The sequence below is a fragment of the Salmo salar genome, chromosome ssa19 (assembly GCF_905237065.1).
Source record: "Salmo salar chromosome ssa19, Ssal_v3.1, whole genome shotgun sequence".
Lineage (NCBI taxonomy): Eukaryota > Metazoa > Chordata > Actinopteri > Salmoniformes > Salmonidae > Salmo > Salmo salar.
Window position 1 is genome coordinate 56,574,849 of NC_059460.1, and position 144,179 is coordinate 56,719,027.

Consider the following 144,179-nt stretch of genomic DNA (forward strand, 5'->3'; position numbering starts at 1 on the left):
TGTGGCATTGTGTTGTGTGACAAAACAGCACATTTTACAGTGGCCTTTGTCCCCAGCACAAGGTGCACTTGTGTAATGATCATGTTTAAATAGCTTCTTGATATGTCACAACTGCCAGGTGGATGGATTATCTTGGCAAAGGAGAAATGGTCTCTAACGGTGATGTAAAGATATGTGTACACAACATTTGAGAGAAATACACTTTGTGTGTATGGAAAATGTGAGATTTTTTATTTCAGCTCATGTAACATGGGATCAACACTTTACATGTTGCGCGTTTATATTTTTGTTCAGTGTATTCCATTTTATTAATAGACGATCCAGACATTTACATTTGTTTGGTGAAAGCAATATTGCAGACAAGACAAATTGAAGGCTATAACATAGGGACGTAACATCTAGATAAATACATTAGGTATATTGTCACGAGTAGGATATTTAATTTATTTATGCTAGAAATTTGGATCATATGCCTATGTAATTCAATTGTAAGGATAAAAAATGTATTTAAATGCTAAAGTCATCCACCCAGAAAAGTAAACATGCATTGATAATAACCAATGATAGGTGGCCACATCAACCATTTGAGCATGTAGTGCCTTTTGCTTCCAAGAAAACAGAAAAAGGTTGTCTCCCACAAAGCTTTGGTTCTATTTACAGTCGACTGCAGTCGAAAGTGCATGACGTTTAATCACATGGTTGTTGTAGTCACAAGTTTGACCATTTTTATACCCATAATGCAACACACTTTGAAAGGCGTTGGTCAACGTCTTGACAAAAGTGATCCAATCGAATGCGCCCATTAAGTAATAAAGCTGGCCCTAGTGAGATGTGACCGACTCATCCAACTCTGAATTTCAACTCGGGCCCCTTTCTAGAGGTTTGACTTTTTACGACCTGAAGATCACCGACGTCCAGTGGTGTAAAGTAACCAATTAAAAAAATACTTTGAAGTTCTACATAAGTCCTTTTTTGGGGCTCTGTACTTTACTATTTATATTTTTGACATCTTCTACTTCACTACATTCCTAAAGAAAATATGTACTTTGTTTTTACTCATACATTTTCTCAGACACCCAAAAGTAGCCTACTCTTTACATTGAGAATGCTCATGCTGGACAGCATTATGGTCCAATTCAAGCACCTATCAATATAACGCATTGTCATCCCTACTGCCTCTGATCTGGCGAACTCAAACACAAATGCTGCGTTTGTAAACTATGAGTGTTGGAGTGTTCCCCTGTTTGTACATAATTTAAAATAAGAAAATTGTGATATCGGGTTTGCTTAATATAAAAAATTTGATGTACAACTTTTGCTTTTTATGACAATTGAGTTATTTTCAACTACTGTACATTTAAAACCAGATACTTTTACTCAAGTAGTATTTTACTGGGTGACTCTTTTTTACTAGTCATTTTCTATTAAGGCATCTTAACTTTTACTCAAGTATGACAATTGAGCACCTTTTCCACCACTGCAGACATGATTTTGACCTCGTATTTTTCCAGAGTTCCCATGCTGCGTTCAAAACAACTGGGAACTTGGAAAAATAAGAGGTCAAATCATGACTTCAGTGATCTTTAGGTCGGAAAGTCGGAGCTCTAGAATGAGGCAAGAGTTCCCGAGTTGGAATTCCGAGCTGGATGACCATTCAAATCGATTTCCCCCCAGTCTGAGCTTTTTTTTTTACGAGTTCAGTTGTTTTGAATGCACTGAAGTTGTAGAGTTCCCAGTTGTTTTGAACGTGGCACCAGTTATGCTTGGAGCAGCTTGCGGATTTGACAGATCATGCAGTTCCACCTAGTCTGGCTGATACGCAACCACACAGCAAGTTGTGACTCAAGTCAGAGACTTCGAGAGCTGGGGGGGTTATACTACAAAATAGGATCAATGAGTTAGCCAGCTAACTTGGCTAAATATTCTGATGTAACTTTTTTTTTGAAAGATAAGCTTTAAATGGGCATGGTCTAATTTATTAAACAAACAAAAACATATCTAAGTTTAGCTATTTTAATGACCCAGAAAATCAATAGTTATTTCTGGTTGCAGATTTAGCGATAGAAATATAAAGGTCATTTCCGATTGAGCGGACATGTAGCTTTTACCGTGAATGCAGTTTCCGCTAAAGCGCGAACAATGCCTTTACATTTCAATCACGCTGCAAAGCTGAACTTCTGTGATACAGATTGAATAGAGACCGAAGCTCCTCCTCCAACACAGCAAAAACAACAGCTATGCAGGTGTCGGCTAGCGCAGATCTGAAAAATGTTTTTTGAAATTAATAGATAACTAAAATGAGAAGGAAAAACCATCTCAAAAAGAAGGTTCAATATATTCATGTATAAGGCAAACTATAAACTTCAACTTTCAAGGCTTGAGTCCCTCATACAGGGCTTACAGCTCTGTCAATGTGCATTTAAAAAGACCCTAATTTACACCAACTTGGAATAGTACTGTACCTGCTACTAGTTTCATCTGATTGTCATCTGCCACAGTACAACTGGCTACAATATAAGGCTATGACTTGTAATTTTATATGGAAGCAGTACCCTTAAGATGTTTCCACTAACCACAGATTTGCCCATGCAGCTCTTTGGGGCTTTTAGTGCCTATTTTTGTTGCATAACAATCACTTAGTCACTTTAGCCACCTTTACAGAGGCTGAAGTTGCTACAGCAAAGGTTTCTAAAAACTATCCCACACGGTAGCCTACTAGTTGTGCATAAATGAATTCAGACACAGTACCTCATAATACCATATTGCCTGGTTGGTATTCCCTGGCAGTCTTCTGTGATTAGGGCAGTTATTGGTTGCATAGACCCAAAGCCAAGTCTGCCTCTACCTTGCCTATTTCCACGCTAAGAAAACTGAGCTAAATTAATCTGATTGTCATGATGGGACAGTCGGAATACAAGGTCAGCAGAAGAAGGTTTAGTAGTCAGCTTTAAGGTAACCATAGCTACACAGTTGGTTGATTGTCAGCAGTAACGGTTGTCATATCTATTGTAACACAGTTTCGATATCAGTAGCAATGTTGTCATGGTAACAGTGGCCTGTCACTCATCGCTGAAACGCAGTCTCTGGAAGGCCTCTTTGATCTCCTCGTTAGTGTCTTTGCTGCTTATGGAGCCCAGGCGGAGGACCCGGCTGTCGGTGACATCCTGTTTCAGTTTGCGCTTGCTAAGGTCCACCGTCCCCTCGGCCCCCTCCCCCTCGGGTCCCGTCAACATGATGTAGCAGGCGTGGCGCCCCCACTCCAACAGGATGGCTAGGACAGGCAGGAAACACATGGACATCAAGTCATGTAGGCTTAGAGAATAGTCATTATCCTCAAGTACAGTAGACTAGGGCTGTGTCTGAAAATGTTACTAGACGTCAAATCCTTGCATCCCAAGTCCTTTTTCCCCTCAATTCCTCACCTCCCTCTCAAAGCACATTGGAGGAAAAGATCCAAGGTCCCTCCTCCTCCCTGAGGGCGGTGCGGTAATAACGTTTTCAGACAGCCGAGCTATTGAGACGGTTCACTGGTCCCGCATAATGACATTGTTTCGCTCAATCATGTAGCTCACCTTTAAATGCGATGATGTGGTCCATGACGTTGCTCTTCTCCAGGAGAACTGTGGAGTAGTGGGGATACAGCATGTAGGAGCGCCGCTCCTCACTCAAATCCCTCTGGTAGGAAAACATTCCTTTAGAAACAGGTCAGCGTGTCTAAAAAGCACCACTATGACAGATGTGAATGGGATCGACCTGGGTTCGAACCCGGGTATTCTGCATGCCACAAGCCTGTGCTAGCCCACTGAGCTGAATCCTAGGCATTAACTCGGGAAGCTAACGCAAGCCTTCAGATTCTCAGGCTAAGGTTCCGTGAACACAGAGGAAGATGTAACGAGATGAAGATCAGTGAATGATCCGTTCTCATAGAGTCACTGTACTCACTGTAGCGTTGGCCTCGGAAGGCATCAGCCCCCAGAACATGAACACAGAGAAGGAGTTGATGGTGTTGACTGAGGCTGGCTTGGGTGAGTTGGGGCTGGCCAGTAGGTTAACCTCCCACACTGTGCCTCCAGTGTTTCCGTCCAGGATCACCACCTACAATGCACACAGAGCAGGGACAGATGTCGCATTCAATGCAAATGCAGCTAGGAGTGGAAAAACAAAAATTGATGAAAAACCAAGCAGGTAAGTTGAGTCTCTTCTATTGCTTCCAAGCTGGTCCCCACATACCCTTTTAATGCGGTTGCCAATGTCCTCCTCGATCACTATGTCGAGTGTGCCATCTTTGTTGAAGTGGCCAAAGGAAGGCTCGCTGAGGGGAGAGAAGAAACGTACAGTACCAGTCAAAAGTTTTTCTTGATTTTCTACATTGTAGAATAATAGTGAAGACATCAAAGCTATGAAATAACACATTTGGAATCATGGAGTAACCAAAAAACTGTTAAACAAATCAAAATATATTTTTTTATTCTTCAAAGATGCCACCCTTTGCCTTAATGACAGCTTTGCACACTCTTGGCATTCTCTCAACCAGCTTCATGAGGTAGTCACCATGAATGCACGTGACTGTTAATTGAAATGCATTCAAGGTAACTACTTCATGAAGCTGGTTGAGAGAATGCCAAGAGTGTGCAAAGCTGTCATTAAGGCAAAGGGTGGCATCTTTGAAGAATAAAAAAATATATTTTGATTTAACAGTTTTTTGGTTACTCCATGATTCCAAATGTGTTATTTCATAGCTTTGATGTCTTCACTATTATTCTACAATGTAGAAAATAGTAAAAATAAAGAAAAACCCTTGAACGAGTAGGTGTGTCCAAACTTTTGACTGGTACTGTACTTAAAACCCTCCCAGTCAGTACACGACATTGGCCCAAACACCTTGGTTATCACAGTTGTCGTCACACACACACACACACACACACACACACACACACACACACACACACACACACAGAGGAATTCAGAGCGTGGCAATTTATTATAAATGTTAAGGAATACAAGGAGGTTGTTAGTCCTGATATGACCATTCAAAACTGTGTATTGAGTAAGCTACATGACAATGTTAACTAACTAATCAGTGTGTAGGGTGATGACGTTTTTTTTTAACCTGAGGACTGTGCTGGTGTTGACTCTCCACAGTAAGTTCAGACTGTCGCCATCTATCAGCACCACACTACCCCCAGTGACCAGTAGCAGGTTGGAGCGACCCTCTGCCTTCCCTGTCCTTAACACGTATCTCAATGACCCAGACCTGCAGGGGAGGAATGGCCGTCAAAAGGAAAGACTCGATGTTAGCATTAGCAATTCATTTCAGTCTATGGTCCAGGTTATTGAACATAAGACATGAGAAATGATCATTTAACCACTAGACGTTTGGTATATTGGTGTTGTGTTTTACCCCAAGCTGTGACATTTTGCGGCATTGTGAGAATTGTGTATTAGCGTCTAGCTGCTGCGCCTTCTTACTCATAGATTGATACAAGGCCAGAGGAGTCATTGGCTTTGCGCTCCCAGTGCTTGTCCTTCTTGAGGCCTTTTTCCATGCCTGCCTTAGCCTGGGCTGCAATCCTCCACAGGGCCAGGCCATACAACCCCGAGTCTGGGGAGAGGGGACAAAGGGCAGTGACAACAGTCATATAACATTACACTGACATCAATATGCTGTGGGCAGTAGCCAACTGGCCATTTAGGACCCTTAAATCAATATACTGGGACAAATCACTGACCATTGGACAAGGTCACATACAGTAGGACTGAAATCAATGTGTTCTATCACATAGAATGTTATGAGAATAGTTTGGTCAGTGAGTTATTGACAGCAGATCTACAAATGAACTCACTAGCAGGCTTTGGCAAATGGCTTGCTCACCTTTCTGCAGCAGTACATAGTTGGAGCCTTTCCCTGTGGAGTGGAGGAGATGCATGGCACACTCAGCGGTGTCAAGAACCACCTCTGAGCCAATCTGGACACCGGTCTTCCCTGAGAGGATCGCCAGTTGTGTCTAGTGCGCAATGAATAACAATTGAACAAACTGTCTTGAGGTCTTCTGTTGAAAGGTACTGGCACAGAGGTTGCCATTTCATGTGTGAAGCACACATTTTCTCATGCATTATTGTCCTGTGTTTTAAAGCAGAGGTATAAAACGGAAACCATGAAAATCCTATAATATCGCATACTCTAGTCTGAGTGGTCGTCATACGGAACACAGCTGGTGAGTGCGACTAAACTGAGACATCGAGGACGCCTCTGAGGTTTACCTGCGTTGGGCTGGGCGCCACCAGAGCCACGTCGCTTACCCCGTCCCCATCCAGGTCTGAGACACTGAGGACCGGTAAGGTACTCCTCAGGTTGGGAGGCTGGAGCCGCGCCCACGTCACGACTCCTGTACAGAAATACCAAGTGTTCAGAATGCAATCACAGCTACAACCCCCCTCCATCATAAATCATGAAAGTTTTCTTCGAAGTGAGTCAGGTTACAAAATAGTGACGAGAGACAGACCAAACTATCATACATTAGAGGCACATATTTGCGATTTACGAAAGACGTGAGGAGAGAAAGCATGAATACTTCAAGTGTGAAGTTCAACCACCATTGTGGTGGAAAAGGTGTGAAAACATGACTGTACGTTCCTGCTCAGGTGTTGTTTGTGAGATAGTAGAGAGAGAGGTGAGTAAACGAGAGAGTCGTGAATCGGAGTCACTCACCAGTGTATTTGTCGATGGCAGTGAGCTGGTTGGAGTGGGACAGCAGGCAGCCCCTGTCGGTTTCTCCAAGGCCGTCCAGGCCACACTGGGCCCAGTGGAACTCAGGGGCCAAGGGCCGCTCCCACAGAGTCTCCCCGTTGGTCCCTGCTACCGCCGACACAAACACACAAGGTGTGTCCAGACCTGGAAGTCATACAGCACACGTGAATCTCACAGACACTGCCAAGCTACAGATTTTACAATGACACAGCAGACAATATATTGGTTAGAACAATTACAGTAGGAATTAGAAAACAGTATCTCTGTATTGAGGGAACTTTAGCTTGTCTTCTGGGAATCTTTGGCTGGCAGCCTCTACTTTTACTGAAATCTCAATGAAATCATTCTACAAAAGCAACTACATACTCCTCATTATTATGCTTAAACGCCCAATGCAGCCATTTTATATTAATATCAAATTATTTCTAAGTAACAATTAAGTACCTAACTGTTATAGATTTCCCTTCAATTTTTTTTAACAAAAAACTTTCTCAAGCAAGAATTCTGATAGGACTTTCTTGGAGTGATCAGAATGTTTTATTTAACTAGAATGGGGATGTCACCATGGAAACTCCCACCCATGCAAACCTGCTGATTAGAAGGTCCTGTGTAGACTGTATTTTAAACCAGAAGCCATCAGGAAATAACACAATATTTGTTCAACCTTTTACAGTGTTAGTTTAATCAGCTATCTACAATATGATACTTAAACACAGGGAAAACATAACTTTGACAGCAATGGGCCTTTAGCAAGACAAAGCATGAAGCATTTGCTGCAAGACCTGTATTCCTAGTACCTTCCGCAAAACAACTAATGTTCTGACTGCCCTCCTGGGCCTTCAGGACAAACAACACGTCCAACACTTTGTCTTTGCTTGCATCCTCAATGGCCAGGAAATCATAGGTGGCTGTGAGAGAAAGGAAAGGAAGTAAGTTTAACCTTTTGGGAAAAGAAACAAACAGTACATCTAGGGTTGTTTCCCCAGACAGTTAAAGCCTGGTCCTGTACTAAATGCTATTTTCATGGAGATTGAGACTTTTCCGTCCAGTCCATAGTGCAAAACACCACAAGGGTTAAATAACTTCTTAACTGGCCTTCTCTGGTCTATTGTGTCACTGTATCTCTTCCTCACCTGCTTGGGGGAAGGTACGGTTCCAGAAGGTGAGGTATTGCGGACGGACGGGACAGGGGATTATGAAAGAGAAGGCGAAGACGATGATGAGGCAGAGGAAGAGGGAGAGGAAGAAGGCAGCCGTCCTCCAGTGGGACAACTTGGCCAGACCCAAACTCTTCTTCTTGGTCTGTACTGGTGGTGCCGTTCCACCACCCTCAACCCCATCCTCCTCCCTCTTCAGGGGGTCAGCTTCTGTGGCATGGTCTGTTGGCTCCATTATCTCTTCAGCAATGTGTCATTGCCCGAACAGACCTAAACACAGAGAAAATGTGGTGCAAAGGACACAAACCTATACCGCCCCCTCAGCACTGACACAGTACCAAATGTATTCCTGTCTGCCTGTGGGACTCCAGCCATTTCCACACTCGCACCATCTCACTCCAAACATTTTCAAGTTTGCCTCCAGAAATTTCTGAACAAAACAATAACATGCTTATTTAACCCATGTCCTTAGCTAGCTAACTACCATGTAACAGCATGCACTGATTATATCCACAGGTACAATTTCAGTGTTTAATTCTAGATACCCTGACTCCGTTTGGGTTCTGGATTCACCACTTCCGTAAACAAAGAACTAACTAATCTCTCATGAACATATTGTCGTGGACAGATGAAACAGTAAAATAAACTTTCGCGAGAGAATTTTACTTCTGGGTAACCGAGATTAAGAATCAGCTAGCGTTATTTGGCTGCGGTAATAATGCATAACATGTCAATTTAGCGAGTTCATTTCATTGAAAGCCTGGTCAAGTTACCACAACTTCTAGCTAGCTAGCTTAGATAACAAGCTAGTTAACGTTAGCATAGCTAGCCATAGTAGCTAACGTTAGATAACGCGTTACAGGCTCAAAACGTATTCGTTGGCATTCTCTCAGACTAGAATAGCTAGCTAACTATCTAGATAGTTTCACCATTCAATTTCGAGCCCTTAAATAAATGTCTCATTTATTTCAAGTAATTGATTTATTTTTTTATCTTACTTTAGAAGCTACTCCTGTCCGTGTCTTTGATTGATCGAGAACTGTCAATCCAACTTCACCTGCGTAAACAATTCACACCTTGACAGGCCCTACTAGCTATCGTGAAATAGTCATTGCAATCTGGGATCATTGGAACGACCCAACCTTACCCTTTTACGTTTCAGCTTCAATGGGGATAGGGACATCCCAAGGATCCCCGATTGAGTGCACCATCGTGAAACGAGCTAACTTGATGCTGTGGCTGTGATTGGTTCGTTACCAAGCCACTCCAATTGGCCAATTCTAGCATAGAGGAAGTGTCGTCATTTCCTTAGCAAAGAAAGAAGGGGCTGACGAGATCGTTGAAGAAGCTTGTCCAAATAATACACATATTGCATTAATAATATAGGATACCATAGATCGTGGAACCTTCTGTTTTGTGTGAAGCTTTGAAGAATTAACCCACAGCAATGTCGGCCCAAGCTCAAATGAGAGCTTTGCTCGATCAACTAATGGGGACAGCGAGGGATGGTGAGTAGCAAAACGGCAGTGACTAGCTTGTTAGCTACGTTAGCTTGCTAGCTAAAAGATGGAGCCATTCAGAGATACTTTTCTAAGGCTGCGTTTACACAGGCAGGCCAATTCAGTTTTTTCCACTAATTTGTCTTTTTACCAATCACATGAGATCTTTTCACATCAGATTGGTCAAAATACGAATTAATTAATTAGTGGGGGAAAAAAATCAGAATTTGTCTGCCTGTCTAAACGCAGCCTAATATGTGTGAGCCAGTGGCTTGCACTTACTTAGCCTTCTAGCTAGCTAGTTGACTATCTAGCTAACTAGTTTTTGTGGCGTGTTTCAGTTGGACATACCTTGAATGAATGGCGTACAAGAGGACGGCTGTGTGACATAAAATCAGCTCAATCATGATTTGTCGCCGGCCTAGTTGTTGTTTCGCGATTTAATGTTTGTATCCATAGCAAATGACGTCCACTCAGGCATTCATTGTTGATAGACCAGCTGGCTTGATAAGTAATGATCATGTAGACGCTTCCCTGGGGGACCCTGAGTTTTCAAATGGTCCCTGAAAAAGCGGGGATAAAACTAATGTATTAACTAATACATTTCAATCGTATGTATTTTTACTACACACATCTACGTTCTTATGTTGTTAAGTTGGATGCATAGCTAGCCAGGGTTGGGGTCAATTCCATTTAAATTCCAGTAAATTCAGAAAGTACACATACCATTCCAATTCTCTTAAATACTTTTCAACTAGATTTTTTTTAAATTACAATTTGGTTTACTTTCTGAATTGACTGGAATTGAAACTGAATTGACCCCAACCCTGAAGCTAATTATATTTAGCAAGGCCTACATACAGTATAGGATAACAAAGCTAGCCTACCTTGTAAATACTAAATAGTCAGTAAGGATATCTAGAGAGTCTGCAAGTCCTTGACAGGAGGTTCAAACAGTTAGTCATACAGTGCACAGTATCTAGTATTGTGTCGCATTTGTACAAGCACCACTTCCATAGTAAATTACGTATCTGGCTACAAGGATACTAGCCCTACGAAGCTTGCTGTCACATACAGTCAATAACAGTAAGTACAATTATTTTAACAGTAGCCTTCTGTCTTAGGTCATTCTATAGTAACAGCTTGCGAGATATGCACCTGACCTGTTGCTCTACCTGTATTTAGCAGCACGTGTCCCACGTTGGACGGTATCCGTAGACGGTTCGGATAAAAACGTTGTTTGCCGTGCCCAAGAAAGTATTACATCCAATTGTTTGATGCTACTTTCACCCCCTCCAATCTAATTCAAAGATGGATTCACGCTCTTGCTTCTAGACAGGTAAAGAGACTGTCTGCAATCATACCACTTCCTGTCATGAGCACTAGCCCAACGAAACGGGCACGGTGCTGCCAACCTCTGCAGCAGCTGCGATACCCATTAATGTTGCTGGCTGTGTTCGAGAGCATCACTCTTGACGTATCACGGGTAAATTGTGACCGACTGATTGATCTACAAGTAATAATGAGTCGTTATTTATGATGCAAGGTGATTTGTTGGTCACTCGGCAGTCACCTGCACTGTCGAACAAGACTATTTTGTTGATCCGTGTGGGTGGCTGCACCATGCCCATTTTCTTGTGCTTCTGCTCGTGACATGAAGTGTTATTACTACAGACAGTCTGTATTTACCTGTCTAGCGGTGAGTGTGCCATGCGAGTGCACAGCCCGGGAATCCATCTTTTGAATTAGTTTGGAGGGGTTGGAGGTAGCGTCAAACAATTGGATGTAATACTTTCTTGGTCACCCCTCTGCGACACAAACAACGTCTACTCTCTACCGATTTTACGCATAAGGTCAAAACAGGTACAGCAATATCTCTCAAGCTGTCGCTATAGAATGCAATTAATCCCGCCATATTAATAAATGAAAACATTAATAAAGGTGTCAAGTTAGGCTACAAGGATACAAACATTGAAAACATAACAGCTGCCATTTAGTAAGGATGTCATGTCTACAATGGTGACATGTAAAGTCGGATAAACTGACTTTAGTCCATGGTTGTTTTTTGGGCTTAATCAGCCTAACAAAGTGAGTTTGTGACGAGTGAGTTTGTGTGTGTGTTGAGACGAATACAAATTCTTCCCGTACATATGTTGCATACAAACTGAACAATTGTGGCCCCTTTATTTTATTCATAAAGGTTCAGTGTGTCTTTGCCAGCCTACATCAATCTGCAAAGGAGTTGCAGAAAAGCCTCATGTTCATCGAGCCGTGAGTCACACATGATTTTTAACGCTGTTATGAATAATAATAATCCAAACAATTGTTTTCTTTCCCGGAAGTTGTACCTTTTTTTTTTAGCATCACAACAATGGATATTCAAATCTTCAATGACACTTTGAATTACAATTTGGAAGTAGTTGCAGCTTGAATTAAGACGTTGCCTGGTTGCGTTGAAAGCCACGTTTATTGTCAAGCAGAGACAATATTAGCCATCGAAAAGCTTTGCACAGATCTTTACAATCTTACTTGTGTATCATTCCACACTTCCTTACTACAGGTTTGTGCAAGAACTGTTCCCATTTACACTTTTCTACAGCGGGTTTAAAATTCTGCAGCTGAGGTCTTGGAGAATGCAGATGGGTACAGTATGTTGCAGCTCGCAGTGTGTATAAAACTAACATTTTTCTTGGGTTTTCTTTCAATGTTCCATTTGTGTCAGGGACATCGTTGGCGCCAACTATAGGCTAGGCCTGAATCTATTTTAAATGGTCTCATTTTGTTGAAGTTAGGAGATCTAACTGACGCCGTAACAGCTGTTGCAGTGACACAGCCCAGTTAAGCTGAGTGACAATGTCGTGAGACCAAGGGAGCCTCATGAGCCTGTCCCTGTCAATCGTTAAAAACACCCATACAGTAGGCTTACAACCATTTGGCTGTTGATTTTTCTATAGGCCTATATTCTTCAGTTGAACAGGTACTTTCAGAATGCCATGACGAGAGTGTCAAGTCACAGTCTTAGCACAACCATATTCTTAATGTAGTATCGAGGCTCTGGTAAGGTAAGCCTCTAGGTTACAGCAGAAAACCCAGCAAGCCTTAAGGGACACACCACTCTGGTCCCAATACAGGCCCCATTGTTTACCAGATAAGACGCTGACTGGTAAACCTGGGTCAGGTTTAAGATGACCTAAGGTTCAGCTTTAAACACGTAAAAGTGTTTTTAGAAAGCCACATTTTGGGATATCTTAAGACAAAGTGGATGTCATTGAATTCTGTCCAAAGGCACACATTCTGTCACTTGATGCATTCTAGCTGAATATATCTATGTTCATTTCACCCCAATAAAGAGTCCCAAGATGTGATTGTAAAAAATGATCAAATCTTTGCCCCTTTACCCTAATATGGGTATAAAGCGTTGGATACCTCGCTCTAGTGGACCAATAGCTATGTGAGCTATTTCTGAATGTTGCTTTTTGCATGTTTCAGGGGACGAGACGCGGCAGAGGGTCAAGTTCACCGACGAGCGGGTCTGCAAAAGCCATCTCCTGAACTGCTGTCCCCATGACATCCTCTCTGGAACTGTAAGCAGACTAATCAGCAGTTCAAGTCTAGTCAGTAATATTGATTGATCGATTCTGAATATTTTAATGCAGTGACCGTAAACGACTTTCTAAAGTAGTTTGCCGCAGACTATGCAGGAACTATGGCTGTGTCTTGACTAGTTGACTGACTTCATTAACAGCGTATGGATCTGGGAGAATGTGCGAAGACCCACGACCTGGCGCTCCGGGCCGACTATGAAATCGCCTCCAAGGCGAGGGAACTCTTCTTTGAGCTTGACGTAAGTGATGTCCACAGTCAGTTCAATGAAATACAACTTCATTCATCCCTTCCGTGCCATGTCATTTGTACTTCTTCTGTACTGAACAAAGATGTAAATGCAACAATTTCAATGATTTTACTGAGTTAGTTCATATAAGGAAATCAGTCAAATGGAATAAATTCGTTAGGCCCTAATCTATGGATTTCATATGACCAGGAATACAGATATGCATCTGTTGGTCACAGATACCTTAAACGTAGGGGCGTAGATCAGAAACCAGTCAGTGTCTGGTGTGACCACCATTTGCCTCATGCAGCGCGACATATCTCCTTCGCATGTAGTTGTTCAGGCTGTTGATTTGTGGCCTGTGGAATGTTGTCCCACTCCTCTTCAATGGCTGTGCAAAGTCGCTGGATATTGGCGGGAACTGGAACATGCTGTCATACACGCCGATCCAGAGCATCCCAAACATGCTCTGGTGAGTATGCAGGCCATGGAAGAACTGGGACATTTTCAGCTTCCAGGAATTGTGTACAGATTCTTGCGACATGGGGCTGTGTGTTATCATGCTGAAAAATTAGGTGATGGTGACTGATGAATGGCACGACAATGGGCTTCAGGATCTCGTTACGGTATCTCTGTGCATTCAAATTGTCATTGTTGTCCGTAGCTTATGCTTGTCCATACCACAACCCCACCACCACCTTGGGGCACTCTGTTCACAACGTTGGCATCAGCAAACTGCTCGCCCACACAATGCCATACACGTGGTATGCGGTTGTGAGGCCGGTTGGACGTATTCGGCTTATGGTCGAGAAATGAACATTACATTCTCAGGCAACAGCTCTATTGGACATTCCTGCAGCCAGCATGCCAATTGCATGCTCCTTCAAAACTTGAGACATCTGTGGCATTGTTTTGTGACAAAACTTCACATTTTAGTGGCCTTTTATTAACCCCAGCACAAAGTGCACCTGTGTAATGATCATGCTGTTTAATTAGCTTCTTGATATGGCACATCTGTCAGGTGGATGAATTATATTAGCAAAAGAGAAATGCTCACGAACAGGGATGCAAACAGATTTGTGCACAAAATGAGAGAGATATGCTTTTTGTGTGTATGGGAACATTTCTGGGATCTTCTATTTCAGCTCATAAAACATGAGACCAATACTTAGCATGTTGCGTTTTTATATTTTGGTTCAGTGTTGTTCATTTTACCTGTGCACCAGTCCGTGTTCCATGGAGATTACTTTTCTGTGGTTGGCTGTAGGCTGTGGATCACCTGGAGTCTTTCATCGCTGATTGCGACCGTAGAACAGAGTTGGCCAAGAAACGACTGGTGGAGACTCAAGATGAGATCAGTGCGGAGGTGGCTGCAAAGGTAAGAGAGCAAGATGAACCTTGTTGTGGAATGTAAGGACATGTTGTTGGAAACGTTCTGATCCAGACTGATTTTGTGTGTGTGTGTGACTCCAGGCAGAGACTGTCCACGAGCTGAACGAAGAGATCGGGAAGCTCCTGGCCAAGGCAGAGCAGCTGGGAGCCGAGGGGAATGTAGATGAGGCCCAGCTGATCCTACAGGAAGTGGAGAAGGTCCGCAGCAGGAAGAGGGATGCCGAGGTGAGGGGTTGTTTTCCTCACAACGCGTATAGTTTACATTTAACTCATCCTGACCATAAGCCTGGGCCGTGTTCATCAGGGCACACCTTAGCAAAAACATTTTGCAATGGAAAACTCTAATTACGTTCTTATTGTACAAGTTTAGGGGGAACCATCCGGTTTTACTTCATTTTCACCATACTGAACTCGACCCCATTCTTTCCTTTGCCCGCTCATTCTCTTTCATATTTTCTGTTCGCTGCTTCTCAGGAGGAGTACAGAAACTCCATGCCTGCCTCCAGTTTCCAGCAGCAGAAGCTCCGTGTCTGCGAGGTATGCTCGGCCTACCTGGGTCTCCACGACAACGACCGTCGCCTGGCCGACCACTTTGGTGGGAAGCTGCACCTGGGCTTCATCCAGATCAGGGAGAAACTGGAAGCCCTGAAGGTATGCTCTGAACCACCGTAGACCACATAGGTTGCTGAATATTATTATTTTATTATTATTATCATAATTATAGATAAAAAAAATAAAAAAATAATTACGTTTTTTACTGATTTCACATTTTGAAGATTATGCAAGGACATTGTTTGGGATTAAAAGCACTGCCAACGTCTGTCTTTTGGGATTCCTTTGAATTTTGCAGTATGTACTTTCTGACATTAGAATTTATTAATACGAGAACAAATTGATGTTAAGACTTCGGCTAATGCCATTGCTCACCATTTAAAAAAAATCAGAAAACAGTCATTGACAAGCAGGAGAAGAGGAACCAGGATCGTCTCAAGAGGAGAGAAGAGAGAGAGAAGGAAGAGAGGATGAAGAAGAGGTGGGTACAGGACTTAACTTTTCAGAAAGAATTAAATTGACATGGGCACATGTTTTATAAACATGTTGGTGGTGATGGCAGAACTTCTTTGGAAAAAATATATTGATTTATGTACTGTATGTGGAGGCAAATTAAGATTTTCACAGTGGCATCTTAATTGTTTTCTGTTGTTTTTATAGGACCAAATCACGGAGCAGGGAACGGAGCAGGGAACATAGGTTAGTATGGGCCCCCAGCCATCTGCTGCCATATGAACTATATTAGATACACAATATCATAGTTTATTACTGTATATAGGACTTTTCTGTCTCTGTGCTGCAGGTCCCGCTCTCGCGAACGTAGGAGACGGCGTTCCCGTTCCTCATCTCGCGAGAGGCGGCGTTCCTCCCGCTCGCACTCCAGGGACCGGGAGAGAAGGAGACGCCACCGCAGCCGCTCCCGATCCTGCAGCAAGGGCCACCGCCACGAGCCTAGCACCAGACACAAGTAGGAGAACACACACACACACACGTCATCTCATTACTCAGACATGTACACAATAATAAAAGTTCTTCTCATAATAAATGCACGTTAGATGTGTGTGAAACAAGACCGTGTGGAACGGTTCCAGGTCGTCCAGGGATCGAGAGCGCTCATCCAGAGACCATTCACGGGAGCGAAGCAGGAAGAGGGGATCCTCTGAGCGGCGGCAAGACAGCAGGGATCAGAACGGGAGGACGGACTCCCGCCGGGCGCAGGACAGAGACACCGGGGACCTCTGAGGACTCTCGCCATCCATCCTCAAAACACAACCTCCTTTTCTCTCTTTCATACCTGTCCACATATCTATAAGGACTCTCTTAACAGCAATGTCCAGAGACGTTTTGATTTGACAGATATTCCAGCCAACCCACTGTGTCCCAAATAAATAGAGCTTATATGACCACAAAGGTGTGTGTGTGTATATATTGTATATACAGTACCATTCAAGGGTTTTTCTTTATTTTGACTATTTTCTACATTGTAGAATAATAGTGCAGACATCAAACTATGAAATCGTGTAGTAACCAATTTTTTTTTAAACAAATCAAAATATATTTGAGATTCTTCAAAGTAGCCACCCTTTGCCTAGACAACAGCTTTGCACACTCTTGGCATTCTCTCAACCAGCTTTGAGGTAGTCACCTGGAATGCATTTCAATGAACAGGTGTGCCTTAAGTTAATTTGTATTTCTTTCCTTAATACGTTTGATCCAATAAGTTGTGTTGTGGCTTTTTGACTGGTACTGTATATATTTCAAGCATTCAAATATATCCTGGGATAAGGGTGTGGGGGATGGTAGTTGTTGAACGTTGTGGGGGTGCACAAAGTCCTGCCAGCATATGTTTTAAGTGATGGCTGTTGATTGCAATACATTTGATTTTATATATATATTCTATGAAACGATCCTAAATAGACATTTTAAGTGGTAGCTATAGAAAGGATAAATGAATGACCATTGAATGAACCATAAACTTAAAGAATAGAGCATTTAAATGTTTGTTTTGATACTGTTATTTTTAAGCTGTCAGGATTGCTGTGCGATTGAGACACTGCTTAATCATACTTCCTGCATACTGTCCTGGGTCGTGTTCATTAGGCACCAAATGGAAGAAACCGGACTGAAACAGGGAGGGGTCATCTGGATTTGTCCAATAAGAAAACCACATTTTTGCTTTCCCGTAAAAACGTGACGAAAGGTTTTCAATTAGTGCACTAATGAACACGACTCGGCATACTGCCTTAGATTGGCTTCTCTCTGCAAGGCTTTCTTCTCTTCCTTGAGGCTATTTCACAATGCTGGTTGCAGTAATTTGCCATTTAAAGTTGCAAAAAATATTTAACATACCAGTAATCATAGGTCAGATATGTGCAGAACAGATAAGATTGATCAACTAAGACATATTGTTGTTTTGACTTTTGGAAATACAAAAGGAATTTGGTCAGTTGTGAACATTAGTGAGCTCATTTCTGTCAGCTTGTGAAATACCCTTTGCTTCTATAGTTGTGGCCTAGACTGACTGACGGGACATTTACATCTGGAGAGATTGTAGCAGTTCGATTGAATATGTCATAATACGGACAGGGTTTTCTTACACTTTAGATTTGATTGTCCTTTGTGTTCACAAATGGAGTCTCTCTTTTTTTCCTTTTTTTGATTTTTACAAGTTTGTTCCAAGTTTTCATGTCATGTGAAGTCTGTATTTGTGTGTAGTAGACATGATGGACTTTGCATGTCTCTCCAATGGATTGAGTAGGAAATGCTGTTTTGGATTGAGAATGACTGTATGTGACCCAGGAAGTCAGCTACGTTACCCAGGAAGTCAGCTACTTTACCCAGGAAGTCAGCTACGTTACCCAGGTAGTTAGCTACGTTACCCAGGTAGTTAGCTACGTTACCCAGGTAGTTAGCTACGTTACCCAGGTAGTTAGCTACGTTACCCAGGTAGTTAGCTACTTTACCCTGGTTTTGGACTATGACACTTGGTGCTGGGAACAATATCCTAAGTACCTGCTTATGTTCATTTTACTTTCCAATATGTTGATGCTGAATCTGCAGCTTGTACATCTTCTGAATATGTTGGTTCATGTATGTCAGTCACTTGAAATTGGATGCAAACCCATATAAAGGAATGCATAACTTTTTCTAATGGGTGCCAGCTCTAGTATTGGTCAGGTCTGTTTGTATTATTTTGCTAGAAGATGATTTTGTCTGAAGCCTGAATAAAAATCCCAGAATTGTATTAATCTATTTACCTGAGATCTTTGCTCAGGGCCTAAGTGTAAAGTTTATGTTCTACTCAAAGAAAATGATTTATCTTCTAATATATTGTGTGAGTGTATAAATAACAGACATAAACAAGACGAGTAGATACAGTATACGTTAAATTGGTCTGCAAATAGCAGGTGTAATTGGTACAATGCACAAATGATTCTAAGTCAACATAGAAAGGAGAGAATATTCTAGAATATAGCAAAGATTACAGATGCACATTGTTCATTGGCTTAACAGAGGACAATTTATCCTAAAGAGTTTTAACTGAAGCAAGCATTTGCAACAAAAAGCAAAGCCTTGATTCAAGACTGCACAGTCTGGCTTGAAGAGCAGCCATAAAATGAATATTTGCATCATGTTACATGTGACAGTTTTTGAATGTTTGTTAGATAGAATCAAGCCAGTGTGCGGGCATTTTTCTCTCTTAGTTGGAGTCTTCTTTATGGGGGAGTGACACGTGATGTCTGAAACGTGGTTCTTATAGTGTGCTACTCTCCAGCTTCAGATCCATCTTCATCTTCTGTTTTTCCATCACTGCCTCCAGCTCAGTGGCCTTCCGGGCGTCCTGGGAGAACAGAACTTCAAATTAGTTCAAAACGTGGAAAGACGACACGACAGGGACATTATGGATTTAAAACTGCGTACGACTGGAGTAAAACTGTTGGGAAATGTATTAGTCTTATGCGTAAGTTAATACTGAGGAACACTGCAATCATCATAGGTTGCCTCCTAAAGAATTCCCACGTGTATTAACAAACAATAGGCGGAGCAGTACCTCCAACAGCGCTTTCTGCACAGTGAGCTGGCTGTACACTCTGGCGCCCTCGTCTGGTAGGACTTGTCGTAGGTCCTCCTTGTTTAGAGAGAAGAGCAGGGCTCCTGTCAGCTTTCCCAGTAATGTCACCGTCCTAAGCGGGGGAGGCACACAGCTAGTCAGTAACCTTACTCAGACATTACCCTTCATTTACCTGTAACATTCAATCATCGATGAACAACTCAGTCATCTCTGTATAGGAACTAGACAGATCGACTTAGTCGCAAAGGTTACCGAGTCCAGACCTTGAGGAATATTTCAGGTTCAACCAATTACAATCGATTTGTTAGAAATTAAATGAATATCTGTATATTGCGACAAATGCCTTTGAACAGATCAGTAAGCAATACATAAGCAGTACCTACATCTTGGAGTTACTATAAGTCCACTATACACGAGAAGTACTCATGACCAGAATAGGTCCCTGATTGGAATGTGATCAGTATTGAGTTTGTGGTTGGTGAGGGTCACGTCAAACTCACGTCTCGCTGAAGCCCTTCCCCCTGAGCCACTGCTCCACCTCCTCGGGGGGTGAGTTGTAGTCCAGGGGGACCAAGGTGTCCGACGAGCGAGGGATGACCAGTGGCTTGTTCAGGTTGGCCTTCCCATTGGTCAGTCTCTGGAGCAGTTCGTCATTCACCATCATGGCTGAGGAGAGTTTTTACAATGCGTTAAAGTGTTCTCTAGGTCTTTGTTCGGCTTATCTTGCTAAAACAGAGCAGTCAGAAGACTTTCCTGTCATAAGAATGTAACCAAAAGGTTGCAGGTTCAAATCCCCGAGCTGACTTGGTGAAAAATCTGTCGATGTGCACTTGAGCAAGCCATTTCACCCTAGTTGCTCTGGATAAGAGCGTCTGCTAAATAACTAAAATGTTTTTATGTAATTTACACAGTGCAAACAAAACAAACACTCCCCCCCGGAGCCTCCCTCACACACAATTGCGCGTGGACACAGACACAAACACACATTGACATAGCAGAGCAAAGGCCAAGAGCGTCTCTGTGTAGTGCAGTGCCTGAGTATCTCCTCTGACATACACACACAGTGCAGAAATAGACTGTAAATCCTCTCAGTATAGTGTGATACCTTTGTCTGCATCATCTCCGGCTGGAATGTGTTGGCTGTATTGGTTGTATGATAGTGGGCGAGGGCGGTGGTGCGCTGAGGGGCTAGGAGTCAAGGAGCTAGGGTTAAAGGCTGGAGGGCTGGGAGGAATGTGAGTCTTGGTTAGGGCAGGTGAGACCGGAGGCTGGACCAGAGCAGAGGGGAAAGGAAAGAGAGAGGGAACAACGTTGAAAACACTGATATGGATATCGAATTACTGAAATGAATACCAGTATCTGGGTGTGGGTAAAGGAACGGGTGTTGTTTGTGTATGTGTTTGTATTACATTGGGCTGTTACCTTAGGTTCTCTCATGGTGACAGGGCTGTCTATGTGAGCCACTGGCTCCAGGATGTTGAATGGGACAAAGCCAACCTCGTTGAAGCGATTACGACACTTCCACCAGCGTTTGGAAGACTCCACAACCTGACCACAGTAAAGGAGAGGAGCCAATGTTTATACAGAGAATAATTAAGGACGAATAAAACAAGTGATATATTTAATTGTGTAGTATTACACAACTCACAATTTCCTATCTCTAGAAGTGATAGCTGTTGCCAAGGTAACAACCAGTATGTACAGTTGAAGTCGGAAGTTTACATACACTTAGGTTGGAGTCATTAAAACACGTTTTTCTACCACTCCACAAATTTCTTGTTAACAAACTATAGTTTAGGCAAGTCGGTTAGGACATCTACTTTGTGCATGACACAAGTCATTTTTTCAACAATTGTTTACAGACAGATTATTTCACTTATAATTCACTGTATCACAATTCCAGTGGGTCAGAAAGTTACATACACTAAGTTGACTGTGCCTTTAAACAGCTTGGAAAATTCCAGAAAATGTTGTCATGGCTTAGGAAGCTTCTGATAGGCTAATTGACATCATTTGAGTCAATTGGAGGTGTACCTGTGGATGTATTTCAAGGCCTATCTTCAAACTCAGTGCCTCTTTGCTTGACATCATGGGAAAATCAATATAAATCAGCCAAGACCTCAGAAAAAAATTGTAGGGGGTGCTTTGCTGTAGGAGGGCTGGAGCACTTCACAAAATAGATGGCATCATGAGGAAGAGAAATTATGTGGATATATTGAAGCAACATCTCAAGACATCAGTCAGGAAGTTAAAGCTTGGTCACAAATGGGTCTTCCAAATGGACAATGACCCCAAGCATACTTCCAAAGTTGTGGCAAAATGGCTTAAGGACAACAAAGTCAAGGTATTGGAGTGGCCATCACAAAGCCCTAACCTCAATCCTATAGAAAATTTGTGGGCAGAACTGAAAAAGCGTGTGCGAGTAAGGAGGCCTACAAGTCATCCTGACTCAGTTACACCAGCTCTGTTAGGAGGAAAGGGACAAAATTCACCCAACTTATTGTGGAAAGCTTGTGGAAGGCGACCTGAAACGTTTCACCCAAGTTAAACAATTTAAAGGCAACGCTACCAAATACTAATTGAGTGTATGTAAACTTCTGACCCACTGGGAATGTGATGAAAGAAATAAAAGCTGAAATAAATAATTGTCTCTACTATTATTCTGACATTTCACATTCTTAAAATAAAGTGGTGATCCTAACTGACCTAAGACAGGGAATTTTTACTTGGATTAAATGTCAGGAATTGTGAAAAACTGAGTTTAAATGTACTTGGCTAAGGTGTATGTAAACCTCTGACTTAAACTGTATGTACAGTATGCCTAGAATCTGGCAAGGACAAAGTGTACTTGTGCTATGCATCAATATTTCTTTCCTAGGTTTTTAACTCTGGCTTTACTAATGCTTGATTGAGGATACATTTATTTTAGATCCGAATTTTGTACAGTATCACCAATATTGCCGGATTGTGTACTGGATTTTCTCATTTACAATTGTAGGATCTTAATTCGATCACCCTGTTGCAGGAGAACTTTCCTGCAATGCAGGAAATGTAAAACTTGCAGTGTATTTGAGGTTTAAAAAGGCTTCTGATTATAATCAACATAATAATTCACATTTCCTGTTGGTGCAGGATTACTTTCCTGCTCAAGCAAACTGGTTCAAATGATTATCCCACATCTGTACCAACCATGTGTCTTATTATTAAAAGAGAGCCAAGCCCTAGAAGACTAGCTACCAGGCGTGTGTTGTTCAGGAATGGTCCTGAATTTGTCTGTTGTGTAATATTACGTAATGCCACTTAATGACTTTTCAGATGTTTACCTCCAGTGTATCACCCTGTTGTACTGACAGCTCACTGTTGTTGCGGGCCACAAAGTCATAGCTGCAACGGTACATCCTCTCTCCCTCGGGGGGTAGGACACTGCTATCCCTGAGAGGAAATTAGTGTATTATTGATATAACTGCAAAATAAAAGTAAACAACACAAAAATACCCCCAAAAAATGTTTGACTTGAAAACGTACATTTCATTGCTCTTAGGGGTGACTGGAGGTCCAACTGGCTGAGTAGGTTGCAACTGAATTAGAGAGAGAGAGAGAGGAAGGGTGGGGGGGGGGTGAGGAAGAGGCCAGGACAGCAAAGAGCACATTCGTATGATGTTACACTCTTTGTCGACTCCTCAATGTACATGATGTACATGGATGTACATCTCTCTTATTACAAACCTCTTGTTTTTCCCTCAGGGCTTCATGTTTGTGTTGTGACTCAACCGGATCCTCATAAACCTGCCTGTCTGCCCTGGAGGCCTCTGGCTTCCACCCGTCCAGAAATACCGGTGTGTATGGGGCCACTGGCCCTTTGAGCTGGGAACTGAGAGGAGAGAGAGCAATTGCTGACCTTTAACAAACAAATATTCTAACGAATAGTATGGCCAGTGTAGACATAGCCTAGAAAGGAATTTGATCATCTCTCTCCACAGTACAAGTACTGTACTATTTCAGTAGCTGGCTGAGTAAATATTGACATTGTCATGTCATGCTGTGTCATCATGTCATGTTGCTCCAATGTCACAGACCAAAAGCCACAGAGTCAAAGGAGAGCCTTATGAGTCTGGCACACTGGCACATGACCTGAGACAACAGACTGCCACACTCAATACCCCAATCATACGGGTCTATGGGGGCATCAAATGTTCTGTAGTTGTCAATACTGACCGTGGGAGTGTCCAGTGGGGCCCCAGAGCCGTCCATAGCAGCCTCTCCTCCTCAGACAGGTTGTCTTGAAGCAGGGTTACGGCTGAGTTGGTCAGAGCAGGACTGGTCACGGAGGCCCCTAGAGCAGGGCCCCCGGTAGTCCTCACCAGCTGGTGCCACAGAGTAAAGAGACCACAGTTTAGATCAGGGTCAGTGGAAATAATGGGTTGACTGAACAAATGGCAACAGTAGATTCATTTTGAAGGGCAATCTAGGCTTAATGAACTCTAAGGGCCGGTTTTCCCAGACACAGATTAAAGCACTGGACTAAAAATCATTTTCAATTGAGATCGAAAAGCGCTTTTCAATCCAGGACTAGGCTTAATCTGTGTCCAGGAAACAGGCCTTATAATATATTGGCAATCACTGACTGGTATTACCCAATATGTAAATGTTATTACATGTCATTATATATCACCATAGTGAAAAGATTGTTCAATATGGGTCATGTGCGGTTTCACCATCTCATCCCTCTCAGCAGACAGAAATCTACAGATAAACAAGCCGTTACACCTCTCTTGGTTTCTCCCTGTTTCCATGAAGGTGTGCCAGGATACACACACCTAAGCTGCCTGTTTTTCCAATTCCACCCTCTATTCTTTCATGTAGTGATACATCGTTTTATAGGCAGGCAGTTCTTACACTGTGCCAACCCTCTCTGAGTACCTGGCACACCTGAACATATTTCCTGTGCTTATCTTTACCACCTTCCATTACACTTCAATTTAAACACTTTTACTTCACAGTCATACGACACTTTTGGGTTAAATTGTGTCTTAATGAGTCGTTTATAATGTTTTTGCCAACAAATACTACCTTATTTATGTGACCCAAGTCGAAATATGTGATAACACACTGGGCACTACCTTGTGCAAATATTGAACAGCACTCAAAATATATAAAGTTTCTTTTTCCAGTAACACTACCTCCCCTCTGTGTTGAAAACCATTCAAATGTTTCAACACTGTACATAATGGTGTAGCAATACACACTATATATGGACAAACACACTATATGTACAAATAGACAGAGCCTGCATATAGTCTACATACCATAGCCTAGTAAGTATACAACAAAAGGAAGTCACAAATCAACATGACATCATTATAAGAGTACACAGCCATTCAGGACAGATTGTTCCTCAACAATCTAATTCCATAATTGAGTAGACATAACAAGGATACTTATTATTATGTAAAAGCTATTTTTTCAAAGATACTAGCTACTTTTATTCCGCCCCTTCCGGTCATAAATATCTAATCCTGTGTTGACAGCAATAGCAACGTGTGTTGTCCCCGTAGTTCTCTCCCTCCAGGCCTCTCATAACCAGCACATAAGCAATGGGTATAAAGGTTATCACTGTTGACTCACCATATCTAGAGGTTTGAACACATGGTGGAGCAGCTCTTCTGAGGATGGGTTGGAGATGGAAGACTTGAGACGAGCCTGGGAAGAAAGATGATGAGCGGGTACACAGTATCTCAACTGTTTTGTTGACATAACAAGAGCTTGAAAGAAATGTGGAGTAGTCATGGCGATGTTCCCTTTACTCACCAGTAGGCTGAAGCAGTACTTCAATTTTTGGAAGATGTCCATGAATTCTTCTTCAGGAGGAGGGCGAGCTTTTGCAGTAAGCAAGTCCTCTGTATTTGAGAGAAAAGACACAGGGAACAAAACACACCCGAAAAGATCAGCGATTTCAGCTTTGAACGGCATCTTGAGTTGAACCAGTTTAGGTCACTTGGCCAGCAAACCTATTGTTGCTCAAGTGAACTTTCTTAATGTTGAGCCCTATAGTGTATGTGAGTTGCTTATCCCTCTTACCCTCTGGTGTTTGCTTGCGACTTTTCTTCTTCTTCTTCCTCTGGCTTAAAACTGAGGCAGCTTCTGCAGTCTGTTGGAGCTTTGCCATGAAGACCTCAATGTCATCGAAACAGTGATTAAGGATCCCCTGGAGTTTAGACGCATGAGAAAAGAGTTAACCCTACAGTGAAATTGTGATGAAGCATATCATATTGGAATTTGAAAGCAGATAATGGTATTATTACGTACCACTTCTTTCTCAGCTCGTAGAAAAGAGCTATCCGGTTGTTGCCCGCTGTTGACGCCATTCGCTGTTGAGGACATAGAAGAAGATTCAGAGCGTCCATTCCCATTCATTACCTTGGTTGGAATTTCCTGCATTTCGAATTCCTGCCCCCTCTTACTCCGGACACACCTTCCCCCAACACACACAATGCAACCTTTATACTCACGAGAACCTTTCACATTAAAGGGGCAATCTTCAGTGCTACGTTCTTTTTTGGAATGATACATGTATGATATGTACTCATTGATTTGATATCATGGAGGGTCAGTCCTTGCATCCGTAGCTCCGTCTATGAATTTGAGAGAGGTTACATTTCTCCAGCCCCATCCCTTTTTACTGAAAGGCGGGGAGTTCGCTTTGTTATTGTTTCAACTGTTGTTTGCTGGTTGAAATACCTCTACCGGTGCTTCATTTCCCTCCCTCTCCCTCCCTCCCTCCCTCCCTCCCTCCCTCCCTCCCTCCCTCCCTCCCTCCCTCATCCTCTTTTTTCCCCACTCTTCCCCTCCCAGACAATTCGTTTCAAAGCATTTCATTGACTTGGCAAACATGTAAATTTCAGGAGCATGCACAAACAAGATGGTTCCTGTCTTCTTGCCTCTGATTCCTGGGTAGGGTGGAGGGTTGGCAGGCGGGGCATTGGGAGCATGTGGAATGGGGGGACTCGGAATTCCGTAGGGGTCCATCATCGCTGCTTTGGTATTTTGGGGAAGAACAGGGTCTATCGGAGGAAATCTGGAGGAAAAGGAGAGAGATTTTTCGGGAAATCAAGACATGCTATGTCATGCACCTTTCTACCTTCCAGGATAGTTTTTGTAAAGCAACTTTCTCATTTGACTTCATGGTTGGAATTCAGCTGATAAAACACAAATTAAGCTATAGTCAGTAAGGTCAATATCCTAACTTGCAACAAAGGCCTGTCGTTATCATGAATATGATTCATGCAAAAATGTCAATGCTGTTCTTAGGTCATCATGACTGTTGCTGATAACAACCATTCATTCAACCTCATAAGAAACGCCCTTCACTAAAGGCATATGAAACATAATGAATCTCCCTGGTAAAGAATTATCGACATATGGAGTCAAATGTGCACAATTCGGTATCAATAGGTCATTTTCTGATCATCTGATAAACTGAAAAGAAAGCACAAACAATCTCTATCTGTGCTAATCTAGCGAAAATAAACTTTTTTAAACATAAAATGTCAGATTTAACAAGCAGAGGTCCTCAGATTAGTTCTCATATCAATATCAACATAGGCCCACTGTGACTAACACATGTCAACTCACATATACAATTTTCTATAGCTAAAATGACAAACTTTAGTCAGAATTGGCACAAACGATTTAGACAAAGAGTTCTGTCACATTTGTCACGTTTGTAGGTCGAGACGTTGTTTGACATTGGTCTGTTTGCTAACCCTCGAAGACAAACATACTGTACACAAAGTAACACCTACTCAACAGTATGCATTTCAATGCGGTGCAGCAATTCAGAAATGTACCCCAGGTAGCATCTTAATTATAGCTTACCTTTTCTGTGTGTCCTTTAAATGTCGTTTAACTGTGTGTTTCAAAGCATTTCTGAGTTTAGGCCTGCATCAGTGAACCAGCACCATTCGCTCTCTCCTCTCCTCCATACCACAATGGCCTTGTTCTCTCTGTCACACCTTCTTAAGTTATGTAGAAACCAGTCAAACAAGTCTGTCCTCCCTCGTTCTCAGCTGCTCATTCTCTTCACTCTCTCTCTCTCTCTCTCTCTCTCTCTCTCTCTCTCTCTCTCTCTTTCACTCATATAGAAACACAGTGGATGGTACACTCTTAGAAAAAAGGGTTCCAAAAGGGTTCTTTGGCTGTCCCCATAGGAGAACCCTTTTAGGTTCCAGGGAGAACTCTTTTGGTTCTACCTGGAACCAAAAGCGTTCTACCTGCCACCAAAAATACTTCAAAGGGTTCTCCTATGGGGACAGCCGAAGTTCTAGATAGCAGCTTTTTTTTAAAGAGTGTAACAACATAAGTCAGTCATGGCCGTAGGACCTTCCTACATCTTTTAAATCTCTCTCTGTGCCCCTCTCGCTCTCTCTGTCTCTCTCTACTCCATGAAGGACAATAACAATCACAGTACCTGAGGGCCTCTGGGCGCTTCTTGGACCTTGATGAGTAACCTGACACTGCCCTTGTGATGTCGTCACGAATTTGCTCCGCCTGCGAACACAACCATCAATAAGAGACATCACTGTTGTCCGGTTCAACCTGAACTACAGTGACAGTCCATTTAGAATGCATACCATATCAGGTAATCACAGGACAGGCTCATATAGTTTAAGAAAGCATGTTATTCAGATGTAGGATCTTATTTTGACCATCCTGCATTGAGGTTTAAAAAGGCTTCTGTAGTACGTAATTTCCACTTTAAAATTTCAGACTTGCTTTTCCCACATGATTTTTTTTTGCAATCCCTACAAAAATGTCTGTTAGTTATAATACACATGCTAATTCACATTTCCTGTTGCTGCAGGATTATTTTCCTGCTGTAGCAAACTGACTCAAATTAAGATCCTACATCTGTAACTAGGGTCAGGAGTTTCGCCTGGTCTGATCTCAGAGTTTTCTGAAGCATCCTTAAAACACCCATACTGCTGCACTCACCCTTACTGTCTCACAGTTGAAGAAGAGAACGTCAGGCTTTGTCTGAGGTGCGCTTTGGCAAACAAGTAACAGAAGGGATGGAAATCGTTTCTCAGTGAGGATGGCGTCACATCGATGGATAGATGAAACTGGATATTTCTCCAACTCATCCTGCATGAATACAATACAATCAACATTTCAAATGACTGGAACTGCAACGCCTCACATATAACCATAGCTAATGTCTATTAGAAAACAAGATCTGAAGACTGGAGCGCTTTTAAATCAGCAGCATCATGAAGGTCATATGTACAAGCCTTAACCGAAATGTAACTTGTCTTTGTTAATTAATGAGGCATTATCCTACTGTTCACGCATCTCATGTAAAGCAACTTTTTAATTGTGACCCCCCTCATGTTGGAGTCCTCTGTTCCTTTGTCCACAGTCCCTACATATATATCATGCCACATGTATTGGTAGGGAGATGTGCAAAGCATTATGGGTACTGTAGTAGACAATGCTACACAACCCACCTGGCTCTGTGTGTCTCTGAGTCGGAGGACCTCAGGGCTGATCTCCAGAACTATCTGCTGGCTCCACAGCTTCTCCGCCCGGGCCAGTCGGGACAGACAAGACTGGGCCTCATCCACACTCTTCACCTCCCCCTCCTGCTGGGAGAATGTCACCAGGTGCTGCACAGGGAAGTGAAATAAAGAAAAAAGATCTTCCTAGGTCTGTATGTTAATTACATGGGTATAACACTTGAAATGTTCTGATGTAATACAACTTAAATAATGTTCAAAACACTTACATTGATAAGATATCGTGAGACGTCTGTCATCATGTGACTGTTACTTGATAGATGTCTGGGTTTTCCTGGAGGCAGAGTAAACCGGTCTGAGGAAAATTCTTACTTGGTAAGGATGAGGATCATTGTAAGAAGGATGACAGTACAGAGCCTCTCATTCATAAACGATTTAGAACTGTGTAACAGAGGGTGTAGTCAAAATAACTTTGGTCTATGCTGGGTGTAGTTAATTTGGTATTGTCAATTATCAATGAGTCTTAGAATCCAACTGCTTTGACTTGAGCAATTAACTGTCCTGAGTATAATGTCCTCTCACCATAGATGATGTCACCTGGATGACCCGAGAGGAAACTGAAAGTCCTCACCTAGAGTTCCTCCCTGTGTCAGTGTCGGGCTGTCGCTCACTCACTGACCTGTGACTTACCCACCCAACCAGTTTGACCACAGTACTGTAGTGCCACCTGTTATAGTTCAGTCATTGATCTGCCTGATAACTCAAGTGACTCCCCCAATCACATTCCGGAAAAGTCTGAGTATCTCACATGCATAAAATCCATTCATACTTGATGACTTGTTTTGTGTTCCGGAAAAATCTTTTAACATCCCAAGTCTGTTCCCATCAGCAGTCAGGAATATAATAATAATAATAATAATGTGGTCTTATTTCTCATGTAAGACTACATAATGACCCCGAACATTCCGTTTCTCTGCACATGTTTTCATACCAAAATGTCCTTAGCATATATCATAGTAATAGTAAATATATAGCCTAAGACCTGATGTTGAATTGTACAGTAGGTGCCATGAAGTACAGATGTCACATATTGTCAAGAACATTTCTGAATTCAATACCACTAGAGTGAAATTTCATGCAATCTTTACGTAGCTACCAGAGCATCTTATTTCCACCTCATCAATGTTGGGGTTCATCTTATTGTGAGAGTGCATGACAATGCTTCCGAAGAGAGAATAAATACATTTGTTTTACAGCATAATGGTTGCTGTATTGAATCTGTGGATGCATGTTATGTGTGTTCTAATCCCTTACCTCCAACCCTTGACCTGAAATCCACTGGTTCCCAAACAAAAGGTAAACAAACAAAATCAGGAAAAAGTTAGTGGCCTCTGATTTAGCCTTCTATTAGATATGTCTTATTTTAGTAAATCAAAAAGTCCAAAATATTTATACCAAAGTTGAGAAATGTGTCTCATTCAGTGTGGCAGCAGCTTTCATAATCCTGTTCCTGCTCTCTCTGTCACTCTCTGTCACTCTCTGTTACAGTAGGGCAAGGATTTCCAGTGGTGTGTCACCTAACCCAGGCAAGCCCAGCCCAGCCCAGTACACTCCACCTCAAACATTTACACGCACACGCACACACACACACACACACATCAATGGAATGCTATTTATGTCTAGGTACATTTAAGGTGGGCCTTTTTGGATAATCAAAGTGAGGGAGCGCCTCTTTACTGGAGTTTCAGGTAACAGAATATTGAGGACCCTTACAGAAAAAATGTCACATGTGAACACTTGAGCACATGTGATCATGTGATTTTATGTGAGGGGTTTTGGGGGACATGAAATCCCGTGATCACATGAGATGTGTTCATGTGAAATTCATGTGATTTTTCCATAAGGGTATTTCAGTGGGCACTTTTTGCGTAGTAACACAACTGTTGTTATTTTAATGGCGTGATAACACACATATTATTATTTTATGGGAATTTTTTGGAACACTTCACATTTGTTAAATTTCATGTGAAATCATGTGCAAGTGAAATTTCACATGTGAAAACATGTGCAAACATGTCTTTGGAACGCTTCACATGAGATTTTGTGGGAATTTGATTATCGGGCCCGGGATGCTCCAGTGGGAGGAGTTTGAACTGGGTGAATATTTTGGGACCAGGCTGCCTACTGGGCGTGAGCCCGGTGCCCCATTCAAAGCCCACGGCAAGGCTCGGCTCCAAACAAAACCCTATGCTGCTTTGTTTACATGATCCAAGAAGCAGATTACTGTTCATTTAACAAAGGGCACTCCTCCCTCACCACTTTTGCCCATTCACGTCACATGCCATAGGCGGGTAAACCTCGGCTCTGTAACGCTTTTCTTAGAGAAGTGGAGGAGTCAGGCGCAGGGATAAAGGTAAACAAAACGTGTTTACTAAAATTATCCATCAATCTTCTCATCAAAATACATAGTTTGGAGAAACACCTCCAACTACATAAAACAGACAAACAATCACCGACAAGACAAACAGGAAATGCAGAGGTTTAAATAATGAACTTAATTAGGGAAAATCAAAACAGGTGTACACAATAAAGACAAAACCAAACGAACAGTGAAACATCGATCGGTGGCAACTAGTAAGCCGGTGACGTCGACCGCCGAACGCCGCCCGAACAAGGAGAGGGGTCGACTTCGGCGGGAGTCGTGACAGGCTCAGGTTATTAGAACTCCCTCTATTTTTTCACACATGCTCACATGTTGTCACGTTTAGTTTCATGTTGTCATATGTTGCTTTATATGTTGTCACATGTTATCACATGAACTTCACATGTTATCACATGAACTTCACATGTTATCACATGACCTTCACATGAGATCAGGTTAAATTCCTGTGTTTTTTCCATAAGGGTGAGGACCATGTTAGGTTTTTTGTAAGACGTTCTCAAGACATTTGTTTTACCAGTTGTCAGGACGTCAGGTGATGGTCCCAGATGGTCCCAAACACAGGAGGTTGTTGGCACCTTAATTAGGGAGGATAATTCCATGTGTTTATACCATTCTTTTAGCTCCGTTCCTGACATTATTATAAGCCATCCTCCACTCAGTAGCCTCCACTGGTCCCAACCATACCAAACCATTAATGATAAAGTAATGGCATGGTGGTTTTTAAGTAAGTAGTATGCCGTTCAGCTAAAAAAGAATACCCCACATCGTCACCTGGGATTTGAACTCAAAACCTCTGGATTTGAAGTGTGCTGATCTTTCCGTTGTACAACATTCACATATAATACAGCTCTACACTTAGTGAGTCATTTGTCATCTGCACTGCTATTTTAGCTACCAGTTAATCAGACTTTTCTCGCATCATTGATTTAATTTACTTATTTCAGCAATTTGAGGGTTTTCTGTATAGTTTCCTAATGTTGGTGGGGTATATTATTTTGTTTCAGTGTTACTACTGAATCACTTCGATAGATAAAATAGTTTTTCATTAAGGTATATTTTAACAAAGCTGAGATTTACTTTTGAAGTCCACAGTGTAGAAAATAGTCCAAAGTGTGAAATCAGCCATTGACATAGAGGTGATGGCGTAGCAGCAAGAATGTTGCGAACCAGGAGGTTGTGAGTTCAAATACCGGGAGAGGACAAGTTGAATAAGAAGGACTGTATAAACATATGTAATGTATGTCAAAGTCTCATGAATATGTATGTTGAAATAACTTTGTGTTAAAAGCACTGTGTGTTGTAACCACTCATTTTTGTTGTGAAGTGCTCCAAAAACACGTTTCACATGATTTCACATATTCCCCTTGAGTCCTACAGATATCAAGTACTATTTGAAGCTGAATATGTCATAAGATACATTTGTGCGTTTGTTTTTCTTTTTTGCTGGTGGCTCACTCTCTGATGATTAGCCTAGTGTAGATCTACAAATGTCTACAGGATGAAATACTATAGCCATGATAATTCAGAGGCATCACTGACACTATTGCCAAAAGCTTGCCAGCTGTAGAATAGAGCCCATGTCTGTCATTGAGCTTGGTGATTTGGCCAAGTTCCAAGTTATGGCCCATGGTTAAATCCACAACATTTTCTGACTGGAATGTTATACATACGGGTGGGGCTTCAGCTTGTACTCTACCAATAATGAATAGATAGGCGGAGCCCGTTTAAATTGATTGACAGTACACGTTGCCCTTGTCTGGAACAGTGGAAAATGGCGGAAGCGGATGTTCTGTTTGAATCAGAAGGCGTGTCGAGTGGAGGTGAGAATGAGAATAACTGGTTTACAGTGGCGAATGCAAAAGGAAATAAGAGAAGTAAAGTGGTGGTGAAAACTAGTAAAAACTAATAAGGCTTTTGGATCGATGTTGTTACATTACTTTTTCCACATTTTATTTTAAAATGGATTCAAAAAAATGTTTCCTCATCAATCTATACACAATACCCCATAATGAAAAGCAAAAACTGCTTTTTAATTTTTTTTGCAAATGTATGAAAAATAAAAAACCCTTTGCTATTGTCACGACTTCTACCGAAGTTGATGCCCCTCCTTGTTCGGGTGGTGTTCGGCGATCGACGTCACCGGTCTTCTAGCCACCATTGATCAGTTTTTCATTTTCCATTGGTTTTGTCTGGTCTCTTTACACACCTGTTTCTTATCCCAGTAATTATATGTTGTGTATTTAACCCTCTGCTTCCCCTCATTTCTCTGTTGGTGATTGTTTGTTTGTTATGTACGTGTTGTTTATGTATCGGTGTGCGACGGGTTATTGTTTACCCAGATTATTTTTCTACGTGGATTTTGGAGTTAATTTTGGAAATAAATACTCAATTTTTTAACCACTCTGTTTTCTCCTGTGCCTGATTTCCCTGTCACCTACATACACGGACTATGACAGCTATGAGACTTGAAATTGAGCTCAGGTGCATCCAGTTTCTACAACTTGATTGGAGTCCACCTGTGGTAAATTCAATTGATTGGACATGATTTGGAAAGGCACACACCTGTCTATATAAGGTCCCAAAGTTGACAGTGCATGTCAGAGAAAAAACCAAGCCATGAGGTCAAAGGAATTGTCCGTAAAGCTCAGAGATGGGCTTGTGTTGAGGCACAGATCTAGGGATGGGTACCAAAAAATATCTGCATCATTGAAGGTCCCCAAGAACACAGTGGCCTCCATCATTCTTGAATGGAAGTTTGGCACCACCAAGACCCTTCCTAGAGCTGGCCGACAGGCCAAACTGAGCAATCGGGGGAGAAGGGCCTTGGTCAAGGAAGTGACCAAAAGCCCAATGGTCACTCTGACAGAGGTACAGAGTTCTGTCTCTGCAGTACTCCACCAATCAGACCTTTATGGTAGACAGAGACAGAAGCCACTCCTCAGTAAAAGGCACATGACAGCCCGCTTGGAGTTTGCCAAAAGGTACCTAACGGACTCTCAGTCCATGAGAAACAAGATTATCTGGTCTGATGAAACCACCATTGAACTCTTAAGGCCTGAATGCCAATCGTCACGTCTGGAGGAAACCTGGCACCATCCCTACGGTGAAGCATGGTGGTGGCAGCATCATGATGTGGGGATGTTTTTCAGCGGCAGGGACTGGGAGACTAGTCAGGTTCGGGGGAAAGATGAACAGAGCAAAGTACAGAGAGATCCTTGATGAAAACCTGCTCCAGAGTGCTTAGGACCTCAGACTGGGACAAAGGTTCACCTTCCAAAAGGACAACCCTAAGCACACAGCCAAGACAATGCAGGAGTGGCTTTGGGACAAGTCTCAATGTCCTTGAGTGGCCCAGCCAGAGCCCGAACTTGAACGTCTCTGGATAGACCTGAAAATAGCTGTGCAGCGATGCTCCCCATCCAACCTGACAGAGCTTTAGAGGATCTGCAGAGAAGAAAGGAAGAAACACCCCAGTACAGGTGTGCTAAGCTTGTAGCATCATACCCAGCAGACTCGAGGCTGTAATCGCTGCCAAAAGATGCTTCAACAAAGTACTGAGTAAATGGTCTTAATACTTATGAATTTGATATTTCATTTTTTTATTATTACATTTGCAAAAATGTCTAAACCTGTTTTTGCTTCGTCATTATGGGGTATTGTGTAGGTTGAGGGAAATAAACAATTGAATACATTTTAGAATAAAGTTGAAACGTACATTTAAAAAATAAATAAATAAGGCGGTCTGAATTCTTTCCGAATGCACTGTACAGTACGTGAATAATTGGATCAAGTGGTTGGTGCACAATGACTGGAGCGCGGAAGTACACTCAATCCATTCTATTGTTTTTTGATAGTCTCTCCCTTCTCACCTATATTTGGGTTATGAGATTCCCTGTGAGAGCCTTTGAACCCAAACCCATGTAGCGTGCTAAATTATAATTATTTGGTCAAGCGTATGTAGACGGGAGGAGTATCATATGCCAGCTGATCCTTTGTGGCTCAGTTGGTAGAGCAGTGTTTCTTAAAGTATGGGTCGCGACCTGTTAATGGTGCATCACGACGTTAATGTATAATTAATTACTGGGATTGTTTTGGCCAAGTGAAACTGCGCTCTCTGCTTATCAGCGGTCACTGCTCAGTTTTGCTGCAGCGCGAGGAGATGCCCATGTTCTTCGCTGTTTACCGGATCTTTTCTTTCTGCAGTTTTCTTGAAGATCACTCTGCGACCCACACGCTGTAGGGCTGTCGTTCAAACCACTGACTTGTTATTCCCACTCGCCATCTCACGCCGATCTCATGAAATGGATTTATGATAGCCACAAGTTCCGACTGAGCTCAATCGTCATGAAACGCAAATAGTGATTACGTTTTCTCTTTCATACAAACTTTGAAAAATAACGAGGCGCGCCCACAATGTGTTTTGTGTGGGTAAGTGCTTAGTAACGAGTCTCTCAAAACGAACAAATTAATAAAACGACACGTCCTGACCAAACATCCAGGCACAACATGACGGTAAACCCAGGGAGTTCTTTCAGGACAGGGAGGAATGCTTCAGGAAACAGTGCTTCGAAACTGGGAAAGTAAGTCAACTAGCAAGGCATTTCCATTTTATAACCGGTGATAATACGCAGAAATAAGGTAGTAACTTACTATCTCATAGTAGTAGATGTGAGTTTCACTTTCAAATAATCCCTGGCATTGTAACTTTACACAGCTAATAACAAACGTTAGCCAAAGCAAGCTAACGTTAATTAGCAACCCTAAGAAACAGTACAGATACAATTATCACATTTTATTGTAGAAATGATTGTTGAAAACAAGTCTAGGATGGAACTGTTCCTGTTACAAGTCATACTTTTTATTCTGAACTGGAATAAACTGATTGAAGCAAGATACTTTTTGGGACAAACACGCACACAGTTCTGGGTTGCTCATCTGCAGCAGGAAGCAGTCTCCTGCCTGACAGAGAAAGCAGTAGATGTTCTGATCCAGTTTGGCACCACATACCTATGCAAGTCAGGGTTCTCAAGTACAGAAATAGTGTCAATGCTGAGCATGACCTCTGTTGCACTGTTAAAAACTGAGCCCAGAATAGACACGCTTGTTGAAAACTTCAACCAGCTACACACCTCTCATTAGGACTACCTGGTTAAATAAAGGTGAACAAAAAAATAATAATAAAAAGGACTGTGTTCTGTGTTAGGTGATCAATCAGTTTATTCCAGTTCAGAATAAAAAAATATGTATTTTAAGAGCAACAGTTCCAACCTAGACTTTCTATCAACAGTCATTTATACAGTAAGATGTACAGTAGGCCAGAATTTTTTATCTGTACTGTTACTTAGGGTTGCACGATCAAAAAGCCTGTGTGTGTGTTCTGTAATACATCTGTGTGATGTGATCAATCTGTTCATTCCAGTTCAGAATGAAATTATTTATTGTATTTTAACAGCAACAGTTCCAACCTAGACAGGTGTGTAAGAGTGTTTTTAATGGGGAAAAATAAACATGAAAATATATTTATGAGAATTTCATTGTTATTTGTTTTTGTCTATTTTTCTTTTTTTTTTGTTATAAGGGAAATGAAATGTACCAATATTTACGTATAGTTGCATATTTTCCTAAGCTTGGGTCCCAGGAAAACACAGCATTTCTCATTTGTTCCCAGGCTGAACCCCTGTGGTAGAGCATTGTGCTTGCAATGCTGTGGGTTTGATTCCCATGGGGGACTAATACAAAAAAAGTATGAGAATGTATGCACTAACTACTGTAAGTCACTCTGAATAAGAGCGTATGCTAAATTTCACCATCTGTCAGATAGTGATATGAGGTGGCTATTATTACTATCTAACAGCAGTTTGTTTGGAAATGTTTTGTAGCCTTTGTTTTGACACGTTTCAGAAGTAAATTAACTTGGCAAGCTTAGCGTTAGACAGAGAGCTGACTAAAAGTTGGCTAACATTAGCTATTATTTTTGCCTCAATCAAACTAGACCTGAATCAAATGATTAAACCATCGGCCAAACGATTCAAGATTTATATTCTGACATTTTTTTCAGTGCAATGTGATTTGTATTAGTCAGTATGTCATTGTAACGTTATTGATCTGTCAGTTTCCCGAGCTAATTCCCTACTTTTTCGGACACAGTAATAAACAGCTCTAAAGTTACAGGCTTCCCTGTCATGGTGCACAGTAGAGGTCTGCGCAGGACCGATTTCTTCATCCCGCTCCTGCCCAGACCCTCTGGCTTTCTGTTTGACTCCCACCTGCTACCGCAAGAACTGGTCCCAAACCCAACCGCAGTCCCGCAATGTTATTTTAGGCATATGTGAAGCAGCTCACCTGCCAGCTAAGGCCCCAGCAATTTTGAGCCCTATAGACAATATAAAATGCTCAAAAATAACTTAAGAAATAGGTTGAATTACCAGAGATTCTCACATGGCCCTTACATTGTATTATTGGGCTATATCAGCCAATATTGCAGATATTGTTTGAAGAGAGCAGAGTTGGAGAGACTTGCACTTTCTCTCAAGCTATTTTTATTGCCTACGTTTTAGGAGTGGGAAGATTTTCAGAAGGAGAAATATGGGTGATCAATATTTAAGCCTATTTATAGGCAATGTAGTAAACTATAGCCTAATCATAGGCCTATATAGGAAGTACATTTCCTTGGAAAGATAACTGTCCCGTGCTTCTCCGCCCATGTACAGTTGAAATCGGAAGTTTACATACATTTAGGTTGGAGTCATTAAAACTCATTTTTCAACCACTCCACAAATTTCTTGTTAACAAACTATAGTTTTGGTAAGTCGGTTAGGACATCTACTTTGTGCATGACACAAGTAATTTTTCCAACAATTGTTTAATGACAGATTATTTCACTTATTCACTGTATCACAATTCCAGTGGGTCAGAAGTTTACATACACTAAGTTGACTGTGCCTTTAAACAGCTTGGCAAATTCCAGAAACTTATGTCATGGCTTTAGAAGCTTCTGATAGGCTAATTGACATCATTTGAGTCAATTTGAGGTGTACCTGTGGATGTATTTCAAGGCCTACATTGAAACCCAGTGCCTCTTCGCTTGACATCATGGGAAAATCAAAAGAAATCAGCCAAGACCTCAGAAAAACAATTGTAGACCTCCACAAGTCTGGTTCATCCTTGGGAGCAATTTCCAAACGCATGAAGGTACCACCTTCATTTGTACAACCAATTGTACGCAAGTGTAAACACCATGGGACCACACAGCCGTCATATCGCTCAGGAAGGAGACACGTTCTGTGCTCCTAGAAATGAACGTACTTTGGTGCGAAAAGTGCAAATCAATCCCAGAACAACAGCAAAGGACCTTGTGAAGATGCTGGCAGAAACGGGTACAAAAGCATCGATATCCACAGTAAAACAAGTCCTATATCGACATAACCTGAAAGGCCGTTCAGCAAGGAAGAAGCCACTGCTCCAACACCCCATAAAAAAGCCAGACTACGGTTTGCAACTGCACATGGGGACAAATATCGTACTTTTTGGAGAAATGTCCTCTGGTCTGATGAAACAAAAATGGAACTGTTTGGCCATAATGACCATTGTTATGTTTGGAGGAAAAAGGGGGAGGCTTGCAAGCCGAAGAACACCATCCCAACCGTGAAGCACGGGGGGTGGCAGCATCATGTTGTAGGGGTGCTCTGCTGCAATAGGGACTGGTGCACTTCACAAAATAGATGGCATCATGGGGAAGGGAAGTTATGTGGATATATTGAAGCAACATCTCAAGACATCAGTCAGGAAGTTAAAGCTTGGTCACAAATGGGTCTTCCAAATGGACAGTGACCCCAAGCATACTTCCAAAGTTGTGGCAAAATGGCTTAAGGACAACAAAGTCAAGGTATTAGAGTGGCCATCACAAAGCCCTGACCTCAATCCTATAGAAAATGTGTGGGCAGAACTGAAAAAGTGTGTGCGAGCAAGGAGGCCTAGAAACATGACTCAGTTACACCAGCTCTGTCAGGAGGAATGGGCCAAAATTCACCCAACTTATTGTGGGAAGCTTGTGGAAGGCTACTCGACACGTTTGACCCAAGTTAAATAATTTAAAGGCAATGCTACCAAATACTAATTGAGTGTATGTAAACTTCTGACCCACTGTGAATATGATGAAAGAAATAAAAGCTGAAATAGATCATTCTCTCAACTATTATTCTGACATTTAACATTCTTAAAATAAAGTGGTGATCCTAACTGACCTAAGACAGGGAATTTTTACTCTGATTAAATGTCAGGAATTGTGAAAAACTGAGTTTAAATGTACTTGGCTAAGGTGTATGTAAACTTCCGACTTCAATTGTATGTGAGAATGCTATTCATTGACTACAGCTCAGGGTTCAACACCATAGTGCCCTCCAAGCTCATCACTAATCTAAGGACCATGGGAATAAACACGTCCCTCTGCAACTGGATCCTGGACTTTCTGAAGGGCCATCCCCAGGTGGTAAGGGTAGGTAACAACACATCTGCCACGCTGATCCTAAACATGGGGGCCTCTCAGGGGTGAGTGCTCAGTCCCCTCCTGTACTCTCCGTTCACTCATGAGTGCACGGCCAGACACGACTCCAACACCATCATTTGCCGATGACACAACAGTGGTATGCCTGATCAACGACAGCCTATAGGGGGGAGGTGCTAGGACAACAACCTCTCCCTCAACGTGATTAAGACAAAGGAGATGATTGTGGACTACAGGAAAAGGAGGACCGAGCATGTCCCCATTCTCATCGATGGGGCTGTAGTAGAGCAGGTTGAGAGCTTCAAGTTCCTTGGTGTACACATCACCAACAAACTAACATGGTCCAAGCACACCAAGACAGTTGTGAAGAGGGCACGACAAAGCCTATTCCCCTCAGGAGACTGAAAACATTTGGCATGGGTCCTCAGATTCTCAAAAGGTTCTACAGCTGTACCTTCGAGAGCATCCTCACTGGTTGCATCACTGCCTGGTATGGCAACTGCTCGGCCTCTGACCGCAAGGCACTACAGAGAGTAGTGCGCACGGCCCAGTACATCACTGGGGCCAAGCTTCCTGCCACCCTGGACCTCTATACCAGGCGGTGTCAGAGGAAGGCCCTAAAAATTGTCAGACTCCAGCCACTCTACTTCTCTCTGCTACCGCACTGCAGTGGTACTGGAGCACCAAGTTTAGGTCCAAGAGGCTTCTAAACAACTTCTACCCCCCAAGCCATAAGACTCCTCAACATCTAATCAAATGGCTAACCAGACTATTTGCATTGCCCCCCTTATTTTACTCTGCTGTTACTCTCTGTTTATTATCTATGCATAGTCACTTTAATAACTATGCATAGCCCCCCCCCCCCTCCTCTAAAACCAAAGTTGCGCTTCGTAATCACGGGCACCTGAGCCTGTGTAGGGATGTGATTTGAATGTGACTGAAGGAGTGGGGTGGTTATGATTTATTTATGTATTATCTTGTTTCAATACCCCGTACAGTAGGTGGCGGCAATACACCAATAGGTGTAGTCTGCCGTAAAATTTTAAAGACGAAGAAGTGCCCTCGCATCGCATCAACGTGGCGTGTGTCTCGATGAAATTGAATACTTTTTTTTAAAGTTAAGAGAAAGAACTATTCTGTTACGCCAAGGTATTTATAGTCATTCATTTAAAGCATAATATCATATTGTGTTGCATCATTGCTTTTATTTGAGAATAAAAACAATGAATGTTAGGTCGAAAAGACAGACTATTTAGATGGCGTAAAATATATGGTTTTCTTAGTGCATGTTTTTACCTTTTGAAATAACATGAGAAATGGCGAGCATGTTCACTACTCATTTGTTTCTAAACTATTTTATACTGCATTTAGCGCATCATTTTTGGGGGGGGGGTGCATTGTTGTACTTGGACGCCGCTGCTTTGTGAACCGCAACAGTTGTCACATCAGATTCTTTAGTTTAGTCTGCTTCCCAAATTAGACTAGTTTGAGTAGTGTTATTATATCTACCTGGAATGATGAAGTCGTCATTCATATTTTTTCAAGTAACTATCAAGTAGGCGGAGTGTTAACTCTAAACTATGTAATAGAAATCTAAAGAAAAAACAAGACATAAAGGACAACAGCATACGCAGAAAGTTGGAACGTGGTAGAGGTAGGTATTTGCCATTCCATGGGAAAAGGAAGTGTGGGTGGACAGCAGCAGTCACAACAAATTACTTTGGGTACAAACCATTATATAAGGTCTATGACTCTGGTTTAAATAGCAGTGGCACCATTATGGGGGTATCATACAATATGCTATTTACATTGTTTTGTCTAATATATATACTTTTTAAACGAATGACAATGGCTTGTGGTTTTTAAATATTTGAACGTGTTCCGTAATATTATTGTGCAACATTTTACATTCATTACATAATATAGTTGATTCACATCAATACCACCTTAGGCAGATGAGCGTATTTATTTTAACCCAACAATAGTAGGCTTAGTAAAGCTATCGTCCAAGTGACAGCAAAAATAAGGTTAATATTTAATTTTTGTGTTAATATTTCTAAAGAAATTATGACAGAAATAAAGGGGAAAAAATATGTTGAAGCTGATTGAGTGGTTTCAAACATAAACCGACAAAATTCTCACATTCAGTACAGAATAATTTTGTTGCGCCTAAGAATAATTGTAGCCAGTGCCCCCATAATACGCGGCAGTGGAAATACACACGCCCACACAAAAAACTCCGCGTGTTTTCTTTGAGGTCCCGCATGAATCTGATTAATATCTACTAGATCTATTGTTCGAACCAGAATAACTTTTCATGTGAATTTGTAAGCGATCGCTCACATATCTTGATCCCACTTCTAGCTACATCACTGCGCAGGGAATCTGGTTGTAGCTGCGTTGTTGAAGTTGGTTTTGGTGGATGCCACATGTTACGTTACTACTGTTAGCTAGCTAACGTTAGCTAGCTTGGAGTTTCTTTTTACGTCGCTGGCGGTCCTTACCCACGGTTCCTACACTGGAAATATTGAATTAACATAGAGGTCAGGTGAGTCTTTTTCAACATGAAGACGTGCAATTTTAGACAAATGGGAATTGAACTGAGAGGCGTGTTACGCTTAGCTGATGCAACCGAGTCATTTCACCCATCATTGTCAATGTCTTGTATGTGCTATTACTATAGCGGGCCACCTGTAATGTTTCGTGACAATAAGAGTTTGATGCTTCTACATGTAAAGGACCGGCGATTATCTGGTGATTAAAGAAAATAAAAAACATAAGTGGTAATTGGATGAGACAATGTCTTATGTTGTCACGTGGTGAGTGCCCCTCTTTCCGAATTGTCTGGGTGTTGTACAGTGCTGTGTTACAGTGGGAACTGGCTACATAATAGAGCCCCTAACCCCAAATAAGTGTCATTTACCTGTAGGGTGATTCCATTTGATTTCAATCACATTTTGACAGCTGTTAGGGTTGCGTCAATTCGAATCTGGTATTGGAATAAAATAGTCAGTACAGAGTAACTACTCATTTCTTTGTACTTTAATTAATGCAAACTCTTGAATGGTAAATATGATGTTCGCATATATGGGCTCACTGAAACACCACGCAGGGCAGACAGAGAACTAACTATTCAACCACAAATGTATTCTTTAATACTCTGACAGAGATAGTTCCTGCTCCTTGCTGGGCCTGTCAGAGTAGAGGCTGGGTGTGGTTTAGACTTACTCCAGCCTATCGTTGGCGTGCAGGCTGGTCCCAGCCTCCTGGCTCATCACATGTTGCCAGGCGTTGGATCTTATCTTCCTAGTGTATACTCATAGTGAGCAACCACTCAATTTCCAGTGATTGACTTATTCAGTTGTTTCTCCATTCTATCTGTTCCTCACATGCTCCCCTTGATTGGTTTCACAACCTCCTATCACTAAGCCAGCTGCCTACACCTTGTTACACAATGTTCTCTTTGTCTACCCATTATGCTATCCTGTTTAAGTTCTGATATATTATAAACCATAATTATAGTTGCACATTCAATATCTGCAGAAGCATAAAACCGAAAAATAACCCCACACAGCACCCCCTTTTGATTGGTCATGTGACACGAAAATGGAGGTCCTGAGGTATAAAACCCCTACCCTAACCCTTACTTTAACCATTTTAAATTTAAACTACAATGGGGTAGGACCGTCCCAAGGATCAAGATAACATGGACAAAAATAACGTTTCTACCTATGAACGGGATCCTTGGGACGGCCCAACTCTGATGTCCCCCCTATTGAAGTTGACATTTTAAATGGTTAAGGTTAGAATTTAGGGTAAGTGTGTCCCAAGGATCCTGAATTGCACTAACCCACACTCCAGTTGTGGGTTTGGCCTAAGAGAAAACAATGAATATGCAGAAAAAAACTCATCCCTACTGTAAAATATAGTGGTGGATCTTTGATGCTATTTTGCTTCCACTGGTTCTGAGGCCCTTGTTAAGGTTAACAGCATCATGAACAAGTATCACCTTTTCTGGCCATGAGTTCATATTCCCAAAGTACCAATATAACAACCATGCCCATCTTTCATTTAATTGTGCCTATTAGGGGAGGGTGCTGAATTATTGAAAACAGGGGTTCCAATAATTTTGACTCTTGTAGATTTTATTGCTTCTCAAACAATCTTTCTTTGAGCAATTATTAGTATAAAAAAGTGAATGTAAAAAGTAAACATTCAATACAATAAAGCTCAGTATTTGTATTTATTTTATACCATATTTTTTGCTCATCTTTGTCAAGCTATCCGAGAACTCCAGCCCCACTGTATTGGCCCATGGTAGAAGTGGTCAGAAAATAACTTTTTGGACCCGTATGCCAACACATTTTGCTCAAAGTTGACCCGTTTTGAATAACCTACCATGAGACATCCATGTCTCCATCGGTTGAGACACCGCATACTCTTGAATACAGGGTGGGTGTAATTTTCATAATACAAATATAATTCATAGAATGACCTATCCCTTCAGACCACTGCAATTTAGCTGGTACATCGTTGACATTTTAATTGAATTGACATTTTTGCTTACAATTGCTATCACAAAGATGGTTGCCTCTCAATCCACTGTTCAACTTAAATGTTAATGCCTATTCTATTATCTATATTTCTATTTCTATCAGTTTCCTATGGAAGTTTAACAGTAATTTAAAACCACTGATATTGTCATTTAAGGCAACATTCTCTAGACCTTCAACCATCTTTGTGCTACCATTTTGAATGTTGACGTTTACATTTTAAACCCACTTTAGTACGTTTATCAGTCTAAACATGACACCACCACACTGTATTCAGAGCATGTTGACTTAACTGATGACACAACACAAACACCTCTGGGGAAAAATAAGGTCTAAGCTACAGCATATGAAGAAAACATTAGAATTGGGAGTTTACCACTTTTTTTTGATAATTTACATTAAAGGTAAAAAAATAGAATAAATTATCAAATAGTTTGACAATCCTATTTGTAAGCTTTTAAATAATACCAACACAACCATTTTATATTTTCCAGTGATGAAGACTTGGATGTTTCATGGTAGGGTGGAGTATGCAAAACTTGGAGCCCCTCTAGCTCCTAAATATTTTGACATTCAGGTACAAAAAGTTATTTTCTGACCACTTCTACCATGGGCAAATATGTAGCAAAAGTTTTATTCAAATCCAAAGGGGTGCAGTCAACATTATTGAAATCAAATGGACCAACCCTGTAGCTAGGGCTGCACATTTTGGGGAATATTCAGAGGTGGAAACTTTCTGTGATTTGAAATCAAATGGAACAACACTGTAGCTAGGGCTGCACATTTTGGGGAATATTCAGAGGTGGAAACTTTCTGGGATTTGAAATCAAATGGAACAACCCTGTAGCTAGGGCTGCACATTTTGGGGAATATTCAGAGGTGGAAACTTTCTGTGATTTGAAATCAAATGGAACAACACTGTAGCTAGGGCTGCACATTTTCGGGAATATTCAGAGGTGGAAACTTTCTGGGATTTGAAATCAAATGGAACAACCCTGTAGCTAGGGTTGCACATTTTGGGGATTATTCAGAGGTGAAAACCTTCCGTGGGAATATATGGGAGTTAACGGAAATGTATGCAAATTAATATTAATACCATTTAAATGTAGATGTTTTTTGCATTGGATATATTTACCATATCATTTGGAGAAGAACATAAACCTTTTACCTTATCATAAGTAGACATAATTGCAAATTATTAAATCCTTCCAATAGAAAAAAAACAATTGAGTTACGAATTTAACTTTAATTAAATGAGTTGACTTCACATGGGATGATTTCACTGAACAACAAAAGGGAATATTGAATGTCCCCAATGATCTGTAAAATGATAACCAAAGCTTTAGTTTCTAGACTATCTTCCTCTCAGGCTTCCATGTCTTCTCCCTGGACCTCCTCAATGTCCACCTTTTGAACATCAGACTCTGAGGCCTCATCTTCACTGTCACTTTCCAACCTTGTTGAGGATGGCTTGTTGTCAGGCTCAAAAAGCCTAACATTTGCCGGGTGGCAACCACTTTTTCAACCCTTGTATTGGTCAGCCTTTTGCGTGCTTTGGTGTGTGTGTGTTCCCAAACAAGGACCAGTTGCGCTCTGAGGCGGCTGATGTTGGTGGGATTTGGAGGATGATGGAGGCAACAGATCCACTTTGTCCCTTCTACCAGGTGGCTCATGAGATATGTTGGCACGACTGCCATATTGCATCTCCATCCCAAAGCACTTACTTGGAAGTGTACTTCCCCAGACTGCCAAGAACCTTTCCCTCATCCAGGCCAAGGTGGCAAGACAGTATTGATCTCTGCACCAGACAGGATGCTCTTGCCAGCATACTTGAGGTCCAACATGTACGCTGCTGCGTGTATGGGCTTCAGGCAGAAGTCTTCACGCTTTTTGATGTATTTCAGAACTGCAGTTTCCTCTGCTTGGAGCGACAGTGAAGTGGGCAGGGCAGTATGGATTTCTTCTCTTACATCTGCAAGCAGTCTGAACATCAGACAGGATGGCATTGTCTCCCTCAATCCGTGCAATGGCTACTGCTATAGGTTTCAGGAGTTTCAGGCTGCTTACCACTCTCCCAAAATACATAATCCAGGAGGATCCTCTTGATGGGCTGTCCATATTGGCAGACTGTGATATGGCCATTTCTTGGAGAGACTCCTTCCTCTCCAGGAGACTGGAGACTGTTGCTGGGCAGCTTCAATGTGGTGCTCTTATTCTTCTCACTTTGCTTGGTGAGGTAGATTGCTGCTATAACTTGATGACCCTTCACATACCTAACCATTTCCTTGGCTCTCTTGTAGAGTGTATCCAATGTTTTCGGTGCCATAATGTCCTTGAGCAGATTCAATGCATGAGCAGCACAGCCTCTGGGTGTGATGTGAGGGTAGGCCTCTTCCACTTTAGACCAAGCAGCCTTCATGTTCGCAGCATTGTCTGTCACCAGTGCAAATACCTTCTGTGGTCCATGTTCATTGAAGACTGCCTTCAGCTCATCGGCAATGTAGAGACCAGTGTGTCTGTGCTCTTGTAGAATACTGATTGAGGGGTGGAGATGATGTAGTTAATTATTTCTTGCCCACGAACATTCGACCACCCATCAAAGATGATTGCAATAGTCTGCTTTCTCTATGATTTGCTTGACCTTCACTTGATCTCTGTTGAACTCTTCATCCAGCAAATGAATAGATAAAGCATGTCTGGTTGGAGGGGTGTATGCTGGAAGAAGAACATTCAGAAAACTCTTCCAACACACATTGCCTGTGAGCATCCGAGGCATACACAGCTCGAGCAAAGGCTGTGTATGACTACGTTCCTCCATTGAGTCAAAACTTCAGATTCCTGGAGGACCGTGAGCTGTTGCTATCTGATTTTAAAAAAAATCATTTTCACCTCGAATAGAAGTAGAGGGACTTTTTTCAGAGGTTGCTTGTTGTGAGCGCTGAGGGAACTTTATGCACTTGGCCAGATGATTCTGCATCTTTGTTGCCTTCTTCGCATATGATTTGGCACAGAATTTGCAAATGTACACAGCTTTTCCTTCTACATTAGCTGCAGTGAAATGACTCCACACATCAGATAGTGCCTGTGGCATTTTCCTGTAAAAAAAAACAACAAATACATTTTCATATACAGATAAATAGTTAAGCAATTAGATTAAACAACTCCTTTGTAAGAAATGTTTTTAAATGAAACATGTATGGAAACAGGTTAATTAATTAACACTCCTCAGTTAGCAGGCTCAAGTAAGCTAAAACCCACATGGTAGAAAAAACTAACTAGCAGAAACTGTTAACAAGTTAGAAATGATTTAAACACACTTTGCTCTAGGCTACTATTTACTAGTTAACAAAAAATCATGTATGTCATATAAAATATATTCACCCCACCCAGTATTGTAATCCAAATTTACCAGAAAGCATGTAGTCCTTGGCTCAGACAGTGTAGTAGTGTGGGCTCAATAGCATCTCATTAGTGTGCAAGATCTTGAGAATCAGCTGTACATGTGATGGAAGAGTGCACTGTACATGTGATGGAAGAATGCACTGTGCATGCAGAGGGTTGCAATTCCATTGAATTGGGGATAGTTTAACCAAAATATGCCACAAGACCTAGAATTGTCTTGTGTATCCCACAAAACAGGTTCGCTGTTATAAGCTAACTTTTTTGATGAGTTTAAGCAAAATTACCGGGCTTAACCCCCCCCCCCCATGGAAAATTTCAGAAAAACGTTCCAGAAATTTACCAGGAAGTTTCCGACCCTTTGCGACCCTACCTGTAGCTAAATGCTGCCACAGTGAACCACTAAACAGAAAAGTTTTATGAACTTGGTGAATTCATGACACTGAGAGGAGGGGGTGGGGGAGGCTACTACAAATAGGGTAAGTCTATTTGAATTCATCACTTTTTGACAGCACCCCTTTTTGATTTGAACGAATCCTTCCACACATTTCCCTATTGTAGAAGTGCTTAGACAGTGACTTTTAGGGCCTGAATGCCAAATCATCCAAAAGATAAAGGTACTTACTTTTGGTCATGTAGTGCACAACTATGTGGACACCTGCTCATTTGAACATCTCATTCCAAAATCATGGCCATTAATATGAAGTTTGGCCCCCTTTTCTGTTATAACAGCCTCCACTCTTCTGGGAAGGCTTTACACCAGATGTAGGCGCATTGCTGCAGGGACATGCTTCCATTCAGCCATGAGCATTAGTGAAATTGGGCACAGATGTTGGGCGATTAGGCCTGGCTCGCAGTCAGCGTTCCAATTCATCCCACAGGTGTTCGATGGGGTTGAGGTCAGGGCTCTGTGCAGGCCAATCAAGTTCTTCCACACTGATCTCGACAAACTATTTTTGTAGGGACTTTGCTTTGTGCACGGGGGCATTGTCATGCTGAAACATGGAAGGGCCTTCCCCAAACTGTTGCCACAAAGTTGGAAGCACAGAATCGTCTACAATGTCATTGTATGCTGTAGAGGTTGACCGATTAATTAGGGCCGATTTCAAGTTTTCATAACAATCGGTAATCGGTATTTTTGGACACCAACTTACCGATTAAAAAAAATAAATAATAATTATATATATATATATATATATATATATATATAAAATAAAAAAATAGAATTAAAAAAAGTAGCTTTTTTGCAATATTAACCAGGTGAAATTGTCACTTTTGCGTTCATTGCACGCAGAGTCAGGGTATATGCAACAGTTTGGGCCGCCTGGCTCGTTGCAAACTAATTTGGCAGAATTTTATGTAATTATGACATAACATTGAAGGTTGTGCAATGTAACAGGAATATTTAGACTTAGGGATGCTAACCGTTGGATAAAATACAGAACGGTTCCGTATTTCACTGAAAGAAAAAACGTTTTGTTTTCGAGATGATAGTTTCCGGATTCGACCATATTAATGACCTAAGGCTCGTATTTCTGTGTGTTATTATATTATAATTAAGTCTTTGATTTGATAGAGCAGTCTGACTGAGCGGTGGTAGGCAGCAGCAGGCTCGTAAGCATTCATTCATTCAAACAGCACTTTTGTGCGTTTTGCCAGCAGCTCTTCGCAATGCTTCAAGCATTGCGCTGTTTATGACTTCAAGCCTATCAACTCCCAAGATTAGGCTGGTGTAACCGATGTGAAATTGCTAGCTAGTTAGCGGGGTGCGCGGTAATAGCGCTTCAAACGTCACTCGCTCTGAGACTTGGAGTAGTTGTTCCCCTTGCTCTGCATGAGTAACACTGCTTCGAGGGTGGCTGTTGTCGATGTGTTCCTGGTTCGAGCCCAGGTAGGAGCGAGGAGAGGGACGGAAGCTATACTGTTACACTGGCAATACTAAAGTGCCTATAAGAACATCCAATAGTCAAAGGTATATTAAATACAAATCGTATAGAGAAATAGTCCTATAATAACTACAACCTAAAACTTCTTACCTGGGAATATTGAAGACTCATGTTAAAAGGAACCACCAGCGTTCATATGTTCTCATGTTCTGAGCAAGGCACTTAAACGTTAGCTTTCTTACATGGCACATATTGCACTTTTACTTTCTTCTCCTACACTTTGTTTTTGTATTATTTAAACCAAATTGAACATGTTTCATTATTTGTTTGAGGCTAAATTGATTTTATTGATGTATTATATTAAGTTAAAATAAAAGTGTTCGTTCAGTATTGTTGTAATTGTCATTATTACAAATAAATCAATAAATAAATATCGGCCGATTAATCGGTATCGGCCTTTTTTGGTCCCCCAATAATCGGTATCGGCGTTGAAAAATCATAATCGGTCGACCTCTAGTATGCTGTAGCGTTAAGATTACCCTTCAATGGAACTAAGGGGCCTACCCGAACCATGAAAAACAACACCAAACCATTATGCCTCCTCCAACATAATTTGCAGATGGCATTGGGGCAGGTTGTGTTCTCTTGGCATCGGCCAAACCCAGACAGATTTGTCTGTTGGACTGCCAGATGGTGAAGCGTGATTCGTCATTCCAGAAAACGCGCTTCCAGATTCCAATGGCGGCGAGCTTTACACCACTCCAGCCGACACCATGCGCAAAGCCAAGGGATCTTAGGCTTGTATGTGGCTGCTCGGCCATAGAATCCTATTTTCATGATTCTCCCGACGGAACGTTCTTGTGCTGACGTTGCTTCCAGAGGCAGTTTGCAACGGATTTTACACGCTTCAGCACTCTGCGGTCCCATTCTGTGAGCTTGTGTGGCCTACCACTTCGGGGCTGAGCCATTGTTGCTCCTAGAGGTTTCCACTTCACAATAACAGCACTTACAGTTGACTTGGGCAGAAATGTGATGAGCTGACTTGTTGGAAAGGTGGCATCCTATGACGGTGCCACGTTGAAAGCCACTGAGCTCTTCAGTGATTCCATTCTACTGCCAATGTTTGTCTATGGAGATTGTGTACATTTAACCTTGTGTTTTAGGTTATTGTCCTGCTGAAGGGGACAATTATCTCCCAGTGTCTGGTGGAAAGCATACTGAACCAGGTTTTCCTCTAGGATTTTGCCAGTTTCTTTTCCAGTGATGAAGACATGGATATCTCATTGTAGGGTGGGGCATCCAAAATAGGTCAACTTTTAACACCATTGTCTCTTGAATGTTTTGGCATTCGGGTCTAAAAAGTCACTTTCTGGCTCCTTCTTTCATGGGCAAACATGTATGGAAAGTTTTCAATCAAAAGGGATGCTGTCAAAAAGTGACTCATGGATTTACCCAATGCACTTTGAGCTTGGTGTGCCCACTTTCAATTTACCCCATGCATGTAGTAGCCTAGATGCATGTGGCATATTACTAGCCACACTAAACTTTATGGCTGGGATGATACCAGTATGGCAATATTTTTTTCCCATGGCAAATATTGAAGCAGACAACTCTGTTCCTTTAATAACCTGCTGCATGTAAAAGATTGTGTGCTATAGGTTGTAAAGTAAATTGTCATCCAGATACACATTTCATCTTTGTTTCCAACATCAGGGTTGTTTTTCCGAAAGAAGTTATCTGCTTCGTGTCTGGTTTCCTTGCCATGATACTAATGAGTGTCGCCATACTGGTATTGTCCTGGCCCTACTAAATGATGTTTCCATCTTTTGATAGATGGAGAAGCCTCCCCTGTCCAATGAGGATTACATGGCGGTGACACCAGAGACTCAGCTGGGCAGCTTGGCTGGCGAGGATGGTCAGGAGGGCGTAGTGGAGCCCCCCGCCCGGGATGGGTGGGACAGTAAAGTGGAGTATTTCCTGGCTCAGGTGGGGTTCAGCGTTGGCCTGGGCAACGTGTGGAGGTTCCCCTACCTCTGCCATCAAAATGGAGGAGGTGAGGATGGTGTCGGTATCAGTGGGTTTAACATTTGAATCATTAAGCAGCCACTCTTATCCAGAGTGACTTACAGTAGTGAGTACATACATTTTCGCATTTGTTTTCTCACCTGGTCTAGGATCAGTTTAGCCTTTTTCAGATCATAATGAATAAGATTACATGGATAAGGGAGACCTGATCCTAGATCAGCACTCCTACTCTGAGATATGTTATAAATACTGGCAAAGGTCTGAGGCGGCAAACTACTTGAACATTTTCCTCTAATCTTTGCTGTGAATGCATTTGTCTTGGAAAACAATAACTCAGTATGCCTTTTTAGTGCATCTTCAAATGTCCTAATGGATTTGCTAATATGATTCAATTACTATCCTCACTGTCATATTAACTAACACTTGGCACAAGGCCAGTTTTGTTTTTAGCCCTCGTGAACACTTCTATCTTTTTCTCCTTCCCACAGGGGCCTTTCTCCTCTTGTACGTGCTGCTCATGATCCTGGTGGGCATTCCCCTGTTCTTCCTGGAGCTGGCGGCTGGTCAGTCCATCCGGCAGGGCAGCATCGGGGTGTGGAAGCACATCTCTCCCAAGCTGGCGGGGATCGGCTACTCCAGCTGTGTGGTGAGAGATTTAACAATGTAGCTGTCCGCTAGTCATACAAACGCGGTCACCTGGGTCGGATTCATTACGCCAATTCTGTTGCAAAAACTCTCTTAAACGAAACAGGGAGGATTTACCTGAATTTGTCCCAGAGCAAATGAGTTTCTATCGTTTTGTTTTTATACGGATTCCGTAATGAATACACCTGACCTGACCCCACATGGCCCAAGGTCAAGGATTAGCAATGCTTCAGTTTGAGCACGAGATTTGAAATCCTATTGGCGCATTGCATTTGACTTTACATAACATCACTAGACTGGAGGGCGTTCTAATTGAGTTCAAATTTGTATCCCCAACATGTTATAAATATCAGGGTGTCGTATGAACATGAAATGCCTGGTAGGAGATCCTGAGGGAGACAACAATGTGTTACTAACCCATGTAAACTTCTCCTTTTCAGGTGTGTTTTTTTGTTGCTCTCTACTACAACGTGATCATCGGCTGGAGCCTTTTCTACTTAGGAAACTCATTTCAGTATCCACTACCGTGGCAAGAGTGTCCTGAACACGGTAACATAACTGGTAAGTAAACACTCCCATAGCAACGACCCATCAGCTGTGTCTAAAAAGCCGTCGTATTCCGTTCAAATCAAATTGTTATTTGTCACATACACATGGTTAGCAGATGTTAATGCGAGTGTAGTGAAATGCTTGTGCTTCTAGTTCCGACAATGCAGTAATATCCAACGAGTAATCTAACCTAACAATTACCTTATACACACAAGTGTAAAGAAATGAATAAGAATATGTACATAAAAAAATATATGAATGAGTGATGGTATAGAACGGCATAGGCAAGATGCAGTGGATGGTATAGAGTACAGTATATACATATGAGATGAGTAATGTAGGGTATATAAAGTGGCATTGTTTAAAGTGGCTAGTGATACATTACATTAAGATGGCAAGATGGTATAGAGTACAGTATATTCATATGAGATGAGTAATGTAGCGTATGTAAACATTATATGAAGTGGCATTGTTTAAAGTGGCTAGTGATACATTTATTACATCAATTTTTCCAGTGGCTGGAGTTGAGTCAGTATGTTGGCAGCAGCCACTCAATGTTAGTGATGGCTGTTTAACAGTCTGATGGCCTTGAGATAGAAGCTGTTTTTCAGTCTCTCGGTTCCAGCTTTGATGCACCTGTACTGACCTCGCCTTCTGGATGATAGTGGGGTGAACAGGCAGTGGCTCGGGTGGTTGTTGTCCTTGATCTTTTTGGCCTTCCTGTGACATCGGGTGGTGTAGGTGTCATGGAGGGCAGGTAGTTTGCCCCCGGTGATGCGTTGTGCAGACCTCACTACCCTCTGGAGAGCCTTACGGTTATGGGCGGAGCAGCTGTCGTACCAGGCGGTGATACAGCCCGACAGGATGCTCTCGATTGTGCATCTGTAAAAGTTTGAGTGTTTTTTTGTGTCAAGTCAAATTTCTTTAGCCTCCTGAGGTTGAAGAGGCGCTGCTGCGCCTTCTTCACCACGCTGTCTGTGTGGCAGGACCATTTCAGTTTGTCCGTCACTTTCTACCATCTCCACTACTGTCCCGTTGATGTGGATAGGGGGGTGCTCCCTCTGCTGTTTCCTGAAGTCCACAATCATCTCCTTTGTTTTGTTGACGTTGAGTGTGAGGTTATTTTCCTGACACCACACTCCGAGGGCCCTCACCTCCTCCCTGTAGGCCGTCTCATCGTTGTTGGTAATCAAGCTGTAGTGTCGTCTGCAAACTTGATGATTGAGTTGGAGGTGTGCATGGCCACGCAGTCGTGGGTGAACAGGGAGTACAGGAGAGGGCTGAGAACGCACCCTAGTGGGGCCCCAGTGTTGAGGATCAGCGGGGTGGAGATGTTGTTACCTACCCTCACCACCTGGTGGCGGCCCATCAGGAAGTCCAGGACCCAGTTGCACAGGGCGAGCTTGATGACGAGTTTGGAGGGTACTATGGTTTTAAATGCTGAGCTGTAATCGATGAACAGCATTCTCATATAGGTATTCCTCTTGTCCAGATGGGATAGGGCAGTGTGATGGCGATTGCGTCGTCTGTGGACCTATTGGGGCGGTAAGCAAGTTGGACTCGGTCTAGGGTGTCAGGTATGGTGGAGGTGATATGGTCCTTGACTACTCTCTCAAAGCACTTCATGATGATGGAAGTGAGTGCTACGGGGCAGTAGTCATTTAGCTCAGTTACCTTAGCTTTCTTGGGAACAGGAACAATGGTGGCCCTCTTGAAGCATGTGGGGACAGCAGACTGGGATAAGGATTGATATGATATAAGGATTGATATGTCCGTAAACACACCGGCCAGGGATGGGCAACTTTGATGTGGGTGGGGCCCACAAAAAATCTGAACTCATCATGAGTGGCCACAGTAGCTCGTAGGTCTGCAGTACCCACATTGACAGCGGGAAAAAAATATATATATTTGCAATTTAATATTTTACTATAGGGTGGAGCCAAATGTCTTCAGTTTTTTTATGATATTTGATGGTGAATGAACCCCCCCATCGGTAATTCGACCATGCTTTACCAGCCAAATGTTTTTTGCTGACATGAGCTAATTGAGTGACTGTAGCACTCTGATGCGCAACCACGTTTCGAAATTGCACCTGCTGTATTCTAACTGTCGACAAACAGTCAGTTGAGACCCCGACCGAGTTCCCCACAAATATTTATACTATATATAACTTTTTTTGTGTGGAAATTGATCCTCGGGGACCACCAGTTGCCCATCCCTGCCCTATATAGTGCACTACTTTTGAGCAAGGCGGCACATAAAGTGTACTATATAAGGAATAAGTTGTCATTTCGGCTGCAACAATCTTCTTCCATATTCTTTGCCTAACATTTTCACCTGACCATTGCTTTGTTTCTTAATCTCAGTGAAGGAATGTGAGGCCAGCGGTGCTACCACCTACTTCTGGTTCCGGAAGGCTCTTAACATCACCGACTCCATCAACGAGATGGGCGAGTTTAACCTTGTCATCACCTGCTGCCTGCTGGCTGCCTGGACCATCGTCTGCTTGGGCATGTTCAAGGGCATCAAATCCTCTGCCAAGGTACTGAATGTTCTGCTTAAAGGGGAAGTTTGTCCAAAATCCACTAACTCCCAAGTGATTCCATACTGAAAGAGGTCAATTATGCCAACAAAGGGAATCATGATCTGCTGGCACATTGTAGAACAGATGTCCACAGGCAGAAAGTGTATGATGTGCAGTGTAGCCCAAAGATATTGCTTTTGTTGTGTTGAACTTGACAGTAACGTGTGTGAGTGAGGGGGGATTATTTAATGTTTTACTCAGTGAACGGTATTTTTGCACATATGCAGCCTTGTGCACTTGATCGATGTCTACTATAGTGGCCACTGTAATAGAGCAGAAATAGAATACCTGATTGTTTCATTCTAGTTCTACGTAATATGTTTTTTTCCCAAATGCAGTATTTAGATGTGTGCGTGGTCACAAGCATTCTATTATAAAGGCTGTCATGGCTAACTGCAATATTAGTGTATTGTTTTTTTCTCAAGACTTGACTGTCATTTGCAGTAAAGTCAATGCAACAAATAACATCGGATTGCTTTCTTTACATTTTTTAGCTGTGAGTTAGGTTCACATTAACCACTTTTTATTTCACACACAGACTGATCATGTAGATCATATTGTTTGTTGTTTAATTAGTTAAAACCTACATTTCCCCCCTAGCAGGGATTTTCTGCGTGATTCAGTGAAAAAAAGTGTCACATTTTTGGGCCCTCACCAGTTTGCATCCCTGTTATAAATGACCGTTTTCCCTGCTGTAAGCCTTATCTACCCCTCCTCCTCTTCTCGTCCAAGGTGATGTATTTCTCCTCGGTCTTCCCCTATGTGGTGCTGCTGTGTTTCCTCATCAGAGGGCTGATGCTGGAAGGGGCTGCAGAGGGCATCAAGTACATGTTCTACCCTAAGGTATCATCATCATCCACCCAGCACGCCTGCTTAAGCACACACTTATAACAAACCCTGTTAGTGTGTTTGGTAACTGTTCTTCTGATTTGCTCCAAAGGGGTATGTGGTTCATAATTTCTCAGCTTTTGAAACCATGGCAATTAACAAACTAGATACATTTTGGTCATGTAGTGTATGTGGACACCTGCTCATTGAACATCTCATTCCAAAATCATGGACATTAATATGAAAGACTTTCCATTAGACGTTGGAACATTGCTGTGGTGACTTGCTTCCAGAGGCAGTTTGGAACTCGGTAGTGAGTGTTGCAACAGACGTATTTTACACGCTTCAGTGCTCGGCGGTCCCGTTCTGTGAGCTTGTGTGGCCTACCACTTTGCATCTGAGCCGGTGTTGCTCCTAGACTTTTCCACTTCATAATAACAGCTCTTACAGTTGACCGGGGCAGAAATCTAGCAGGGTTAACTGACTTTGTTTCTCCACTGACTCTCTCCCCCTCGCTCTTTTTTTCCCCTCGCTCTCTTCACCCCCCCTCTTTTCTCCCTCCAGCTGGAGATCTGGGGTGAGGTGCAGGTGTGGCGCCAGGCAGCAACGCAGGTTTTCTTCGCCCTGGGCCTGGGCTTTGGCTCGGTCATCGCCTATTCCTCCTACAACCCACGTAGCAACAACTGCCACCGCGACGCCCTCACTGTCTCCACCATCAACTTTCTCACCTCTGTCCTCGCCACGCTGGTGGTGTTCGCCGTGCTGGGCTTCCGCGCCAGGGAAGTCGCCATGCGCTGCGTGACTCAGTGAGTGTGCTTTTTTTGTGGGGGTTTTTTGCTCAGAACTTGGGGGCCAAATAAAATCGCCCACGGGCCACCAGTTGGAGTAATCTGTTAAATGTCATACCTACTCGGTCAGAAAACTCTGGGCCGTTGCTAAAATGTACAATGAACTGACTGCTTGTTCTCCACCCTCCCCTCTCTCAGGAACTTGGAGAAGCTGTCGGAGCAGTTCTCAGTGGGCCCTCTTGACCGGGACCTGCTGCCCGTGTTCAACATCTCTGACCCCAGCTTGGACCTCCTGGAGGCCTACAGGGAGTGGTTCAATGTTCACGGAGCCAAGGTCCCTGGCAACCTCACCGACTGCAGCCTGGAGAATGTGATGAACAAGGTAAACGGTTGATCTTGCGTTCAAGTTTGCCTCTTCTTTTACTGCATCTCACTCTCTATATTCTTTGAGTTACAGCTTTGCCCTCTTTATTTGGAAACCAAACTAACCTGCCTGTTTGTTGCGCCTCCCACTCATTATGAATTAACAAATTACATTTTAGTAGGTTTATTGCTAAAATGTGTATATAAAATGTAAAGGTAAAGTTTGGATCTGTTGAGATGCTATGTCACGATAAATGTAAATCTCCCCTTTGGCCTCTCTCGCAGGGTGTGGAGGGCACAGGGCTGGCGTTCATAGCCTTCACAGAGGCCATGACTCTGTTCCCGGGCAGTCCCTTCTGGTCAGCCCTGTTCTTCCTCATGCTGCTCAACCTGGGTCTTAGCACCATGTTCGGCACCATGGAGGGCATCCTCACACCCCTCACCGACAACTTCAAAGTGCTGAAGCGCCACAAGACCATACTCACAGGTACAACAAGACCATACTCACAGGTACAACAAGACCATACTCACAGGTACAACAAGACCATACTCACAGGTACAACAAGACCATACTCACAGGTACAACAAGACCATACTCACAGGTACAACAAGACCATACTCACAGGTACAACAAGACCATACTCACAGGTACAACAAGACCATACTCACAGGTACAACAAGACCATACTCACAGGTACAACAAGACCATACTCACAGGTACAACAAGACCATACTCACAGGTACAACAAGACCATACTCACAGGTACAACAAGACCATACTCACAGGTACAACAAGACCATACTCACAGGTACAACAAGACCATACTCACAGGTACAACAAGACCATACTCACAGCTACAACAAGACCATACTCACAGGTACAACAAGACCATACTCACAGGTACAACAAGACCATACTCACAGGTACAACAAGACCATACTCACAGGTACAACAAGACCATACTCACAGGTAAAGAGTTTCTCGTAACCCAGTCAGGCAGCCTAACGTGAGTTTCTGACCAAGTTTGTGAATATATTTTTTTATCTACCAATTTTCGTTGACGAGAAAATTGATAGATTCCCGTTCAAAACGGAACTGCAATTTAGAAATAATAATTCCAGCGGAAAAATCTGACATAACTATACTACACTGTAAATCGAGAAATATACACATTGATCAAACTGTTTGATGTACAGTGCATTGGGAAAGTATTCAGACCCCTTGACTTTTTCCACATTTTGTTAAGTTACAGCCTTATTCTAAAGTGGATTAAATTGTTTTTTTTCTCTCATCAATTTACACACAATACCTCAATGACAAAGCAAAAACAGGTGTTTAGAAATTGAAATCACATTTAAATAAATATTTAGACCCTATACTCAGTACTTTGTTGAAGCACCTTCGGTGCTGCACAAGCAGTGGGCAGAAATGTTTTGGTACCCTTCCCCAGATCTGTTCCTCGACATAATCCTGTCTCGGAGGATTATGGACAATTCCGTCTACTTCATGGCTTGGTTTTTGCTTTGATTTGCACTGTCAACTGTGGGACCTTTATATAGACAGGTGTGTGCCTTTCCAAATGATGTCCAATCAATTTAATTTACGCCAGGTGGACTCCAATCAAGTCGTAGAAACATCAAGGATAATCAATGGAAACAGGATGCACCTGAGCTTAATTTCAAGTCTCATAGCAAAGGGTCTGAATACGTATTTACATAAGGTAATTGTTTTTAATTTTTAATACATTTGCAAACCATTTCTAAAAACCTGTTTTCCCTTTGTCATTATGGGGTATTTTGTGTAGATTGATGAGGATTAAAAAAAAAAGATTTAAATAGGGCTGTAACGTAACAAAAAATGTTGAAAAATAGAAGGGTCAGTATTTGTTGCAATTTAATCCAAGGCACCACCATATTTTGTTGATGTAGCCTAGTTTTTATGTAGGAATCTGAAGCACTGTTGGCCAACTGGTAAATTGTTGAGGTTATTACAGCCTAGTGAAAATTCTGTTTTTACTGTATGATAACCTGCTTATAGAGTGACTGGGAACATATCAGATTCTCCTCTAAACAAAGCATGGAGCGGAGATTCAGCACAATGGATAACGCCGCGGTTGATCAATTCCTAGTGAATCTAAGTCCGCCATGCTCTTGTAGTGTAACATCATGGAACAATGTTGCAAATGTCTACCCTATTTCGGACCCAGTGTATCAGCCGTTTTGTTAACAGTGAGCGAGTAGCGCACATATTGAGCCTCTGCCACACTGGTAGTATGGAGATTGTCTACCGTAACTGTGTCGGGTCTCGTTTAGCCTATTCATGAAATTCAGCAATTCAAGCCATGAAGTATTCTATTGGGGACTTTATGTCGAGTAAATATGGCAGGCTGTTAGCGTTGTGATGACTGGTCTTATGTATGAATGAAGCCAGAGTTATGTCCAGTTCATGTAGCTAATCGCACGTGCCCATTTTGCATTAGTGTGGTATAGCAATTGTATATTATTGGTCCCGTCATTATTTTTCTCAGGAAACAGGAAGGAGCTTGGTCGAAATCTCGGGATACTGTTTACCGGTATTAAACCCTATTTGGGAACCACTGGAAGAAAACTATAGAGGTCAAGTACAATAAAGGCTTATTCACGTTGGCAGTCAAGTGTCTCAAATCCAATATTGTTCCACCTTCGTAGGTGGTTTGAAATCAGATATAAATCTGATTCCTGTCCATGCGACTTGTCTGAACGGTCAAATCGGATTTATTTGGCCTCAAGTGGTTTTTAGACTTATTTGGCATGTCTTGTTGCTTGCTAGCTACTCTGACAGTTTTTACAAGAACATGTAGTATCTAACTAGCTTGTTAATTGTTTACAAACAAATTATTGAATGTGCTATAAAGCTAAACGGCTAGCTAGCTATACTGAACAGAAATATAAACGCAACATGTAAAATGTTCATCCCATGTTTCATGAGCTGAAATAAGATCCCAGAAATGTTCCATTCTCACAAAAAGCTAATTTCTGAAATGTTGTGCCCAAATTTGTTTACCTTCCTGTTAATGAGCATTTCTCCTTTGCCAAGATAATCCACCGGACAGGTGTGGCATATCAAGAAGCTGATTAAACGTCATGATCATTACACAGGTGCACCTTGTGCCGGGGACACGAGGCGACTCTAAAATGTGCAGTTTTATCACAACCAAATGCCACAAATGTCTCAAGTTTTGAAAGAGGGGTGCATCTTTTCCTTTGAGGCTTTAAGTGTTCTTACATTATGATTTTGAACATTTAAAAAACTGGGAAACGTCCATGGCAGGCTACATGAGTGATGGGAAGCACGAGCACCACTTAACTTGTTTTTAAGTATCCCTATATTTCTATTATTATGGGGCTATCACTCTTATTAGTGCGCCTGCGCAGCAGTCAGTCGTTGTTGATGAACCTGGCCTGAGTGCAATGGCAACCATGTAGTGTGCTAATACAGTTTAGTAAACGTTGTTAAACTGGAACCTTGTCAGTGTGTCATTTCGAGTTAACAACCACCACCACTGTGCACACGTGTTACGAATCCCTTTGGCCCTGCAGTCTAGGGTGGATGGATACGAGACCCGTAATGTAACGCATGCAAATTATAACAGTGAAAAGGAACAGTGAGAACTAATAACCACAGACAACTTAAATCTACCGTCAAACACTCATGGTTCATTGTTTAAACACACAGTAATGGGGAGGGGGGGGGAGGGGCTGAGCTGGACCCAAGGAAAGAAACAAATATCCAAAAACACCCCTAAGCTAGACTTGTCTGCTTCAATACAGCTAGCTAACTAACCAATAAAATACAGCGGGTGGTCTGCCCAGTTCTAACTAGTGTTCTTAGGCAAAGTATTCCTACGGGTAATGTATGCCCATGGGCGACTTGGCTTGGTACCCCCTTTTCCTACCATCACACCAACAGTCAAACACCATAACAAAACATACTCACATAATACCAAACAAATGTGACATGTAGGAGCAAAAAAACAAAAGAGCTCAATCCAAAGAGAGAGATTCAGAGAGATTGAGCTATTGAGAAAACTGACTGGCTTTTTAAACCAAGGGGATGTGATTGGGTAAGAGAAAAGAAGCAGGTGTGTCTTCAGGGCAGAAGGAAAGAAAATACACACACAGGATACCTGTATCCGTAACAACACGCTGTCGTTACTATGACAACTAGTGTAGCCATGTCAGCAAATGACTGCTGTCTGAACAAACACATCCGATTTGGTAACTTGTAATTGGTGTTTAGACTGTCAGTATTTCAAAAAGGATTTGAAAAACAGTCGAAGTTCGGTAGCCCGAAGTCTACGCCCCTTCGTCGGTGATTGGTCAACAGTACTTACTACTCCCAGTAGGAGTGGGACCTATGGACGGGATTCTTCAATTAAGTGTTTGTAATTTAATGAGAGAGGACTAGTTTTCATGCCAAAAAAATTCACTTGAGAAATACTGCACCAAACATCTTTAGTTAAATGTAAATTTGCCTGACTAAGGCCTGCTTGGTAAAAACATCAATGAATTACAGATTTTTTGATTTGTCTATTTTGAGGAAGTGTATCCTGGCGAAATTGTTGCTATGGTGTCAAGAAGGACAAACATTGGCACTTTTTTTCTTGTTTTTCAAGCAAAGGTCTTTTCAGAGAGTATGCGAGGCACAGACGTTCGCTTCGCCTAGGCGCAAACCAAATTTTAATATGCGGTCACGTTTTATAAGATGGCATCATAATGGGGCCTGACTGTTAGTCCTGACTCCTCTTTAGTAAATATGCCCAGTATATCTGTGTGGGATCTGTAATGTTCTCCCTCTGTCCCCCAGTGTGTAGCTGCATCATCGGCTTCCTGATTGGCATGCTGTTCACGCAGCGCTGTGGGAACTACTTTGTGATGATGTTTGACGACTACTCCGCCACCCTGCCCCTCATCATCGTGGTGGTGTTTGAGTGTTTCAGCGTGTCCTGGGTGTACGGCGCTGACCGGTAAGAACCTATTAGCTACAGTGACTGCATAAACCGCATGGCACACTTCAGAAATTAGATGAGACAATTTATTTCACGAAAGCGGAATATTCATTAAAGACATCCTCCGGTGCTTTGGCGACTAGTAAGTATTTTTGAAACCTCCCCTTTTTAGTGATGTGTCAATGTGTAGTTCATACATGCATAATCTATGAGTATATTACCTAAATTAGCCACGAAGTCCCTAGTTTTAAAGCAATTGTTTTTTGGAAGATGTGCGGTGCCATTTTCCCCCACATGGGCCAGCCCCCTAGCAATTCGAGTTACAGCCAATGAGCTTCAGCCCCTCGCCATTTGAGTGACAGCTAGCAAGACACACACACACAGTAGAGCCAGAGAGAGAGCTATGACATGGTGCACTTATCTGAAATTCAGGGACCACTTTTGGCACGTGGGTGCTACTTTCAGAACTACTGGCTAAAAATGGTACAAAAGTACCGAAGAATATCTTTAACCTCTATGGGCTAGGTGGGACGCTAGCGTGCCACCCGTGGTGCACTCCATCAACAGCAGGTGCATTTCAAGAGCGGCAAATTTGAATCCAAATAAATGTCAAAATTCAAATTTTTCAAACATACAACTATTTTACACCCTTTGAAAGATAAACATCTCCTTAATCTAACCACGTTTTACGATTTCAAAAAGGTTTTACGGCGAAAGCATAAATTTAGAGTATGTTAGGACAGTACATTTACAAGAGTTGTGTGTAATGTTTTGTCAATTCAAAGACAGGGTCACCAAAACCATAAAACCAGCTAAAATGATGCACTAACCTTTTACAATCTCCATCAGATGACACTCCTAGGACATTATGTTAGACAATGCATGCATTTTTAGTTCTATCAAGTTCATATTTATATCCAAAAACAGCGTTTTACTATGGCATTGATGTTGAGGAAATCGTTTCCCTCCAATAACCGGCAGTCAAGTCAGCGTCACAAATTAAATAATTAAAATTAGAAAACATTGGTAAAATATTATATTGTCATTTAAAGAATTATAGATTTACATCTCTTGAACGCAATCAACTTGCCAGATTTAAAAATAACCTTACTGGGAAATCACACTTTGCAATAATCTGAGCACTGCGCCCAGAAAAATACGCGTTGCGATACAGACTAGACGTCATGTTGGGGAGATCTAAAATCGAAAATACTATGTAAATAATCCATTACCTTTGATTCTCTTCATCAGATGTCACTTCCAGGTATCACAGGTCCATAACGAATGTAGTTTTGTTCAAAAAAGCTCATCATTTATGTCCAAAAATCTCCGTCTTGTTAGCACATGATCTAAGCCAGCCGGACTTCTCGTCATGAACGAGGGGAAAAAATATATTTCCGTTCGTTCAAACATGTCAAACGTTGTATAGCATAAATCATTAGGGCCTTTTTTAACCAGAACATGAATAATATTCAAGGTGGACGAATGCATACTCTTTTATAACGTATTGGAACGAGGGTACCCAACATGAACTCGCGCGCCAGGTGTCTAATGGGACATCATCGTTCCATGGCTCTTGTTCGGTCAGATCTCCCTCCAGAAGACTCAAAACACTTTGTAAAGGCTGGTGACATCTAGTGGAAGCAATAGGAAGTGCCAAAATATTCCTCAGCCCCTGTGTTTTTCAATGGGATAGGTTTAAAGGCAATACAACACATCAGGTATCCACTTCCTGTCAGAAAATGTCTCAGGGTTTTGCCTGCCAAATGAGTTCTGTTATACTCACAGACACCATTCAAACAGTTTTAGAAAATTTAGGGTGTTTTCTATCCATATGTAATAAGTATATGCATATTCTAGTTACTGGGTAGGAGTGGTAACCAGATTAACCTGTTGGGTCTAGGGGGCAGCATTTGCACGTCTGGATAAAAAAAATGTACCCGATTTAATCTGGTTACTAATCCTACCCAGTAACTAGAATATGCAGGAGATGTTTATCTTTCAAATGGTGTAACATAGTTGTATTTTTGAAAAATTTGAATTTTGACATTTATTTGGATTCAAATTTGCCGCTCTTGAAATGCACCTGCTGTTGATGGAGTGCACCACGGGTGGCACGCTAGCGTCCCACCTAGCCCCAAGAGGTTAAATCGGTTATGTTTTTTTATCCAGCCGTGTCAATACTGCCCCCTAGCCCTAACAGGTTAATGAAGAAATGTAATCATACTTGAATTATTCAAGGTAGAACGAAAGTGGCTCCAAATGTGGATTTAAAACATTGATCCTTCAGGTTGACTCGCTGTGTCTGTCTGTTTCCACTGGTCTCTCACTGATCATTGCCTTGTATATCTGAACGATCAGGTTCCTTGATGACATAGAGAAGATGCTGCACTGGCGCCCCCCTGTGGTGTATAAGTACCTGTGGAAGTATGTGTGTCTGCTGGCCATGCTGGGACTGCTGGGAGCCAGCCTGCTAAAGATGTGCTTCAAACGGCCCACCTACACTGCCTGGAACAGAGAAACGGTTAGGCAACGCTAGGCTGCTCATTGTCCTCTCACTTTGGATCGTATTATATTTAACCAATAAGGCCAGAGGGTGTGGTATATGGCCAATATACCACGGCTAAGGGTTGTCCTTATGCATGATGCAACGCGGAGTGCCTGGACACAGCCTTAGCCATGGTATTTAGCCATGGTATATTGTCCATATAATAACAAACCCCTGAGGTGCCTTATTGATATTATAAACTGGTTAGAAATGTAATTAGAGCAGTTAAAATAAACATTTCGTCGTACCTGTTGTGTACGGTCTGATTATACCACGGCTGTCAACCAATCAGCATTCGGTGCTCGAACCACCCAGTTTATAATTGTATTTAATCATCTCGGTTTCTCCCTCAGGCCTCAGAGGTGACTCTGGACTACCCTGACTGGGCCCTGGGCGTCTTGGCTGTTTTGATCATATTCGCCACGTTGCCTGTTCCCCTGGGCTACATCCACTCCACCCTGAGAAACCGAGCTAGACGCAACTCCATAGGAAGTGGCCTGGGAACCGACATGGGGGGCGTATACACTAAGTGCAGCACCGTGGAGTGTGACACCCCCGTAGCCGCCCTATTGGATGAACACCTGGAAAGGAATAGAATACCTAAGGATTCTCCCTCGCCATTGGGCGAGGAGAACCTCAGGCTCCTCCCACAGAGGGAAGGGGCAGAAGATATAGAGGATTCAACTAGTGTGTGAGGGGGAGGAAACGAGGAGAGAACAACAGAAGGACTAAGAGGGAAATATGAGCTGCTAGTTGGCTTGATGTCAGATGTTACATCATGGTACCACGAAAGAATGTATACTGACGTATACATAGAAAAATATATTTTAAAGATAAAATTACTAGTTTTAAAAGATCCTCTGCTTTCAGATGTTCTCTCTATTTTAAATAATATGAATGCAGCCATGTTGGGTTACATTTCATTTTTTATGCTATATTCCAGAGAGGTGAAAAACCCCTAAGGCTCAAACTGTTGTTCATAAATGTGGAGATATGTGTTGCCAAGACGTTGCCTCAAATGTTCAAACCTGCAACCCACCTAAGGTGTTTTTCCACACCACTTTACTTGGTTTCTTACAGATAAGGCTCATGATATGGGGCGGTAAATAACTCTTAAGGACTGGAATATTCCCTCCCACCACAGGTTGGGTGGAAAGGTATAGTTCCACTGTGCGATTGTGTTTCAAAGCGAAAGCAGTTACACAGACCGCCCCTGTAACATGTCCTGCAAATATGTGTCGAGGTAACTTGGTGAATGCAGATGCAAAAGGGGTGACAAAATATTTTCCTGTTTGCCTTCAGTAATAATTCCCATACGACGCACTTGAAAAATGGCAAGTGTTTTTTTTTTTGTTGCTTTAACCTAAATGTCAACGATCCTTGCCAAATTGTATATTGTGCCACTTTGTTGGTAATATGTAATTTTTCCTGCTTTTCACTTTGAAACACAATCAATGGAACTATACTTTTGTGCCCAACCTGTGGTGGAAGGGAATATTCCAGTCCTTAAGGCTCATGATATGGGGCGGTAAAGACCTTATCTGTAACTAAGTATGGGATGTTAAACATAACGGTGTGGAAAAACACAATAGGTGGGTTGCAGGTTTGAACGTTTTGGCAACACATCTCACTTATAAACAACAGTTTGAGCCTTAGGGATTTTATTGACAAAGCCGAGTTGGTAGTAAGGTGACAGTATCAATTTAATCAGTATAGGATCACGAGCACCTGTTTGTGAAGTTGGAAAATGAATCTCCGCACACTCAGGATCAATTTCTTTAGGCTGCGCTTTCCGTCGTCAGACATTCATCAGAGCGTGAATGATTTCTTTACTCACATGGTTACAATTTAGCTTCCTTTTACTTGAGCCTATTGGTTTAGATTCAGTTTAATGTAAGTGACATTTTTCGAAGTGGCGCCGTATCCTCAATGCTGAATTTTGTCTGAGGATATGAGCCATGAACTTGACTTAGTAAGGTCCAATAGTATTTGGACAGTGACAATTTTGTTTTGGCCCTGTACTCCAGCACTTTCAAAATATCTATGGGATTAAAGTGCAGAATGTCAGATTTAATTTGTGGGTATTTAGATCCATATCGGGTGAACCGTTTTTGTACATAGTCCACCAAAGTATGGGGACAAATCCACTTGTGTATTAAAGTAGTCAAACGTTCAATATTTGGTCCCATATTCCTAGCATGCATTGGCTACATCAAGCTTGTGACTACAAACTTGCTGGATGCATTTGCAGTTTGTTTTGGTTGTATTTCAGATTATTTTGTGCCCAATATAAATGAATGGTGAATTGTCATTTGAGTCACTTATGTAAATTAGAATGTTTCTGAACACTTCCACATGAGTCAGTCTCTAGGATTTAGTGGGTCTATGAAATGCTACTGTCCAAATACTTTTGAACCTCGCTGTACATTTCACTTTACTTTTAGATGGAATTTGATGTTAAGTATTTTTTTTTTTACATTATTCACATTGTGTTAAGATAGTACTTTGAGAAAGTGTATTTATACAAATGTGTAATATAATGCAAGTACTACTTTTAATGTTTCAGCCATATTTTTTTAAAAAGTTATCCTTAGTGTATGTGTTTTTTTTTTATTTAAAAAAGAAAAGCATCAGGCTAGAATTATGGTTGACTTTTCTGATTTGTGCTTGTATTTGAAATGTTTTGTTGCCTTAGCACAGGTGTCAAACTCATTCCGTGGAGGGCTGAGTGTTTTTGCTCATTCCTTGTATTTGATTGATGAATTAAGGAACTCCTCACACCTGGTTGTATAGGGCTTAATTGAAAGGAACAACCAAAAACCTGCAGGCACTAGGCCCTCCAAGGTTGATTTGACACCCCTGTCTTAGTGTCTATCTGCAGTTGCCACAAATGTTGGGATTTAATAAATTATTGACTTGGGTTTTAACTTGAAATATACTTATTCCTGTTACCATATTAGAACTTATTGGTTATAATACATTTATATGTAGGGGTGACTAGAGAGACAAGGGGAAGTACAGGAAGGTTGTTCAAACATGTTATTGCTGAATATCAATATTTCTAAGGAAGGAAGTAAAGCGCAACAGTTCAGTTCCTGATTAAGGCAGGCCAGTTCCTGTGAAACTAGGACCAGGAGGGATGTGGAAATGAACTTGAGGTAAGGTCAACAGTTGAAGGTTATAAATTTAGGCAGGGCCATGACAATACCAGTAAGAGGAACGGACTGTTCCTTACCAGCAACAGATTGGGAACCCCTGGTCTAAGAAACAAACGTTTTTTGCCCACGACCCCATTTTGATATCTGAAAATTATCGTGACCCCAAACATGAAGATATTGTAATTAACAGCCAATGTTTACTTTTTTTATTTGGTGCTATGGCAGTCAATTGACAAACATTCTAACGGTAGATTATTTCACCATCGCATACTGTTAATGTGGGGCTATGACAATTGCAGTCTAACGTCCTTTATCTCACCCCCACTAATGAGGTGGGTGTGCTTGATGCATGTCGCGTCAGGGGGCGTGGCCGACAGTGAGCACCTTACCTCTGCTGTCACATCCAACCTGGATTGAAATGTCGTTTTAATGCAGTCGAGAGCACTGAATCCAGCTTCACAAAGATATGAGCTGGCGAATGGTACCATGCGTTTTATGGTGCTTTCAAGACAACTGGGAACTCTAAAAAAATACGAGGCCAAATCATGACGTCACTGATCCTTAGGTTGGGAAGTCGAGTTGGTTGAACGTTCAACTGTCTTTTTCCGAGTTCCCAGTTGTTTTGAACGAGGCATTAATGCTCAGAAGGAGACTGCAGGGTATTCGGTTTGTCAGGAACTAAAACTCCTCCATAATGACCCGTGAATGCGTTGACCCGTGGGGCCCCTGGCAAGATGTCGCCCGTACCTAAATCCGCTACTGATTTGTATTAGTCTATAAATACATTTATTTTCCAAAATTCGTCATTTCTCCCATGTCTTATTCGACTAGTATTTTTTAAAGCGTAAGGATAATAATTCAGCCATAGTTGTTCTGAAATGTGTATTGCTTGCCAACATTTTACTCCCTCTGTTTAATAACACACATACATTAATTAATTTCGGTTGCCTATCCTGACGAAGTTTGTCCTATAGAAAGTGACTCTAGCCACAAAATCAGAAACGGGGGGGGAATTCTGTCAGGGGGGAGATTTTCGACAACACCGGCATGTCAATTTAGCCAGGATCAAAGTCAAATGGATTGGTAAGTGGTTCCAAAGTGCTCTTCCAAGTGTTGGTGAGCAGTCATCCCTCGTGTGGGACATTTACTGATGCTGTTTTCTGTTAGAAACATGAACAGCGGAGGAAAGACTTCAATAAGAATTCTTTCCTCTGAATCCACTGATTCGGTCAATCTGTATAATGTTTTTGTATTTACCGTGCATGCTTGCGTTCAGTTTCCCAGCCTGTTACATAGGCAAGAATACATTTTATTTTCATTACACAGAAAGTCAACCAAGTCATTTGTTTTACATCCATTGTGAATGACAACAGTTCCTCTCAATGCGAAAAGTCTTTCCAGCACTCCCCCTTGATAACTAAGCCTTGGTGTGAAATAGAACATTGTCATGCTCTGATCCCATATCTCCACAGTTTTGCGAACAGGCGTGCGCGCAGTGGATGTGGTTTGATGTACAGTATATAGTTTACAATCAGGGTTGGAGAGTAACGGATTATAAAAATGGCAACTAAACCGTTACGTTACCAGCAAAAGTATTGTAATCAGATTAGATACTTTTGAAAAACTAGATTACTTTTAAATTCAGAAACGATGTTTGCGAGAAAAAAATAATATTTGACACTTGTTTTCTCAATGACATTCAAATCAGCATTGAAAAAATGGCGCTAGTTTAAGTTTGTTCCACCTTTTGTTCCATCCAGGCTGTATCACATCCGGCCGTGATTGGGAGTCCCATAGGGCGGCGCACAATTGGTCCGCCAGCGTCGTCCGGGTTTGGTCGGGGTAGGCCATCATTGTAAAATAAGAATGTCTTAACTGACTTGCCTAGTTAAATAAAAGGTTAAATAAAAAGTCTGACCACAAATCAGAGACCACTATGATGACACACAAAATGGGTTTGATGGATCACGGTAAAATGTAGGAATAGGCTTTTGTAGGCTACAGTCCAGCCTATGGAATAAAAGTGGGGCTTTTATTGCTCAATCTAATTCATGCTGATAAAAAAAAACTCTCAAACTTTTGACTTAAAGTTGCTACATCCATTTTTTGACTTATAAATAATACACACATACGTACACATACGTACGAAGTTACCTGCTGCAGTGTACCTCAGAGTTCTGTGCTTAGCTCTTTTGCCACCAGTTGTTCTCATGTATCATACAATGCATCCATGTGGCAGAAAGAAACACATTCATAAAGAGTGCAGAGGCCTGCCTGCCTAACCGCCATAGATGGAGCCCCATCTGTGCAAAAGCCCACCATTCGATCCCATGGAATCTGTTTTCGTCAATATAGCCATGCAGCACACTGAATATCCCCTGTGCCGTTTCATGCTCTGGAATCGTGAGACGGAACAATACGTCCTTGTGAATAGCATACCCCAACATGTACAGTGCCGTTTAAAAGTATTTGCCCCTTTCAGATTTTCTCTATTTTTGATATTGAATGTTATCAGAGCTTCAAGTATTGGCACCCGAGGTGTGTACGGGTGGGAAAGACCAGCATTTGGACCCACCTGGTGCCTAAACCACTCATTATAAGGTGTGGCATCTCTCCACATAGACTTAATTGACTGCAGCTGCACATCTTGAACCTGTGTCACAAACATTGCACCAGTAAGCACCCAATATCAAAGGTTTGAGTCTCTGGGTAAAATATTATCTTCCCCAGTGATTTAAGTTTACGTTCAGCTACTGCCATAAAGGGCCAGTTGTTGATTTAGAGTATTTGCCTTATTTTGTGAGAACATTCTTTTGGGACATGAAGATTCCCCAAGCTACCTGTGAACCATTTTTGAGTTAATACATCCCCTTTGAGTGCTGAACTGCCTTGTCTGCCTCTTGGTTTTGTACTACTACACATGACACACTTCTCCACCAACAGTGTTGTTACACAACCAAAACCTACAATTAGATAAAGCCAACCTGAGTTTACAAATAACAAACAAAAGTATACTTATTTTATTTCATTAACAAAGTTATGCAACACCCAATTCCCCTGTGTGAAAAAGTAATTGCCCCCTTACACTCAATAACCGGTTGCGCCACCTTTAGCTGCAATGACAACTAAATGCTTCTTGTAGTTGTTGATCAGTCTCTCACATCGCTGTGGAGGCATTTTGGCCCACTTGCATGCAGAACGGCTTTAACTCTGCGACATTTGTGTGTTTTCAAGCATGACATTATGGGACACATCTCGTACAAAATTTGACTCAAGTTTGCCAAAAAGCACCTGGAAGATCATCAAGACTCTTGGAAGAATGTTCTAAGGACATATTAGTTAAAAGTATAACTTTTTGGATGACATGGGTCCCATTATGCCTGTCAAATACCAAACACCGCATTTCACAGTGTTAGCGCTGTCCAGTTTACAACCAATGCAATAAACAATACAAAGTCCACCTTTTTAACATGCAACATGTCAGGATCCTGTTGGTGACAACTACTATGGTTTCTTAAACATTACTTCCTTCCATTCTTCTTACTGCCTCCAGATAGGAGACATGCTGGACAAGTCTCCTATATATTCTTGCCACGTTGGTCTCCTTCACCCTAACAGGGCACTTCCTGATTCGGTTGCATGCTCACCACCTAAATTGCAGAATTTCGCTCCAAAAGGCATACGATATTCTTCCTTTCTACATACACTTGTTTAACCTTTATTTAACTAGGCAAGTCAGTTAAGAACACATTCTTATTTTCAATGACAGCCTAGGAACAGCCTTGTTCAGGGGCAGAATGACACATTTTTACCTTGTCAGCTCGGGGATTCAATCTTGCAACCTTTCGGTTACTAGTCCAACACTCTAACCACTAGGCTACCTGCCGCCCCATGTCCAAATAGTTAACATTTATCACACTGCAAAGGTTTGGGCACGAAGGCTCTTACAGATGATCTCACATAACCCAAATATACATATGACGCTGCAAGGAGGAAAGAACAAAATAATGGATGGAGTCGGCTTCCTCACTCCATCCACCATACTGGTCAGTCGGCATGCACAGATGCAGATCCACACACGATACATTCTAATATCTTTTTCAGGTGCAAAGCGCACTCCTGCTCCTCAGACACACAAAAATACAAAAATAAACCCATGTCTTGTTATTTTCACTGTTGTCACCTCATCCAACACATCCATGATTTTTTATCGAGATTTCAAACGGATCTCCCAGGTATTTCGATCGATCTAAAATCCTCACTCTGACTAAATGAGTCAGAACTAAGCTTGGATTTACTAGACTCCACAACCACTTTACTTCTCGTTTCCTTTTTTTGTTTGCCACTGTAATCCATTCCTTCTCATCTCCATTCAACGTGCCATCAATTTGAAACAAAACATCCGCCTCCACCATCTTCCCAAACCCCCCTCCTTGATAGCTCAGTGCTAGAGGGGTCACTAAAGACCCATAGGGCGTCGCACAATTGGCCCAGCGTTTTCCGGGTTAGGGGAAGGTATTGCCAGGGTAGGCCGTCATTGTAAAATAGGAATTTGTTCTTAACTGACTTGTCTGGTTAAATTAATCAAAAATCGCCACTGCCACAAAGGCAACATTTCCGCCTAGTCCACCAATCAGATGAGGGAGTGTGATGACACGTATGCCGGCTCAGAAGGCCCGCCTACCCGACCAATTAGATGAGGGAGTGTGATGAGGCGATTTCCGGTTCGCGGGAAACGCCTCATTTTCGAAATGGCATATGGAGTCCCAAGTTTGAGGGCCAAATAACTAAATACGTTCGGGAAAAAATATTGGCAACGTTACAAAAATTCACAAAAGGTTTGCATCCAATCGGTGACAGATTTTCATGTGAATATTCTAAAATCAGCATTAAAAAAATAATATTTTTCCAAGCAGAGATGTTTCCATCAAATTGACTTGTTGCAGATAAAAGACTGCGTGATGACGTAGGCATATTAAAAAAGAAAATTACCCCAAAAAATCAACAAACAAGTTAAGTGGGTTTCTATCGCATTTTCAACTCTACTGATGGTTTTCTCACAAAAAATGTTGTGTTATATAGTGTGCGCACTCTGGTATTTGCACGTGTGCTCTAGTCAACAGCGCTATCTGCTTGTGGTTGGATAGAGCGCATGTAGGCCTATAGTCTGATGAGATGTTGACTAGAGCACAAGTATAACCTACATGATGCGATTATTTGTATTTGTCAAACGGCAGCAAAGCATCGATTATCATGTCACCAGAATAAAACCTCGATATTTATTGTGAAGGTGCATCAAGCTAATCACCTTCCACTTTCACCACCCTGTGAAGTTCATCGTCATTTATTTAATCTGTAACCTAATAAACTGTATGCTTTCCCGATGAGTCGTAGTGGGAGGACCACACAACATGTCGTCACGTGACTCCAATTTTACTTCGATATGATGTTGTTCGGCTATATCAATATTTGCACATAAAAGCGTTCCCACCGAATTGTTTTGCATAATTAATTTTACCTACACAAAAAGATCCAGTTTCCATCAGGCCTGTCATGAAATGTTTTATCCGCCATGTACTTTACTCGAATAAAAAGGTTGGATGGAAACCTGGTTAGTGAGACAGGACAAACGTTTTGGGCTAAAGAGTGAGTTGTCTTTTCTTTTTGAGATAACTAGTAGCTAACTGTTGCTACTCTCATCTAAAATGAGCTAGCTATTATTAATGTTGCGACAGTTCTTTTCTGGTAACAGAACAAAATAGTCAGCTCATGGTAACTTCTGATATAGCTGTACTTTAATCAATGCAAACACGTGCGTGCTATATGTGTGGTTCGTATATATACGGTCTCGCTGTTTTGCCTCGCAGGGTAAAACAGAGAAGAGAGCGACACATCCTATTGTTCTCGCTTTTATACTCTGACAGAGATAGTTCCTGCTCAATGCTGGCCTGTCAGAGGGAGGAGGAGCGTGGTTTAAACTTGCTCCTCCTATCGTTGGCGTGCAGGCTGGTCTCAGCCTAGTGACGCACTTCCTGTCGCCGGTTGTAGTTCTTCTTGTCTTCAACAGTTGATTTATCCGTAGTTCATATACTTAATATTGTAGCATAGCGTCCCCAGTATATTATATAAGTTATGCATACAAATAGCCAGTTCAACCCTAACACTATCTAGCATAAGGGGTTCCATTCCAACCACACATGAGTTATTGTATTTCATAGAGCAACGTTGTTAGTTTCTCTACAAGCCTTTCATTCTACACTCTTAGAAAAAAGGGTTCCTAAAGGGTTCTTCAGCTGTCCCGAAGAGAAGGAGATCCCATTTTAGTTCCAGGTAGAACCCTTTTTGGTTCCAGTCAGAACTCTTTTGGTTTCCCTGTAGAACCCTCTGGGGAAAGGGTTCTACAGGGAACCAAAAAGGGTTCTTCAAAGGGTTCTCCTATGGGGACAGCTGAAGAACCCTTTTTAGGTTCTAGATTTTTCTAAGAGTGTAATAGTAATATATTCTTGACCTTCAACAGATGAACAGCCTTTTGCAGAAAAAAAAATCAGTTGGGAGAGTAAAAGTCTCCCATTTAATGGTGTTCAGGTTCAAGTTGTGGGCACAAAGACTTATGAAAGAGTACCATTATATGTGTAATGTGTACATCAAACTGTATTCCTATCATGTAATACTGTGTATAAAAGTACCATGTATGAATAATGTATATTTAACAAAATATCTATTCCAAACTAAAATGTAAAACAGTTACTTTTGTCCCCCGAAGAGGGGGCTGGGTGGGCCAATAAAATAGAGTATGTAAGTGGGGTTTGGGGGATGAGTTTCCATTTACACTATAAAGATCTTTGGGTGTCTAGAAAAGTGCCATGTGGGTCCAATCAATTATTAATGCTTTGCCATCTTCCATAGCTTGAAGACCATGCCTTGTACAGAGATGGAAACGGGTACAAAATACCAAAAAGATGGACTGCAAGGCTATGTTAAGTTAAATAAATTACTATAGTAGGTGCCTAGGTGTCACGCCCTGAGCCCTTGGTTCTCTATGGTGTAGTAGGTCAGGGCGTGACTAGGGGGTGTTCTAGTTTATATTTTCTATGTTGGTGTTTTTGTATGGTTCCCAATTAGAGGCAGCTGGTAATCGTTGCCTCTAACTGTGGATCATATTTAGGAAGCCCTTTCTCCCACCTGCATTTGTGGGATATTGTTTTGTTGAGTGCTGATGTGTGTGTGTGTGTGTGTGTGTGTGTGTGTGTGTGTGTGTGTGTGTGTGTGTGTGTGTGTGTGTGTGTGTGTGTGTGTGTGTGTGTGTGTGTGTGTGTCACTGTCACTGTGTCACTGTCACTGACATCGATCCCTCCGATGTCAACAACTACAGACCAGTATCCCTTCTTTCTTTTCTCTCCAAAACTCTTGAACGTGCCGTCCTTGGCCAGCTCTCCTGCTATCTCTCTCAGAATGACCTTCTTGATCCAAATCAGTCAGGTTTCAAGACTGGTCATTCAACTGAGACTGCTCTTCTCTGTGTCACGGAGGCTCTCCGCACTGCTAAAGCTAACTCTCTCTCCTCTGCTCTCATCCTCCTAGACCTATCTGCTGCCTTTGATACTGTGAACCATCAGATCCTCCTCTCCACCCTCTCCGAGTTGGGCATCCCCGGCGCGGCCCACGCTTGGATTGCGTCCTACCTGACAGGTCGCTCCTACCAGGTGGCGTGGCGAGAATCTGTCTCCGCACCACGTGCTCTCACCACTGGTGTCCCCAGGGCTCTGTTCTAGGCCCTCTCCAATTCTCGCTATACACCAAGTCACTTGGCTCTGTCATATCCTCACATGGTCTCTCCTATCATTGCTATGCAGACGACACACAATTAATCTTCTCCTTTCCCCCTTCTGATAACCAGGTGGCGAATCGCATCTCTGCATGTCTGGCAGACATATCAGTGTGGATGACGGATCACCACCTCAAGCTGAACCTCGGCAAGACGGAGCTGCTCTTCGTCCCGGGGAAGGACTGCCCGTTCCATGATCTTGCCATCACGGTTGACAACTCCCTTGTGTCCTCCACCCAGAGTGCTAAGAACCTTGGCGTGACCCTGGACAACACCCTGTCGTTCTCCACTAACATCAAGGCGGTGACCCGATCCTGTAGGTTCATGCTCTACAACATTTGCAGAGTACGACCCTGCCTCACACAGGAAGCGGCGCAGGTCCTAATCCAGGCACTTGTCATCTCCCGTCTGGATTACTGCAACTCGCTGTTGGCTGGGCTCCCTGCCTGTGCCATTAAACCCCTACAACTCATCCAGAACGCCGCAGCCCATCTGGTGTTCAAGTTCTCTCACGTCACCCCGCTCCTCCGCTCTCTCCACTGGCTTCCAGTTGAAGCTCGCATCCGCTACAAGACCATGGTGCTTGCCTACGGAGCTGTGAGGGGAACGGCACCTCCGTACCTTCAGGCTCTGATCAGGCCCTACACCCAAACAAGGGCACTGCGTTCATCCACCTGTGGCCTGCTCGCCTCCCTACCTCTGAGGAAGCACAGTTCCCGCTCAGCCCAGTCAAAACTGTTCGCTGCTCTGGCACCCCAATGGTGGAACAAGCTCCCTCACGACGCCAGGACAGCGGAGTCAATCACCACCTTCCGGAGACACCTGAAACCCCACCTCTTTAAGGAATACCTAGGATAGGATAAAGTAACCCTTCTAACCCCCCCCCACCCTTAAATGATTTAGATGCACTATTGTAAAGTGGTTGTTCCACTGGATATCATAAGGTGAATGCACCAATTTGTAAGTCGCTCTGGATAAGAGCGTCTGCTAAATGACTTAAATGTATGTTTATTGTTTTTTTAGTTTGAAGTTTCACGGTAATAAATATGTGGAACCCAACACACGCTACGCCTTGGTCCGTTCTTGAAAACGATCGTGACACTAGGTGCCAAATAAAGTTAGAGCGTTTGAGTTTTCATCTTAAATCAGCCAATTTCAAAATTGCAATTTCTGTGAACATTTCTGTGAAACTTTGAATGTTTCTCTTGGCATAAAATTGTACAGCAAAGTTGATACTGTGAGATTTAAAAAAGTTTAAAACCATGACTAGAGAGAGACTGTCAACGAATACAGCAAAGAGCTGCTGTTTATATGAGTGAGTTCATGTTTCAGTTCTTACTCAGCACTGTCAACACTTTGTATTCAAATTGTATAAGCCATAAAATGCACGTTCTTCCTATTTCCACAGCTACAACAAGCACTGCAGCAGTAATGAATGAGTAGGAAAGTGTATCGATAGCAGTGGCGGTCAGTGCCGTTTAAGATGAGGGAGGATGATTTTCTTTTTTATGAGCATGGCCTTATTTCTATTACAGCATATTGGATGACTGTCATTCATATTCCATTCACCCAGTTCAATGTAACAGCGATAGGTTTAGGCTACTACATGATACTCTACTTTTCCCTATAGCCATCATGAATTTGCTACAACCAGCGTAGGTGCACACAGGTCGAGAGACAAATATGAGGTCACAGACAGTGACACATGGACAGACAGTGACATTCAATACCGCATTGCTTCCGTTTAAGAAACGTTTTTCAACAGAATCAATGGAATGAATACACCCCTGATCACGTGTGAACACAGTTCACTTTCATAGCAGCCACGTTGTATTCCTTGTCGCATCTATGCGCTCTCCTCCTCTCACCTCTTCCCTTCGCTTGTGGACTTCAATGCACAACACATCAGCTGTATGTGACCAGGCGAAAAAAACTTTCCAAGCCGAACCGCTACACACAGCCTACATCGTTGTCACCATATTAGCTAAAGTAACGTCATAGTCAGCATAGATAAAACTAATGCGTTAGTAAACCCGCTAAAATCATGCGGTAATGTTACAGTGTACAGTCACTTAGCAGTTACACTGGCGGGCCCCGGTGGCAATAAATTAGTAATACCAAAAGCTTACCTTGACTCGGAAGAGTTCCAGTGTTGTTGCAAACAACACAGCTAACATAGCATCCCTCTGTTTGGCTACTAGCTAGCTGCATTTGCTATCTAAGAAAGTGAAACTGAAAGTGAAAAAAAGGACGAAATCTCTCTCTCTTTCTCTCTGGCTTCTCCTTCATTTAGGAGGAAATGTATTTATTCAAAACTGTTCAACCATTGTCTTTCTCGTCTTTGACTCTACTCACCACATTTTGTACACTGCAGTGCTAGCTAGCTGTAGCTTATGAATTCAGTACTAGATTAATTCTCTGATTCTTTGATTGGGTGGACAACATGTCAGTTCATGCTGAAAGAGCTCTGATAGGCTGGAGGACGTCCTCCGGAAGTTGTCATAATTATTATGTAAGTCTATGGAAGGGGATGAGAACTATGAGCATCCCAGGTTTTGCATTGAAGTCAATGTACCAAGAGGAGGACGGAAGCTAGCTGTCCTATGGCTACACCATGGTGCTACCCTACAGAGTGCTGTTGAGGCTACTGTAGACCTTCTTTGCTAAATTGTGTGTTTTAATCAATTATTTGGTGATGTGATTATATTTAGTATAGTTTTATCTAAAAAGGATAACTTTTGAAATGTTTTACAATTTTTTATGAAATTCACTGAGGAGGATGGTTCTCCCCTTCCTCCTCTGAGGAGCCTCCACTGATCTAAAGGGTTACGTTGTTGTTATTATTAGAGGCTTAGGTCTTTTTTAATATAGAGGAATGTTTCACTTTCTCAGTTCATAGGAGTAACAATATGAATTTGTGCATGAGGCAGATCTAATGCGGTGCGACTCGAGTTTTGCCATTAGCTGGAAGATGGTGTCCCTTTTTGGTCAGTGGAGGAAAGGGAGAGCGGAAGAGCTGTTGAAAGGCAGACCCTCAGTCTGCTGCTCTCTCCCTCCACTGAGACTGACCATCAGAAGCAGATGCCATCAGCCCAGTAAAATAAAAAGCAAATTATTTAAATTTATGCTCACTCAACTGTGCCTCACAAGTAATACAACAACAGATCTACTACCAGTGTGATCATACCTCAAATTTGTAAATATATATACACTGCTCAAAAAAATAAAGGGAACACTAAAATAACACATCCTAGATCTGAATGAATGAAATAATTTTATTAAATACTTTTTTCTTTACATAGTTGAATGTGCTGACAACAAAATCACCCAAAAATAATCAATGGAAATCCAATTTATCAACCCATGGAGGTCTGGATTTGGAGTCACACTCAAAATTAAAGTGGAAAACCACACTACAGGCTGATCCAACTTTGATGTAATGTCCTTAAAACACGTGAAAATGAGGCTCAGTAGTGTGTGTGGCCTCCACGTGACTGTATGACCTCCCTACAACACCTGGGCATGCTCCTGATGAGGTGGCGGATGGTCTCCTGAGGGATCTCCTCCCAGACCTGGACTAAAGCATCCGCCAACTCCTGGACAGTCTGTGGTGCAACGTGGCGTTGGTGGATGGAGCGAGACTTGATGTCCCAGATGTGCTCAATTTGGATTCAGGTCTGGGGAACGGGCGGGCCAGTCCATAGCATCAATGCCTTCCTCTTGCAGGAACTGCTGACACACTCCAGACACATGAGGTCTAGCATTGTCTTGCATTAGGAGGAACCCAGGGCCAACCGCACCAGCATATGGTCTCACAAGGGGTCTGAGGATCTCATCTCGGTACCTAATGGCAGTCAGGCTACCTCTGGCGAGCACATGGAGGGCTGTGCGGCCCCCCAAAGAAATGCCACCCCACACCATGACTGACCCACCGCCAAACCGGTCATGCTGGAGGATGTTGCAGGCAGCAGAACGTTCTCCATGGCGTCTCCAGACTCTGTCACATGTGCTCAGTGTGAGCCTGCTTTCATCTGTGAAGAGCACAGGGCGCCAGTGGCGAATTTGCCAATCTTGGTGTTCCTCCTCCACGTCTCCTGATGTACTGGCCTGTCTCCTGGCAGCGCCTCCATGCTCTGGACACTACGCTGACAGACACAGCAAACCTTCTTGCCACAGTTCGCATTGATGTGCCATCCTGGATGAGCTGCACTACCTGAGCCACTTGTGTGGGTTGTAGACTCCGTCTCATGCTACCACTAGAGTGAAAGCACCGCCAGCATTCAAAAGTGACCAAAACATCAGCCAGGAAGCATAGGAACTGAGAAGTGGTCTGTGGTCACCACCTGCAGAACCACTCCTTTATTGGGGGTGTCTTGCTAATTGCCTATAATTTCCACCTGTTGTCTATTCCATTTGTACAACAGCATGTGAAATCTATTGTCAATCAGTGTTGCTTCCTAAGTGGACAGTTTGATTTCACAGAAGTGTGATTGACTTGGAGTTACATTGTGTTGTTTAAGTGTTCCCTTTATTTTTTTGAGCAGTATATTTTTAAATGGCCTGAACAAAAATGCTGGGCAATTCAAGCAAAGCCAATATGCAGTGATAATGTATTGGGACTATAGCTTACTGCACAAACTTAATTGCTACAGTACTGTTTTCAATTGGTTAATGTTGCATAGGCTTACATTTTATAAGTCACGTAATTTTTTTTATCTGAGCGATAGATCTCGGCTTGTATTTGGACTCAGAAAGTGATTTTGACTCAGAAAAGGTTGTTGACCACAGTTCCAGAGTTTCCCCAGTTAACACTATCAACGTTTCCCTTTACTTTGGCAATTGTGATCGAATCAACGCAATATTAGCCACTTTCAATGCAACATACCGAAACAAAACGAACTAGGCAAGAGATTCTGTTGAAGGCAGAACGCGTCGGAGTAGGATTCTATTGGATTGACACGCACTACTCAGCACGTACTCTACACAGACCGGTGTGGCGCAACCAATCAGAGCTGCAGTAGGCCTATATACAAATAGACCATTGCCATATATGGATCTGTGCCAATTACTTTGAAATGGACTGTGTTTACAGCTGAGCGGTTGTGAGTAGATGCACTTGTTTTGAGTTCAAAGCGAGTGCTACATGTAGCCATATGAGGACATTTTGTTCATATCCTTTGCTAGTTAGTGAGTTATTAGCCCAGTTATAGATCATTTGGAGTCAGCAATAGGGGAGTGATTGCTTCCTACAAGAACACCAACGTGTACATTTCTAGACATCTTTGAAAAGCGAGTCAGGTAAAGAGTTTTTTTTGTCTTAAAGGGGTAGTGTTGTATTTTAAGACAGGCTTGAATAAGCGAAGTAGGCAGAGGGTAGCATAATTTGTCTGATTCTCTGTACTAATGGTATGGGAATAATAATGCATTTTATTTTGTAAAGTTGTTTCTTGCATCAAACAACACAACATTATCAGTCACCTCCTTGTCTGAATAACTAGTGGATAAACAGTTAATGTCAAGCCCTGCAAGTTTTTTTCAAGTCTCATGGAATCTAGGCCTACATTGAACACCACACAATGACTGTTACTCCAGACTGAATGATAGAACAGCAATTTCATGTGAAAATGTTATGGGATGCATTTTCTCCATGGTTTTTGATTGTAGGTCACTCTGGTAGGCCTACATCAGGATCAAATTGCCACTGTAGCCTACATGGCCACTGTTAAAACTGTAACTTAAAGTGGGATCAGCCTCAGTGTTCACAGTAAATGCACGCTGAAAGTTCAAGTTTGCTCTCAGCAGACCTGAAATTTGCTTAGTGACCCCAAAAATTAGAGGGAACATTGGTTAAGACAAGTAACTATGGGTAAGGGCAAACATCATGATAAGCTTTCAAGCTTTGTTTGAATCAGACTTCCGAATAACACTTTTCAGTTAGAGCGGTTGGATTTATTATAGCAAAAAAATGACTAAATCATTGATGGATCACTAGATAAAAGAAATGCATGTGTCTCGTCTACTCCTGCAAACGGGTCGGCATACGTGTCATCACACTCCCTCATTTGATAGGTCGAGTAGGCGGGCTTTCTGACTTTGTGGCTGTGGTAACTAGTGACGACAAAGGTTACTCATGTGTATCCAACCGCGGAAGAGTTTTGAAATCTGACAGACAACTTTGAATCAGCTTTTGTTTTGTCGGAGGTTAAAAACATTCACAACTAACTTAATTTGTCTTGGTCACTTTACACATTTATTTTGGGCAGGGGCGCAACTTTGTTTTTTGTGTGTTTTTTTAGGGGGTAGATCAGCTTTAATATTGCAGATAGATTGTGGCTTCCATCAATGTAATTGTCTGCATCATTTGTGCCTTCACCAAGTGAGATCAATTCACAGCCCGCTACGCCTGGTTTCCTGTTTCCGGTCACAACTTGCAGACTTGTTTACGCTGCTGTGCGTTTTTGTTGCCGATCTTACCTTGATACCTGACGGTTTTTTACTTTTTCATTACCGTATATTTTTACTTTTTCCCTCACTCAACTTTTTTCATTCAACTTTTTCACCCCGGAGGTTTTATCTGGACATGGTTCGTCAGGACTTCAAACAGCCGAAGCTAAGAAACATTAACATGATGCCTTCTAATTGCAGTCGTTGTACTTATAATATACAGGAGAACGATCGCCTTACGGCAAGGATAGCTGTGCTGCAAGCCCAGCTTCAGACGCGATCGTTAGGCAAGGGTAATTTCAGTGTAGGAAAGGATGAAACAGCGTCTGTGCCACCAGTAAGTACAGATAGTAACGTTAGTATAAACCCCCTCGCACGGGCCCCGCAGCCGGACATCTTTCTCATGGCTTCTGGAGGGAAACGCTGTAGGAATGCTCAACCGGTGTCGCTTATTCAGCCGACAGAAACTTTCAACCGGTTCTCCCCATTAAGCGAGTCGGAGTCGGAGGCCGAGACTTCTCTGGTCTCTACTCCTCCCGTTGTGGGGTCTGAGACGCCGACGGCTCCCACCATTAGCTCTGACAAATTGAAAACCCTAGTCATTGGCGACTCCATTACCCGCAGTATTAGACTTAAAACTAATCATCCAGCGATCATACACTGTTTACCAGGGGGCAGGGCTACCGACGTTAAGGCTAATCTAAAGACGGTGCTGGCTAAAGCTAAAACTGGCGAGTGTAGAGTATAGAGATATTGTTATCCACGTCGGCACCAACGATGTTAGGATGAAACAGTCAGAGGTCACCAAGCGCAACATAGCTTCAGCGTGTAAATCAGCTAGAAAGATGTGTCGGCATCGATTAATTGTCTCTGGCCCCCTCCCAGTTAGGGGGAGTGATGAGCTCTACAGCAGAGTCTCACAACTCAATCGCTGGTTGAAAACTGTTTTCTGCCCCACCCAAAAGATAGAATTTGTAGATAATTGGCCCTCTTTCTGGGACTCACCCACAAACAGGACCAAGCCTGGCCTGTTGAGGAGTGACGGACTCCATCCTAGCTGGAGGGGTACTCTCATCTTATCTACGAACATAGACAGGGCTCTAACTCCTCTAGCTCCACAATGAAATAGGGTGCAGGCCAGGCAGCAGGCTGTTAGCCAGCCTGCCAGCTTAGTGGAGTCTGCCACTAGCACAGTCAGCGTAGTCAGCTCAGCTTTCCCCATTGAGACCGTGTCTGTGCCTCGATCTAGGTTGGGCAAAATTAAAAATGGCGGTGTTCGCTTTAGCAATCTCACTAGTATAAAGACCTCCTCCATTCCTGCCATTATTGAAAGAGATTGTGATACCTCACATCTCAAAATTCTCTCACATCGCAGTTATAGTCAATGAACTAATCACTGATAATAATCTTGATGTGATTGGCCTGACTGAAACATGGCTTAAGCCTGATGAATTTACTGTGTTAAATGAGGCCTCACCCCCTGGTTACATTAGTGACCATACCCCCCGTGCATCCGGCAAAGGCGGAGGTGTTGCTAACATTTACGATAGCAAATTTCAATTTACAAAAAAAAACAAAAAAACAATGACGTTTTCGTCTTTTGAGCTTCTAGTCATGAAATCTATGCAGCCTACTCACTCACTTTTTATAGCTACTGTTTATAGGCCTCCTGGGCCATATGCAGTGTTCCTCACTGAGTTCCCTGAATTCCTATCGGATCTTGTAGTCATAGCAGATAATATTCTAATTTTTGGTGACTTTAACATTCACATGGAAAATTCCACAGACCCACTCCAAAAGGCTTTCGGAGCCATCATCGACTCAGTGGGTTTTGTCCAACATGTCTCTGGACCTACTCACTGCCACAGTCATACTCTGGACCTAGTTTTGTCCCATGGAATAAATGTTGTGGATCTAAATGTTTTTCCTCATAATCCTGGACTATCGGACCACCATTTTATTACGTTTGCAATTGCAACAAATAATCTGCTCAGACCCCAACCAAGGAGCATTAAAAGTCGTGCTATAAATTCTCAGACAACCCAAAGATTCCTTGATGCCCTTCCAGACTGCCTCTGCCTACCCAAGGACGTCAGAGGACAAAAATCAGTTAACCACCTAACCGAGGAACTCAATTTGACCTTGCGCAATACCCTAGATGCAGTTGCACCCCTAAAAACTAAAAACATCTGTCATAAGAAACTAGCTCCCTGGTATACAGAAAATACACGAGCTCTGAAGCAAGCTTCCAGAAAATTGGAACGGAAATGGCGCCACACCAAACTGGAAGTCTTCCGACTAGCTTGAAAAGACAGTACCGTGCAGTATCGAAGAGCCCTTACTGCTGCTCGATCATCCTATTTTTCCAACTTAATTGAGGAAAATAAGAACAATCCGAAATTTCTTTTTGATACTGTCGCAAAGCTAACTAAAAAGCAGCCTTCGCAAATGGAGGATGGCTTTCACTTCAGCAGTAATACATTTATGAACTTCTTTGAGGAAAAGATCATGATCATTAGAAAGCAAATTACAGACTCCTCTTTAAATCTGGGTATTCCTCCAAAGCTCCATTGTCCTGAGTCTGCACAACTCTGCCAGGACCTAGGATCAAGGGAGATACTAAAGTGTTTTAGTACTATATCTCTTGACACAATGATGAAAATAATCATGGCCTCCAAACCCTCAAGCTGCATACTGGACCCTATTCCAACTAAACTACTGAAAGAGCTGCTTCCTGTGCTTGGCCCTCCTATGTTGAACATAATAAACGGCTCTCTATCCACCGGATGTGTACCAAGCTCACTAAAAGTGGCAGTAATAAAGCCTCTCTTGAAAAAGCCGAATCTTGATCCAGAAATTATAAAAAACTATCGGCCTATATCGAATCTTCCATTCCTCTCAAAAATTTTAGAAAAAGCTGTTGCACAGCAACTCACTGCCTTCCTGAAGACAAACAATGTATACAAAACGCTTCAGTCTGGTTTTAGACCCCATCATAGCACTGAGACTGCACTTGTGAAGGTGGTAAATGACCTTTTAATGACGTCAGACCGAGGCTCTGCATCTGTCCTCGTGCTCCTAGATCTTAGTGCCGCTTTTGATACCATCGATCACCACATTCTTTTGGAGAGATTGGAAACCCAAATTGGTCTACATGGACAAGTTCTGGCCTGGTTTAGATCTTATCTGTCGGAAAGATATCAGTTTGTCTCTGTGAATGGTTTGTCCTCTGACAAATCAATTGTAAATTTCGGTGTTCCTCAAGGTTCCGTTTTAGGACCACTATTGTTTTCACTATATATTTTACCTCTTGGGGATGTCATTCGAAAACATAATGTTAAATTTCACTGCTATGCGGACGACACACAGCTGTACATTTCAATGAAACATGGTGAAGCCCCAAAATTGCCCTCGCTAGAAGCCTGTGTTTCAGACATAAAGAAGTGGATGGCTGCAAACTTTCTACTTTTAAACTCGGACAAAACAGAGATGCTTGTTCTAGGTCCCAAGAAACAAAGAGATCTTCTGTTGAATCTGACAATTAATCTGGATGGTTGTACAGTCGTCTCAAATAAAACTGTGAAGGACCTCCGGCGTTACTCTGGACCCTGATCTCTCTTTTGAAGAACATATCAAGACTGTTTCAAGGACAGCTTTTTTCCATCTACGTAACATTGCAAAAATCAGAAATTTTCTGTCCAAAAATGACGCAGAAAAATTAATCCATGCTTTTGTTACTTCTAGGCTGGACTACTGCAATGCTCTACTTTCCGGCTACCCGGATAAAGCACTAAATAAACTTCAGTTAGTGCTAAATACGGCTGCTAGAATCCTGACTAGAACCAAAAAATTTGATCATATTACTCCAGTGCTAGCCTCCCTACACTGGCTTCCTGTTAAGGCAAGGGCTGATTTCAAGGTTTTACTGCTAACCTACAAAGCATTACATGGGCTTGCTCCTACCTATCTTTCCGATTTGGTCCTGCCGTACATACCTACACGTACGCTACGGTCACAAGACGCAGGCCTCCTAATTGTCCCTAGAATTTCTAAGCAAACGGCTGGAGGTAGGGCTTTCTCCTATAGAGCTCCATTTTTATGGAATGGTCTGCCTACCAATGTGAGAGACGCAGACTCAGTCTCAACCTTTAAGTCTTTACTGAAGACTTATCTCTTCAGTAGGTCCTATGATTAAGTATAGTCTGGCCCAGGAGTGTGAAGGTGAACGGAAAGGCTGGAGCAACGAACCGCCCTTGCTGTCTCTGCCTTGCCGGTTCCCCTCTTTCCACTGGGATTCTCTGCCTCTAACCCTTTTACAGGGGCTGAGTCACTGGCCTACTGGTGTTCTTCCATGCCGTCCATGGGAGGGGTGCGTCACTTGAGTGGGTTGAGTCACTGACGTGGTCTTCCTGTCTGGGTTGGCGCCCCCCCCTTGGGTTGTGCCATGGCGGAGATCGTTGTGGGCTATACTCGGCCTTGTCTTAGGACGGTAAGTTGGTGGTTGGAGACATCCCTCTAGTGGTGTGGGGGCTGTGCTTTGGCAAAGTGGGTGGGGTTATATCCTGCCTGTTTGGCCCTGTCCGGGGGTATCATCGGATGGGGCCACATTGTCTTCTGATCCCTCCTGTCTCAGCCTCCAGTATTTATGCTGCAGTAGTTTATGTGTCGGGGGGCTAGGGTCAGTCTGTTACATCTGGAGTATTTCTCCTGTCTTATCCGGTGTCCTGTGTGTATTTAAATATGCTCTCTCTAATTCTCTCTCTCTCTTTCTGTCTTTCTCTCGGAGGACCTGAGCCCTAGGACCATGCCTCAGGACTACCTGGTATGATGACTCCTTGCTGTCCCCAGTCCACCTGGCCGTGCTGCTGCTCCAGTTTCAACTGTTCTGCCTGCGGCTATGGAACCCTGACCTGTTCACCGGACGTGCTTGTTGCACCCTCGACAACTACTATGATTATTATTATTTGACCATGCTGGTCATTTATGAACATTTTAACATTTTGACCATGTTCTGTTATAATATCCACCCTGCACAGCCAGAAGAGGACTGGCCACCCCTCATAGCCTGGTTTCTTCCTAGGTTTTTGGCCTTTCTAGGGAGTTTTTCCTAGGGAGCTTTTCCTAGCCACCGTGCTTCTTTCACATGCTTTGCTTGCTGTTTGGGGTTTTAGGCTGGGTTTCTGTACAGCACTTTGAGAATATCAGCTGATGTACGAAGGGCTATATAAAAATAAATTTGATTTGAAATTTGATTTCCAATCCCCCATATTGTCATGTCCTGACCAGTATAAGGTTAATTGGTATTGTAGTTTGGTCAGGACGTGGCAGAGGGTATTCGTTTTATGTGGTTCGGGGTGGTGTGTTTTGTTGAAGGGGCATTTGGTTTAAGTATTCCGGGGTTTTTGGGCACTGTTTAGTTTTCAGGTATTCTATGATTTGTCTAGTATGTCTGTTTCTATGTTTGGTTAATTGGGGTTGGGACTCTCAGTTGAAGGCAGGTGTTGTCTATCTGCCTTTGATTGAGAGTCCCATATATGAGGGTGTTTTGTGTTTGTTATTTGTGGGTGATTATTCTGTGTTTAGCCTTGTGACTTAGCAGACTGTTTTTTGTCGATCGTTCGTTCTTTGTTATTTTGGTGTTGATTTTGTATTTATTAAAAAACAAGATGAGCATACACATACCTGCTGCGTTTTGGTCCTCCATTTCCAACGACAAGCGTGACACATATTTCTTTGTAAATATATTTGTAAAATATATTTTCCTTTATTATTAATCCCCTAACCCTACCATCCCTCCACTAATTGGAGTAAACTAATGGATAACAACACTTAGGCTTCTACTTCCAGTTTATACATACTATACACATTTTACAGACACAGTATATTTTACATTTGTTATGTTTTGTTTGTTTTTAGTATCATCCTTCAGCTCCACTCAACCCCTCCCATCTATCTCTAAACACTATCTAGTTTTGATTTCTATTTGCCATACATTTTTTCAACTGTGCTGTGATGTTTAACAAAAGTCCTTTCTATTGTCATAGATTTTACATATTGTAAATGTAAAAAAAAAAACATTTTTGCTAAGAGTATTATTATATTAAGAGTTTATTTATTTTTTATTTATTTATTTTAAATCACCCAGCAGTGCTATTTGCAGAGGGGGACATAACTTGGCAGGGGTTCTGGGGTCCTCAAATTTTTGGGGGCATCTAAAGCACATTTCCTGCATTTCTACACAATCTAATATGACCCATGGCCCTTCTAGCTGTCTCTATTTAGAACAACAAAAAGTAAGCAAAAATGCCCACAGTCAAGCTAGGTAAGAGATTATTAAATATGTTTAAGTGATTGATAAGACTGGACTAGATCCATGATCATTCAATAATCAATATTGTGTTGCACCTTTAACCAATAGCCTAACAAATTAACAACTCTTACAAATAAAGTACAAAGACAACTTTTGATTGTCTTTAAGAAATCCTCTATGTCAAATTTCAGGCAGACTACCCAGACAAACCGAGCCACCTGACCCCCACCAGCCTAGTCAATAACTCAACTCTCTCCCCAAAATAACTTCCTTCCCATCCTTTTTTTTATGTCTCAAGGGAAAACACACATACAGTGGGGGAAAAAAGTATTTAGTCAGCTACCAATTGTGCAAGTTCTCCCACTTAAAAAGATGAGAGGCCTGTAATTTTCATCATAGGTACACGTCAACAACGACAGACAAAATGATTTTTTTTTTCTTCAGAAAATCACATTGTAGGATTTTTAATGAATTTATTTGCAAATTATGGTGGAAAATAAGTATTTGGTCAATAACAAAAGTTTATCTCAATACTTTGTTATCCTGTTAGGGCTAGGGGGCAGTATTTACACCGCCGGATAAAAACGTACCCGATTTAATCTGGTTACCACTCCTACCCAGTAACTTGAATATGCATATACTTATTACATATGGATAGAACCCTAAAGTTTCTAAAACTGTTTGAATGGTGTCTGTGAGTATAACAGAACTCATTTGGCAGGCAAAAAACTGAGAAGGTTTCATGCAGGAAGTGGCCTGTCTGACAAGGTGTTGTTCTTCTTGTCTCTGTTTATTGAAGAGTGAGGATCTTAGCTGTCCCGTGACACTTCCTACGGCTGCCATAGGGTCTCAGAAGGCGGTAAAAAGCTGAATGTGGCTTTGCAGGCTCTGGCTGAAAAAAAGTAGCGCGTTTGGGTAGTGGCTGGTTACAGTACTGTGAGACTCAGGCTCGTGCCCGCGTCGACCGAAAGCTTTGTTTACTTTCCTCTGTTTAGCTAAATGGACATTCCCGGTTGGAATATTATCGCTTTTTTACGAGAAAAATGGCATAAAAATGGATTTTAAACAGCGGTTGACATGCTTCGAAGTACGGTAATGGAATATTTAGATTTCTTTTGTCACGAATTGCGCCATGCGCGCGACCCTGATTTACCATTTCAGATAGTGTCTGGGACGCACAAACAAAACGCCGCTATTCGGATATAACGATGGATTATTTTGGACCAAACCAACATTTGTTATTGAAGTAGCAGCCCTGGGAGTGCATTCTGACGAAGACAACAAAAGGTAATCAAACTTTTATAATAGTAAACCTGATATTGGTGAGTGCTAAACTTGCCGGGTGTCTAAATAGCTAGCCCGTGATGCCTGGGCTATGTACTTAGAATATTGCAAAATGTGCTTTCACCAAAAAGCTATTTTGAAATCGGACATATCGAGTGCATAGAGGAGTTCTGTATCTATAATTCTTAAAATAATTGTTATGCTTTTTGTGAACGTTTATCGTGAGTAATTTAGTAAATTGTTAGTGAATTCGCCGGAAGTTTGCGGGGGTTGCTAGTTCTGAACGTCACATGCTAATGTAAAAAGCTGTTTTTTGATATAAATATGAACTTGATTGAACAAAACATGCATGTATTGTATAACATAATGTCCTAGGGTTGTCATCTGATGAAGATCATCAAAGGTTAGTGCTGCATTTAGCTGTCTTCTGTGTTTTTGTGACATTATATGCTAGCTTGAAAAATGGGTGTCTGATTATTTCTGGCTTGGTACTCTGCTGACATAATCTAATGTTTTGCTTTCGTTGTAAAGCCTTTTTGAAATCGGACAGTGTGGTTAGATTAACGAGAGTCTTGTCTTTAAATAGCTGTAAAATAGTCATATGTTTGAGAAATTGAAGTAATAGCATTTCAAAGGTTTTGAAAATCGCGCCACAGGATTCAACTGGCTGTTACGTAGCCCAGAGAGGTTATATACCCTTTGTTGGCAATGACACAGGTCAAACGTTTTCTGTAAGTCTTCACAAGGTTTTCACACACTGTTGCTGGTATTTTGGCCCATTCCTCCATGCAGATCTCCTCTAGAGAAGTGATGTTTTGGGGCTGTCGCTGGGCAACACGGACTTTCAACTCCCTCCAAAGATTTTCTATGGGGTTGAGATCTGGAGACTGGCTAGGCCACTCCAGGACCTTGAAATGCTTCTTACGAAGCCACTCCTTCGTTGCCCGGGTGGTGTGTTTGGGATCATTGTCATGCTGAAAGACCCAGCCACGTTTCATCTTCAATGCACTTGCTGATGGAAGGAGATTTTCACTCAAAATCTCACGATATATGGCCCCATTCATTCTTTCCTTTACACGGATCAGTCGTCCTGGACCCTTTGCAGAAAAACAGCCCCAAAGCATGATGTTTCCACCCCCACGATTCACAGTAGGTATGGTGTTCCTTGGATGCAACTCAGCATTCTTTGTCCTCCAAACACGACGAGTTGAGTTTTTACCAAAAAGTTATATTTTGGTTTCATCTGACCATATGACATTCTCCCAATCCTCTTCTGGATCATCCAAATGCTCTCTAGCAAACTTGGACATGTACTGGCTTAAGCAGGGGGACACGTCTGGCACTGCAGGATTTGAGTCCCTGGCAGCGTAGTGTGTTACTGATGGTAGGCTTTGTTACTTTGGTCCCAGCTCTCTGCAGGTCATTCACTAGGTCCCCCCGTGTGGTTCTGGGATTTTTGCTCACCGTTCTTGTGATCATTTTGACCCCACGGGGTGAGATCTTGCGTGGAGCCCCAGATCGAGGGAGATTATCAGTGGTCTTGTATGTCTTCCATTTCCTAATAATTGCTCCCACAGTTGATTTCTTCAAACCAAGCTGCTTACCTATTGCAGATTCAGTCTTCCCAGCCTGGTGCAGGTCTACAATTTTGTTTCTGGTGTCCTTTGACAGCTCTTTGGTCTTGGCCATAGTGGAGTTTGGAGTGTGACTGTTTGAGGTTGTGTACAGGTGTCTTTTATACTGATAACAAGTTCAAACAGGTGCCATTAATACAGGTAACGAGTGGAGGACAGAGGAGCCTCTTAAAGAAGAAGTTACAGGTCTGTGAGAGCCAGAAATCGTGCTTGTTTGTAGGTGACCAAATACTTATTTTCCACCATAATTTGCAAATAAATTCATAAAAAATCCTACAATGTGATTTTCTGGATTTTTTTTCTCATTTTGTCTGTCATTGTTGACGTGTACCTATGATGAAAATTACAGGCCTCTCTCATCTTTTTAAGTGGGAGAACTTGCACAATTGGTGGCTGACTAAATACTTTTTTCCCCCACTGTACACCTACACATTAACAGACAGAAACAGTACACCCTCCATATAATTCATATCGTAGGCCTAATAGTACTGGAGAACTCTTTTTACTTGCACATAATATAGCTGGGTCACCCAGTCCTGCCCCTAGGGGTCCACGGCCCTGTAGCGCCCCAATCCAACACACCCCACTCAGCTTTAGGATCTTAGTGAAACATTCATTATTGGTTTCAGGTGTGTTAGGCCAGAGTGACAACAGCACAGCAGACCCCCAGGGCCAGGACTGAGCTGCCCAGCAGCTAAAGATTGCCTAAATCTCCCCTGACATAGGCATGTTTTCAATACATACTCCCTTTGTGTTACAGTATTCCACATAAGGCATCCAGACCTCATGAAAGTTGCACAGTATACCCTTAATCTTAAAACAAATCTAGTGATACTGTACATAAGTTGACATTTCTTCTATACATTGTGGGAGGATAACCAACCTTCCTATTAATGGCAATGCATTTAAACTCAGTATAAAAAGAAACGCCCTCTCACTGTCAATTGCGTTTATTTTCAGCAAACTTAAGATGTGTAAATATTTGTATGAACATAACAAGATTCAACAACTGAGACATAAACTGAACAAGTTCCACAGACATGTGACTAACAGAAATGGAATAATGTGTCCCTGAACAAAGGGGGGGGTCAAAATCAGAAGTAACAGTCAGTATCTGGTGTGGCCACCAGCTGCATTAAGTACGGCAGCGCATCTCCTCCTCATGGACTGCACCAGATTTGCCAGTTCTTGCTGTGAGATGTTACCCCACTCTTCCACCAAGGCACCTGCAAGTTCCCAGACATTTCTGGGGGCAATGGCCCTAGCCCTCACCCTCCGATCCAACAGGTCCCAGACATGCTCAATGGGATTGAGATCCGGGCTCTTCACTGGCCACGGCAGAACACTGACATTCCTGTCTTGCAGGAAATCTTGCAGGAAATCTTCCCTGTAACACACAGCATTGAGATTGCCTGCAATGACAACAAGCTCAGTCCGATGATGCTGTGACACACCGCCCCAGACCACGACGTTCCCTCCACCTCCAAATCGATCCCGCTCCAGAGTACAGGCCTCAGTGTAACGCTCATTCCTTCAATGATAAACGCGAATCCGACCATCACCCCTGGTGAGACAAAACTGCGACTCGTCAGTGAAGAGCACTTTTTGCCAGTCCTGTCTGGTCAAGCAACGGTGGGTTGGTGCCCATAGGCGACGTTGTTGCCGGTGATGTCTGGTGAGGACCTGCCTTACAACAGGCCTACAAGCCCTCAGTCCAGCCTCTCTCAACCTATTGCGGACAGTCTGAGCACTGATGGAGAGATTGTGCATTCCTGGTGTAACTCGGGCAGTTGTTGTTGCCATCCTGTACCTGTCCCGCAGGTGTGATGTTTGGATGTACCAATCCTGTGCAGGTGTTGTTACACGTGGTCTGCCACTGCGAGGACGATCAGCTGTCCGTCCTGTCTCCCTGTAGTGCTGTCTTAGGCGTCTCACAGTACGGGCATTGGAATTTATGGCCACATCTGCAGTCCTCATGCCTCCTTGCATCGTGCCTAAGGCACGTTCACGCAGATGAGCAGGGACCCTGGGCATCTTTCTTTTGGTATTTTTCAGAGTCAGTAAAAAGGCCTCTTTAGTGTCCTAAGTTTTCATAACTGTGACCTTAATTGCCTGCCTTCTGTAAGCTGTTAGTGTCTTAACAACCGTTCCACAGGTGCATGTTCATTAATTGTTTATGGTTCATTGAACAAGCACGGGAAACAGTGTTTAAACCCTTTACAATGAAGATCTGTGAAGTTATTTGGATTTTTACCAATTATCTTTGAAAGACAGGGTCTTGAAAATGGGACGTTTCTTTTTTTGCTGAGTTTATGAGCCACTATAATTGCTAGGTGACAGTTTCTTCTGATAACAGTCTACAGTATCAACATTTCCAAGCAAACAAAAACCGGGAGAATGGAGAATCTGTAAACATACTGAGATAAAAGAACACACTCTTTGCCAGAATTCAGCAAGCCTTCACAAGACCACAACATATGCAAATATGTCCACTTTTGTGCTTTACACCTCCAGCAAAATAATTTTGTTTCTGAGTGCATGATATTCAGTTTCACTGGCATATAGTACGTTCTATGGATGGTCTTAAACTGCAGTAATTTATGTCTGAGATTATATGAACATGACTGGGTATTCTAACATATCTGTATCCATTCATCATCATCAATAGTGTCTCCCAGATCTTCCTCATATTTTTGTTTTCCATGTTTTCCTCAGGAAAAGACTCTATCAACCCTTGATACAGTTTGAAAATCGACTTTGGAGGTTTGTCAGACTGCCTTAAAATAGCATCTGGCTTGTCCAGTGTTTGCTGGACAGAGAGAATAAAGTGTTGTATCTACAAAAATTCACCTCACCTCTGTCACAGACTGGTCTTCCCTGGCTGCCTGACTCTGCTGAGACCCCTGTCACCATCTGATCCTCCTAAACTGAGGCATGATAAAGAATGACCTTGGTGTACATTTATACATTATATTATCCATGAATAGAATCAATGGTTCAATAATTGAAATGACCATTATTCCCAGATCCCAGACTGTAGCTTTAATCTGCTGTCCTGTAGCTACTGTAGGTCTACCCATCAACTGAAGATGAAACTTTGTATCAATTACTGAATATACTGCAAAATTCACCTGATCTCCGTAGACTGGTCTTCCCTGGTTGTCTGATTCTGCTGGGACCCCTGTCACCATCTGATCCTGCTAAGACACTATGAGCATAGCCTGCGGGTCCCATCAGAGATCATTGCAGCGCAGTCTACATGTTTCATGCTGCAGGCGGGAGCGGCTGTCAGACAGACGACCTTGGGATATTTAATTTTTTTGTCCCACATATTATTTTGAAACGGTCCTCTTTCTGCTTTGTGTGCGTTAGCCTACCTATTCTATTAAAAGCACATATTTTTTCGCATTATTCACATACTCAAAATTCACTGCTTCAACTTCAGTAGCCTACCTCTTCTAGTTGGGCGTGAGAGTTCAATTGTGCCTAGTATATGTGGTCTCATTGAAATAGAGTACGCTGCCTACATGGGCGGAGAATCATGTGGCAGTTAACTTGAATATGAAATTCACTTAAATATGATTAGACTGTAGTTTACTACAGTCTGTAAATAAATATTGATAATGAAAAGAAGTAGAGGGCACTCAACCAATGTGAGTCAAAGTGCAATCAAAAAATGTAACCATGATTGAAAAGGAAAAGGCACAACGTGAACATAGGTTAGGCTACCATGGTGAGCGAGCATTGTGCCCATTGTACCCATTTATTTGTCTCTGCCAGCAAATCGTCCTCCCAAAAGGTAGGCTATATCCTATAGGACTGTGCAAAATGCCGCAAGTGTCGCTGTCATCATTTTTGTTGCTTCCAGTTCAGTAGCCATACCTGTGAGATCAGGTGCGCGTGTGGTCTTAATTAAATAGAGTAGGCTATAGCCTATGTATACATGGGCGGAGAAGCACGGGACAGTTATCTTTCCAAGGAAATGTACTTCCTAAATAGGCCTATGATTATGCTATAGTTTACTACATTGTCTAGAAATAGGCCTAAATATTGATCACCCATATTTCTCCGTCTGAAAATCTCTCCTACTCTGCTCTCTTCAAACTACATCTAGCATATTGGCTGATATAACCCAGTAATACAATGTAAAGGCCATGCGAGAATTCAACATATTTCTTAAGTTATTTTTACGCATTTGATATTGCCTATAGGGTGCAACATTTCTGGGACCATGGCTTACAAGTGAGCTGCATCACATATGCCTAAAATAACATTGCGGGACTGCGGTTGGGTTTGGGACCAGTTCTTGCTGTAGCGGGCGGGAGTCAGACTGAAAGCCAGAGGGTCTGGGCAGGAGCGGGATGAAGAAATCGGTCCTGCGCAGACCTCTACTGTGCACCATGACAGGGAAGCCTGTAACTTTAGAGCCATTTATTACTGTGTCCGAAAAAGTAGGGAATTAGCTCGGGAAACTGACAGATCAATAACGTTACAATGACATACTGACTAATACAACTCACATTGCACTGAAAAAATGCCAAAATATTAATCTTGAATCGTTCGGCCGATGGTTTCATCGTTTGATTCAGGTCTAACTTGATTGAGGCAAAAATAACAGCTATTGTAAGCCAACTTTTGGCAAGCTCTCTCTCTAACGCTACATCAACTGTCAAGCTTGCCAAGTTAATTTACTTCTGAAACATGACAAAACAAAGGCTACAAAACATTTCCATACAAAACAACTGCTGTTAGATAGTAATAATAGCCACCTCATATCACTATCTGACAGATAACTAGAGGCTAGAGCTGACCTGGCTGTGGTAGCTACTCACTAGTGTAGCTTATTCACTTCAGTCAAGAGGGGATGAAACATTAGCTAACGTTACATGTCAGTTACAATACTAGCTCAGCACTGCAAATGAACACTAGTTTAGTTTTTTTCTGTTAAGTTAAACAGCAGTTACCTTGCCAGCTACATCAGTCAACTAAAGATTTGCCAGTTTCTGTTTTGCTTCCTTTTACAACTCGGTGAAAGATTGCAACGCGTACACACTGTACTATGCTCAACTCTCCCGTGCTGGTCCAGCCAGCCTTCCAGAAGCTTTGCCTTCACACCACCTGTCAGCCCGCTCTGTGGTGTTCGCGTAGTCCTAATTCCAGTCGGATAGACACTCCAACCTGACCGCTCGGAGGTGTCCGCAGGGTCCTAAAGCACACCGTTGCCTTGTTTTGTATCACATTCCAATGATGAAACTGGGGGGGGACAAAAATGCAATTTCAGAATGTGTGGGGGGGGGGGACATGTCCCCAGTGAAAGTTGTGCACCTGCTTTTGGGATCCACCCTTGTAAATGTAATTTGCGTAATAACACGCAAGTGGAGAAGGACTGTTGAAACTGGGGACTTGGAAAAATACAAGGTAAAATCATGACGTCAGTGATCTTCAGGTCGGAAAGTCGGAGTTCTAGAAAGAGGCCCGAGATGCCGAGTTGGAAGTCCGAGTTGGACGACCGTTCAAAAGATTTTTCCCAGTTGAGTTCCCAGTTGTGTTGAACGTAAATTGCCTGAAGTCAGAGATTTCCGAGGTCTTGAAATCCCAGTCCCATTTCAAGCAAGCGCACTTTCATCCACGTTCGCGCTTCTCGCTGACTCTCCTACATTAACTTTGAACTTTTTCAAAAGCAGGCGAGAGAGAATGGAGGAGACAGAACACTGGGAGGGAGCTAATGTAATTGATAAAAGGCCACAATAACAGTCGTTCGAGTGGGCGGGATTTAGAGCAAAGACGCACCTTTCCCAAGGCCATCCATCATCCATCTATGGTTGTGCCAAAATTAAACCCCCATGTTTTCGTTCAAACTCTTATTTTTTCTCTCTCACAACATAAGCAGTGGGCGGCTTCTGTTATGAAAAAGCAGTGGCCCGGATCTGCGGTTGTTTTTCACAACAGAATCCGCCTACTGTTTTTGTTGTGAGAGTAAAAATATAGTTTGAATGAATACATGGGGCTTTGCCCCCACCCCTTCCCATACAGAGCCTATCAGTCGATATAATCAAGAATTATCATCAGAAATCACACAATGTAAATCAGACAGAGGGGCTAAGCCTTGCCCACTAGTTGGTCAGACTGGTTCAAATCCTATTAATATCATCATTTCAGAGTGCAATATGTTTACAGTAGGTAAAAAGCATCAACCACAGCTGTTATTACACCCCATACAAGTTAGTGGAGGTAATTACAATTTTCATACATTTTTGATTGTGCTGTAACTAAAACTAGATCTTCTGACTTCCTTTTTCTTCAAGGTCAAAGGTAACCCAATCGCATTGTTTTAAAAATGGTGATTTACAATGCTAATGTAATGGATTTTAAAAAACAATTATACTGGGATAGCCCGCAAATATGACCCATAGTAGGGGATATCATTTGTTGAGTGCAATTAGATTTGAATAGGCCTATGATCAATTTCACATGATTTGCAATTTTTCATCAAGAGTATTTTTGACTTAAATGTCCCGGGCACGGTGTTATTTCCTGTCTTGGGTGTTAGGCTGCATCTCATTTCTCTAGCTGGATCTCTTTTCTCTGGGTGTGTCTTAATTAGTTTCAAGTTTTAATGTCACATGCACAAGTACAGTGAAATGCCTTTCTTGCAAACTCAAAACCCAACAATGCAATAATCAATAACAATGTATTACTAAAAAATAAAACACAAGAAATAAGAATAGACAATAAAGTAAGTAAGTAAGCATACTATATATAAAATGTATATACAGGAAATATTTCCAATACCATATTTACATGTGGAGGGATACTGGAGTGATGGAGGTAGATATGTATAGGGGTAAGGGGATTAGGCAAAGTGTGCATTAGTACACTTTCTCGCATGGATTTAAACTCCCTCTAGCCAATGCTTACACCATTCCTATACTTTTAAATCAATGAGGGAGTGTGCAAGTGCAAAAGCTGAAGAACATACGCACATCCAAGTACGTTCCGCAGGTGCTGGAGTTGTAGGCATCTCATGGATTTTATTTATCACAACGTTTCGACCCTTAAGTCTTCATCAGGCATCCAGAATCAGGATGCACCCTATGTCCTTAAGCCTGAAATGCACTCTTGATCACTCACCTTAATAAATTATGGTGGAAAATCCCCTTATCCCTTGTTTACACCAATCAAATGAGATGATAATTGGGATGAAAGGAACAGATAGACAAAGCCATGATCTAATGTGGCTTATATAGATAAACTAGGCCAGTGGTTCCCAACCAGGAACCAATATCCAAAGTGGGTACTTGGAAAGACTATTTTCATATGCCTACATGTAAAATGTATATGTGGGGGTACTTTGGGGGCACTCTGAGTAGAGCAAGATGTGATTTGGGCTACAATGACCAAAAAAGTTTGGGAACCACTGGACTAGGCAAGTATTGATAGTATATTATAACAATTCCAACAATAATCATCCATTAGCCAAGATGCCCAATATATATACCTGTCCCATACTTGTTGAAGTGTATCATCACCTGTCTCTGAAACCATTTCAGACTACTTATGTCTGTGCGAAGCACAACTTCCTTCCCATAACCGTCTTTAGATTCCCTATAAGAAAACAATTGAGAGTGTAAGCAATGTACCTCCACTGGTCATCTATTATGGTTGATAACTATGTATCAGATCATTTGAATGTAATTACTATTATATCTGCATTTAGAATAAATCAAACATAGTTGTCATTGTCTTTTTTTCTTTAAGAGAGAGGATCTTTTAGAAGAAAACAAGCAGCGCTGGTTTACAGAACCCTGACTAGGGGCCGGGAAAGGGTTGAGGGAGCTACTCCACACGCCTGCAGTGGAGCTGGAATGTCCACCACCAAATGCCATCTGCAGTGTGTGTGGAGTTTGGAGGCTGATGATCTATGGCGCTGTGGGGATTGTGTCTCAGATAAATATTTCTGTGCCACCTGTGCTGTGAGAACTCCCAGCACTCCCAACATTCTCCACCAGTTGGAGTTATGGAATGTAATGTATTTTATGTTATGTCAACAAACCTGTCAACTTCTGGCTAAAAAAATTGCTACTGCACTGTACTAATATAGTATAGTTACCTGCTGCACTCTACTTAATATACTGTAGTTACCTATTGCACTGTACTTAATATACTGTAGTTACCTATTGCACTGTACTTAATATGCTGTAGTAACCTACTGCACTGGACTTAATATGCTGTAGATATTTACTGCACCGGTTTTAATATACTCTTTTTCCCTACTGCATTGTACTTAATATACTGTAGTTACCTAATGCACTGTACTTAATATACTGTAGTTATCTACAGCACTGTATTTAATATACTGTAGTTATCTACTGCAATGTACTTAATATACTGTAGTTATCTACTGCACTGTATTTAATATGCTGTAGTTATCTACTGTACTGTACTTAATATACTGTAGTTATCTACTGCACTGTATTTCATATACTGTAGTTATCTACTGCACTGTACTTAATATACTATAGTTATCTACTGCACTGCACTTAATATACAGTGCATTCGGAAAGTATTCAGACCCCTTGACTTATTCCACATTTTGTCACGTTACAGCCTTATTGTAACGCCGTGTGTGTAGGTGGCAGGGAAGTCAGGCGCAGGAGAAACAAACTTGGTGTAACTGGAGTAGTTTAATGAAGAAAAAACAAACTCCGAAACCAAAGTACATAATAAAATAAACGTGGGTACAATAACCCGTCGCGCACCAATCCAAAAACACGAGCACATAACAACAAACAATCTCTGACAAGGACATGAGGGGAAACAGAGGGTTAAATAGACAACATGTAATGAATGGGATTGGAACCAGGTGTGTAGGAAGACAAGACAAAACCAATGGAAAATGAAAAATGGATCAATGATGGCTAGAAGACCGGTGACGTCGACCGCCGAGCACCGCCCGAACAAGGAGGGGCCTCGACTTCGGCAGAAGTCGTGACACTTATTCTAAAATTGATTAAATCGTTTTTCCCCCTGATCAATCTACACACAAGACGCCATAATGACAAAGCAAAAACAGGTTTTTAGATCTTTGTGCAAATTTATAAAACATTTTTTTACTGAAATATCAATTTATTTTTATTTTTTATTTAACCTTTATTTAACTAGGCAAATCAGTTATTAAGAACACATTTATATTTACAATGACGGCCTACCAAAAGGCAAAAGGCCTCCCATGGGGACAAGAGGCTGGGATTCAAAATAAAAATATAGGACAAAACACACATCACAACGAGAGACAACACAACACTACATAAAGAGAGACCTAAGACAACAACATAGCATGGCAGCAACACATGACAACACAGCATGGTAGCAACACAACATGACAACATCATGGCAGCAGCACAACATGGTAGCAGCACAAAACAGGGTACAAACATTATTGGGCACAGACAACAGCACAAAGGGCAAGAAGGCAGAGACAATAATATATCACTCAAAGCAGCCACAACTGTTAGTAAGATTGTCCATGATTGAGTCTTTGAATGAAGAGATTGAGATAAAACTGTCCAGTTTGAGTGTTTGTTGCAGCTCAAATTAAACTTTATTTGTCACGTACGCCGAATACAACAAGTATTCGTACAACAACCTTACCGTGAAATGCTTACTTACAAGCCCTTAACCAACAGTGCAGTTCAAGAAGAGTTAAGAAAATATTTACCAAATAAACTAAAGTAAAAAAGAATGAAAAGTAACACAATAAAATAACAATAACAAGGTTATATACAAGGGGTACCGGTACAAAGTCAATGTGCGGGGGTACAGGTTAGTCAAGGTAATATGTACTTGTAGGTAGGGGTGAAGTGACTATGCATAGATAATAAACAGAGAGTAGCAGCAGTGTACAAAACAAATGGGGGCGGGGTGGGGGGGTCAATGGAAATAGTCTGGTGGCCATTTGATTAATTGTTCACCAATCATATGGCTTGGGTGTAGAAGCTGTTAAGGAACCTTTTTGTCCTGGACTTGGCGCTCCGCTACCGCTTGCCGTGCGGTAGTAGAGAAAACAGTTTATGACTTGGGTGACTGGAGACAATTCTTTGGGCTTTCCTCTGACACTGCCTATTATATAGGTCCTGGATGGCAGGAAGCTTGGCCCCAGTGATGTACTGGGCCATACGCACTACCCTCTGTAGCGCCTTACTATCAGGTATGAAGGTAAGACCCAGATGCAGACCACGTTGAATAAAAAATATTTTAATATCCCAACATGGGCAGGTAATAGACAGGTCAAGGCAGGCAGGGTCAGTAAACCAGAGGTGGGGCAACGGTACCGGGCGGCAGGCAGGCTCAGGGTCAGGGTAAGGTAGAGGTCTTGGATATGGGGAACGGGCCAATAAATTGGGGGAAGAGTTTGTGGGATTCCCCCCGGAGGGGCAGATCCCGGGTGGATAGCCATACCTTCTGCCCGAGATGATACCAGGGAGCCGGGGTCCGATGGCGATCTGCTTGTCGTCGATACCTGGAGGTGGTCTTGAGGGCCGACCGGGCTCTCCTCCAGGTATGACGACAGCGGCGGACAAACATCTGGGCAGAAGGTATGCCAACCTCCTCTTCCTGCTCAGGGAAGAGTGGGGGCTGATACCCCAGGGAACACTCAAACAGTGATACGCCCTTGGCAAAGCAAGGAAGGGTGTTGCGGGTGTATTCCACCCACACCAGCTGCTGGCTCCAGGTGGAGGGGTTGGCGGAGACCAGGCAGCACAGGGGGGTCTCGAAGGTCCTGGTTGGCTCGCTCCGACTGGCCGTTAGACTAGGGGTGGAACCCGGAGGACAGGCTGGCCGACGACCCAATGAGGGTGCAGAACACCTTTCCGAACCGGGATGAGAACTGAGGGCCGGGGTCGGAGACTATGTCCACGGGCAGTCCATGGATCCGGAAGACGTGCTGCACCATGAGCTGGGCCGTCTCCTTGGCAGAGGGTAACTTGGGGAGAGGAATGAAGTGGGCGGCCTTGGAAAAGTGATCCACCACGGTCAGGACGGCGGTGTTGCCATCAGACGGGGGGAGACATGTGACAAAGTACAGGGAGATGTGAGACCAGGGACGATGAGGGATGGGCAAAAGTTGGAGGAGGCCAGACGGAGCTTGTCGAGGGATCTTGTTCCGTGCACAGACCGTGCAGGCAGCGACAAAGGCAGCGACGTCCGGAACCATGGTAACCCACCAAAAGCGTTGTCGCACGAAGGCCAGGGTCCGCCGAGAACCTGGGTGGCAGGCAAACCTGGAGGAATGGGCCCACTCCAGGACTGCGGAACGGACAGCGTCAGGCACGAACATCCGGTGATCTGGGCCCCCCCCCAGGGTTCGGCTGGGGCCGCTGCGCCTCCCGGATCTGTTTCCCGATACCCCAGATGAGTGCCGTCGCCAGACATGAGGAGGGAAGTATGGTCTCGGGCTCCGGGGTGGTGGCCGTGGGGTAATAGTGGCGAGACAGGGCATCCGGCTTAACGTTCTTGGACCCCGGCCGGTAGGAGAGGGAAAAGTTGAACCGGGTAAACAGCAGGGCCCATCTCACCTGCCTGGAGTTGAGGCGCTTGGCGGTGTGGAGATACTCCAGGTTTTTGTGGTCGGTTCCACACAATTAACGGATATTCCGCCCCTTCGAGCCAGTGCCTCCATTCCTCCAATGCCATCGTCACTCGAGAAGCTCCCGATTCCCCACATCGTAATTCCTATCCGTGGCGGTGAGGGCAGTGGGAGAAGAAGGCGCAGGGATGCAGCTTAAGGTCCAAGGCAGAATTTTGGGACAGAACAGCCCCCACTCTGACATCCGAAGCATCGGCCTCCACCACGAACTAACGGGAAGGGTCCGGATGAACCAGGATTGGAGCCATGGTGAAGCGGTGTTTAAGGTCCCGGAATGCCCGGTCCGCAGCCATGGACCACGTGAACGGAACCTTGGTAGAGGTGAGGGCAGACAAGGGGGAGGCCAGGGTGCTGTAACCCCGGATATAGCACCGATAAAAGTTGGAGAATCCCAGGAAGCGTTGCAGCTGCACCCTGGATGTAGGCTGAGGCCAATCCACCACCGTGTTCACCTTCTCAGGATCCATCTTGACGCTCCCAGCAGAGATGATGTATCCCAGAAAGGGAATGGTGGAGCTCACACTTTTCTGCCTTAACGAACAACTGGTTCTCCAGAAGGCGCTGGAGAACCTGCCGGACATGGAGCACGTGTTCTTGGGGGGAGCTGGAGAAGACAAGGATGTCATCAATGTAGACGAAGACGAACCGGTTCAGCATGTCGCGGAGAACGTCATTCATCAAGGCCTGGAACACAGCAGGGGCGTTGGTGAGGCCAAAGGGGCATGACCAGATATTTGTAATGGCCATTGGCCGTGTTGAAGGCAGTCTTCCACTCGTCCCCCTCTTGTATCCGCACCAGGTGGTAGGCGTTGCGTAGATCCAGCTTGGTAAACACAGTGGCCCCCTGGAGCGGCTCGAAGGCTGAGGAAATGAGTGGTAGAGGATAACGGTTCTTAACAGTGATGTAATTGAGTCCCCGGTAGTCAATGCACGGGCGCAGGGTCTTGTCCTTCTTTTCCACGAAGAAGAACCCTGCTCCAGCGGGAGAAGAAGAGGGACGGATTAATCCAGTAGCTAGGGAGTCCCTAATATAGTTCTTCATAGCCTTGGTTTCAGCTCCCGACAGTGAGTATAGACGCCCCCGGAGCGGCGGGGTGTTAGGGAGAAGGTCAATCCCGCAGTCATAGGGGCGGTAAGGCGGAAGGGAAGTGGCCCAGAACTTGCTGAACACCTCCCGGAGATCCTGGTACTCCGCGGGAATGGCAGAGAGATCCGTAACCACCTCAGAGGACCCAGGAAGACGTTCCGGGGCAGGTTGTGCCGACTTCAGACAATGAGCGTGGCAGAATGGACTCCAGCCCATGATGGCACCCATAGACCAGTTGATGAGTGGGTTGTGACGCTGGAGTCAGGAGAATCCCAAAACCACTGGGATCTGGGGGGAACTGGATGAGCAGGAACTGAATGGTCTAGCTGTGATTCCCTGTCACCCGTAGGTTGATGGGAGTGGTGTTATGGGTAACCCGTCCAATGCTCCAACATCCATGGGAATGGAGAGGGGCTGAGTGGGGACGTTCAGCTTAGAAGCCAGAGTGACGTCCAAAAAGCTCTCATCGGCCACAGAGTCAATGAGGACTCAGAGAGATTTGGACTGGTTTGCCCACAGCAGATTGACATGAAAAATGGGTGCAAGTAAGGGAAGCAGAAAAGTTCCCCATATGGCCCACCATAGTACTCGCTCCTACTGGTGAGCCTGGTCTTTTACCGGGCACGAGGACACAAAAGGACCAAAAGTCCTGCAATATAGAGAGCTCCTTGTGCTGATCCGGTGTTGCTGTTCCGCTGGGGATAGCCCAGCCCTGCCTAGGTGCATGGGCTCGGGAAACAGTGCCTCTGCCCTCCTCGGTGACTCTCGAGGAAGTTCAGGAAATCTTGGATGCTCTCGGCCACGGGACCGTCGGGGACTTCCGGGATGACTCGGAGGCGAGGTGGAATCCCTGGACGTGCGAGTGAAATCAATTTTTTTCCTCTCCATCCGTCATTCCCGCAATCTACCATCGATGCGGATGGTCAAAGCAATGAGGGAGTCAAAATCTGTGGGTAACTGCCGAGCCGCAAGCTCATCCTTAACCTCCTCCGAAACGCCGTGCAGGTACATGTCGAACAGTGCTTCTGGGTTCCACACACTCTCCACTGCCAACGTGCGGAAATCCACTGCGTAGTCGGCCACAGTGCGGGCATCCTGCCAGAGCTGGATTAGCTTCCAGACAGTTTCTCTCCCAGAGAACGGGGCATCAAAACCTTCCTCACCTCTCCCACGAACCCCTCCAGGCTCGCGAGTATGGATGGCTGCTGTTCCCATATGGTGGTAGCCCAGGTGAGAGCCCTTCCAGACATCAGCGTGATGAGGTAGGCTATTTTGAAGCGATCCGATGGGAAGGAGGAGGGCTGAAGTTCGAAAATGAGGGCACGCTGAGCTAAAAACACCCAACGGAGGCTCGGCTCTCCAATAAAGCTTTCCGGAGGAGGTAACCGGGGCTCCCGGGAAGGTGGAGTGGCCGGTGGGGCGGCGCTGCTAACCGCTGAGTTGTTGAGGGGTAGCTTACCATGGTTGAGCAGCATGTCCAATGCCTGGTAATGGTGCTCAGCCAACGTTTGGACCCCCTCCATTAGCCCACGAAGTAATTCCTCGTGCCTATCAATGGAGGGTCCTTGGGAGGAGATGCCGTTGTGCAGCTGGTCCAGGTCTACTGGGTCAGGGTAAGGCAGAGGTCGGTAATCCAGAGGGGAGCAAAAGCACAGGTCGGCAGGCAGGCTCAGGGTCAGGGGCAGGCAGAGTGGTCAGGCAGGCGGGCTCGGAGTCAGGATAGGCAAGCTACCGTAAAAGCCTGATTGGTGGGGTGCTGCAGAGGTGGTTGTCCTTCTGGAAGGTTCTCCCATCTCCACAGAGGAACTCTGGAGCTTTGTCAAAGTGACCATCAGGTTCTTGGTCACCACCCTGACCAAGGCCCTTCTCCCCCAATTTCTCAGTTTGGCCGGGCAGCCAGCTCTAGGAAGAGTCTTGGTGGTTCCAAGGCCACTGTGAGCTTGGGGACCTTCAATGCTGCAGAAAGGTTTTGGTACCCTTCCCCAGATCTGTGGCTTGACACAATCCTGTCAAGGGGTCTGAATACTTTCCGAATGCACTGTACTGTAGTTATCTACTGCACTGTACTTAATACACTGTAGTTACCTACTTTTTTCATTGTGTTGTGCACATTACACTGTATTCCTGCACAAATGACAACTTAGATTTTGATTTCATTTTATCTAGTTTACCATAACCCTGTTCACTCTGTTGTTATGATGAAAATATGTCATTTTGAAAGTTCTTAGAGACATGTATCTCACCAACACTTGTGTAATGTTTAGCAATGCAATCTAAGAAACGGTATGTCCTCATTTCAGGAAGAGCTCAGGACGTCTGGCTGCAGTTCTGCAGCTGTGAGCTGGAACCTGTCATCCTAACCACTGGCCTAGTCTGTCTACATAAGCCACATTACGTCATGGCTTTTTCTATCTGTTCCTTTCATCCCAATTGTCATCTCATTTGATTGGTGTAAACAAGGGGTTGGGGGATTTTTCACCAAAACGGTTATACCAGTCATTTAATATATTTATTTGTGTGATCAAGAGTGCACTTCAGGATTAAGGACACAGGCTGCATCCTGATTCTCTACCCTTTTTCAGAAGTGTGCCCTTGCACCATCCCTGTCATGGATTTTAAAGCATAGGAATGGTGTAAGTATTGGCTAGAGGGAGTTTAAATCCATGCGAGAAAGTGTACTAGTGCACACTTCGAGAGAAGCGTGGATAATTAAGACTCAGCCAGAGAAATGAGATACAGCCAGTGGCGACCCGCCATTGAGGACAGGTGGGGCAGAGCATGCTTTGCATGTTATTTTGGCATTAATACGTGTCACATATCAGTTTGCAAACAATAAAAAAAAAACATTGAGTTAATTAAGCCGCATACAAACATGGTGTATTTTTTTGCTTTCTTGAGTAAGACAGCTCCAAAATGGAAGTGTTTCAGCCTAGCTCAGTGCTTTCTGTGGTGGTGAGGCAGCCAGCGGAAAATATGGATCATAGGGGTTGGTAATGTTCTCTAGTTGCGCCGTGATTGGCTCAATGTTCTGTCATTCATGGGGATGCAAAATCCACAGGGAGAGCTCGAAAATTCAAGCCCCTTGGGTGCTGCCATAGATTTACATTAGTACTGCCCATCGAAGAAGGCTCAAGGTCATTGGCCACAGATAAAATGATGTCAAATAACGTTATATCTACCGTAGCTTTGATTGAACTGATCATGTCAACATCATACTTTCGAATCTTAGCTAACAAGCTAGACAAGCAGTCATCATCATGAATAAAGTTGACAATCTACTGGCACATCCTTTTCAATCCTTGTCATATGAAGAGAAATTAGAGATAAAACGTATTGGTGCTCATCGGCCATTGGACTTAAACATTACACAACAAGTTGGAAATCGCAAATTCAACAATGAGTGGTTTGGAAGGAATCAGTGGCTAACTGCAAGCTTTGCAAAGCAATCACTAGCCTGCTATTCAGTGGAGAGGCTGTGTGGTCCAAGTCTGGGTTTAAGGGTCTATTTTCCAAGCTTGAAAGGATAAACTTTAACTCGCAACACATCATGGGCTAGAAAAGGTTGAATACATTGGCCATGCTGTCAATCCAGAATAACTTCTGTCGCGTTCAAAATAACTTGAAACTCGGAAATCTCAGAGTTCAAGACAACTGGGAAAATACGTGCTACAACTGGGAAAATACGTTTTGAACGGTCATCCAACTCGGAATTCCAAGTCAGGAACTCAGACCTCTTTCTAGAGCTCCGACCTGAAGATCACTGACATCATGGTTCTACCTTGTTTTCTTTCCAAGTTCCCAGTTGTCTTGAAAGCACCATAAATCCAGAGAATGCCAGACTTTGATGACAAAGTTTGATGACCAAATTTGCCCACAAGAAGGACCACCGTGCCACCTTCCTGTTCATGTGAGTGCAGCACAACAAGGTGAGTCCAAACATGTATTGTATGCTGCTGCATAAATGATGTAATATGCAAAGGAGATATGTTTTCTATAGCTAATAAAGTATTACTAAGTGTATGTTGTGTAGTAAGCTGTTAGTAGCCCATGTGCTTCACCCTAATAATTTGGTCACTTTCCCCCTCATAATTTAGCCTCCTCTTCTGATTTGGTGGTGTGTAGAGAAATGTAATCATTGACTATTGTAGGAGCTTTCATTGTCTGCTTATATGCCCCCTTTATTTATCCTATGGTTCTGACTTGGTGTACAGGGAGAATACTGTAAGAACGGCCCATGCTGAACAAAACATTATGTTTTTAGTTTGCCACACAAAGATTTACATTCTAAAATCGACACTGGATGCAGCCTAGCACCCAAAACAGGAAATGACATCATGTCATGGTTCCTGGGAAATTTAACCCGAAAAGACTGCTAATGCAAAATTGCAAATCGTGTGAAATTGTTAATACGTTCTGATCGAATTGCACTCATGAAAAGTTATCCCTGACAAACTAGTACAGGGTCCAATAACAGCAGTGGTTGATGCTTTTTGCCTACTGTAAACATTGCACTTGGAAATGATGGTATGAATATTTGATTTGAACCTTCTGACCAATTAGTGGGTGAGGCGGCGCTTTCTTTTTCCCAACGCAGTTATGCCAAAACCACGCCCCTATTGGCTAGCTAGCGTTGTCTCACTCATAGGCAATCAGCGCAGAGACCTTCCAAGGTAAGGATATAAAGTGTAATTTAACAATTAGCTGGCTACCATAATGCAGGCCTATTATTATCATGTTTGGTAACATTTGCCCATGTATTTATTTTCAGAGTTTCAATGAGTTGTAAAAATGTCTCAGAGAACTCTGCTGAATTCCCTCAATTGAATGTCAGCTAAATTAACCTAGGCTGCTTAACGTTACTTAACGTTACTAGCTCAGTATTTGAAGTTGTTATATTATCATTAGTAGTATATTATCAGGTAAAAACACATGCTTATTATTCATAATTTCTCAAATATGTATTAGCTAATCATTCGAATACACTATGCTACAGCCATTCAATCTGTCTTGGAGCGTTAAGGGACGTTAATGGTTAGCTCGGTCCACAACATTATGTTATTATATTTTTCTATCTTGAAATACAAGGGCAAATGTTAATCAGTGACTGAAATTTCGCGCTACGTGATATTCACTTCCGGACTTGGAGACCCGGAGAGCGCTCAAAGCGTTGTAGAACGCTCCTCTGAATAACGGGGCGTGGTTTTGGCTTAACTGCGTTGGGGAAAAGAAAGACGCGTCTGATTCATATCGCGTGATTTCTGATGATAGTTATCGATAATAAAGTGACTGATTGGTTCTGTATGGTGGCCAAAACCCGCATGTTTTTGTTCAAACTCTATTTTTACTCTCTCCCAACACAAGCAGTGGGCGTCTTCTGTTTTGAAAAACAACTGCAGACAGCCCGCATCCGTAGTTGCTTTTCACAACAGAAGCCGCTCCACTGCTTGTGTTGTGAGAGAGATTTTTTTAATTTTTTTTACTTTGAACGATAACATGGGGGTTTGGCCCATCAATAGCCACTGGGCTGGTGTTGGGGAAAATGTGTCTTATTTTTTAGGGGATAAATCAGCTATGAAATTAGAAGATAGAATTGGAGTCTATCAAATAACATTACTTGCACACTTTTTAATTCCCTTTTTATTCATTATATTTTTTGGTTGGTGGAAAACATAACAATTCTACATATGTATATATGACGTAAAAAAAAAAAAATTGTACTGGACTCCAAGTGTATCACCAATCAACCAATCACTCCAATCTTAATTCCAACACTCAGATGTCTCAGATGTCCATCAACCCATAACCCATCTTTCCCAGTACACTACTGCTTTACTATTTCCTTTTGCAATACATCTTTCTATTTTACTGTGATGTTTTATGAGGGTCTTGAATATTGCTATGTGTACCATTTCTACAGAGATTTCCCAAAAAATAAATACTTTATCTAAGAGTATAATACATTTTCCCATTGATTGAACATGGTTTTTCAAATATCATAACAGTACTGTTTGTAAATCCATATGAACACAGACATTATGACTTAAGAACCACTCCTGGACATGACTTCAAAATCAAGCCACTGAAGGACAGTATCAAAACAGAGTATCTGTTGACTCTGTTTCCTTGTGGCAGAGTCTGCACAGGGCTGACTGTTCAATGCCCCATATGTTGAGCATTCGTTTTGTGGCGAGAATTTGTATCTAATAGTTTAAATTGAAAAGAACGGAGTGATGTTTTGTATATTAGTTCATAAACCCAATGCCATGGTATTGGGAAATAAAAAATATGTTTCCAACTATCTAGAATTTTATGCGGAATAGTTGTCAAACCTCTCGACCTTAAGTAAAACATGCAATTTCCGATTTATGCTAGCTAGTCATTTTAAGCCATGCATGGTTTTTCATTGGAGGCAGAGAAACCAATTAATTCCTTTCTCTTTTGAGTAATTGCCTCTTCCATTTTTGTGGCAAAGCTGAAATGAGTTGATTATACTTTTGTATTGAGCATACATCTCCATAAACCCAAGGAAAAAAACTTTTGAGAGAACCAATCGAAGCTCAATCAATTTCTGGATGAATGTTGCACCAACAAACGGACTCCTTTCCAGATCAGTGGGTCACAACTCTCCCTCACTTTGTACCATGTGGGTCACGTCAGAGAAGCAAGTTCTAGGCTACTTAAGTTTATTATTTTTGTTCTCAATCAATATGTACCGCACTTTGACAATATGTACTCTTTCTCTGTTTTTCCCTCTTTCTTTATCTCTTTGTCACCTTCTCTTTCTCTAAAAGGTTGACCCATGACCTCCCAGAGGCATCTCCTGTTTTTTTCCACTGTTCTGTCAGAGTGATGAACAGAAAGAAAGAGGTGTGGAGGGCTGGTAATAGATCTCTCCTCTCTGACACCCCCTCCATAATCTCTGTACCACCCATGCTGGCCCCTCCTCCCGCTGTAGTGCCCTCCCCTCCCCTCTTTCTCTCCTCTTACCCTCTCAGGACCATATCAGTTAGAAATCTGGAGAGAAGCATTATCTTATATTAGATTACCAGTGACTAGCGACATATGAACCGGATAATTGGTAGGAGTTTTACTCACCATACATTCATATATATATATATATATATATATTTGTAATTAACTAAAATTGCTGTTGAACGTATAAATAAACTTGACTCTCTCTCTACCTTTAACTGATGTTTACACTGTGCATTTTCAGTGATCCTATGGTTTTTGGAAATTCTGAAATTCAAGAACTGCATTTTTTTGGTCTGCAGTACCATGGTCATAGATGAGTAGTCTACTGTAGATTACATGTCATGTCATATTCAAGTCAGTAGGTGCTAGAACACCTAGCTACTGGTGATACTTGTGGTACTGTAAGGTTATTTTATGATAAAGATGTCAGTGATGTCAGGAATGAAAATATGAATAGTAATTTCATCTATTCAATCAAAACAAAATAGCCTAAAATAAAAGCTAATAGCACTACTGATAATATGGCCGGATCAGAGCGCATCCATGTTTGTGTTCTTACAGTTATTATGGCAACAAACAGAACTCAAACAGCCACGGTATGTATGTCTACTTAAGTGAGTTAAGTGAGTTTACTCAAGATAGTGGTTATACCTTTTACTCACATCTAATCTCAGGCGACCACTCTGGCTCTAAATTACCTGTTTCTCCAGTAGGCTACATGTGTGTCAGTATAGAGTCATCTAATGCCCGTCATTCAGTGTGGTACGAGAATAGCCAGGCTACTTAAGACGCCGGGTTTATGGAAAGGAAGTGACAGATTCTCGCTACACACAATCGGGCAGATTAGCCTTGAGGTCAGTGATCTGGTTTCAGCACCATGGATAGTGACACTCGCGGCCAAACAGCGCGCGATCATTCATTGTCACACATTTTGATTTTTTTGAGAAGTTATTTTTTAATTGCTAAACACTGCTAAAACAACGTATTTTCTCATCGCGATTGTGTAAAATGTAGGCATGGGAAGTTTTTGTTCTTTTATCTTGAATTTCTACTCACGGCTCACTTTGAATTAGGCTAAAATAATCACAAATAGGAGTTGGACCAGCATAGGGGGTGGACCAGCGAGTTGATAAAGGGAAGCAAGGTTTGATGGTATGTGAGTGAGAGGTTAAGGGCGGAGAGAGAAGGTGATAGTGAATAGGGCTGCGCGCTCAAGCGGGAGTGCACGCGGACAGCAAATCGGTCGGAGACTGGAGTCGCAAGGATGGAGATACGACCAGAAAGGTTTAAAATCGTCGCGGGCCAGACCCTCGGAAAATTACACAAGTAAGTTAAAACAACAGCTTTATTACTTTTTCTGTGTGGCTTATTTGTGCAAATTGTGTAGCCTACTTTGTTATCGCGTGAAATCCAGATTAGCACCGTCTTGATTTTTTATTACAAAATAGTCATTTGTCATCCCGCCTGGCATACATTTAGAGTTTATATAGAGTTTAAATATATGTATATTCAAGTAGCCTAGGCCTATTAAGCGTTGTAAAAGATCAGGGATGACTTTTATCTGCACCTTTGGCTAAAAAGGAACCAGTGGGCCGGCCGGTAGACAAATGTGTCTGTAGACTATGGAGTATCAAGATACCCAAAGGCCTGAGCGGGGTTGGTTGACCTGACGAAACATCTGTTTGCAATGATCAATTTGGTCTTTCTGTCAATTTCGTAAAACCAACATTTTTTACATTTGAGGCAACTCTAACTGAGTAAGATGAAAGATAGGCATAGCCTACATTTGTATTTATGTTCATGGATGTATTTTACGAGTAGCCAACTGTTTTTAATGTGGGTTATTTTATTATCTTTCATGTTAAATTGTTAATTTCAAAAAGGTTTATGGTTGCTCTAATAGAAAATATTTGATTTCCATCGTGTGTAAATGTATAGCTTCTGTTCTATGTCAACTGTAAGAGCAAGGACATTGCAAGGAGGTACATAGCTACCTCAATTACCTCGTACCCGTAAGTAAACAATTACCCGTAAGTAAACATTTCACTGTTAGTCTACACCTGTTGTTTCCGAAGCATATGACGAATACAATTTGATTTGATATATAGCTAACTAGAATAAGAGCGTCTGCTAAATGACGTAATTGTAATTAACTTAATTCAGGCCCTATTAATATCGATGTGGGAATGTCCTCACTTTTACCTGTTAATTGAGACAGTTTCCGTTCCGCCCATTCTAAAGTCTATAGATAGGTCTTACCTCAAATAGTTTCCTAAAGGTTAGATTTGAACCTACAGTATCTTCGAGTTCACGGACGTTTTCTGTAGGCCGAACCTAAATAAAGAAGTTAGCCTCAGCTCACTTAGGTGCGCAAAGCTCAGTCAGCTTGTGATGGGATGGATGGATGAAGAGGCCAACATTAGTTTCTTCTAATTTGACATGTAAATGATTTTATATCGATAGACCATGATGATCTAAACATGATTATAAACGGGATGGTTTGAGCCCTGAATGCTGATTGGCTGAAAGCCATAATATATCAGACGGATATGAAAAAAACAAAAACTTTTTCATGTTCTAATTACGTTGGTAACCAGTTTAAAATAACAATAAGGCACCTCAGGGGTTTGTGGTATATGGCCAATATACCACGGATAATGAAGGTATCCAGTCCGAGTTGCATCATGCTTAATAACACCCCTTAGCCATTGAACATACCGCTTCAAATTCGTGGATTCGGCTATTTCAGCCACACCTGTTGATGGCAGGTGTATAAAATCGAGCACACAGCCATGCAATCTCCATTGACAAACATTGGAAATAGAATGGCCCGTACTGAAGAGCTCAGTTTCTTTCAATGTGGCACCGTCATAGGATGCCACCTTTCCAACAAGTCAGTTAGTAAAATTTCTGCCCTGCTAGAGCTGCCCCGGTCAACTGTAAGTGCTGTTGGAAAAGGCTAGGAGCAACAATGGCAGAGCCGCAAAGTGGTAGGCCACACATGCTCACAGAACAGGACCGTCGAGTGCTGAAGCGCGTAGCGCATAAAAATTGTCTGTCCTCGGTTGCAACACTCACTACCGAGTTCCAAACTGCCTCTTGAAACAACGTCAGCACAATCATTTCCATGGCCGAGCAGCTGCACACAAGCCCAAGATCACCATGTGCAATGCCAATAGCTGACTAGAGTGTTGTAAAGCTCACCTCCATTAGACTCTGGAGTAGCAGAAACTCATTCTCTGGAGTGAGGAATCACGCTTCCCCATCTGGCAGTCCAATGGACGAATCTGAGTTGTACAGATGCTAGGAGAACGCTACCTTCCCCAATGCATAGTGCCAAATGTAAAGTTGGGTGGAGGATAAATAATGGTCTGGGAATGTTTTTCATGGTTCAGGCTAGGCCCCTTAGTTCCAGTAGAGTGGAAATCTTAACATTACAGCAGGGGTGGGCAACTCCAGTCATCGAGGGCCTGATTGGTGTCACACTTTTTCTCCATTCCTAGCAAACACAGCTGATTAATCAAATTGCATTCTAAACTGAAGATCATGATTAGGTGATTATTGGAGTCAGGTGTGTTAGCTGGGGCAAAACTGTAACACCAATCAAGCCCTCAAGGACTGGAATTACCTACCCCTGCACTACAGCATGCAATGACATTGTAGACGATTCTGTGCTTCCAACTTTGTGGCAACGGTTTGGGGAAGGCCCTTTCCTGTTTCAGCATGACAATGCCCCCATGCACAAAGCGAGGTCCATGCAGAAATGGTTTGTCGAGATTGGTGTGGAAGAACTTACTGGCCTGCACAGAACCCTGACCTCAACTCCATCTAACACCTTTGGGATGAATTGGAACGCCGACTATGAGCCAGGCCTAATCGCCCAACATCAGTGCCCGATCTTACTAATGCTCTTGTGGCTGAATGGAAGAAAGTCCCCGCAGCAATGTTCCAACATCTAGTGGAAAGCCTTCCCAGAAGAGTGGAGGCTGTTATAACGGCAAAGGGAGGACCAACTCCTTATTAATGCCCATGATTTTGGAAGGAGATGTTCAACGAGCAGGTGTCCACATACTTTTGGCCATGTAGTGAATATATATACACTACCGTTCAAAAGTTTGGGTTCACTTAGAAATGTCCTTGTTTTTGAAAGAAAAGCACATTTTTTGTCCAATAAAATAAAATAGATCAGAAATGCAGTGTAGACATTGTCAATGTTGTAAATGACTATTGTAGCTGGAAACAGATTATTTTTAATGGAATATCTACATATGCGTACAGAGGCCCATTATCAGCAACCATCACTCCTGTGTTCCAATGGCACATTGTGTTAGCTAATCCAAGTTTTTCATTAAAAAAAACGAATTGATCATTAGAAAACCCTTTTGCGATTATGTTTGCACAGCTGAAAACTGTTGTTCTGATTAAAGAAGCAAAAAAACAGGTCTTCTTTAGACTAGTTGAGTATCTGGCGCATCAGCATTTGTGGGTTCGATTACAGGCTCAAAATGGCCAGAAACAAAGAACTTTCTTCTGAAACGCGTTAGTCTATTCTTGTTCTGAGGAATGGAGACTATTCCATGACCATGCTGGTCTAACTACAATATGAGACACTCTCTCACCTTTCTAAAAGTTCTAAAAACAAAGATACTGTAGTTCTACGCTATAGCCTCCATTAATGCCACCTCTTTGTGTTTGAAACTTGCAGAGAGCAAAAGAGGTGGCATTAAATGGAGGCTATAGCCTAGAATTACTGTTTTCCTATTTGAACTTTGCTGTGCTTTTAAATCGTTGAAAGCGCAGTGATAGACATTTGGGTGACAAATCGGACATTGTTTTTCCATTGGAATTTGATTGTGCTTTTAGATGGTTGAAAGCATACTGATAACACATTGGAAATTCAACTAACTTTTGGCTGTCTTTTTAAGTGGTTGAATATAGGTTGCAATCTCATTGATCAACGTCTCAACAAAATATTATCCAATTATCCACGTTGAAATGACGTGGTGTGCCCAGTCGAATTGCTCTCTGCAAGTTTCAAACATAAAGAGATGTCATTAAATGGAGGCTATAGCCTAGAACTACTGTGTCTTCGTTTTTAGAACTTTATGAAGGAGGAGACATAAAGTTTCATCTAAGTTTATGCTTGGTTCATATTTTACCCCCCAATAATCACGGTTATTTTACTGTAATGACATGATAACAAATCAAATCAAATTTGATTTGTCACATGCGCTTAATACAACAGGTGTTGACCTTACCATAGAAATGCTTACTGACAAGCCCTTAACCAACAATGCAGTTTTAAAAAAACGTTCTAAAAATATTTACTAAATAATACTAAAGTAAAAAAAAAAGTAACACAATAAAATACAATAACGAGGCTATATACAACAACATGTACAACAAGCTAAGCTGATCTCTATGTGGCTTTGTTCCCAGAGTTTGTATGCATTTTAGGTTTTTTTGTGTGCAAAAGAATGGTATGCACTGAGTGTACAAAACATAAGGAACACCTTCCAAATATTGAGTTGCACCCCCTTTTGCCCTCAGAACAGCCTCAATTCGTTGGGGCATTTGACTCTTCAAGGTGTCGAAAGCTTTGCACAGGGTTTCAAGTTGGCTGGATGTCCTTTGGTGGTGGACCATTCTTAAAACACACAGGAAACTGTTGAGTGTAAAAAAAAAAACAGCAGCGTCGCAGTTCTTGACACAATTAAACCAGTGCGCCTGGCACCTCCTACCATACCCTGTTCAAAGGCACTTAAAAAGGCACGGTGTTCCTAATGTTTTGTCCACCCAGTGTATAGCCTATTGTGTCCAGCTGGTCAGCTAAGTACTGTCACATTGTAGAAGTAGGCCGTCATTGTAAATAAGAATTTGTTCTTAACTGACTTGCCTAGTTAAATAAAGGTTAAATAAAATCTAAATACAAAAAAAAGCATTTGGAATTGGCCTAGGCCTACATGAAATGAAAGTTAGACCAGCAGCTAATTTGCCTAGTGAGATGCAGTGTGACCACTTGCGAGAGCTGGCTACTCTGCTCAAGAAATGTGAAAGACACATCTTTCATAAGGGAACATATTGTTTGTTTGGCGCGCCCACGATGCAAGAAAAGGTATGATGAATCTTCAGAAACATTGGATGGATATCGGAGGGCAAAGAGTTTGCGGTCTCTCTTTTTCTCAGGATTTGAAGATGCGTCTAAACACACAAATCCTCTCCCGAAATAACCCTCCCCCTCCAAGCTGTTGGCCCACATAAATCCCAATCACCATATACCCCTCTCTCTCTCACTTCAATTCAATTCAAAGGGCTTTATTGGCATGGGAGACATGTTTACATTGCCAAAGCAAATGAAATAGATAATTAACAAAAGTGAAATAAACAATCAGCAATGAACAGTAGGTCTAAACAGTACACTTAAAAAAAGTTTCAAAGGAATAGAGACATTTGAAATGTCATATTTTGGCTATGTACAGTGTTGTAACAATGTGCAAATACTTGAAGTACAAAAGGGAAAATAAATCAACATAAATATGGGTTGTATTTACAATTTCGCTCTCTCTTTCTTTCAGTAGCCTACACCTCTCCAGGTTCGCCCCGTTCGATAACTCGTCATTGTCCCTTCCCCTCCCCCAAAAGCATTTACACTCAGGATTACTGTAGGCGATAGTGTCTGGTAAACCCTCACTTCCTCAGCACGTGCGTGGCGGAGGTGTTTCCCAGAGGTGTTGGTTTGTGGCTAGTGTAACGAGCATATGCATATCAATATAAAGTTGAAGTTGTTATGTGTGCATTTATGTGACATTTACTACGCCATAGCAATAGTTCTCCTTATACGTATATGTTTTAGGTTGCCAGACTCATTCAATTCATTTTGATTGTACTGTGTGTGGAAAAGACTAAGAATTATGTTGTAAATGTTGTAGCAAAAATAATTTGGCTTTAAAGGAAAAAGTCCCAAAATGTTTTGACTGTCAGCAATCAAGTTTTCAATATATGTAACTTTCAAAATACAGAAATCATCCAGTTTGATGTATTTTTTATATGATGCAAAATGCATCATACAGTGATGATGTCTGTATTTTGAAAGTTTACATGCTGTATCTTGAAAACTTGAGTGCTGACAAACAAAACATTTTAGGCTATGTCAACCATGGACTAATGAAACAAATACCAAAAGATCGTTTTTGGGAGGAATTTTCCTTTAACGTGACATTGCTCTCTGCAAGTTTGAAACACAAAGAGGTGGCATTAAATGGAGGCTATAGCGTAGAATCACCACCTTCCGGAGACACCTGAAACCCCACCTCTTTAAGGAATACCTAGGATAGGATAAAGTAATCCTTCTAACCCCCCCCCTTAAAATATTTAGATGCACTATTGTAAAGTGGTTGTTCCACTGGATATCATAAGGTGAATCCACCAATTTGTAAGTCGCTCTGGATAAGAGCATCTGCTAAATGACTTAAATGTAAATGTAAACTACAGTATCTTTGTTTTTAGAACTTTTAGAAAGGATGAGAGAGTGTCTCATCTTGTAGTAAAATAACAACTCAAGTGCAGTGCCCCTAATTTGATATAACCAATCATGTCATAATTCGTCATTTACAAAACATTGTATAAACAGTTGCATAATGACATTTGGTTGACATTGTCCCCAAGGTAGAGAGTATATAGTTAGATCCAACTGTTTTGTCAAGCATTGGGGTCTTAACAATATCACATTTAGCGGCTGAATGCAATTCAAATTCTTAAGGCTGAGTCCCTTGCCCACATGGTGATAATACTCTGGGCCATTTTCTGCGGATTAACTTGTGTCTGCGGTATAGTTTGTCTTATTAACACAACCCACTGGGCACACACACTGGTTGAATCAAAGTTGTTTCCACGTCATTTCAATTAAATTCGGGTGAACCAACGTGGAATAGATGTTGAATTGATGTCTGTGCCAAGTGGGAAGTAGCCAGTGTTTTTGACCATGTGATGTCATGTCATTTTCACAAAATATTATCAGTCACCATTCAGCCATCTATCGTGAGTTTAGACCTAAGTTATCATTAACCAAATAAAAAATTGCTGAATGTTTCTGAAGCTCATTTTGGCCCAGTACAGTTTGTGGATTGTTGAGAGAATAAGATGTTTGGTAATTGTATTCAAAGAGATGTATTTGAATTCCTAAATCTATGATTGTATTATTCAAGAGAGAGTCCCATTGCCCTCAGATGACTTTTCACTCTGTGTTGAAAGGTTTTCCTATGCCATTTCACATTTTCTCAACTATTGACTTAACTATTCCCTTGTGTATTCAGAAGTCTGCAACCTCATATCAACAGAGTCTGTGTCATATTCAGGTGGTACGGTATCTTGAAGATAATACTCATTTTAGTTGCTTCCCAGATCTAGTCCTACTCCTCACGTACATTACAACTGATTCTTCAATCAATCATCTTAACCTGTTGATTGAACTCTGAACTGCAATGCTGAACTGTCCTCACCTCAGTGTCCTTGACGAATGAATTAAGAGATTAAGTTGGAGAGAACCTGGTATACTCATTTGACAAACCAGTGAACAGGTATTCAGAGTCATTGACCTCTATTTCATTTCCTCTCCTGTAATGTCTCAAAGAGTTTTGTGCAGAAAGACATCCACATTTACTACACAGGTACGTACTATTCTGTCGGTTTGTGTGATATTATTTAGAGAGTCAAAAGGAAAGGAGTTAGTGAAGAGCTAAGGGTTTAAAGGGCTATACGTCTCGGGGCCAGACGAAGGCAACTGGAAGTTGAGACATGGAGGAAAAAAGACAGAAAAGGAAATGCATTTAAAAATCTGTGCATCTGCTGCAATGATATCAAGTGAGCACTGGCCTGTCTTCTACTTCATTACTATGGGACAGTTGGCTCCTAGCACTTTTTTTGCAATACTACTGTATTTGCAAGACGGTAGTGTTGAGCACGTTTCACCTTGAACACATTTCATAAACACCTGACAGGTATCAAAAGGACATTGTTTCACCTGCACAGATGTGCCCTTCTATATGCGATCCTGTTTAGACAGGGAGTGATTTCTCAGGACGCAGAAAGGGGAATTGGTGTTGGAAGATCAGTCGTGCAAGATGGGTGTGACAATGTGAGAGGAGAGGGAATTGAGGATGGAAGGCAGGGACAGAGACGAGACCAAAAAGATGAACGAGGGACAGGAAGAATAGAAAGAGAGAGAGGCCCACTAAGACAGAAATAGGAGGAGATATGAATAATTCATCGTCAGCGAAAGTCATTAATACTTAATCATTGTCGAAGAATGCTGGGGCCATTGCTTGTGTGAACTGTTATTGGTCAAGGCACCATAGTGGTAGTCTGGCTGATACCAAATTCAAAGTCCTCCTGACTTCAGAGTCTGGAAAGGCTGTTTTGATGTTGTCGGCAATGAAGGGTGCTGTTGTCACGGTTATCGTAAGAACTGGACCAAGGCGCAGCATACGTAGAGTTCCACATCTTTAATATCAAGTGAAACTTCAGCAAAACAATAAACAAACTACGAAACGTGACTACGTGGTGCACATGCGCAAACACAAAATAATATCCCACCGACACAGGTGGGAAAAAAAGCTACTTAAATATGATCCCCAATTAGAGGCAATGATTACCAGCTGCCTCTAATTGGGAACCAAACCAAAACACCAACATAGACATTTTAAACTAGAACACCCCCTCGTCACGCCCTGACCTACTACACCATAGAGAACCAAGGGCTATCTATGGTCAGGGCGTGACAGCTGTGCTTTCACTGGTTTGTTCTCCTTCGTGTCTTTCTCACTCAAACCCACACGCACAGCCATGAACAGCCCCTGAGCGCGGTCCCCTTCTATTACAACTGTTGGAATTTCAAATCCAAACAACAAGAGGTCTCAACCCCCCAAGATAAAATAAAAAAAACATTTGAGAGAACTAATCAATACGTCCCCTCAATTTCTGAGCGACTATTGCATTATCAAACGGCTTCCGGTCCAGACCAGCGTGTCACAACTCTCCCTCGATGTAAGTCACGTGGGACGCGTCAGCCAGGCTACCGTAGTGGCCCCCGTTGTGTAGATGTTGCTTCCTCACATGTGTTGGCGTACACAGGTTCCGCATACCACAGCAGTTTTTGACTTGCCGCAATGCACAGTTTGTGAACTATAATTTGATGCCAAATATGGTATAAAGTTTGCTCTCAAAGGTGTAATAGAGGACATGTCTATTTTACCCTCGCATCATTCTCAAGCCTCCACATAGGAAGTTCACCTTCTAAAATGGCCTTGCATGTTGATGGGGTGACGGACACACACCTTGTGCCCAGTGACAGTGCTGCTGTGTGACAAATCGCTATGACATTGTGACATTGGTCTACATACTTCTTTGGTGACACTGTCAGTAGATTACCCTAGCTTGATTGATCATGGGTTTGACTGGCTCTGGGTAGTCTGTCTCAGTAGATATTGCCCTGGTGGTTTTGAAATTCTGGTCAAGTTTCTGGTAGGTAAGGATATCAGAGCATTGACCCAGTATGATAAATACTTTTGTCTTGATATGGACAAATGTATTAAAAAATGTCTTCTGTACCAATTTCAGGGATTATATTTGTGAGACATCCCGTCTAAGCATCACATTTCCCTGTTTTCTGTGAAGCTTTTTACCTTAAATAGCAGTTTCCTCCTTTCACTTCATATTACGTTGTTTCTGAAACGTCTGTAAAATGACAAAAGTGAGATTTTGGAGGGATGAAAAGGTCTGGGCAAAAAGAAGTATAACATATCAAATCACAGTGTGGTTCAAGGCGGTACCCATTTTTTTTACCATTCCTAAAAACTATACCCAACTAGCTAAAATATATACAAAACAAATAGTCTGATTCCTCAGACGAGAAACGGTCAACTTTGCAGTTCAAACAATACTGGCTTCACCACTGACTGATTGACAGTTTAGTGTTCTACCTCTTCCTACAGTCTGCTCTTAACCAATGGCTCTCCTTCCCTCTAATCACTTGAGCATTAAAAACTTATGACCAGAATGTAAATAAAGCAGGAGCATGTGAAACCTCAGTCTCCCCCACATCTCCCCATATTCCCTGGCCTTGCAGCAGAGGTACAGCCTCGCACTGGGGCCGGGCAGATCTCATGCTTAATGGATGATGTGCCTCGGCTGAATACATATTTGATGTTTCCCAGACTGGAGGCTGGCACAGGTCGTTAGCATGTTTGCTCAGTGAGCTGGATGAGTCGGGAGAGAGCAGGAGAGAGCGGGGTGGGGCTTGAGATCTGTTTTCACCTCATGGTTTTAGCTCTACTGTACCACAGCCTGCCAGCCAAGGCCTGTCAGACTGGTCATGTCAGCCAAAAATATATCAGAAAAAATAATAATAATCACTGCAAGCCAGGGCTTGGCCAAGGTGCCATTGAAGTGCCCAGAGGTGGTTTACAGGAAGGAAAGTCTCAGTCTTGGAAGAGTCTTGATTTTTCCACAATGGAAATATGTTTGTGTTGTCAAGCATAGCCATTAAAATACATTAGCAATGAATACACCCTCATGGACGTTTAATACCATGCAAAATAACTTGCATAACTACTGCATGGAAGACACACACACACACACACACACAACCTACACAATCATACCTCAGACTGATGCTAACAAGAACATGCAGGTAACTGCCAAAATAAAGGAAACACTTGAGTAAATTAGGGTACAAAGTACAATGAAAGCAGGTGCTTCCACACAGGTGTGGTTTCTGAGCAATTCCTAACTAATTAACTATCATGCCATGTATAAACATGCTGGGCAGCCCCAGTTGCCCATTATTTTGGCTACTATGGCTGTGCTCACTTAGGATGATAATGGCCCCATCAACAGGGCACGAGTGGTCATTGAATGGTTTGATGAGCATGAAAACGATGGAAACCATATGCCATGGTTGTCTCATTCACCAGATCTCAACCCAGGAGCGGTGCCTGAGACACCAAATTATGGACTTTTTCGTGGAAGAATGGTGCCGCATCCCTCCAATAGAGTGCCAGACACTTATGGAATCTATGCAAAGGCATATTGAAGCTGCTTTGGCGACTCGTGGTGCCCCAATGCCCTATTAAGACATTTTGTGTAGGTGTTTCCTTTATTTTGGCAGTTACTTGTAAATGTAACGTATGTCTCCAAATACTTTCAATTAATATCAACAAAATTCTCGACCGTGAAATGTTGCTGAATCATGTCTCTTTGCCGTCTGTATGTTACAGCTGTCGCTGTAAGTCACAAGCCAACTGTCTCTATATATACAGTATATATTCTCTCCTCTTTGTTCTCAGAATCCTAGAGAAGCGGCAGGAAAATGGTGAGACCATCGAGCTCACCAATGAGGGCCAGGCGGTTATCGTGGAGGAGAAGGAGATGCCCGTGGTGGACTGCACCTGCTTCGGCCTGCCACGGCGCTACATCATCGCCATCCTTTCCGGCCTGGGCTTCTGCATCTCTTTCGGCATCCGATGCAACTTGGGCGTGGCCATCGTCAGCATGGTCAACAACCAAACCATCTACAAGGGCGACAAGCCAATCCTTGTGGTGAGTCCAAGAGTCAGAGATATACAGTAAAAAAAGGGTTGTAAAAGGGTTATTTGAGGACGGGTAGTGTTCTATACTGAACAAAAATATAAATGCAACATGCAACAATTTCAACCATTTTACTGAGTTATAGTTCATATAAGGAAATCAGTCAATTGAAATACATTTATTAGGCCCTAAGCTATGGATTTCACATGACTGGGAAGGGGCGCAGCCATGGTTGGGCCTGGGAGGGAATAGGCCCACCCACTGGGGAGCCAGGCCCAGCCAATCAGAATGAGTTTTTCCCCAAAAAAGGGCTTTATTATAGACATAAATACTCCTCAATTTCATCAGCTGTCCAGGTGGCTGGTCTCAGACGATCCCACAGGTGACGAAGCCGGATGTGGTGGCCCTGGGCTGGCGTGGTTACACGTAGTCTGCGGTTGTGAGGCCGGCTGGACGTACTGACAAATTCTCTCAAACGATGTTGGAGGCAGCTTATGGTAGAGAATTGAACATTCAGTTCTCTGGCAACAGCTCTAGTGGACATTCCAGTAGTCAGCATGCCAATTGCATGCTCCCTCAAAACTTGAGACATCTGTGGCATTGTGTTGTGTGACAAAACTGCACATTTTAGAGTAGCCTTTATTGTCCCCAGCACAAGGTGCACCTGTGTAATGATCATGCTGTTTAATCAGCTTCTTGATATGACACACTTTTCAGGTGGATGGATTATCTTGGCGAAGGATAAATGCTCACTAGCAGAGATGTAAACATATTTGTGCACAACATTTGAAAGAAATTCACTTTTTATACGTATGGAACATTTCTGGGATCTTTTATTTCAGCTTATGAAACTGGGACCGACACTTCACATGTTGTGTTTATATTTTTGTTCAGTATTCATGGAACCTTTTCCATCGCTTGAGTGTTCTTTGTTGGATGAAACGTTCTCCCAGAAACCAAAAATGGTTCTCCTACAGGGACAAGCCAAAGAACCCTTTATGGTTCTAGGTAGCACCTTTGTTTCCATGAGTGATATGTGTGACTTTTTGGGAGACTGAATCTCTATTGTCAGTGATGGTATTGTATGCTCTCAAAGAGTCAGAGAGTTGGACCAATCTGGTTGGTTTGGCTTTACCTCCTTCTCCTAAAGGGATAATGATAATGACCTTATTGACCAGCAAACACAAGACGCATGCCATGTTGCACTAGCTAAAAGAGGATTGTTACAGCTAGTGCAAACGTGGTGGCTCTCAAAGTTGTTAGGTTCATCTAATCGCAATTGAATAGTTTGATTGTCAACTTTGTCTTTTATTGGGTTGATAAGGCTTTGATTAATGATTACCATTGAAGGGTGGTAGTAAGGGTCGCCTACTTTGGTTTATCTCACATGTATTTTCTTCTTTCCCATTTCTTTGCCTTGAACTCTCCTTTCGTTTTTTTTCCTCACTCTCTCCATCTCTCTATAGAAAGCTCAGTTCAACTGGGAACCAGAAACGGTTGGAATGATCCATGGGTCATTTTTCTGGGGATACATAGTAACCCAAATACCCGGGGGATTCATCTGTCAAAAATTTGCAGCCAACAGGTCAGCTGCTTATACTTATATGTGAATAATATGCTGTGAATATTTCAATAACTATTACTGTACACTCATAGAAAAAAGGGTTCCAAAAGGGTTCTTTGGCTGTCTCCATAAGAGAACCCTTTTTGGTTCCAGGTAGAACCCTTTTTGGTTTCAGGTATAACACTTTTGGGTTCCATGTAGAACCCTCTGTGGAAAGGGTTCTACATGAAACCCAAAAGGGTTTTTACCTGGAACTAAAAGGGTTCTACCTGGATCCAATAAGGGTTCTTCAAAGGGTTCTCCTATTGGTACAGCCAAAGGACCCTTTTAGGTTCTAGATAGCACCTTTTTTTTCTAAGAGTGTAGGTACATATCTGATTCTATTCCCTCTTTTTTCTCCTCTACCACGCAGAGTCTTTGGCTTTGCCATAGTGGCCACCTCATGCCTGAATATGTTGATCCCTTCGGCAGCACGAACTCACATTGCCTGTGTTATCCTTGTCAGGATATGTCAAGGACTCGTGGAGGTGCTTGGCTATATTCCATGGCTTTCCCTAGCATACATCAGAGTTCACTATGCTGACAACTGATTGTTTTCTCTATGGTGAACTGGTCACTGGCCATGTGTCATACATGACGAGAAGGTTTTATTTCTCGTGTAGAGTGCATTTCACCTGAAACACCCCATGAGAGAAAGAGTTACACCAGGAAGTGATGTCATGTATTTTAGGAGATTCTCATGTTAGAAAGAAAACATCATAGAGTATGACATGGTCAGTGGCCAGTTCACCATAGAAAAAACAACCAGTTGTCAGTAACCTTTCAGTATAACTGCAAATATGTAAATTTCCTGGTCCCTTAACTGTAATTCTTTCTCTCGCAGGGTGTTTCATACCCAGCGTGCCACGGCATCTGGGCAAAATGGGCCCCACCTCTTGAAAGAAGTCGATTGGCCACGACAGCCTTTTGTGGTGAGGTCATCTTGCTCTTCTGTCATCCTCTCTGTCTCCCCTGCCTTTGTTTGGACACTACAAGGGTCACAGTTGTGCTCTCTACTACAATAAATATAACTTATTGTGATGATGTAATTCTCCATACTCTTACATGACTGGAACAATCTCAACATCTACTGTGACTATTTCTACCATTGTAATCATTAATAATCATGCTAGGATTGCTCAAGATAGTAGTTCTAGTTCCAAAGCAATGGTGTTTGTCGATGTGCACTTCCATATGACTGACCATTCTGTCTCCCTCATGTTTGAGTGTGTCTGCCTGTGTATCTCAGGGTCCTATGCAGGAGCCGTGATAGCCATGCCACTGGCTGGAGTGCTAGTCCAGTACTCAGGGTGGTCGTCTGTCTTCTATGTCTATGGTTAGTAACCTCTTCTATCACCCCATTGCAGGAGAACTTTCCTGCAATGCAGGACATTTTAAACTTGTAGTGTATTTAAGGTTTAAAAAGGCTTCTGAAGTTTCACTTTGAAATTTGAATTGATTTTCCCTTACAAAAACATCTATCAACCCCTACAAAAATGTCCATTAATTATAACCCTCATAATAATACAAATTTCCTCTTGCTGCAGGATTATATTCCTTCTTTAGCAAACTGGCTCAGATTAAAAGTTTGCTGCAGGGTTGGGGTCAATTCCATTTAAACTCCAGTCAATTCAAAATGTGGACCAAACTCCAATTTATATTCAAATTTTCCTTATTGAAAAGCATTGAAGAGAATTTGAATTTTAGTGCACTTCCTGAATTGAAATGGAACTGACAACAACCCTGGTTAGCTGGTTATTTAGCAAAGTCCAGAATCTCCTGGCTAGCATTTTTGGAGAATGTAGCAATGCTATTGGAAATGGATTGTATCGGTTAGCGGTGCAAAAGTGAACAATCCTTCAGTTCAGTTCAAGTATGCAAATGCTACAAAGGCTTATGAACTGGTTGTGAAACGTATGCACTGTAGCTCTGACCCTCAGTCTGTCCAAGCTTTAAGAAACCACATTTTCTCTATTCTTACTCTTTTCTCACCACTCGTTCCACTCTACCTTCCAACTCCCAGGCAGCTTTGGGATCTTCTGGTATCTCTTTTGGATCCTGGTGTCGTACGAGAGCCCGGCAGCCCACCCCACCATCACAGAACAGGAGCGGAAATACATTGAGGAGGCTATCGGAATGTCAGCCGCTAACTCTACACCTGTTACGGTTAGTCTACACCAATTCCTCTATCCACTAACTCGCTTCTAAGCTAAACATCACTTTGTTTCACTTCCTCTGCAGATCCACTTTTCATGGCCCCTCGTTGTTGTGTTCTGACGATGTGATTTAGGGGTTTTGAGCCTTTGAACTAATATTTGTTTTTAACAGTGTCTTCATCTGAAGTGGCATGCTATGACCAAAAGTAGTGCACTATATAGGGGATATGGTGTCTTTTAGAACACACAACGGAATCATGATAAGATGATCGCGATCAACCCTGGTCTCAATGTGATGGCTGTTACAAAAGCTGTAAAGTGATAGTACACTCAAATTACAAAATGACACGTTGGTCACCTTACCCCTGTAAGCAATCTATGGACAAAGTATGACAGCAATCGGTGCTTTGGTTGATCACTCTTTTGTTGCTGAGAAATATTTTCCTGCACAACAGAAAATGCAAGCTTGTAGAGTATTCAATGTTTAAAAAGGATTCTAAAGTTTGTAATTTCCACTTTAAAATGTCAGACTTGATTTGCCCTAACAAAAGATATATCAACCCTTACAAAAAATGTACATTGATTATAGACCACATAATAATTCACATTTCCCGTTGCTGCAGGATCATTTTCCTGCTGTAGCAAACTGGCTCAAAATTAAGATCCTACATATGAATAGTAGCATTTTTCTCACATCATTTACAACTCATCTGTAAGTGACTTTGTTGAGATACACAATACATTTTAGATACTTTAGAATGATTTGGTCATAATTCCCGAAAGTTTTTAATGTCGGTATCTTGTATTCTAATGTCGGTATCTTGTATTCGGTATTCTGTCCAGTATCTACTCAATGTTTTATTTGTATTTTACCATGCACTATTGCCTGCCTCCTTACTGTAAATTGAATGTTTTCTGGTCCTTCTAGAAATGGAACACGCCTTGGAGAGCCTTTTTCACTTCGATGCCAGTCTACGCCATCATCGTGGCCAATTTCTGTAGAAGCTGGACCTTCTACTTGCTCCTCATCAGCCAACCTGCATATTTTGAAGAAGTGTTTGGGTTTGAGATCAGCAAGGTGACTAAGACAAGGAATATCCATGTAAATCTGGCCTAGAGCTAGTACTGTTCTGGTGCAGGTTTATGTGGCCCTATGTGAACCCAGGGTTGTGTGATCCCGGGGTACACAAATGGCCTTTTTAGCTTTTCTTATGAGGCCTACTAACAAGCACTGTTATGCTCCTCTGAGTCTGGTTTTATTTGTTGTACAGTACTAAAAAATATCCTCCACCCTCTGGCCAACTCCTATCCACCCCTACACCTCTCATCCCAGGTGGGCTTGGTGTCGGCTCTCCCCCATCTAGTGATGACCATCATCGTGCCGATCGGTGGCCAGCTGGCTGACTACCTGCGCACAAACAAAATCATGAGCACCACCAACGTCCGGAAGATGATGAACTGCGGAGGTAAGAGGGGAGGGTGAAAAGAGAAGGTGGAAAAGAGGAGAAAGGAAAGAGGAGGAAGGAAAGAGGAGGAAGGAAAAAGCAGAAGCAGGCGACAGAAGCTGGCGCCAGGGCAAGACATGTCTTTGATTTAGTGATTAGCTATCAAGTGTTGCTTTTTAAGAACCGTGAAAGATTATTGGTTTGTTCGTATCAGCCATTCATTGACAGCTCGTGCCAGTTTTGTCATATATAACCAAAGACTACTTGTACATGAACAAAACTACTCAGCTAGAAGGAAAAATAGAAGGTAAAAAAAGTTTCACCAAAAAATGTAAGAGAGAGATATTTACTTGGAAAATACAACACCTCGTTTTGTGGTAACCATGGTGTCCGGTCGGTGCGTGAGGAAACGATCACTGCAGAAGGCAAATTATGACTTACAGTAACGCAGCATTGCTTGCCAAGGTAGACTATTTTTGAACTGCAGAGAATACAGGAGTGAGGGTAATGAGAAGCGTATACATATCTATATCACTGTGGGAAGCTGAACCACGTAGAGCCACACTTCGGGCAGACTGCCCTCAATACCTTTTAACTAGAAGGAAACAAAAGAAAAAAAATTCTTAAAGAAGAATATCCTCTATCAAGTTTCACCACTGTCTTTGTGTGCTGTTTTATCCCTGTTCATTTACCTGAGTATTCAAAGAATGCTACCTTGATTCTTGACTTCCTCCATATTTGTTTATGTGTCTTAACTTTCTCGTGATAGGTTTCGGAATGGAAGCCACCCTGTTGCTAGTGGTCGGGTTTTCTCATACGAAAGTGGTGGCTATCACCTTTTTGGTTCTGGCTGTGGGCTTCAGTGGGTTCGCTATTTCAGGTGAGACTTGGGTTGTTATCTTTTACATATCTCTCATATGCACTACACTACTCATATACACTACATACAAAAGTATGTAGACACCTGCTTGTCAAACATCTCCTTCCAAAATCATGGGCATTAGTATGGAGTTGATCCCCCTTTTGCTGCTAAAACAGCCTCCACTCTTCTGGGAAGGCTTCCACTAGATGTTGGAACATTGCTGCGGGGACTTCCATCAGCCACAAGAGCATTAGTGATGTTGGGCACTGATGTTGGGTGATTAGGCCTGGCTCACAGTCGGCGTTCCAATTCATCCCAAAGGTGTTCGATGGGGTTGAGGTCAGGGCTGTGTGCAGGCCAGTCAAGTTCTTCCACAACAATCTCGACAAACCATTTCTGTATGGACCTCACTTTGTGCACAGGGGCATTGTCATGCTGAAACAGGAAGGGCCTTCCCAAAATTCTTGCCACTTTGTTGGAAGCACAGAATTGTCTACAATGTTATTGTATGCTGTAGTGTTAAGATTTCCCTTTACTAGGCTCTGTCGCAGCCGGCCGCGACCGGGAGACCCATGGGGCGGCGCACAATTGACCCAGCGTCGTCCGGGTTAGGGGAGGGTTTGGTCAGCTGGGATGTCCTTGTCCCATCGCGCACTAGTGACTCCTGTGGTGGGCCAGGTGCAGTGCACGCTGACACGGTTGCCAGGTGTACAGTGTTTCTTCCGACACATTGGTGTGGCTGGCTTCCGGGTTAAGTGGGCATTGTATCAAGAAGCAGTGCGGCTTGGTTGGGTTGTGTTTCGCCTCTCCCGAGTCCGTACGGGAGTTGCAGCGATGAGACAAGACTGTAACTACCAATTGGATACCACAAAATTGGGGAGAAAAAGGGGTAAAAAAAATAAAATAATAATAATTAAAAAGATTTCCCTTTTACTGGAACTAAGGGGCCTAGCCCAAACCATGAAAAACAGCCACAGACCATTATTCCTCCTCCACCAAACTTTACAGTTGGCACTATGCATTGGGTCAGGTGGCGTTCTCCTGGTATCCGCCAAACCCAGATTAGTCCGTCGGACTGCCGATGGTGAAGCGTGATTCATCACTCCAGAGAATGCGTTTCCACTGCTCAAGAGTCCAATGGTGGCGAGCTTTACACCACTCCAGCCGACGCTTGGCATTGCGTATGGTGATCTTAGGCTACTGTGCGGCTGCTCGACCATGGAAACCAATTTCAAAAAGAACAGTTATTGTGCTGACGTTGCTTCCAGAGGCAGTTTGGAACTCGGTAGTGAGTGTTGCAACCGAGGACAGATAATTTTTACGCGTTACGTGCTTCTGAACTCAGCAGTTCCGTTCTGTGAGCTTGTGTGGCCTACCACTTTGCGGCTGAGCCGTTGTCGCTCCTAGACGTTTCCACTTCACAATAACAGCACTTACAGTTGACCGGGGCAGCGCTAGCATGGCAGAAATTTGACAAACTGACTTTTTGGAAAGGTGGCATCCTATGAAGGCGCCACATTGAAGGTCACTGAGCCCTTCAGTACGGGCCATTCTACGGCCAACGTTTGTCTATTTACATTTACATTTGAAATAGTGAAATCCACTAATTTGAAGAGGTGTCCACATAGTTCTCTTACCTCTCAGTCTTCTGTTATTCTTTCCTCAAGACATGTTTTGGCAGGTTTCTCACACAACAGATCAAAGAGTTCACTCCAGCTCCTCACAGAAACGGATAAGCTCTGTCAGCAGAACAGCTAACCTTGAATTGTCCATAGAGAATTGCATAATCTCTCAAGCTCAGTTATTTAGGGGATTGTCTTTGCTATCTGACATACTGTAGAGTTTGGCTACTATTCTATCATACTTCTTGAAAGTTGATGGTCTGTGTCGGCACAACAACAACAACAATAACAACAACAACAATTTATTGGTGACCTTTCTCTCTGTTTCCCCATTAGGCTTCAATGTGAACCACCTGGACATTGCTCCCCGCTATGCCAGTATCCTCATGGGCATCTCCAACGGGGTGGGCACTCTGTCTGGCATGGTGTGCCCGCTCATTGTTGGTGCCATGACCAAACATAAGGTACAAAATGACTGCTTCTACACTACACCATACAGCACACTGCCTACTGCATACCCATTACTAACTATCACACATCATATAAATCATTATCTATCATAATACAGCAAGTGACTCTTGGAGGGATAATAGATACACATTCTTACTCAATATTCATCCCTCTTTTATCACTTGTTTTAGTTTATTTCTCTCACTCCCATTCATTCTCTTTGTATTTTCTCTCTCCCTCACACACACACACACACACACACACAAACACTCTCTCACTCTTTATCCCGCCGCCTATCAATCACATTAGGTATTTCACTGTACTTCTGCACGTGACAATAAAACTCCTCTTTATCTTTCTCCCTCCCTCTCTCGCCTTAGACGCGGGAAGAGTGGCAGTATGTGTTTCTCATCGCTGCACTCGTTCATTACGGCGGTGTTATATTCTATGGTATGTATTCTGTCTGTTTTCTTTTCCCCCCTACCCTATCGTCGCACATCATAATGAAGCTGTATAATGATGCAACAATTGTTTGAATTGACCCTGAAGTAAATGAATGTGTTTTAATTGTATGACGAGCAAGCTAGATTATTCATTGAAAATCAAACATGTATTATTGTATTGATATTCGCTCTTGCACGATTGTATTCCATATTGTCCTAATGTTAACATATAATACATTTTGGTCCCAATTTTTTTATTTACTATGTTAATTTGTATTCATTTATTTTTATTTAACCTTTATTTAACAAGGCATGCAACCCTTTAGAGTTGAACTGTATAATCTAGATCCAAGTCAAAGTCAGTATAGTTTTGGGAGGAATGATTTCATTTGTCTTTTGTATTCTAGGACTTTTTGCCTCCGGAGAAAAACAGTGGTGGGCAGAGCCCGAGCAACTTAGCGATGAGAAGTGTGGAATTCTGGATGAGGATGAGCTGGCCAATGAGACGGAGGAGTTGTACCGTACTAGCGGAGAAGGAGGCTACGGAGCAACGATCCAAGCTCAGGATCCCAACGGAGGAGGAGGAGGTGCAGGAACCTGGGTCTCGGACTGGGATAAGACTGAGGAGTTAGTACAACCACCAGGAACCAATAGCTACCTGTACAGAGGAGAGGAAGACAGGGAGCTAACATAGAGGGACTTACAGGTAGGAGTTACAGAGTGGGGTAGAAGACAGAAAGAGTAGATAGTTTCCTTTTGGCACAGGAACTTGGAAAGAGGTGGGGTGGGTGGTTGGGATGAGGGTGAGGAGCGGAAGAAGGGGAGGACCAAAGTATTATTTACGGAGAACTGAAAAAGATTGTACAACAGCGGAAAGAGGATGAGCCATGTACTAAGCATCTGTACAGTGCTTTCGGAAAGTATTCAGATCCCTTGACTTTTTCCACATTTTGTTATGTTACAGCCTTATTTTAAAATGGATTCAATCGCTTTTTCCCCTCGTTAATCTACACACAATAACCCATAATGACTTAGCAAAAACAGGTTTTTATTTTTTATTTCAAAGAAAAAACTGATATCACATTTATATGTATTCAGACCCTTTACCCAGTACTTTGTCGAAGCACTACAGCCTTGAGTCTTCTTGGGTATGACACTACAAGCTTGGCACACCTGCATTTGGGGAGTTTCTCCCATTCTTCTCTGCAGATCCTCTCAAGCTCTGTCAGGTTGGATGTCGCTGCACAGCTATTTTCAGGTCTCTCCAGAGATGTTTGAAACGGGTTCAAGTCCAGGCTCTGGCTGGACAACTCAAGGACATTCGGAGACTTGTCCCAAAGCCACTCCTGCGTTGTCTTGGCTGTGTGCTTAGGGTCGTTGTCCTGTTGGAAGGTGAGCCTTTGCCCCCCAGTCTGTGGTCCTGAACGCTCTGGAGCAGGTTTTCATCAAGGATCTCTCTGTACTTTGCTCCGTTCATCTTTCCCTCCCAGTCCCTGCCTCTGAAAAACATCCCACAGCATGATGCTGCCACCACCACCATGCTTCACCGTAGGGATGGTGCCAGGTTTCCTCCAGACGTGACGCTTGGCATTCAGGCCAAAGAGTTCAATCTTGGTTTCATCAGACCAGAGAATCTTGTTTCTCATGGTCTGAGAGTCCTTTAGGTGCCCTTTGGCAAACTCCCAGCGGGCTGTCATGTGCCTTTTACTGAGGAGTGGCTTCCATCGGGCCTGATTGGTGGAGTGCTGCAGAGATGGTTGTCCTTCTGGAAGGTTCTCCCATCTCCACAGAGATACTCTGGAGCTTTGTCAGAGTGACCATCGGGTTCTTGGTCACCTCCCTGACCAAGGCCCTTGTCCCCTGATTGCTCAGTTTGGCCGGGCAGCCAGCTCTAGGAAGAGTCTTGGTGTTTACAAACTTCTTCCATTTAAGATTGATGGAGGCCACTGTGTTCTTGGGGACCTTCAATGCTGCAGAAATGTTTTGGTACCCTTCCCCAGATCTGTTCCTCGACAGAGCTCTATGGATAATTCCTTCGGGCCTCGTGGTTTTTGCTCTGACATGCACTGTCAACTGTGGGACCTTATATAGACATGTGTGTGCCTTTCCAAATGATTTCCAATCAATTGAATTTACCACAGGTGGACTCCAATCAAGTTGTAGAAACATCTCAAGGCTGATCAATGGAAACAGGATGCACCTGAGCTCAATTTAGAGTCTCATAACAAAGGATCTGAATACTTATTATTATATTTTTATAAACTTTCTAAAATCTCTAAAAACCTGCTTTGTCATTATGGGGTATTGTGTGTAGATTGATTAGGATTTTTATTTATTTAATCCATTTTAGAATGAGGCTGCAACGTAGCAAAATTTGTAAAAAGGGAAGGTATCTGAACACTTTCTGAATGCACTCTATGTGAGTGTGTTTTGTGTTTGTGCACCGTGTGTGTGACAGGCTCAGTAAGAGTATTTTAGGGCACCAAAGCTTCTATGTTGATAGTGGTATTACACCTCTTATTGAAAAGGGGTATTTTTGGGCCTAGTTTGGTTACTTTCATTAACAGTGTGTTTATTATAACCCACCATGTGGGTTGTCAGTCTGGTTTTATTTCATAATGAGTATGAGCCTGATTTTTGTTACAGTTTTTCTTACACGACTACCAGTAGATGTAGCTATAACTGATGGCCATGTATATCATCACTGTCTGGCGGCTAACGTCCTTGAAAGCTAAATTAATTCAGAGCAAAATGTGAATTCAATCCATGACAATGTTCACACTTTTAAGAAAATATACTGCTCAAAAAAATAAAGGGAACACTTAAACAACACATCCTATATCTGAATGAAAGAAATAATCTTATTAAATACTTTTTTCTTTACATAGTTGAATGTGCTGACAACAAAATCACACAAAAATAATCAATGGAAATCCAATTTATCAACCCATGGAGGTCTGGATTTGGAGTCACACTCAAAATTAAAGTGGAAAACCACACTACAGGCTGATCCAACTTTGATGTAATGTCCTTAAAACAAGTCAAAATGAGGCTCAGTAGTGTGTGTGGCCTCCACGTGCCTGTATGACCTCCCTACAACGCCTGGGCATGCTCCTGATGAGGTGTCGGATGGTCTCCTGAGGGATCTCCTCCCAGACCTGGACTAAAGCATCCGCCAACTCCTGGACAGTCTGTGGTGCAACGTGGCGTTGGTGGATGGAGCGAGACATGATGTCCCAGATGTGCTCAATTGGATTCAGGTCTGGGGAACGGGCGGGACAGTCCATTGCATCAATGCCTTCCTCTTGCAGGAACTGCTGACACACTCCAGCCACATGCGGTCTAGCATTGTCTTGCATTAGGAGGAACCCAGGGCCAACCGCACCAGCATATGGTCTCACAAGGGGTCTGAGGATCTCATCTCGGTACCTAATGGCAGTCAGGCTACCTCTGGCGAGCACATGGAGGGCTGTGCGGCCCCCCAAAGAAATGCCACCTCACACCATGACTGACCCACCGCCAAACCGGTCATGCTGGACAATGTTGCAGGCAGCAGAACGTTCTCCACGGCGTCTCCAGACTCTGTCACGTCTGTCACGTGCTCAGTGTGAACCTGCTTTCATCCGTGAAGAGCACAGGGCGCCAGTGGCGAATTTGCCAATCTTGGTGTTCTCTGGCAAATGCCAAACGTCCTGCACGGTGTTGGGCTGTAAGCACAACCCCCACCTGTGGACGTCGGGCCCTCATACCACCCTCATGAAGTCTGTTTCTGACCGTTTGAGCAAACACATGCACATTTGTGGCCTGCTGGAGGTCATTTGGCAGGGCTCTGGCAGTGCTTCTCCTGCTCCTCCTTGCACAAAGGATGAGGTAGCGGTCCTGCTGCTGGGTTGTTGCCCTCCTACGGCCTTCTCCACGTCTCCTGATGTACTGGCCTGTCTCCTGGTAGCGCCTCCATGCTCTGGACACTACGCTGACAGACACAGCAAACCTTCTTGCCGCAGCTCGCATTGATGTGCCATCCTGGATGAGCTGCACTACCTGAGCCACTTGTGTGGGTTGTAGACTCCGTCTCATGCTACCACTAGAGTGAAAGCACTGCCAGCATTCAAAAGTGACCAAAACATCAGCCAGGAAGCATAGGAACTGAGAAGTGGTCTGTGGTCCCCACCTGCAGAACCACTCCTTTATTAGGGGTGTCTTGCTAATTGCCTATAATTTCCACCTGTTGTCTATTCCATTTGCACAACAGCATGTGAAATTTATTGTCAATCAGTGTTGCTTCCTAAGTGGACAGTTTGATTTCACAGAAGTGTGATTAACTTGGAGTAACATTGTGTTGTTTAAGTGTTCCCTTTATTTTTTGAGCAGTGTATATTACTTGTGCCAATAAAGCACAGTATTTTGTGCTGTAACATTAGTTAACTTAATCTGGTGAAAGGCAGTTTCAAAGTTTCAAAATCCAAAGTTATTCACTTGCGTACTGGTCACAATGAAGTATCTTTAGTCTGTTCAGTATTGCTTCCACAGTGTCACTTCGATAGGCACGCTTTTACAGTCTATCATGTCAACGAATTGTATATATTAGGCCTAACCTGTCTGCCTGGTTGAAAATGATTGTCAATTGAGATGGGAAGAGAAGGATGAGAAGAATAGTTGCTTCAAAGATCAACACAGAATCTCCATCCAATCCAAGCTCTACGAAATACAGTGAAGAAGTACAGTATATGGTACATATTTCACATATATTTGTTGGACTCTTCAGGACATTTATGATCTGTTTTACGTCATATACGGCTGTCTGAACGTGTTATGGCAAAGGAATATTCACAATCGTGTAAAACGCTAAAAAGTCTGCATTCTGTATATCCTGTATTCTCCACCTCCAATAGTCTCGTAGTTATGTTATTGTAGCATTGTATCGGTGTCCACTGTTTGTCTGGACGGTCACGCTTGATATATTGCAGTGTCAGTGCGCTCTCACCGAAGAAGCTGTTTGCTTGCACCAAGGAGCCTAAAACCCACACACGCCAGCCTGTGTCCGCCATCACGAAGCAATAACACACCGCGGGAGAGAGACCATGGTGTCGTGATCCCAACGAGCACCCACCACGACCCTATCAATCACTCATTCGAACCAATCAAATAGTGACTGCTTTGAAGGGCAAAATGGTGCATGAAGCTATGTACCAGTCGATTGCTGACAGTATATGTCAACCATGGGATTGATGGAGCACCAGGCTCCCTCTCCTGCAGGGCCGTGTTCATTAGGCACCAAACAGAAGAAACCAGATTGAAACAGGGAGGAACTACCTGGACTTATCCGATAAGAAATGCTCATTCTTGCGCCCTAATGAACATGACCCTGGTGTTCATACAGAGCAGAGAAGGGGAACCGAGATCTCTCTCCTATGGAGGAATATCTCTCTCTTCAATTCCTTCCTTTATATTGTAGTCTGCACTGGAGTTTTACTACTTAGAAACATCTGTAGGCTAGTGATTTTTACACACTTAGTCAAAAAGCAATAAATAATGAATTATGTATGTCACTGTACATAATTATGTATGACACTGTACATAAATAATAATTTTACTGGTAAGAGGTTTTGAGTTGTTTAGTGAGCCTCAGAGTCCAAAGATAAAACCCATGTTTTCATTGGTAAAGCAGAGAGGTGTATCACTTGGATCAAATACATACTGTATGTCAAAAACTTGAAGGTATTTGAGGTACCCTTGATTTAGCTTGGAGTTGGCACTTTTGGGACTATTCCATTGACTCTTTTGCAACAAGCAAACTAACTCAAGAGCAGCTCAAGTATTTAACCGTTTTTTGACTTTTGTATTTGACCCAGGTCCAATGCTTTGACTGGAGAATTTGCTTCAGTCCATATGGAGATACTGTAAACAATAAAAAATAAAAATCACATTCCAGGAAAATAAGAATAATAACTGTTAGGGATTTTACTGTTGACTTTTTGAATGTTTGTTTATTTTCTTTTTGTTTGGTTCTTTCCTGTAAAATGTACAATTGTATATGTTCCAAAAACATATTAATGTGAAAACATATTGTGAAAAGAAAGCTAGAGTACAATGTTATTATTACTATATTATTAATATTATCGTTACTACTACTATTATCAACATTATTACAAATTATTCAGCATTCTTTTTTAACATTACATTATATTTTCTCTATGAGCCTGTTCAGGTTTGTATGTGAATGTGAATCGTGAAATGACCTTTAAACAAATGCTTAATGAACAAACTGTGTATTACACAAAGCCTCCTGCTCGTCTTCTTCCCACTCTGTCAGCCCACAACTTTCCCTTCTTCACCCCCTGCTTTCCTCTCCCTCTGGTTTGGCTGCTAATGGGCAAAGAACCCTTCTCTCCAGATGCGAGGTGTCACATTACTTATCAGCTCTACCTATTTATTCTCCATCTATTGATCGCTGGGCTAGAGATAATGTCAGAGAGAAATAAAGATTTTGATTGGATCTGAAAGAGGCCTTTGCCATTGTCCAGGGAGCGCGTGTACACTTTTAGAAAAAAGGTGCTATCTAGAACCTAAAATGTTTATTCACCTGTCCCTATAGGATAACCCTTTAAATAACTCTTATTGGTTCCATGTAGAACCCTTTTGTTTCCAGGTAAAACCCTTTTGGGTTCCATGTAGAACCCTTTCCAAAGAGGTTTTACGTGGAACCAGAAAGGGTTCTACCTGAAACCAAAAAGGGTTCTCCTATGGGGACAGCTGAAGAACCCTTTTGGATAATTTTTTCCAAGAGTGTAGGGTCTATGTCATCATGTCAGAAAATAGTTTTCTTCACTGGTCATATGGGACAGGACTCTCTCTCTCCCTGTATATTTCTCTCGCTCTCTTTCTCCCTTCCTCTCTTGTCATTGTCTAACATCAGGGAGAGATAATCTCTTTGCCCGACAGAGAGAGAAAAGGAGGGGGGAAGGGAGAGACATTGGTAAGTGATATCAGACAACGGTACTTTAATATGACACCTGAATTCTAACTGTGCACTCTGTATTCTCTTGGCATTTCTCTGTTAGGGGTGGAGGAGAGAGAGACTGGGAGTGAGGCAGGAGGGAGGAGGGAGGAAAGAGAAGCTGTCAGGTTAGCTGAGGTCTCTCTCTGACACGCTGCGCCAGGCTGAGGAGCTTCCTGGAGGGAACAGCGGGTTCAGGAAATTAAAGTCAAGATGGATGAGTGTAGTGCAGGAGGATTCCTCCTCTGCCCACCCAGCACTCCTCTCTCAGCTTCCCTCTCAGTGGTATTTCTTGGGTCAAAGCTACTGGCTTCAAGGTTGTTCAGAGCAAGATCCGTTTTTACAAAGCATGATGCTGATTAGGATCAGTTTTGCCTTCAATCATAATGAATAGGATTACGTGGACAGGGGGGAGCTGATCTTAGATAAACACATCTACTCTTAGATGCTTTGTGAATACAAGCCCAGAACAGTAACCAGTTGTACTGTCACAGGGGTCGTGGAAAGGAGACCAAGGCGCAGCGTGTAAAGTGCTCAATCTTTTTCTTTAATGAATACACCTCAACAAAAAACAACAAACGACCGATAACAGTCCCGTCAGGTACACAAGACTAAACGGAAACCAACTACCCACAACCCCAAAGGAAAAACAGGCTGCCTAAGTATGGCTTCCAATCAGAGACAACGAAAGACACCTGCCTCTGATTGGAAACCATACCCGGCCGAACATGAAAACCAACACATAGAAATAGACAACTAGAACAAACCCACATAGAAACAGAAAACCCAAAATACATACAAAACAAACCCCCCTGCCACGCCCTGACCATACTACTATGGCAAATGACCTCTTTCACTGGTCAGGACGTGACATGTACACCGTGTTAATTACCCATCCATCTTGTCTAGTGCTATTAAACCCTGCTTCTCATTCCATTGTTCTCAAACCTTATTTTAATAATATAAAATATTAACCCGTTGCACGCGCTCCAGCAGGTATATTTCACTGGTCACCCCCAAAGCCAATTCCTCCTTTGGCCGCCTTTCTTTCCTGTTCTCTGCTGCCAATACCTGGAACGAACTGCAAAAATCACTGAAGCTGGAGACTCATATCTCCGTCACTAACTTTAAGCACCAGCTGTCAGAGCAGCTCACAGATCACTGCACCTGTACATAGCCCATCTGTAAATAGCCCATCCAACTACCTCATCCCCATACTGTTATTTATTTTGCTCCTTTGCACCCCAGTATCTATACTTGCACATTCATCTTCTGCACATCTATCACTCCAGTGTTTAATTGCTATATTGTAATTATTTCGCCACTATGGCCTATTTATTGCCTTATCTCCCTTATCCTACCTCATTTGCACACACTGTATATATACTTTTTCTATTGTATTATTGACTGTATGTGTAATGGCATACGTCGGAAGGAGTGGACCAAAGACAGCTGCCTCTGATTGGAAACCATACTCGGCCAAAACAAAGAAATAGATGACATAGAATGCCCACCCCACACCCTGACCTAACCAAATAGAGAAAAAACACGGCTCTCTTTTTAAGGTCAGGGCGTGACAGTACCCCCCCCAAAGTTGCGGACTCCCGGCCGCAAACCTGAACCTATAGGGGAGGGTCCGGGTGGGCATCTAATCTTGGTGGCGGCTCCGGTTCAGGGCGTAGCCCCCACTCCGCCAACTGAACCCTCCGCTTTTGTATCACCGGACCGTGGATCGTCGTCGGAGGAACCGGACCGTGGATCATCGCCGGTGGCTCTGGACTGCAGACCGCCACTGGAGACTCCGGACTGCAGACCGCCGCTGGAGACTCCGGATTGGGGGACGTCGTTGGAGGCTCCGGACTGGGGGACGTCGCTGGAGGCTCCGGACTGGGGGACGTCGCTGGAGGCTCCGGGACTGGGGGACGTCGCTGGAGGCTCCGGGACTGGGGGACGTCGCTGGAGGCTCCGGGACTGGGGGACGTCGCTGGAGGCTCCGGACTGGGGGACGTCGCTGTAGGCTCCGTGCCATGGATCATCACTGCAGGCTCCGCGCCATGGATCATCACTGCAGGCTCCACGCCATGGATCATCACTGGAGGCTCCGAGCCATGGATTATCACTGGAGGCTTCGTGCCATGGATCATCACTGGAGGCTTCTTACGTGGAGCCGGAACAGGTCTCACCAGACTGGGGAGACGCACTGGAGGTCTGGAGCGTAGGGCTGGCACAACCCGCCCTGGCTGGATGCCCATTTTAGCTCGGTGAGTGTGGACAGCTGGCACGGGACGCACTGGGCTATGAAGGTGCACTGAAGGCATAGTGCGTAGAGCCAGCGCAGGACACACTGGACCGTGGAGGCGCACCGGAGGTCTAGAGCACAGTGCTGGCACAACTCGTCCTGGCTGGATCCCCCCCATAGCCTGGCAAGTGCGGGGAGCTGGAACAGGCCGCACTGGGTTGTGCTGGCGAACTGGGGGTACCGTGCGTAGAGCTGGCGCAGGATAACCTGGGCCGAAGAGACACACCGGAGACCAGGAACGCTGAGCCGGCTCAATCCTTCCTGGCTGAATGCCCACTCTAGCACGGCAACTGCGGGGAGCTTTCACAGAACGCACCGGGCTGTGGCTGCGCACTGGAGACACCATGCGCTTCACCGCATAACACGGTGCCTGACCAGTCATACTGTCCCCACGTTAAGCACGAGGAGTTGGCTCAGGTCTCCACCCTGACTCTGCCAATCTCCCCGTGTGCCCCCCCCAAAACATTTTTTGGGGCTGCCTCTCGGGCTTCCGTCATTGCCGTGACTCCCGGTCTCGTCGCCGTTCCTCTCTCGCTGCTTCCACCTGTTCCCATGGGAGGCAATCCCATCCGGCCTGGATCTCCTCCCATGTCCAGGATCCCTTTCCGTCCAGTATGTCCTCCCATGTCCACCTCTCCTGCCCACGCTGCTTGGTCCGTTGTTGGTGGGTAGTTCTGTTACGGCGTTCGTCGGAAGAAGGGGACGAAAGTGCAGTGTGGTACTTGTTCATGATTTTATTTATCAAAAACACTCAAACAAAAAATAAGAAAACGAAAAGCCAAATGGTTCCGTCAGGTACACTATACAAAACAGAAGACAACTACCCACAAACACAGGTGGGAAAAAGGCTGCCTAAGTATGATTCCCAATCAGAGACAACGATAAACAGCTGCCTCTGATTGGAAACCATACTCGGCCAAAACAAAGAAATAGATAGCATAGAATGCCCACCCCACATCACACCCTGACCTAACCAAACAGAAAAACGGATCTCTCAGGTTTGTTTATTCCATGTGTAACTCTTTGTTGTTGTTTGTGTCGCACTGCTTTGCTTTATCTTGGCCAGGTCGCAGTTGTAAATGAGAACTTGTTCTCAACTAGCCTACCTGGTTAAATAAAGATGAAATAAAATAAAAAAACATTATTCCAGCACCGATGATCCTGCACCAACATACACCAAAGTACCATGGTAAAATGATACCGATTCAATCTGAGTGTGGGATCCAAACAACTGATTAAACAAAACAAACAAAACAACACAAGAATTGATTATGCTAATACTTTATTTCAGCAAACTAATTTATCATAATGATGTATTACCAATGTTACACTACCACCCACTGTAAATTACATAAATATACAGTTTGGAGTATTGCATTTAGATATCTCAGATACTGTGCAACTAAAGCATAATATGTTGTATACATTCTATAAACATTACAGACTCGGTTTAATTCGTAACCCAAAAAAGAGAAACTGCTTAATTAATGAACAGTGCATCTTTGCCTTAAAGCTCAAATGTATACACCAAAACATATACAAAGTTTTTTGTAAAACTTTCAATGTTACAGTTGATATCTGTCTAAAAGAAATCCTTAAAATGTCAAAAATTACAAAGAAAAGTAAGTATTGAAATCCCTCCTTTTAAACATTTCACACATTACAGTGATAAAAGCATTATCCTACACACTAGCATAGTACCCCCCCCCTGCAAGGTAGGGGTCCCACAACCAAAAAATAAACAATTATTACATTTTTGGGGGGGTTGGGGACCCTCCGAAGGTTGGGCCTCCCAGATAGCATATGTACACGTCATAAGACATGAATTATTATTATTATTTGTATTTTTTTTTACCCCTATTTTTTTTCTCCTCAATTTCGTGATATCCAATTAGTAGTTACAGTCTTGTCCCATCGATGCAACTCCCGTACGGACTCGGGAAAGGCGATGGTCGAGAGCTATGCGTCCTCCGAAACACGACCCTGCCAAGCCGCACTGCTTCTTGACACACTGCTTGTTTAACCTGGAAGCCAGTCGCACCAATGTGTCAGAGGAAACACCGCACAACTGCCAATCATCATCAGCGTGCATGCGCCCGGCCCGCCACAAGGAGTAGATAGAGCGTGATGGGACAAGGACATCCCGGGCGGCCAAACCCTCCCTTAACCCGGACGACGCTGGGCCAATTGTGCGCCGCCTCTTTGGTCTCCCGGTCGCGGCCAGCTGCAACACAGCCTGGGATCGAACCTGGCTCTGTAGTGATGCCTCAAGTACTGCGATGCACTCGGGAGGAATTATTTATTTTTATTACAGGAAATTAGCTTGAAAACTACAAACTGTTCTCTCAGACTCATGGCAAAATGTGTAGAATAGCAGGAAATTAGCTCTAAAACAGCAAACCTTTCTTTCAGCCTAATGGCAAATGGGTCAAATAGCATGAGCTTAGCTATAAAACTGCCTTGCTTGGACCTTGCAGGGGGCCCTGAAAA

General features: G+C 42.7%; 6 protein-coding genes across 18 annotated transcripts in view; 3 read left to right on the forward strand and 3 right to left on the reverse strand.

Moving 5' to 3' along the window:
- Window positions 1–208: 208 nt before the first annotated feature.
- On the reverse strand, window positions 209–9,110 carry fam234a (family with sequence similarity 234 member A). 3 transcript variants are annotated; one of them, XM_014158540.2, is made up of 12 exons: window positions 9,053–9,110; window positions 7,882–8,175; window positions 7,546–7,656; window positions 6,710–6,892; window positions 6,262–6,386; window positions 5,873–6,005; window positions 5,470–5,602; window positions 5,111–5,254; window positions 4,231–4,312; window positions 3,943–4,095; window positions 3,573–3,675; window positions 209–3,271 (listed from the first exon to the last, which is right to left on the reverse strand). In XM_014158540.2, the coding sequence occupies exons 2-12, from the start codon at window positions 8,138–8,140 to the stop codon at window positions 3,060–3,062; spliced, it is 1,638 nt and encodes a 545-aa protein (XP_014014015.1). In that variant the 5' UTR covers window positions 8,141–8,175; window positions 9,053–9,110; the 3' UTR covers window positions 209–3,059.
- A 67-nt stretch (window positions 9,111–9,177) lies between these two features.
- On the forward strand, window positions 9,178–18,424 carry luc7l (LUC7-like (S. cerevisiae)). 4 transcript variants are annotated; one of them, XR_001322613.2, is made up of 11 exons: window positions 9,179–9,413; window positions 12,894–12,988; window positions 13,150–13,248; window positions 14,504–14,614; window positions 14,710–14,853; window positions 15,103–15,279; window positions 15,573–15,661; window positions 15,841–15,879; window positions 15,983–16,147; window positions 16,272–18,084; window positions 18,127–18,424. XR_001322613.2 is itself a non-coding variant. In XM_014158971.2 (11 exons), the coding sequence occupies exons 4-11, from the start codon at window positions 13,153–13,155 to the stop codon at window positions 16,420–16,422; spliced, it is 972 nt and encodes a 323-aa protein (XP_014014446.1). In that variant the 5' UTR covers window positions 9,204–9,413; window positions 11,605–11,675; window positions 12,894–12,988; window positions 13,150–13,152; the 3' UTR covers window positions 16,423–18,424. The 4 variants fall into 4 exon arrangements, 3 of the variants coding, with proteins under 3 accessions (XP_045558493.1, XP_014014445.1, XP_014014446.1); XM_014158971.2 differs by adding an exon at window positions 11,605–11,675 and having other exon boundaries at window positions 9,204–9,413; window positions 16,272–18,424; XM_045702537.1 differs by lacking the exon at window positions 18,127–18,424 and having other exon boundaries at window positions 9,178–9,413; window positions 16,236–16,433.
- Window positions 18,425–18,560: 136 nt separating this feature from the next.
- LOC106579243 (epidermal growth factor receptor kinase substrate 8-like protein 1) lies at window positions 18,561–30,312 on the reverse strand. 3 transcript variants are annotated; one of them, XM_045702535.1, is made up of 20 exons: window positions 30,220–30,280; window positions 30,079–30,102; window positions 29,034–29,098; window positions 28,756–28,914; window positions 28,244–28,393; window positions 27,720–27,799; window positions 26,191–26,327; window positions 25,559–25,620; window positions 25,331–25,457; window positions 25,061–25,149; window positions 24,878–24,952; window positions 23,468–23,616; window positions 22,979–23,123; window positions 22,778–22,830; window positions 22,576–22,684; window positions 20,675–20,800; window positions 20,358–20,520; window positions 19,753–19,918; window positions 19,232–19,364; window positions 18,561–19,021 (listed from the first exon to the last, which is right to left on the reverse strand). In XM_045702535.1, the coding sequence occupies exons 3-20, from the start codon at window positions 29,064–29,066 to the stop codon at window positions 18,935–18,937; spliced, it is 2,043 nt and encodes a 680-aa protein (XP_045558491.1). In that variant the 5' UTR covers window positions 29,067–29,098; window positions 30,079–30,102; window positions 30,220–30,280; the 3' UTR covers window positions 18,561–18,934. The 3 variants fall into 3 exon arrangements, with proteins under 3 accessions (XP_045558491.1, XP_014014444.1, XP_045558492.1); XM_014158969.2 differs by having other exon boundaries at window positions 30,079–30,312; XM_045702536.1 differs by lacking the exons at window positions 27,720–27,799; window positions 28,244–28,393; window positions 28,756–28,914; ... (1 more) ...; window positions 30,079–30,102; window positions 30,220–30,280 and adding an exon at window positions 27,128–27,390.
- Window positions 30,313–35,334: 5,022 nt separating this feature from the next.
- Window positions 35,335–67,793, forward strand: LOC106579242 (sodium-dependent neutral amino acid transporter B(0)AT2). 6 transcript variants are annotated; one of them, XM_014158962.2, is made up of 13 exons: window positions 41,901–42,258; window positions 43,991–44,162; window positions 51,382–51,601; window positions 52,062–52,219; window positions 52,659–52,779; window positions 55,134–55,309; window positions 56,084–56,194; window positions 56,744–56,985; window positions 57,166–57,349; window positions 57,616–57,817; window positions 62,177–62,336; window positions 64,680–64,842; window positions 65,220–67,793. In XM_014158962.2, the coding sequence occupies exons 2-13, from the start codon at window positions 44,121–44,123 to the stop codon at window positions 65,559–65,561; spliced, it is 2,121 nt and encodes a 706-aa protein (XP_014014437.1). In that variant the 5' UTR covers window positions 41,901–42,258; window positions 43,991–44,120; the 3' UTR covers window positions 65,562–67,793. The 6 variants fall into 6 exon arrangements, with proteins under 6 accessions (XP_045558490.1, XP_014014441.1, XP_014014442.1 ...); XM_045702534.1 differs by lacking the exons at window positions 41,901–42,258; window positions 43,991–44,162 and adding an exon at window positions 35,335–35,787; XM_014158966.2 differs by lacking the exons at window positions 41,901–42,258; window positions 43,991–44,162 and adding an exon at window positions 40,665–40,859.
- Window positions 67,794–111,622: 43,829 nt separating this feature from the next.
- LOC106579380 (vesicular glutamate transporter 1-like) lies at window positions 111,623–133,521 on the forward strand. The gene is made up of 13 exons (XM_014159222.2): window positions 111,623–112,556; window positions 123,572–123,824; window positions 125,279–125,397; window positions 125,789–125,903; window positions 126,260–126,347; window positions 126,665–126,751; window positions 127,439–127,581; window positions 128,500–128,649; window positions 128,905–129,037; window positions 129,786–129,896; window positions 131,837–131,964; window positions 132,331–132,400; window positions 132,801–133,521. The coding sequence occupies exons 1-13, from the start codon at window positions 112,495–112,497 to the stop codon at window positions 133,085–133,087; spliced, it is 1,746 nt and encodes a 581-aa protein (XP_014014697.1). The 5' UTR covers window positions 111,623–112,494; the 3' UTR covers window positions 133,088–133,521.
- A 9,433-nt stretch (window positions 133,522–142,954) lies between these two features.
- Window positions 142,955–144,179, reverse strand: part of LOC106579241 (uncharacterized) — a 14,803-nt gene continuing 13,578 nt past the window's right edge. Inside the window, exon 7 of the mRNA XM_014158961.2 lies at window positions 142,955–144,179. This exon is cut by the window's right edge and continues 592 nt beyond it. The gene's annotated coding sequence lies outside the window, so the exon portion shown is untranslated.

Excerpts from the sequence above, each read along its gene's own strand:
- luc7l (XM_014158970.2), top strand. The coding sequence starts at position 9,353 with ATGTCGGCCCAAGCTCAAATGAGAGCTTTGCTCGATCAACTAATGGGG. Across the intron at positions 14,615-14,709 it reads GTGCGGAGGTGGCTGCAAAG|GCAGAGACTGTCCACGAGCT; the intron begins GTAAGAGAGCAA and ends GTGTGACTCCAG. Across the intron at positions 15,880-15,982 it reads GAACGGAGCAGGGAACATAG|GTCCCGCTCTCGCGAACGTA; the intron begins GTTAGTATGGGC and ends TCTGTGCTGCAG.
- fam234a (XM_014158540.2), bottom strand. The coding sequence starts at position 8,140 with ATGGAGCCAACAGACCATGCCACAGAAGCTGACCCCCTGAAGAGGGAG. Across the intron at positions 6,006-6,261 it reads TGGCGCCCAGCCCAACGCAG|ACACAACTGGCGATCCTCTC; the intron begins GTAAACCTCAGA and ends ATTGCGCACTAG. Across the intron at positions 5,255-5,469 it reads GGCCTTGTATCAATCTATGA|GTCTGGGTCATTGAGATACG; the intron begins GTAAGAAGGCGC and ends CCTCCCCTGCAG.
- LOC106579243 (XM_014158969.2), bottom strand. The coding sequence starts at position 29,066 with ATGATGACAGACGTCTCACGATATCTTATCAAT. Across the intron at positions 28,915-29,033 it reads TCTCACGATATCTTATCAAT|CACCTGGTGACATTCTCCCA; the intron begins GTAAGTGTTTTG and ends TTCCCTGTGCAG. Across the intron at positions 25,621-26,190 it reads ACCCTACCCAGGAATCAGAG|CGAATGGCGTCAACAGCGGG; the intron begins GCAAGAAGACAG and ends TGTCCTCAACAG.
- LOC106579242 (XM_014158962.2), top strand. The coding sequence starts at position 44,121 with ATGTCTCCATCGGTTGAGACACCGCATACTCTTGAATACAGG. Across the intron at positions 44,163-51,381 it reads CGCATACTCTTGAATACAGG|ATGGAGAAGCCTCCCCTGTC; the intron begins GTGGGTGTAATT and ends ATCTTTTGATAG. Across the intron at positions 62,337-64,679 it reads TGGGTGTACGGCGCTGACCG|GTTCCTTGATGACATAGAGA; the intron begins GTAAGAACCTAT and ends CTGAACGATCAG.
- LOC106579380 (XM_014159222.2), top strand. The coding sequence starts at position 112,495 with ATGGAGATACGACCAGAAAGGTTTAAAATCGTCGCGGGCCAGACCCTC. Across the intron at positions 126,348-126,664 it reads GGCCACGACAGCCTTTTGTG|GGTCCTATGCAGGAGCCGTG; the intron begins GTGAGGTCATCT and ends TGTGTATCTCAG. Across the intron at positions 126,752-127,438 it reads GTCTGTCTTCTATGTCTATG|GCAGCTTTGGGATCTTCTGG; the intron begins GTTAGTAACCTC and ends TCCAACTCCCAG.